Here is a 144,179-nt window from a genome sequence, read left to right on the forward strand (position 1 = left end):
TTGGTACCGTAAAGAAATTTGAATAAAACCCCTCGTCCCTCTCTTCTGAGGGGACCTCTATTATTACTCCCGGAGACATTAACCGGTCCAGTGCCAGAAATAAGTACTTTTTCTTTACTGGGTCCTTGGGAACGTTTGATCTTAGAAAACGAAACGGTGGAAACTCTTGGAACTCTAGTTTGTAGCCTAGGGCTACCACATAGAGGACCCATTTGTCTTGGATTTCCTCTTACCAAGCTTCTGAAAACCACCAAAGTCTTCCACCCACTCGATCGAGCAAGGGCGCCCCTTCATAAGGAGGCCTTGGGACTCTGCTTTGTAGGCTTCTGCCCTCAGGCACTTCTGCAGTCCTATGCAAACACATAGATAAATAGTTCCAGACAAAACAAGCACATACAGTGGGGACGGAAATTATTCAGACCCCCTTAAATTTTTCACTCTTTGTTATATTGCAGCCATTTGCTAAAATCATTTGAGTTCATTTGTTTTCCTCAATAATGTACACACAGCACCCCATATTGTACACACAACACCCCATATTGTACACACAGCACCCCATATTGTACACACAGCTCCCCATATTGTACACACAGTGCCCCATATTGTACACACAGCACCCCATATTGTACACACAGCACCCCATATTGTACACACAGCACCTCATATTGTACACACAGCACCCCATATTGTACACACAGCACCCCATATTGTACACACAGCCCCCCATATTGTACACACAGCCCCCCATATTGTACACACAGCACCCCATATTGTACACACAGCCCCCCATATTGTACACACAGCACCTCATATTGTACACACAGCACCCAAAACTGAAATATCACATCGTCCTAAGTATTCAGACCCTTTGCTCAGTATTTAGTAGAAGCACCCTTTTGATCTAATACAGAGCCATGAGTCTTTTTGGGAAAGATTCAACAAGTTTTTCACACCTGGATTTGGGGATCCTCTGCCATTCCTCCTTGCAGATCCTCTCCAGTTCTGTCAGGTTGGATGGTAAATGTTGGTGGACAGCCATTTTTAGGTCTCTCCAGAGATGCTCAATTGGGTTTAAGTCTGGGCTCTAGCTGGGCCATTCAAGAACAGTCACAGGGTTGTTGTGAAGAAACTCCTTCATTATTTTAGCTGTGTGCTTGGGGTCATTGTCTTGTTGGAAGGTAAACCTTCGGCCCAGTCTGAGGTCCTGAGCACTCTGGAGAAGGTTTTTTCGTCCAGGATATCCCTGTACTTGGCCGCATTCATCTTTCCCTCAATTGCAACCAGTCGTCCTGTCCCTGCAGCTGAAAAACACCCCCACAGCATGATTCTGCCACCACCATGCTTCACTGTTGGGACTGTATTGGACAGGTGATGAGCAGTGCCTGGTTTTCTCCACACATACCGCTTAGAATTAACGCCAAAAAGTTCTATCTTGGTCTCATCAGACCAGAGAATCTTATTTCTCACCATCTTGGAGTCCTTCAGGTGTTTTTTAGCAAACTCCATGCGAGCTTTCGTGTGTCTTGCACTGAGGAGAGGCTTCTGTCGGGCCACTCTGCCATAAAGCCCCGACTGGTGGAGGGCTGCAATGATGGTTGACTTTCTACAACTTTCTCCCATCTCCCGACTGCATCTCTGGAGCTCAGCCACAGTGATCTTTGGGTTCTTCTTTACCTCTCTCACCAAGGCTCTTCTCCCCCGATAGCTCAGTTTGGCCGGACGGCCAGCTCTAGGAAGGGTTCTGGTCATCCCAAACGTCTTCCATTTAAGGATTATGGAGGCCACTGTGCTCTTAGGAACCTTAAGTGCAGCAGAATTTTTTTGTAACCTTGGCCAGATCTGTGCCTTGCCACAATTCTGTCTCTGAGGGGAGTTCCTTTCACCTCATGATTCTCATTTGCTCTGACATGCACTGTGAGCTGTAAGGTCTTATATAGACAGGTGCGTAGCTTTCCTAATAAAGTCCAATCAGTATAATCAAACACAGCTGGACTCAAATGAAGGTGTAGAACCATCTCAAGGATGATCAGAAGAAATGGACAGCACCTGAGTTAAATATATGAGTGTCACAGCAAAGGGTCTGAATACTTAGGACCATGTGATATTTCAGTTTTTCTTTTTTAATAAATCTGCAAAAATGTCAACAATTCTGTGTTTTTCTGTCAATATGGGGTGCTGTGTGTACAATATGGGGTGCTGTGTGTACAATATGGGGGTGCTGTGTGTACAATATGGGGTGCTGTGTGTACAATATGGGGTGCTGTGTGTACATTAATGAGGAAAAAAATGAACTTAAATGATTTTAGCAAATGGCTGCAAAATAACAAAGAGTGAAAATTTAAGGGGGTCTGAATAGTTTCCGTCCCCACTGTTTGTATACAGCTTTAATGTATGCAGCATGTGTTAAAGCAATGTGCCTCTATGGAAGCGTGTGTTCATGGTTTTAGCAATAGTTCATACAAATATGCATTTAGGCAGAATATGAAAAGTATGTGCTGTACACACGTATTCATGTAGCACGTGTGCCATGGAACAAGCATCTTTGCAAAGAAAGCATACATTTATGAAATGTGTTATGCAACATTCCGCAACACATATTCCTGTGATCCTAAGGAATCATGTATATTTACGTAAACATGTATTAACATGCCTCATTATGCAACCATGCATCTTTAGGCGATCATGCCACTTTAGGCGATCATGTATCCTTATGCCATCTGGCATTTTTATGTGATCAAGCACCTTTTATGCGATCAAGCATCTTTATGCAATCAAGCCTTTCATATGCGACCAAGCATCCTTGTGCGATCAAGCACCCTTGTGCGACTATGAAAAAACTATGTATTCTTAAGCGATCCTGTCACTTTTATGCGATCACGCGTTTTTATGTTATCAACAATAAAACATGATTTTTTTTTTTTACACAAACATGTCCAAACATCCATTTTGTATACCCATGATCATGTATCTTTATGCAAACATATGAACTGGTAAAAACAGTAATCTTCAGCAACCATGTGCTCCAGCAACTGTGCGTTTCAGCATCTGTGTGTTTTAGCAACTGTGTGTTTTAGCAACTGAGCATTTCAGAATCTGTGCGTTTTTAGCAACTGTGTGTTTCAGCATCTGTGCATTTTAGCAACTGTGCAAGTTCGGCATCTGTGCGTTTTAGCACGTTTGTAAGCAAGCACCTGCTCAACTGCAGTTGGTCCTGTACTTTAGACCTGTAGGATACCAAGCACATATGCACTATATTGGAGATACAACTCCCTAAAATGCTCCCACGCTCATGTCTTTCAAACATGTACTTTAAAAGCATGCAATAAAGCAATAAATCTGCAAGCGCGTATATTATGCTGTTCCTGCCCACAAGCAGAAAATAACACTTTTAAAGTGAACTGCTAATCATCCAGGGGTGTATCTACTTTACAGATGTACACATGCCCCTTGGATAGGCAGAAAATACGCAGCATGTAATCATGACTTGTCTGCACCCAGTTCCCAAGCAAGTACTCCCACACTCACGGGCCACTGCTCTGTCTCCATGGCCTATCTGACCTGTCACCACATGGCAATGGCCGCCCTTCTTCTTCCTGCCTAAATAAAAAAAATAGGCTAGGCTTGAGCAAACCTGCACCCTCTAGTGGCTGGGGAAGAAACAGCAGCCCACATGAGTAAGAGCACACAGCATGAATCACACTGCTCCCATTGGCTACCGGGAAAAAGAAGACAGTCAGATCTCTCTCTTTTTAAAAGAGAAACTGCAAACAAATGCAGACTCGCCATTCCTGGCTGTAGGACTCTGTAGATAGCAGGAGTCCAATCTTCACTCATCACGGCGAGCTTTGTCATGACAGACCTTCAGGGACCGGGTCCTCCTTGTATATGGAGTCCACTCCCCTGGACCTGTACAGCACCCTGCCAGAGCAACTCTCTGGTATAGTTTTCACATGACCAAGGGTCCAGCTCTCAAAAGAGAAGCATTACAGCAGAAACCTCGCTATTCTTCCACGAGGCTCAGGTACCATGCATTTTGGCTCTTTCAGGCACTTTAGATGGATCTGATTGCATAGCCCCTTGATCCCATCAGGGATTTCTTAGCGGAGCACTTCATTAACCGTGACCAACACCTAGACACTGGTGAAAAACTGAGGTATTCCCAGTATGGGAGGGGTTTTATAAGGAGGGGACTTCCTGTCTTTTTTAGTGTACTAGTGTCCATTCACCTATAGGTGGCGTATAACCCACATAGTAATTACTATGGTGCTCTGTGTCCCGTGATGTATGATAAAGAAAAGCTGATTTTATATACAGCTTCCTTTGGCTCATACACAGCTCGGTGTCCATCGGGGCTGAAAGATAAAGTCCTTTGTGAAGAGGGAGGAAGGGATGGTGATGACCCAGGAAAACCATACGTGGCTGATCAGGAGTCATCCAGTTTGGAGAGATGCTCCTCAAGAGCAGAATTGCAGATTTATAGAAATTTTTGAAAATTTCGCTTATTTTCTGTTTTATACATTTTAGATCTTCGTCTTCTTCTCCTCTATATTGTCTATACCGGTCTCATAGAAGTCGGGTATTGGCATCTTCATATCGTCTCTGTCCTCCTCTTCTATCAGGTCATTGGGGTCCACCGGAACAAAGAAGTATCCCATGATGGAGAAGATGATGGAAACGGCAACCAGGAGTGCGCCAAACAGAATAAACTCCGCCCACTGCGAGGTGAGAGAAGGTGGGTCAGCTGATAAAAATATACAAATTCAGTATTCCATATTGCAGGATACATACAAGTGTAGCCAAAATGTGTGTTTCATCAGTTATGGATCGTTGGGGAGATTTCCCTTCACTTCTTATCCAGAAGACACAACAGGAAGTGAGAGGAAATCTCTGAGGATGAGAGTATTTGTGCTAGAAGGGGGATTTAGAGGGGTAGAGGATTAGTGCTAGGAGGGGGCATTTGGAGGGGGGAGAGGATTAGTGCTGGTGGGGGTTGGGGGGATTTGTGCTACAAGGGGTGATTTGGGGAGGGGGGTTGTGCTGGAAGGGGGGTAGTGGGGAAGAGGATATGTACTAGGAGGGGGATTTGTGCTGGAAAGGAGTGTGAGTGTGTGTGAGGGGAGGATTTGGAGGGGGAGAGAAGATTAGGAGAGGAGATTTGGAGGGGGAAGAGAATTAGTGCTAGGAGGGAGGACTTGGAGGGGGGAAAGGATTGTTAGGTTTGGGGGGGAATTTGTGTTAGGAGGGGTGTTTGGGGGGAATTGTGCTGGGAGGTGGAATGGGAAAGGTGATTTGTGATAAGGGGGGATTTGGAGGGGGGAGATAATTAGTGCTAGGGGAGTGAATTGAGGGTGTGATTTGTCCTAAGAGGGGTGATTTGGAGGGAATTTGTGTTGGGAGGAGGTAGGGGGAGAAGATTTGTGTTAGGAGGGGGAATTCGGAGGGAGGTGAGAATTGTTGAGAATTGTTTGCGAAGAGGGGGATTTGTGGGATTGGAGGGGGAATTTTTGCTAGAAGGGGTGATTTGGGAAGGAGGTTGTGCTGAGAAGGGGGTTATAGGGAAGAGGATTTGAGCTAGAAGAGGGATGGGGGGGTGCTTGGAAGGGTGATTGGAGGGGAGGGGGGGAAATTTGTGCTAGGAGGGTAAGTTTGAGGGGGGAGAGGATTTGTACTAGAAGGGAGGATATAGAGGGGGAATAGGGTTAGTGCTGGGGGTGAAATGGGGGCAGAGGTTATTGTGCTAAAAGGGGTGATTTAGGGGAGGGATTTGTACTGGGGGGGAAGAGGATTTTAGTTGGGAGGGGGGATTTGTGCTGGGAAGGGGTGTGTGTGGGGGGATTTGTGCTAGGAAGGGGGATTTGGAGAGGGGAGACGATATGTGCTAGTAGGAGGGATTAGGGGGTAAAAAGTATTCGCGCTCAGAGGGAAGATTTGGAAGGGGGAGAGGATTAGTGCTCGGGTCATGATTTGGGGGGGATTTGTGCTAGGAGGAGTGATTGGGGGGATTTGTGCTGGGAGGGGGATGGGAGAAGAGGATTTGTGGTAAGTGGGGGGATTTTAAGGGTAAGATGACTGGGGGGGTTGGTAGGAGGGGTGATGGGGGGAGGGTCTTGTGCTGGGAGCGGGTTGGAGGAGGTGGATTTGTGTTAGGAGGAGAGATTTGGGGAGGGGTTTTTGCTTTGGGGGGGGAAGACAATTTGTGCTATGAGGGGGAATTTGTGCTAGGTAGGGTGATTTGGGGGGGAGAGGATTAGGGGGGATCGGGGGGATTAGTGCTAGAAGGAAGGATTTGGAGGGGGGACAGGATTAGTGCTGGGGAGTGAATTAGGGGCTAGGGTTATCATGTCAGGAGGGGTGTTTTGGGGGTGCGATTTGTGCTGGGAGAGAGTAATTGTGCTGGGGGGAAATAGGTGAAAGATTTGGAGGGAAGATGGAGGTGTTGGGGATTTGTGCAAGAAGAGTTGATTTGTGTGGCGGGGGGGGGGGTGATTTGTGCTAGGAAGTGGGATTTGGGTGAGAAGAGAAGATTTGTGGTGCAAGAGAATGAGGAATAAACATGCGCAGGATAGAAAAATGTGTGTTAGTTTCGGATAGATTTGTTATTTTTGTTACTTTGTTTCATTGATTCGTTTCGGAATTCGTTTAGTTTTTTTTATTATTTCCTTTCGAATTCCATATATTCGGAAGGATTTGAATTTGGATCGGTTGAAAATGATCGACTGTTTTGAATTCTGTGTGAAGAATAGCTGGCTGTTAAGGAGGCGGAAAAGCCAAAAAAAAAAAGGGGGGGGGGGATCCATACCAGACTGGCAGACCAGGAAAGGGGGGGGGCGGGTGCTTGTTGATGGGGCCTCTTTTCCACATCCCTGGGCTGTGGTTGTTGGGGTCTGCAAGCGGGGGGCTTTTCGGAATCTGGAAACCCACAGATCCCGCCCCTCCCTATGTGAATGAGTATCAGGTACATTGTACATTCACCAAAAAATTGTACAAAGTGAATAAAGACACAACACGAGTTTTTGACAACTCTTTTATTAAAAAATATAAAACAATGTCGTTCCCCCCCCCCCCCCCCCCCCCCGATGTAGATCTATTAAGAAATCTATTAAGCCCCTGAAGAGCCTGGTATGGACTGGGGGGGGGGGGGGCCACGCTGTTTTTTTCTGGAACTTTCTATTGCTGGCATTCTTTTTGTTTACATTTCAGCTGTCAGCCGGGAAGCCCGCTGACAGCTGATGAGTTATCGGTTGTTAGCCACGTGCCAACCGCCTACTGCAGGTATACTCGGGCAGGTCGGCTCTATTGCGTGAAGCTATGTACCTGTACGTCATTTTGCGCAATAGACAATGCGCATGCTGATTGGCCAGAGGGAAAGCCAATCAGTGGGTCCGGCAGACGCGATGTCCGCTGGGGTCCGCCGATCCTTCCCCAGTGAGGCAGAATCGCCGTTCTGACAGAGATGAAGATGGCAATCTTGTGTTCCTGCTAAGCAGGAACACCAATCTCGGTTTTCATCCAGTCAGCCCTTCCCCCACACAGTTAGCAAGCACCTCCTAGGGACACAGTTAACCCTTTGATCGCCCACGCTGTCGAAGGGCCTGCAAAGTGCTTCTACAGCGCCACAACGTAGGTGCTTTTAACCGTTTCCTTGGTCGCTTTTGAGGGTTAAAAGCGCCCCGCGCCCCTATTCTTCACACAGAATTTGCATCGTTGCTCGACCAATCTGAATATGAATCGTTCTGAAAATTTGGAATGTATTAGAAAACGAATAGATGAAACAAAATTAAAAGTGCCGCTAAAACGACGGTAAAGCCGGGCGCTTTCAGTGTCAAAGTAGCCTGAGGGGGGTAACACCTTCCGGGGCTGAAGTGGTTAAGGGTGCGGTGGCCGGCTTCCCGGGCCACTCCTTAAAAAAAACAGCTATTCTTCACATAGAATTTGAATCGGTCGATCATTTTTCGACCGATCTGAATTCGAATCATTCTGAAAATTTGGAATGTGTTAGAAAACGAATAAATGAAACAAAATTAAACACATTTCAACTAAAATTGTTACTATTCCATTCAGAGATTCCGATTACAACGAATCTCCGAATAGCCAAAAAATTTTTCAGAATTGACATTCAGACCGAAACCAATTGCACATGTCTAGTGAGGAATCAAGGAATGGGCGGTGGGACAGATGGATATCTGAAGGCTTCATTTTCGCTGTATTATCGGAAAACCACTTTTAGCGGGAAATCGCGGTTATCGTATTACGTTACAACTCTGGTCATCAAACATCAAATCACGGTTTTGAAATAGACAAATTTGAGGTCCATTGCCTGCAGATTGGACGGAGCACAGATGAGAATTTTAGCCTCAACTCCTCATTTGCGGACACCGGCGTTCGCCCCGCACGTTTGCCACCGGCAAAGTTTATTAATACCGCAGCCAAAAAAATTAAAGTGATGAGATGGAAGCCACACACGGGACATTATCTGTATGCAGACTCATATTTGTATCCAAGTTGAGAGTTCATGTTACCTGTTCCATGGATCCGGCCTCAGCCACAATAAGCACGATGACGTTGCCAAAAGCCACCGTGAGCAGCCACCCGGCCTGGAGGATGGACTTCATACTGGCTGGAGCCTGGGAGCCGGGAGACACAAAGAGGACTGGTCACAAGTCAACATTTCGCACCTTCAGTGCCAAGAATCTAATCTGACATTGCCAACTTTATCTATTACTTTATATACTGTAATATATATCTTCGAAGGTGGCTGTGGGGGGTGTCACTAACAAAGGTACCACGAACTATATCCTTAAAAGGAAACTCCAGCCAAAACAACGAAAGCCCACAACGCTTAGCCCTTCACCCCAGCAATTAACTTTACCATCTGAGGTTAACCCCAATCCTAAATCCCCCCTCCGGCCTTCCCTTCAGTCTTGCACAGTTGTAGAGGATCCTGTCAGGAAGTTTAATGCCCCGGCGTTCACCAAACACTGAATTATCAGTTCTGCGTGGAGTCCCACCTTTTACCTCATGTGTACCCCATGTGTACCTTCCAGCAGGTGCAGGGTGGGACCTATTATCTCATTGTCAGCTGTTACCTGGGTGTAGGAGAAGTCTAAGCCGGTGACTGAGAACATGACCTCTCCGGCGCTCAGTAGGAAGTATTGCGGGATCTGCCACGCCACGTGCATGCTGTTTGCATCGATGTCCTCCACCTTGTAGGCTTTTATTTCTTTCTTGGTGTCATCCACCTGATTAGAGAAGTTCACATGTGAGATGGAAATATCCAACAGCTGATGCTGAGCTAATACATATTTGATTTGTAAGGAAAAAAAAATAGAGACCATAGCTGTCAACTGTCCCAGATTGGGGCAATCCCACACCTTGCACCTTAGTCCAAATAATGATGGACCATGTCTGGGGATCACAATGTTACCTTAGTAAATTATTCATTAGGGTGATTTGGGGCAGATGGGTCCAATCTAGTGAGTGGGCCAAAACACTGGGCGGGCCAAAGGCAGACCGTGGGCGGGGTTGTGTCCCGGGAACCGGGACTGAAATGTTTGTGCGTATTTAAGACCTATCTGCAGATTCTAATTGTGGAGATGGTTAGATCGCTAAACATTGATAGTAGCAATTCTGTATTTCAAGTCTGATCGGAGTAGGATATAATGAATACGATGTATCAAATCAAAGCTTGAAATGTCCTTAAAACACAGTGTAAAGATTATATAGATGGGAAACTTAGGTATTCTCAATATAACCAATGTTGCTATACTGGGCATGAATATCTTGGCATTAAAGGGTTAAGCGGATCAAGCGTTGTGCACTATTGAGATCAAAACCACCCATCTGGAGGAAAACTGGGTCCCTCAAGCTGCAACCAAGCTACAAGTCCCAGCACAGCTGCTGTGCAGAAAATCAGAGAGATACACTATTTGGCCAAAGGTATGTGAACCCCCCCGCCAGATGATGGAGTTCAGTTGTGCCCTTCCAACCTTGTGGTAACAGTTTGGTGAAGACGATTTTCTGTTCCACCATGACTGCACCCCCTCTGTGTACAAAGCCAGCTCTATAAAGAATTGGGTTGACCAGTTTGGTGTGATGGAACTTGAGTGGTCCACACAAAGCCCAGACCTCAACCCTACTGAACACCTTTGGGATGAATTAAAAACCAATAGTGAGCCAGGTCTTCTCATCCAACATTAGTACCTGACCCCACAAATCCCCACAGACACACTCCAGAATTTTGTCATGGTTTGACCAGTTTGGTGCGGAGGAACGTGAGTGTGCTGCACAGAGCCCTGCCCTGAACACCTTTGGGGTGAATTAAAAATCTGATTGTGAACGAAGTCTCTCTTTTTGGTGCCCAACGTGAGGCCCAATGTGTCAGCCAGGTCTTCTCATCCAACCTCAGTACCTGACATCACAAATGAAATAGTGTTCAGGTTTGATTTGAAGAAAAGGTGGCAACCCTAGGTGTTACACCTTTTATAATTTGGTCAAAATGGATGACAAGATGAATGCAGTATGTTATCAAAAAATACTGGAGGAACATTTGCATTCATCAGCCAGGAAGCTGCGCATGGGACGTACTTGGACATTCCAACATGACAATGATCCAAAACACAAGGCCAAGTCAACCTGTCATTGGCTACAGCAGAATAAAGTGAAGGTTCTGGAGTGGTAATCTCCTGACCTCAATATCATTGAGCCACTCTGGGGAGATCTCAAACGTGCCGTTCTTACAACACAGCCCAAGAATTTACAGGAACTGGAGGCTTTTTGCCAAGAGGAATGGGCAGCTTTACCATCTGAGAAGATGAAGATCCTCATCCACAAATACCACAAAAGACTTCAAGCTGTCATTCATGTTAAATGTGGCAATACATGGTATTAAGAACTGGGGTATGTAAACTTTTGATCAGGGTCATTTTGGTAGTTTCTGTTGTCATTATGATATAAAAAGTAAACACAGTTGATTGATAATAAATGGCTTCAGCCAAACACTAACTATGAGTGAAAGAAAAGTTTTTGTTATCATTCATATTCTCTGAAAAATGGCCAAGAAATCATAAATTCTGCCAGGGTATGTAAACTTTTGAGCACAACTGTAAAGTGCTGTGTGTAACTCGTCAGTGCTATATAAATACTTGCAATAAGGGATGCACTGATACCACTTTATGTACGAGTACTGATACTTTTTTATAGTAGAGATGATGTGGGATCCTCCACTCAAAGAGGGGCTTAAACCAGAGTGCTTGTGTCTCATTACCTCCAGGAAGGTGTAAGTGCGAAACGCGTCAGTTATTTTCGTACCACCCCACAGTCGTGTTTTGTGTACCCCATGATCCTGTATTTTGAATAAAAAGACGGATTTATCCATTCCGGTGTGTGGCTGTCCAGATCTTCTTGTTCTCTTCTACTTTTTTATAGTACTCGCCGATACCTACTGCAACTGTTTTGTTTACACAGCTGTCGGCAATGGTACAAAGTTATTTACAAATGAAATAAAAACTTTTTTTTTTCTTTTGCGCTTTTTTCAATGTGAAACGTGTAAATATATCTTAAAAGTGTTAAAATTATTAACGAACAAAGCAAACAAAAAAAAAAATTAATAGTTTATAGAAGTGAAAAAAAAAATCAGCAGGAAAATTAATAAAATGGAGAAGGAGAATAAGGAGATAATTATGGCTGATTAAAGTAAATTAAGGGGTAATAAGGGGTTAAACAGGGGAAAATTTAATAAAACATATATAAATATATTATATATAGATATATAGATCTAGATATCTATATATCTATATATATCTATAGATATATAGATATCTAGATCTATATATCTATAGATATATATATATATATATTAAAACCTTGGATTGCGTGCATAATTCGTTACAGAAGCATGCTTGTAATCCAAAGCACTCTTACAGTATATCAGAACAAATTTCCCCATAAAAAATAATGGAAACGCAAATGATTCGTTCCACAACCATTTATTCAGAGGTCCTTTCTGTTTATAGTCCATATAAAAAAATTATAGCAATGTGATTTGTGCAACCATAAAATGTCCATCCACAAATGGAAGTCTCCACAAGGGGATTAGAAGCAAAAATCCAGCAGGAGCTCCAAAGTATAAAAGAGAAGAGAGGCGCCTCTAAGTGTAGCAATATGTTGCTAAATGTTGTACCTTCATTAAATGTAACCAGATTGCTACACTTAGAGGCGCCTCTCTTCTCCTTTATACTCAGTTGTGACATGACGCAACTTGTAAATCCAGACATCGCTTGTATATCAAGTCAAATTATATATAAAAATGTTGCTTGTCTTGCAAAACGCTCTCAAACCAAGTTAATTTGAAACCAAGGTTCTCCTGTATATATATTTTTTTTTACTTAACAGATTTAACTGACTTCATCTGCAGATTGAAGTTTATCCCTTTGATCTGTAGATGAATAAATAGAAAGATACAAAGAGAAACATTGTTTCTTTTTATCTTTCTGTTTCAGTGGCTGAACAATTTTGTTGATAAACATTGCCCAGCTGCTTCATTTTTTGTTGACAGATCCAATTGCTGGGACTTCTGCTACACTTCAGCTGTCAACAGAGGAACCCAACTGACAGATGAATGAGTCATCGGTTGTTAACCACTTCAATACCGGGCATTTTCACTCCTTTCCTGCCCAGGCCAATTTTCAGTTTTCAGCGCTGTCGCACTTTGAATGACAATTGCGCGGTCATGCAACACTGTACCCAAATTAGATTTTCATCATTTTTTCCCCCCACAAATAGATTTCTTTTTGGTGGTATTTGATCTTCTCTGCATTTTTTATTTTTTGCGCTATAAACAAAAGAAAAGCACTAAGTTTGAAAAAAAAAAAAAAAAAACACAAATTTTTTTTATCTTTTTGCTATAATAAATGTCCCAATTTCTTTTTAAAACTATTTTTTCCTCAGTTTAGGCCGATATGTATTCTTCTACATATCTTTGGTAAAAAAAAATCGCAATAAGCGTATATTGATTGGTTTGCGCAAAAGTTATAGGGGTTGATTTACTAAAGGCAAATAGACTGTGCACTTTGCTAAGTGCAGTTGCCCTCTGCAAGAGCAGTTGCTCCAGAACTTAGTAAATGGACAGAAGCCCTGTTGACTTCCATCATCCAATCATGTGCAAGCAAAAATGTTTTTTTTTTTATTTTACTTGCACGTGATTGGATATTCTTGGCAAAGGGAATCTTTACCTCATTTATTGCGCTCTGGGGCAACTGCACTTGCATCGTGCAATTGCAGTTTGCAAAGTGCACAGTCTATTTGCCTTTAGTAAATCAACCCCATAGTGTCTACAAAACAGGGAATAGTTTTATGGCATTTTTATTATTATTATTTTTTTTTTTTACTAGTAATGGTGGCAATCTGCGATTTTTATCGTGACTGCGACATATCGGACACTTTTGACACCATTTTGGGACCATTCACATTTATTCAGCAATCAGTGCTATAAAAATGCATTGGATTACTGTATAAATGTCACTGGCAGGGAAGGGGTTAACACTAGGGGGCAATCAAGGGTTTAAATGTGTTTCCTAGGGGAGTGATTCTAACTGTAGGGGGAGGGGGCTCACAAGGGGAGGAGACCGATCGGCGTTGCTCTTTCCTGGGAACACACGATTGGTCTCCTCTCACCTCCTATCTCCTCTCTCTTTACACACACAGATCCACGTCCCGGCTCTATTACCAGGCAATCGCGGGTGCCCGGCGGACATCGCGGCCGCTGGGCATGTGCATCAGCTCCCGAGTGGCGCACGCCCCCCCCCCCCCCCCAGACAGCCAGGAAGCCCAGGACGTCATATGACGCCCTCCCAGGATGGGAGATCCCTCCTGCGGACGTCATATGACTATGGGCGGTATTGAAGTGGTTAAGGACGCAGCGGCCCCACTCCTTAGAGGAGAAGTCCAGCCTGAGCTCCTTTGGCTGGGCTTCTCCTATTGGTCACAGGAGTGCAATTCGTTTTGCACTCCTGTGACCCATATTCAGCAGCGAGCGGTCTGAAGTCCACTCTCTGCTGACGTCACAAATATCAGCCCAGGCACTGCGCCATCCTGACTCTGGGAGTCTGGATCCGCCAGGTGCCTGGAGTGATTGCAGTCTCAGCCTCTCAGACCTCACAAATGCTCTTCTGGAAGAATGGTCAAACATTCCCAAAGACACACTCCTAAACCTTGTGGATGGCCTTCCCAGAAGAGTTGAAGCTGTTATAGCTGCAAAGGGCGGAGCCAACTCAATATTGAACCCTACGGACTAAGACTGGGATGCCATTAAAGTTCATGTTCAATACAACTCCTGCCTCCACACTGCTAAACAAACCTATTACAACACTCTCATCAAAACCCTCTCATCCAAACCTCGTCAACTCTTTTCTACCCTTAATTCCTTACTTCACCCCCCACTGCCCCCACCCACAAACTTGCTACCGCTCAACATATTGCCAACCACTTCAATAATAGCAAAATCAACACAATTCGCAAGGAGATATCCAGCATTCAAATTCCTCCCCTACCCAACATATCAGGTCCAACACCACACTCAATACTCTCCTCCTTTTGCCCAGTTACCACAGAAGAAGTTGATAAACTCCTCTCCATGGCCAACCTCACTACATGTCCCCTGGACCCTGTCCCCTCAATTACTGCGACCACCTTCCCAGTCTATCCTCAACTCCCTAACCCACATCTTCAACCTCTCCCTCTCCTCCGGCACCTTTCCTTTCCCGCTCAAACATGCACTGGTTACCCCCATACTCAAAAAACCCTCACTAGAACCCACCTGTTTGAATAACTTAAGACCTATCTCCCTTCTCCCGTTTGCCTCCAAGCTCATCGAACGCCTTGTTCATGACCAAATGAGTCGCTACCTCACGGACAACAACCTTCTCGACCCCCTACAGTCTGGCTTCCGCCTACAACATTCTACTGAAACTGCCCTACTAAAACTCACCAATGACCTAATAACTGCCAAAACCAATGGCCACTACTCCATACTCATACTTTTAGACCTCTCTGCTGCCTTTGACACAGTTGACCACCTGCTGCTCCTCAGCAAATTACACTCCCTTGGCCTCCATGATTCTGCATTATCCTGGTTCTCCTCCTACCTATCTCAGCGCACTTTCAGTGTCACTTACAACTCCATCTCCTCCGCTCCCCTTCCTCTATCTGTTGGGGTACTCCAAGGCTCCGTCCTTGGGCCTCTCCTTTTGTCACTCTATACCTCTTCCCTGGGCCAGTTGATAACCTCCCATGGCTTCCAATACCACCTCTATGCCGATGACACACAGATTTATCTCTCCACTCCTCAACTCACCCCCACTATCTGCTCACGGATCTCAAACTTGCTGAATGACATATCGGTGTTCCTCAAACTTAATCTTTCTAAAACTGAGCTTGTTATATTTCCTCCTTCACGGTCCCCCTCCTGTGACTTCACCATTAATATCAACAACACAACCATTGGTCCCTCCACACATGCCAGGGTCCTGGGTGTAATCCTTGACTCTGACCTTTCCTTCAGCCCCCATATCCAATCACTGGCTAAATCCTGCCGCCTTAACCTCCGCAACATCTCCAGAATTCGACCCTTCCTGACCAATGACACCACAAAGCAACATATTCACTCCTTGATTATTTCCCGCCTCGACTACTGCAACTCTCTCCTTAATGGCCTACCCTTAAGCAGGCTATCCCCCCTTCAGTCTATTATGAATGCTGCTGCTAGACTAATACACCTCACTAATCGATCCGTGACTGCTGCTCCTCTCTGCCAATCCCTTCACTGGCTTCCCCTACCCCACCGTGTAAAATTCAAAATGCTAACCATAACATACAAGGCCATTCACAACATCGCCCCATCTACATCACCAACCTCACAATGCAGATATCGCCCAAATCGCCCCCTCCGCTCCTCCCAGGACCTCCTGCTCTCTAGCTCCCTTGTTACCTCCTCTCATGCTCGCCTTCAGGACTTCTCCAGAGCCTCTCCCATCCTCTGAAATTCCCTGCCCCAGTATGTCCGATCAGCCCCTACCCTGTCCACCTTTAGGAGATCCCTGAAAACTCATTTATTCAGGGAAGCCTATCCCACACCCACCTAACTGTCCCTGAGCCACCCCCATCAAATAATTCTTTGCAGCTATTACCTTTTGTACCACCATCCCCTCCCTTTAGAATGTAAGCTCTACGAGCCGGGCCCTCCTGTACCTTTTGTATTGAACTGTACTGTAATTGTGTTGTCCCCCTTATACATTGTAAAGCGCTGCGTAAACTGTTGGCGCTATATAAATCTCGTATAATAATAATAATAATAATAATGTGCGTGTAAAGGCAGGCGTCCCAAAACTTTAGATAATATAGTGTAATATGTAAATGTAATGGGGGTTTTCTTTATTGTTTTTTTTATATATATATATATATATATATATATATATATATATATATATATATATATATATATATATTTTATTTATTGTTATTTGTTTTCTTTCAAAAGAATGATGTTGTTATTTCCTGGGTTCTTCGGGGTCTGGACTCCACAAATGTTTCTGTGATTGCTTGATGTTTATAACTTTGGTATGCTTACCTATTATACTGCTTTGTTCCTGAAGTCGGTTTGCTTCTATATGTCGAAACGCTGTATGTTTTTCTATTTTTTTTTTTTTTTAAAATAAAATGTATTATGGAAAAATAAGAGTGAAAACCAAATTGATTCTGCTATCAATAACGGGGCAGGGAGATAAGAAAGCCAAAGTGTTACTCACCTCCCTCAGTACTGCTGTGTATGCTGCACCAAAGTCCAGTAGACCCAGGTCAATCTTGTGTTCCACTCCTTTGTAAGTCACGGCTAGGTTGGTGCTGGTGGGAGAATAATCAATAAGAAGACACTGTATACAGGCAGTGAAAAGATCTGACTAGCCCTCTATTAGGCCAGGGGGATTGGTCAAAATCAGAAACTCAATAATGAAACTCACAAAGCTCTTTTCTGGGTGAGATATTCCGATATGTCGTTGTTAGTAACATTGATCTTTGCATCGGCAATTTGGATATTGTAGACAGTTTCTGGGAGCAAATTGATGAATCTGCAGGAGACAGGAAATCAGAAATGAGCCAATGATAAACGAGCCCATATAGAATGCATCATACAACATACACATAACAAAACACTGTGCTGGGGAGAGGTTTATGGGGGGCTGGGGGGGTATTTAAACTAGGACTGGGGGCTGGTGAATTAGAATATAATGGGGCAGACAGGTCAGTCAGGGATGGAATATGGGAAGATGGGGGGTGGGGGGGGGTGACTATGGCAGGTGATCAGAAGGTTACCATGTTACAATCAACCATTGGAAAGTATAATACATTTGTACTATTAAAAAAAACAAAAAAAACAATACAATATACGATAAAGAATTAAAAGCCAAAAATCTGAACGGCTGCACATCCAAATGTCCAACTTTATTGAACTTAAAAAGCAAACAGATAACAGCACTATGACACCGTGAGGACAGCAAGGCAAGTCAAGGTGTTTTGTGCATCATGACTGTGATAATAAAGCGCTTAAATGTGTAACATTTTATGTTACATGTTTATGATCATCATTTATACCGGAGATGGAGAGATTAAAAGTACCATTATTTATAAACATTGAACAGACAGGAGATGGAGAGATACAAAGTAACATTGTTTATAAACATTGATCAGATGGGAGATAGAGAGATACAAAGTAACATTGTTTATAAACATTGGTCAGACGTGAGAGAGATACAAAGTAACATTGTTTATAAACATTGTTTCAAATGAGCAGAAAATCACGCAAAAACGCAACTTGTAGTGGAGATGTGAACCAACTCCCACAGAGAATAATTTATTTTTTCTCCTCCAGTGTTTTGGCACTTCAAGCTACAAAATGCGGAGGTGAGAATGGGCCCTTAGTATAAAACTGGATTTCCGAGCTGGGAGCGCACGATTGGTTTGACTAGTTTGCTTTTAAAAGTCAAAAAGGGATCTGTGATCTGTGCCTTGGCAAGGCTTTTCCTTGACTTCCTGTAATCAGGTGTCACCGCTGCAGCTCAGCCAGCAAAATGCAGCATTGTCACCCTTTGGGCTGGCTGCCTTCTCGAGAACTGCAGTTCAGCGTGGTGACGTCACAGTGGGCTGTTCTTTCACCACTAACAAGCTCCATAGGTAGCCTGGCTCTACCCATCCCCACATCTATCTCACTGTTCCAGGCATGGCGTTACAGAAGATATACAGTCAGGTCCATAAATATTGGGACATCAACACAATTCTAACCTTTTTGGCTCTATACACCACCCCAACAGATTTGAAATGAATCGAATAAAATGTGCTTGAACTGCAGACTTTCAGCTTTAATTTGAGGGTATTTACATCCAAATCAGGTGAACGGTGTAGAAATTACAACAGTTTGTATATGTGCCTCCCACTTTTTAGGGGACCAAAAGTAATGGGACAGATTAACAATCATCCATCAAACTTTCACTTTTTAATACTTGGTTGCAAATCCTTTGCAGTCAATTACAGCCTGAAGTCTGGAACACATAGACATCACCAGACGCTGGGTTTCATCCCTGGTGATGCTCTGCCAGGCCTCTACTGCAACTGTCTTCAGTTCCTGCTTGTTCTTGGGGCATTTTCCCTTCAGTTTTGTCTTCAGCAAGTGAAATGCATGCTCAATCAGATTCAGGTCAGGTGATTGACTTGGCCATTGCATAACATTCCACTTCTTTCCCTTAAAAAAACTCTTTGGTTCTGTTCTCAGTATGCTTCAGGTCATTGTCCATCTGCACTGTGAAGCTCCGTCCAATGAGTTCTGAAGCATTTTGCTGAATATGAGCAGATAATATTGCCCGAAACACTTCAGAATTCATCCTGCTGCTTTTGTCAGCCGTCACATCATCAATAAATACAAGAGAACCAGTTCCATTGGCAGCCATACATGCCCACGCCATGACACTACCACCACCATGCTTCACTGATGAGGTGGTATGCTTTGGATCATGAGCAGTTCCTTTCCTACTCCATACTCTTCTCTTCCCACCACTCTGGTACAAGTTGATCTTGGTCTCATCTGTCCATAGAATGTTGTTCCAGAACTGTGAAGGCTTTTTTAGATGTTGTTTGGCAAACTCTGATCTGGCCTTCCTGTTTTTGAGGCTCACCAATGGTTTACATCTTGTGGTGAACCCTCTGTATTCACTCTGGTGAAGTCTTCTCTTGATTGTTGACTTTGACACACATACACCTACCTCCTGGAGAGTGTTCTTGATCTGGCCAACTGTTGTGAAGGGTGTTTTCTTCACCAGGGAAAGAATTCTTCGGTCATCCACCACAGTTGTTTTCCGTGGTCTTCCGGGTCTTTTGGTGTTGCTGAGCTCCCCGGTGCGTTCTTTCTTTTTAAGGATGTTCCAAACAGTTGATTTGGCCACACCTAATGTTTTTGCTATCTCTCTGATGGGTTTGTTTTGTTTTTTCAGCCTAATGATGGCTTGCTTCACTGATAGTGACAGCTGTTTGGATCTCATATTGAGAGTTGACAGCAACAGATTCCAAATGCAAATAGCACACTTGAAGTGAACTCTGGACCTTTTATCTGCTCCTTGTAAATGGGATAATGAGGGAATAACACACACCTGGCCATGGAACTGCTAAGCAGCAAATTGTCCCATTACTTTTGGTCCCTTAAAAAGTGGGAGGCACATATACAAACTATTGTAATTCCTACACCGTTCACCTGGTTTGGATGTAAATACCTTCAAATTAAAGCTGAAAGTCTGCAGTTAAAGCACATCTTGTTTGTTTCATTTCAAATCCATCGTGGTGGTGTATAGAGCCAAAAAGATTAGAAATGTGTCGATGTCCCAATATTTATGGACCTGACTGTAGTTTTGTGGCAGGGCAGCCAGATATTTGCTAATTCCCTCTAGCATTTTCTAGAATTGCCAAATTGTATTTCTTGTTACAAAGATGCATGTATTTCCTTTGCTCCTCAGCTCCATCTAGTGGCCATATTGCAGTATTTTACCACTGCTCATATTAAAACATGTTTTCCCCAAGACAAAACAGCCTAAAGAACATACGTTTTTCTCCACTTTGCATAGAACAAATGTAAATTCAGATTCACTGGACCAATGGCAATGCAATTTTTTCAAATAATCCACTAAGTGGATGTTTTCTACTCCTTTAGAACATCGACTCAATTGCCTTGTAGTGGTTTTGTGCAGAGAAACATTTATTTAATCTTCAATCATCAGACGATAGTAAGACGCACCTGACCCCTGCTAATCCATTTTCTGGCTTTTTATTGGGATCTTCGACCTACAGAGATAGAAATTTTATTTTGTTACATTGTAACTGTTCAGTACTAAAATACATTACAACTTATATGGATTATATGGAACTAAACAGCTCTATAATGTATCAAATATTACCCAAAAATATCGGCATTGTATTGGCTAGTCAACACTAAGGCATCAAAATAAGATAAACAAATATATATACAGTATATATATATATATATATATATATATATATATATATATATATATACACACATACATACAGTGCCTTCAAAAAGTATTCATACCCCTTGAAATTTCCCACACTTTGTCATGTTACAACCAAAAAACGTAAATGTATTTTATTGGGATTTTATGTGATAGACCAACACAAAGTGGCTCATAATTGTGAAGTGGAAGGAAAATGATAAATGATACAAATAAATCTGTGAAAAGTGTGGGGGGCATTTGTATGGCGCCCCCCGGAGTCAATACTTTGTAGAATCCCCTTTCTCTGCAATTACAGCTGCAAGTCTTTTTGGGGATGTCTCTACCAGCTTTGTACATCTAGAAAGGGACATTTTTGCCCATTCTTCTTTGTAAAATATCTCAAGCTCTGTCAGATTGGATGGAGAGCGTCTGTGAACAGCAATTTTCAAGTCTTGCCACAGATTCTCAATGGGATTTAGGTCTGGACTGTGACTGGGCCATTCTAACACATGAATATGCTTTGATCTAAACCATTCCATTGTAGCTCTGGCTGTATGTTTCGGGTCGTTGTCCTGCTGGAAGGTGAACCTCCGCCTCAGTCTCAAGTCTTTTGTAGACTCTATCAGGTTTTCTTCTAAGATTGTCCTGTATTTGTCTCCATCCATCTTCCCATCAACTCTGAACAGCTTCCCTGTCCCTGCTGAAGAAAAGCATCCCCACCACATGATGCTGCCACCACCATGTTTCACGATGGGGATGGTGTGTTCAGGGTGATGTGCAGTGTTAATTTTCCACCACACATAGCGTTTTTTTTTAGGCCAAAAAGTTGAATTTCGGTCTCATCTGACCAGATCACCTTCTTCCACATGTTTGCAGATTTGTGGAGAACACGACTAATAGTTGTCCTGTGGACAGATTCTCCCACCTGAGCTGTGGATCTCTGCAGCTCCTCCAGAGTTACCATGGACCTCTTGGCTCTTCTCTGATGAATGCTCTCCTTGCCCGGCCGGTCAGTTTAGGTGGACGGCCATGTCTTGGTAGGTTTGCAGTTGTGTCATACTCTTTCCATTTTCCGATGATGGATTGAACAGAGCTCCGTGAGATGTTCAAAGCTTGGGAGAATTATTTATAACCTAACCCTGCTTTATACTTCTCCACAACTTTATCCCTGACCTGTCGGGTGTGTTCCTTGGCCTTCATGATGCTGTTTGTTCACTAAGGTTCTCTAACAAACCTCTGAGGGCTTCACAGAACAGCTGTATTTATACTGAGATTAAATGACACACAGGTGGACTCTATTTACTAATTAGGTGACTTCTGAAGGCAATTGGTTCCACTAGATTTTAGTTAGGCCACTTTCCTGTCAGTTTTTTAGGCGGACCTGAACGGACCCTCCATAGACCTATATTGAGCATTGGATGTCAGCGGTGACATGTCCGCTGGCATCCGACCCGCTCTGATCTGAAAAAGTGTAACGGAGGAAAAACCTACTTTTCCATCCGTTTTCGGATCGGATGACAACGGACTCTACGGTCCATCATCATCCGATCCCCCATAGGGGAGAGCAGCACTCTGACAGGTCCGTCGCTGCACACTGTGCAGTGATGGACCTGTCATCTGCCTGCTCAGCGGGGATCCACGGAGCGATCCCCGCTGAGCAAGCGGATGTTCACGGGGCGGATCATCACGGATCCGTCCCGTGTGAAAGGACCCTTAGGGGTATCAGCGTAAAGGGGGCTGAATGCAAATTCCCCCCCCCCCACACTTTTCACATATTTATTTGTAAAAAACATTTGAAAACCATTTATCATTTTCCTTCCACTGCACAATTATGCGCCACTTTGTGTTGGTTTATCACATAAAATCCCAATAAAATACATTTAAGTTTTTGGATGTAACATGACAAAATGTGGAAAATTTCAAGGGGTACGAATACTTTTTCAAGGTGCTGTATATATTGTAGCAGTGGGACCCCGTGCTACTCAGAGGTTTGCTGGTTTACAGCCCGATTTGTGGAGAAGCAGGCACGCTGATTGCACGGCTGTGTGCTGGGCTATTAGTTGTGACCTGACTATGGGTCAGGGCTACACCCAACAGACAGGAGGTCTGTGCAGGGGAGTCAGGTGGACCCCCATCCTCTCCAGGAGTTAGAGAGGCTGCACGGGGGGCAGCCAGAGCGTGGATGTCTGCAGGAGGCAGCTTGACTCTAAGGAAGTCTTTTGTTCTGAGGAGCAGGCCTGAACCAGCCGCGCGGCAAGAGAGTAAGCCAGGAGGCTGTAGAATTCTGATTGTGCAAGTTACAGTAACGGTGGAACCCCCTGCTTGGGCTACTGATGTCTTTTGTGAACTTTTCTGTTCTTTTAAATAAAAGTGGGCTACTATGCCCGAAAAAATACAGTTTTGGACTGGCGCACTCATTGAAAACGCACCTACCGCTTGAGTCTGATCACCCCAATCTTAAAATATATATTTCATAAATAACACAAGTCAAACATATCCCCCCTCTTCCTTCACAAACCCCTCATATATCACATGTAGGATATTTCTGCTCAACTTACCCTTCTACAATACTGAGTACCATTCGTGTCTGTATCCACCAATAAGGAGTACGCGGTTTCCTCACGAATGTCTGAGCAGGAAATGCTTTGTCCCCCAATTTCTACATTCACATTTGTAGTGCCGGTGAAATTAACCTTCACGTAATTTGGGTCCTGTAGCAGCAAAACACACAGATATCATTAGGTTTGTCCACCAGAGGAGCTTACACTCTAATGTCCCCCCACAGTCACACACTATTATTATTATACATTTATATAGCTCTGACATATACCGCAGTGCTGTACAGAGATCACTGAGTTTGTCACATCAGTCTCTGCACAAGAGGAGCTTCTCCACCAGGTGGTGCTGTTCTGCAGGGTGCTGTTGGCTCACTCTGCTGTGATCTCAGCTGAGAGAAGCAGCAAGCCAGGGGCCTCTCATGCAGGCTTTTCCCAGGCAAGCATGGACCATGTTGGGGAAGACAAAGGTGGAGGCTCTCCAGAGGCACTCAGGCCTACTCCATGTGCTCAAGCTGCAATGGATCCTGGGCCTGTCCCTATGCAAGGGGAGTCCTTACCAGTCTTCCAGGATAAAGTGGTGAACAGACTTTGCCGCATTGTTAAGGAGGAACAGAAACTTGCTGTCATGAAAGAAGATCTCAGGAAAAAGAAATCCCTGCATAGTAAGCCTGGAAGAGGGAAGTCTCCAAGCTGAAGTCTCTGGAAGAGGAATTGAAAATGCAGGAGGAGCTGGCTGCGAGGAGTTCCACATGGACACTAACAGTGCAGAGCAGGAATGTTGCATGAACATTGAAACTGCAGAGCAGAAGGCCGTATGAACGCTCAAACAGCTGGTGTTTTTTCTAAACAGAAGACTTTACTTGATGATGGGACTGTTGGTATCTGTGGTACTTCTGGGACTATGGTGAGCGGGACTGTTGTGCTGGAGGGAAGGAGGGAGGATCAGAATATGATTTGTCATTTGTGTGTCCAGAATCGCTGAATCTGTTTTGGGAACGGTTTGAGCATGTATATAGGGGCCAGCTGGACTGGAAGGGTTTTGTCCCCAAAGTTGTCTCACGACAGCCCTTGATTAAGAATGTGACTATCCTGACTAATAAGGAATGAGTCTATACCCCCCGAGGATTTATGGGTCTGGTTGAGGAGGTTTGGTGAAACATTGTGTCCCTTAAAAAAGATTGTGGATGATAGAGGAATCTGGAGGGGTGGGTGGTCAGTGTCACTGAGGTTGAGTGTGTGTGGGAATGTGGTCCAACATCTGCCCTCCTCTGCCTTTATTGGTAGAGATAGGATTACCGTCTTTTACCCCGGTCAACCTAAGCTGTGCCATAAATGTGGAGTCAAGGGACATTTCTCCTCTAATTGTCCAGAACAGAAGGGCTCTTTGTGTCAGGAACTGGGGCATCTGGCGAGGGACTGTAACATCATTAAATGTAACCTATGTGATAAGGTTGGTCACCCTTATAGCCGGTGCCCTGAGGCTTTGCACAATAAGCCAGAGCTAGTGGAGGAATTCTTCCGTCTGGATAGAGAAGAGTCTGGGTTGGTGGAGGTTGTACCAGGGAAACCTAGTGTCTCTGTCCCGTCAGAATCCCCCCAGTCTGTGGTTCCCCAGTCAGTGTCAGAAAGTGTGGTTGTCAAGTCTGTGTCTGCACCTATTGTTTCTCCTAGTGTAGTGAAGGCAGTGGAGGGTGCTGGACCAGAATGTATGGTGGTGCCAACCCCTCCTCCTCGGCGTGGCAGAAGGGAGGCTGGAGGTCAGCAGACACTGAGGGGTGGAGTGAGGGATGGATTGGATGATGGTGGAGGGGGGGGGATGGGAAGGGAATAAGGGTGGCTGGTGCAGAATGCAAGGTGAATGATGTGGAAGTCGGGGTGAACGATGTGGGGGGAGGGGTCAATGGGGGGGGGGGGTTCGGAATCGCGGTGATTAAATCTCAAAAGGTTTCTTAGCCTGGATTGTGTTTGAGTTGAGGTTCTGGGTTTGTAGTCTCTTTTTTGTTGTCATTAAAATATGTTTCTTAATATGTTATCTTGCCAGTAAACGGTTTTCTTTACTTGCTGATGTAAGCACGCTTGTTTTTGTTTAGTTGTTATTTATTTTTGTGTAAATATGTTTTTTATTAATAAGCTGTATGTTTGTATGATTTTTTGATAAGAAAAAAAAATTACACTCTAAAGTCCCCTCCCCCACAGTCACACACTATTATTATTATACATTTATATAGCTCTGACTTACACCGCAGTGCTGTACAGAGAACACTGAGCCAGTCACATCAGTCTCAATACTGATTTCTCTTCCCATTGACACTAGTGGAAAAGATGGGGGGAATGGGGGGGAGGTCACTGGGACAATTAAACCCTCCGCCACACGACTACACTCCATCCAGAATGAAAAGAGTACAGTCTGGAGTTCCCCTTTAATTTCATCGTTCTGCACGTTCATTCCCCTCCCCTGTGTCATGTGACTGCTCAAGTGGCGCGTCTCTTACCTGGAAATCTCCGACGATCAGTGATGGCCGCGTGAACGGAGAATTGTTTGGTACCTGAACGGTGGCGGCTTGGTCTGCAAAGTTTAGAACCTGCACAGTGGCCTCTCCCGCCTTTGGAACGAGCGGATTCGTCTCCTGGAATGCCGGAATAGAAAGAAATGGAAATAGTTTATTTATGTAAAGTGGTTGTAAACTCTCCATACACCCAGTGAAGTGACTGGCCTCAGGAGACACACAGAAACAAATCCTTCATAAGTTGTACCCGTTTATCAGCTCTCTTCTCTTCTTCACAGCCAAAGTGCAGAATTTATACAGCTTTTCTGAGCTGTCAGAGGTCATCCAGCACCCAGGGCGAAGATGGTGAATTGTCCCCCCCCCCCCCAACCTGTCAGGTGAAGTCCCCAGTAGAGTCCTCCTTTACATCAGGTGCCCCCAATAATATCCTCCTTATATCAGGTGTCCCCAATAGAGTCCTTCTTTACATCAAGTGTCCCCAGTAGACTTCTCCTTTAAGTCAAGCGTCCCCAATAAAGTGCCCCGTTACATCAGGTGTCCTCAATAGAGTCCCCGTTACATCAGATGTCCGAAATAATATATCCTTTACATCAGGTGTTCCCAATAGTATATCCCTTTACGTCAGGTGTTCCCAATAGTATATCCCTTTACATCATATGTTCCCAATAGATTCATCCTTTACATCAGGTGTCCCAAAAGAGTCCCCCTTTACATCAGGTGTCCGCAATAGAGTCCCCCTTTACACCAGGTGTTCCCAATAGTATCCCGTTTCCATCAAGTGTCCCCAAAGGAGTCCCCCTTTACACCAGATGTCCCCAATAGAGTCATCCTTTACATCAGGTGTTTTCAATAGTATCCCGTTTCCATCAGGTATCCCCAACAGAGTCCCCCTTTACATCAGGTGTCCCCAATAGAGTCCCCCTTTACATCAGGTGTTCCGAATAGAGTCCCCCTTTACAGCAGGTGTTCCGAATAGAGTCCCCCTTTACATCAGATGTCCCCAATAAAGTCCCCCTTTACATCAGGTGTCCACAATAGAGGGAGAGAGGAAGAAGTACACGATCCACCCTCCTACCGCAGCAACACCACGCTGAGACTGAGGACAGTTCTCTTTCTCAGTTCCGGGTCTTCTGCGCCCCATGCAGGCCGGATGGATGGATTAGAAAGCCAAATCCTCCCTCCAGCAGCAGCTATTGGCCGCTGCTCCTTCTGACAGGAGTGACACTGCAGCCACTTGTGTCAGCGAGGAGCGGGACGAGCGGCCAACCCAGCATCCAGGACAGGTCCCCAATCGACCCCCCCCCCCCCCCCCCGATTACATTGTTCCTAGGTATTGTATGGCCACAGAACACCCCCTTCCCCCATGTTATTAAGAAGAGAGTGTTTTGTTATATTCATATATTGCACAATAAGTGTAAAAAAAATTCAGATCTGTCCTGTGTAATCTCAAGGAGCCTATTTAGCCCTCCCAGTTCTTATCTTGGACCACAAAACCATGACCCAGCATGCAGTGTAGATGAGGAGGAGGAATTTATTAGTTTATCAAAAGACAACTGGGCAGCATTTTTTGTGATTTCAAAAATCAACGCCAGAAAAAGATCAAGCGATCCATTGAACCTTTTTTAATTTTTTTTTTATTTTGTTGTCCTGAGCAAGTTTTAATGCGCTTACTGTTGATGGGCTCACTACCGCTGCTGGAAGTCTTAAACTCACATTTATTTTGATCTCCACAACAGTAGCAACAGCGAACGCCAGAGCTGCCAGCAGCATGCCGATGGCCATCTTTGCGATGGGGCTGCGGAGAGGAGGAATAATTACAAGTGAATGGGTGGCCCACAGATACACCGAGCAATCACTGCAATGGCCGGACATTGTTACTCACTGGAAGTTGATCTTGCAAAGCTTGATGAGAGGGTAGATCCCCAGATCAAATACCGGGACCAGAATGAGGTTCAGAACTGAGTTCAGGACCTGGAGAGATAAGACATTCTATTACCACCACTCTGCTTACATGGAAGATCTAAATCTCATAAAATAACTCATTAAATTCCTGCAATAATGTATATCATGGGCACCATACTGACTCCATGTACATTGTTTTGCCTTAGGGAATCAGAAAGGAATTTTATTTCCCATGGACCATGCTCAATAAGGTGTTTTTTTTGCCTTCCTTGTGATAAACCTTGAACCATGGACCATGCCCCAGAAGTTGTCAACTCTGACGAAACACGTTGGAAGGAGCTACGTACGGTGATGTCATCACGCAACCCCAAGTATCCCCGTGAGTGCGATGCGCCCGTTTATAACCAGCGCTGTTGAGTCTTTACATATGTAAGTGCAATTACTTTGCTTTAATACATTATATTATCAGGGGTTTTATACTGTGTGGAGCGCATGGCCTCCTTTCTTTTCCCAACATGGTGTTTATAGGATGCCGAATTGAGGAATAGGTGATATATGGTGTTCCTGTTGATGGTTCTTCTATAGAAGCCTGTGCTCTGCCTATTATTGGTTGCAGTTACAGTACATCATGCAATCTATGACTTCTCTATAATTTGAGTATATTTATATATATATATATATATATATATATATATATATATATATGGTAAGCCTTTACCTGTGCTCTAAAGGTGGTGGGGATTCACTTGGAGTGGGATTCATAGTGTTCAAATTCTGGACATTTATTTGCACAGTCTGGCTTTTTGGACATTTTTTCATTTAACCTGGTTTATTGTGTGTAATATGCGAGTTATAGATGTTCATATATATATATATATATATATATATATATATATATATATATATATATATATACACACACATATGCTTGATTAGCAAAGCACATTTGATTAGCAAAGCACATTGCGGTGAAGTCAGCAAGTTATGGCCCCAAGAGGAGATTCTAATTATGTATAGTTAGAGTGGGCTGACCTTGTAGGAACTAATAATGTGAGGTCAGAATGGGCCCCTTACACTGAACAAGGTGCCACACGCAGAGGGACGTACTATATCTGATATTAATCCTTAACGCGCCATTTCCTCTGTTAATGCCATCACTGACTGTGGTTAGTGGCGTTGCGTGGGGGGTGCGGGGGGTGCCGTGGCCCCGGGCGCGAAATTTAGGGGGGCGCAATTTCGTGCCAGTAGTGTCACTACTGGCTGCCTCCTCCTAATTTCTTTTCCTGTGTCCCCCGCGCTCCGCCGCCATGTCTAGTGTTTTGCGCCCTGTGATTGGGCGTATGGGGGTCATGTGCGGCGTGGGGCTGGCCTATCCGCGATCACAGTCGCTCCTGAAGTCCCGCCTCCGCACATGACCCCCATTCGCCCAATCACAGTGCGCCGGGAAAAATGAATATGGCGGCCGGAGCGCAGGGGAGACGAGAGTGTGAGCGCCGGGGCAGATGTCTTCTCATCCTCCAGACCGAGGCAACACAATAAGGTAAGAAATAGATAAACGGGGGGGGGAGAGAAGAGACAGGCGCCGTATATGTAGTGTCAGTATAGGAAGACTAGGCAGGACAGTATAGTGTATAGTGTAGTGGACAGTGTAGTATAGTGTATAGTGTAGTGGTCAGTATAGTGGTGTGGACAGTGTAGTATTGTGGTCAGTACAGTGTAGTGGACAGTGTAGTGTAGTGGTCAGTACAGTGTAGTGGTCAGTGTAGTATAGTGGACAGTATAGTGTAGTGGACAGTATAGTGTAGTGGACAGTATAGTGTAGTGGACAGTGTAGTGTAGTGGACAGTGTAGTGTAGTGGTCAGTGTAGTGTAGTGGTCAGTGTAGTGTAGTGGTCAGTACAGTCTAGTGGACAGTGTAGTATTGTGGTCAGTATAGTGTAGTGGACAGTGTAGTGTAGTGGTCAGTGTAGTGTAGTGGTCAGTGTAGTGCAGTGGTCAGTGTAGTGGACAGTGTAGTGTAGTGGACAGTGTAGTGTAGTGGACAGTACAGTGTAGTGGACAGTGTAGTATTGTGGTCAGTGTAGTGGTCAGTGTAGTATAGTGGTCAGTGTAGTGGTCAGTACAGTGTAGTGGTCAGTGTAGTATAGTGGTCAGTACAGTGTAGTGGACAGTGTAGTATTGTGGTCAGTATAGTGTAGTGGACAGTGTAGTGGACAGTGTAGTGTAGTGGTCAGTGTAGTGTAGTGGTCAGTGTAGTGTAGTGGTCAGTATAGTGTAGTGGACAGTGTAGTGTAGTGGACAGTGTAGTGTAGTGGTCAGTACAGTGTAGTGGACAGTGTAATATTGTGGTCAGTGTAGTGGTCAGTACAGTGTAGTGGTCAGTGTAGTATTGTGGTCAGTATAGTGTAGTGGTCAGTGTAGTATTGTGGTCAGTATAGTGTAGTGGACAGTGTAGTGTAGTGGTCAGTACAGTGTAGTGGACAGTGTAGTATTGTGGTCAGTGTAGTATTGTGGTCAGTATAGTGTAGTGGACAGTGTAGTGTAGTGGTCAGTACAGTGTAGTGGACAGTGTAGTATTGTGGTCAGTGTAGTATTGTGGTCAGTGTAGTATAGTGGTCAGTACAGTGTAGTGGACAGTGTAGTACTGTGGTCGGTGTAGTATTGTGGTCAGTGTAGTGTAGTGGTCAGTACAGTGTAGTGGTCAGTACAGTGTAGTGGTCAGTGTAGTATAGTGGTCAGTGTAGTATTGTGGTCAGTATAGTGGACAGTGTAGTGTAGTGGACAGTGTAGTATAGTGGACAGTGTAGTATAGTGGTCAGTGTAGTGTAGTAGACAGTATAGTGGTCAATGTAGTGTAGTTCTCAGTGTAGTGGTCAGTATAGTATAGTGGACAGTGTAGTGGTCAGTATAGTGGTCAGTGTAGTGTAGTGGACAGTATAGTGGTCAGTGTAGTATAGTGGTCAGTATTGTATAGTGTAGTGGACAGTGTAGTTCTCAGTGTAGTGGTCAGTATAGTGGTTAGTGTAGTGGACAGTATAGTGGTCAGTGTAGTTCTTAGTGTAGTGGTCAGTACAGTGTAGTGGTCAGTACAGTGTAGTGGTCAGTGTAGTATTGTGGTCAGTGTAGTATTGTGGTCAGTATAGTGTAGTGGACAGTGTAGTATAAGGGTCAGTACAGTGTAGTGGACAGTGTAGTATAGTGGACAGTGTAGTATAGTGGTCAGTGTAGTATTGTGGTCAGTGTAGTGTAGTAGACAGTATAGTGGTCAATGTAGTGTAGTTCTCAGTGTAGTGGTCAGTATAGTATAGTGGTTAGTGTAGTGGTCAGTGTAGTTCTCAGTGTAGTGGACAGTATAGTGGTCAGTGTAGTATAGTGGTCAGTATTGTATAGTGTAGTGGACAGTGTAGTTCTCAGTGTAGTGGACAGTATAGTGGTCAGTGTAGTTCTTAGTGTAGTGGACAGCATAGTGTAGTGGTCAGTGTAGTGTAGTGGTCAGTGTAGTGTAGTGGTCAGTGTAGTTCTTAGTGTAGTGGACAGTATAGTATAGTGGTCAGTGTAGTGTGTAATGGTCAGTATAGGAATCAGGTAGGTCAGTACTATTGTATTTGAAGGGACTCGGGGAGTGATAAAAGTCCATAGGTTAGGGGGGGGGGGGGGGGCGCAAATTACTTGCCTTGCCCCGGGTGCTGACAACCCACGCTACGCCACTGGGTTTACAATACCCTTTGTAAAAGAGCAGCCTGATTCAGAGTATTTCCAAGGCTCTGTCCTTGGGCCCCTTCTATTCTCTCAATACAACTCTTCCTTGGGCCATTTGATAACCTCCCATGGCTTCCAATATGACCTCTACACCAACATCCCATGACTTCCAACACCACCTCTACACCAGCATCCCATGGCTACAAATACCACCTCTACACCAATATCCCATGGCTACCAATACTACCTAAACACCGACATCCCATGGCTTCTAATACAACCTCTACACTGACATCCCATGTCATTCAATATGACCTCTACACAGCCATTCCATGGCATCTAATACGACCTCTACACTGACAACCCATGGCATCCAATATGACCTCTACACGGCCATCCCATGGCTCCCAATACCACCTCTACACCAACATACCATGGCTTCCAATACAACCTCTACACCGACATCCCATGGCATCCAATACGACCTCTACACTAACATCCCATGGCTTCCAATACCACCTCTATGCAGACACCCAATGGCTTCCAATACCACCTCTACTCCAACATCCCATGGCTTCCAATACAACCTCTACACGGACATCCCATGGCATCCAATACGACCTCTACACTAACATCCCATGGCTTCCAATACCACCTCTATGCAGACACCCAATGGCTTCCAATATCTCCTCTACCCCAACATCCCATGGCTTCCAATACAACCTCTACACGGACATCCCATGGCTCCCAATACCACCTCTAAGCCGACACCAAATGGCTTCCAATACCACCTCTACACCAACATCCCATTGCTTCCAATACCACCTGTACACCTACATCCCATGACTTCCAATACCACCTCTACATTGATATCCAATGCCTTCCAATACCACCTCTACACGGACATCCCATGGCTTCCAATACCACCTCTACACTGACATCCCATTGCTTCCAATACCACCTCTACACCTACATCCCATGACTTCCAATACCACCTCTACATTGATATCCAATGCCTTCTAATACCACCTCTACACCTACATCCCATGACTTCCAATACCACCTCTACATTGATATCCAATGCCTTCTAATACCACCTTTACACCAACATACTATGGCTTCCAATACCACCTCTACACCAACGGCACCCAGATCTGCCTCTCTACTCCCCAGCTCACCCCCTTGATCTCCTCACGTATCACAAAGTAACTGAGCAACATATCAGTATGGATGTCACACCATATTTACATAGTTGGTAAAGTTTAATAAAGACACCAGTCCATCCAGTTCAACCTGTGGTGTGTGTGTGTGTTAGTGAGTTTATGTCATTAATAAATCCCATATCCCTTTATGTTGCGATTGTTAAGATACCCATCTAATTTTCTTTTGAAACTATCGACACTCCCTGCTGATACCACTGCTTGTGGAAGGGAGTTCCACATCCTTACCGCTCTCACAGTAGTGAACCCTCTATGTAGTTTAAGGTTAAACCACTTCCTCAAACTTAATCACTGGCTAAATCTTGTCACCTCAACTTCTGTAACATTTCCAGAATTTGCTCCTTTTTAACTAACAACACCAACTAAACAACTTATTACCTCCCACCTTGACTACTGCAACTCTCTTCTTACTGGCCAACCTCTATACAGACTGTCCCCTCTTCAATCTTTAGTGAAAGCTGCTACTAACCTTAATAATCAATCTATAACTGCTGCTCCTCTTTGCCAATCCCTCCACTGGCTTCCCTTAGCTCAACATATACAACTCAGAATACTAAGAACAACCTACAAAGCCACCTACAACTCTCCCCAGAGCTACAACACCCACCTCATCCCCACATATCGCCCAAATTGTCCACCCCGCTCTTCCCAGGTCCTCTTGCTCTCTGGTCCCCTTGTTACCTCCTCCTTTGCCCTCCTCCAGGACTTCTTCATAGCCTCTCCCATCCTCTGGATCTCCCTACCCAATCTGTCTGGTTATCTCCTACCCTGCCTGCCTTTAGGTGATCCCTGAAAACTACCCCACCTCTAACCGAAAAATGTACTTTGGTTACCTCCATCAGCTTATCCCCCACAACTATTACCTTTTGTACCACCTCCTCCTGACTTTAGATTGTAAGCTCCATGATCAGAGCCCTCCTAATCCTTCTGTATTTTATTGTATTGTAACTGTACCGTCTCCCTTTATATTATAGGGTGCTGCGCAAACTGTTGGTGCTATCTACATCCTGTATAATGATGTTTATGCCATTTTACTGAGCCCTGATGAAGAGGTTGTGGCCCTTGAAACGTGTTGGTGTGTCCTTTTGTTCTTCTTATTGTTACCAGCTGAACAATTAAAGCTCTGTGACTCTGAATGATTTTTGTTTGTCTCTTTCTTTGACTTATTATTCTTTTAAAACATTAACTGCCAGGTGAGTAACACAGTGATAAAAGTACAATGACTGTTCCATACCTGTATCTGGTCCGGCTGAATGACAAATGCAGTCTGTAAACAGAATTGATAATAAATAATTAATCAGCATTCACAGGTGATATTGGGGGATGGGGGGGGGGTTGGGGGCTGGGGAGGGGGATACAAATGTTTCAATGTTACACTATCTTGAAAACGCAATTGTCTAACGAATTCTCAGACAAGGGTGGAAATGGTGGTTTAGCGAATGAATGTGAATACGGGGGTCACAATCTGGATACAGGGACTGAACTGTGAAAATAAATCTTCACTTACGAAATCGGCGTTCATTCTTGTAGCCTGAAGAGTCCATCGCGATCCCTGAAGAGTAACAGATATGGGAGGTTAATTGTCTCTGGTCTAAATTGTAGATTGGAAGCTCCTCGGGGGTGTGGACTGCTGCCAGGATGTCTATAAATCTAAGGAGCGACCTGATCTGTGATTGGAAATGACAGGTGACGGGACCCTAAATGTCCCCCAACTCAGGTGACGTCCCCGTGTGATGAATGCACAGTAGGGTTGCCACCTCGTCCCTTTAACCACTTCAGCCCCGGAATGTTTTACCCCCCTTCATGACCAGGCCATTTTTTGTGATACGGGTGTGTTACTTTAACTGACAATTGCGCAGTCGTGCGGCACTGTACTCAAATAAAATTGATGCCTTTTTTTCCCACAAATAGAGCTTTCTTTTGGTGGTATTTGATCACCTCTGCTGTGTTTATTTTTTGCGCTATAAACAAAATAAGAGCGACAATTTTGAAAAAAAAAAACTATATTTTTTACTTTCTGCTATAAAACATATTCAATAAAAAGATGTAAAAAATTGAATTTCTTCATAAATTCTTTATTCCAATATGTATTCTGCTACATGCTTTTGGCAAAAAAAAAAATCCCAATAAGCGTATATTGACTTGTTTGCGCAAAAGTTATTGTGTCTACAAACCATGGGATATTTTTATGGCATTTTTATTTATTTATTTTTTCTACTAGTAATGGCAGCGATCAGCGATTTTTAGCAGGACCGCGACATTGCGGCGGACAAATCGGACACCTAACTGACACTTTTGACACTTTTTTCGGGAACCAGTGACATTATTGCAGTGATCAGTGCTTAAAATATACACTGTCACTGTACTAATGACACTGGCAGGGAAGGGGGTTAACATCAGGGGCGACCAAAGGGTTAAGTGTGCCCCTAGGTGGTGCTTGCTAACTGTGTGTGGGGGGGATGGTGACTGGGTGAAGACAGAGTTCAGTGTTTCTGCTTAGCAGGAACACAAGATCTCTATCTTCTCCAGCAGCAGAAGACCACACCGGGTGGCACTCCTGTCAGCTAAGAACAGGAAACTGAGACTACAATTGGACAATAGAAGGTTGTAAAAACGCTGCCTGGTCTGATGAGTCTGGATTTCAGCTGCGACATTCAGATGGTGGGGTCAGAATTTGCCGCATGGATCCATTCTGCCTTGTATCACCGGTTCAGGTTGGTGGTGGGGGTGTAATGGTGGGGGGTATATTTTCTTGGCACACTTTGGGCCCCTTAGTACCAATTGAGCATCGTTTAAATGCCACGTACTACCTGAGTATTGTTGCTGACCATGTCCATCCCTTTATGACTACAGTGTCCCCATCTTCTGATGGCTCCTTCTAGCAGGATAATGCACCATGTCCCAAAGCTCCAATCATCTCACCACTGGACAATGAGGTCCCTGTACTCCAATGGCCTCCACACTCACCACATCTCATCCAATAGAGGAACTTTGAGATGTAGTGGAACGGGAGATTGGCATCATGGATGTGCAGCCGACAAATCTGCAGCAATCGAGTGATGTTATCATGTCACTATGGAGCAAAATCTCTGAGGAACGTTTTCAACACCTTGTTGTATCTACACCACCAAGAATGAAGGCAAAAGGGGGTCCAACCCGCTACTAGCAAGGGGGACCTAATAAAGTGGCTGGTGAGTGTATATTTACATGATTGGAATTTGTGTTCCATATGTTTTGGACCTGAGAATTACCTGCTGGTCGTAGAGAGCCCAGAACATCGGGAAGGGGATGTACAAAAAGAGGACTTTGGTCACCATTTTCACTTCTGTGATGAGTTTTTTCTGAAAAAAAAAAAATTGTACATTGTAACCGGGAGAAAATCAATCAAAGCTCAGAGAAGCAGGCCGAGAATAACTTAATTACAGATTGCATGGAGTATGTGATGGCAGTTATGAAGGATATTTTGTATCACGTTTTTATATAATTAGTGACCATATTGTTGAGGAATCTTCTGCTAATATAACTTGACATCCTTGAATAGGGGCCCCTGAAAATTGTTGGCTTATATAAGAAGACATATCTGACAGTGGAGAAGGTTCAGCACTTCTGCTAGGCTTTTAATATCGGAGAACTGGGAAAAAACGCTCACGGTTCAATGTACTAGCAGATTTAGATAAACTAACAAACTTCTTCTTGAAATAATAGAGTGCGGCTTTGATACAAGGAATGTGACCATGGTGGAGATGGGGGTCACTTGTGCCTATGTCTACCATGAGCCAAATAAATATGTAAAAGTATGAGAGGACCTCAAACCTAGAAAGAGTTCATGACAGGAGGTCAAAGGAAGAAACCAACATGTTTTCCAGGGGCTCAGAGCTCTATAAGAGCAAGAATGAACCCTGAAGAAGGGGGCCTTCTGAGCTCTCAAAACACGTTAGGTTCATCCTTTGACCTCCTGTCACGAACACGTTTTAGATTTGTGGTGTTCTTTTGACATACTTTCTAGATTTCTCCGGGGACCCCCAGGGACACCCTGGTTGACACGCAAAAGCCTTCAAAAGTTGGAATTTAGCATGATTGGCCCTGTGCCCTGACAATACTTTTTTTATATTAAACACGGACCAAACTGATGTCACGAAACAGAGAAAGGACATTGAGGTGACCTATGAGCAGGCAGAAGACGCTCACACTTACCGAATAGTTCTCAGAGGCCCAGTCCAGCCAGTGCCCCCGCTTGGGGAATTGCTTAAAGCGATGCCTCCAGCGGTTTTTGATGGCGAACTAAAGACGAGAAAGATAAAGCATGGAGATGAATTGGATTCCTCTCACTCTGGAGGTAAGAGGAGGGCATGACTCCCTGAACCTGCTTGTGGCCAAATCATGGGGAAAGGGGGTCCAGCTCAAAAGAACTGAAATATATTGTGCAAGGGAGAGTGAACAGAGACCCATACCACCCACTTACCAGTAGAGGACTTACAGAAATGACAGCTAGACCATAAATTAGCAAGAAACGGTGGCATTGGCTCTGCACACCTGTTCTTCCCATTGTTAGGGGTTCCTTCTTACCATCCATTCTCTGAGTTTCTGGATTATTATGAGGGGATCCTATCATTCCTGCATTAAGTTCCCAGGTTTGCACCTGCTGTACCCATTATGAGGGGTTCCCAACATCCCTGTGCTGAGTTCCCGGGTCTGTACACCCACTGTGCCCATTATGAGGAGTTCCCACCATCCCTGTGCTGAGTTCCCGGGTCTGTACACCCGCTGTGCCCATTATGAGGAGTTCCCACCATCTCTGTGCTGAGTTCCTGGGTCTGTACACCTGCTGTGCCCATTATGAGGAGTTCCCACCATCCCTGTGCTGAGTTCCTGGGTCTGTACACCTTCTTTGCAGATTATGAGGGGTTCCCACCATCCCTGTGCTAAGTTCCCGGGTCTGTACACCTGCTGTGCCCATTGTGCTGCCCCAACGGGGCATAGAATTGATAACCATTTTCTATGGATGTTTATATTTAGTTCACATGCTGCCATCTAGTGACCTTTTGTTGTAATTCACTTGTTTTCTTATGTTCTTTTTCCCTGATGTTATGACACACTTCCTTTGTATGTAATGCTCCACCCTTCTTCCTGTTTTTGTACTTCCTGTGTCATGGATGCAGCTACAAGCCACATGTAACAGGGCACATGTATTCTGCATTGTAAGCTACAGACCGCATAAATACTACAACCTATTCATCTGTTTGTATCCTGTCATCTGCTGTAACCTAATGTTCAGAATAAAAGCACCTTTGTGGATGGAATTTTGGTGAGTTCAAACTATCTGATGAGGATTGTCCTCAGTGATTATATCTTATACGGGCCAGGCATAGAGGTCTTACAAGGGATAAATCGCTTCACAACAATCGGAGTCAGAATAGTCAAAAGATGTATAGAATTCCCCCAGCCTGCTGTGTGTATGTGTGCGCCTGATCTGCAATCGAGCTCAGTGCCATCCGCCATCTTGTGAAGCACATGGTCGCACAAGTTTACTGCACTTCATGTGAATGTTAAAAACTGTTTCTCTACATTAAACTGTGTTACCCCACCTATCTAAGCTGCTGTTCGTCTTCTTAAAGAGACAGTACTATTTCTTGCAAAAACGTGAAAAATGTCTAGACAAGACTCTGAGCACCCTTTTTGGCTGAACCAACGCAGATTCATCATGCCTCTCAACCCGCAGATGTACAGGGAGAAGATTCTGTAGATATTGCCAAACAGAGTGTAAGACCCAAACGTACAATAAACCCTACACAGAAACTTAGAGAAAACTATGAAACCACTAGAGATGAATTCTCCAGCAACCTGTCAGACTTATGGGACAGAACTTCACACTGCATGTCAGTTTTGTCACACTTTAATGATCAACCAGCTGAACGAAGAGACTCTATAGATTGCTTATCTGCCGCGTACAAATGCTACCAGCGGCTGTTTGCAAATTACACAGCTTTCTTGCAGGACTGTAATTCAGCAGAACTGACCAGGGCTGATGCACTAAACCAACAAAGGGATCTCTTAGTGCAAAAAGCACAGTGTAAGGCAGAACTCCGCATTGCTCAACTGCAGGAGACCAGATCTCACAGATCCACATCAACCAAGCACACTGCACGTTCTTCTAGATCCTCTCGCTCCAGAAGTTCAACATTAAGCGACAAGCTAATAGAGGCCCGTGCAAGTCTGGAAGCAAATAAAGTGCGAAGCTCCTTTACCAGAAAGGAAGCAGAAATAGAAACTCAAAAGGCAAAGATGGAAGCTCAACAAGCAGAGGCAGATTCCCAATTAAAGACACAAAAGGCAAAGATGGAAGTTCAAGAAGCAGAAATAGAGGCAAAGATGAAAGCTCAACAAGCAGAAATAGAGGCAAAGATGAAAGCTCAACAAGCAGAAATAGAAACACAAAAGGCAAAGATGAAAGCTCAACAAGCAGAGGCAGATTCCCAATTAAAGCTTCTGCAAATGGAAAAGGAAGTAGAAGCTGCCCTAGCAAGGCAGAGAGTTATCGAACAAGCGATGGGAGAAAGTGCTAACTCAGACTGGTCCATCCCAGCGGAATCGCAAGACCCAGTTGAACGCACCAGTGAATATGTACTAAAGCATAATGTTTGAAATGATACAGAGTTATCTCCTGTACATCTTACTAACAACACTGTTCTGACTCTCAACACAGAGACCTCTCAGCTCCAAATGCCTGAGCCTCTTCAAGTCTACAACACAAATGCATCTATGCAGCAAACCGCATCACCTCTTGCTGACAAGGTGACTTCCAGTGACAAGCCGCAGCTCAAGCCACAGTGAGCACAAGCCTTAGGGACTACACCACAGTTAAACACTCTTGCAACATCATTTCATCCTGGCAAACCTCAGCCTACTTCACCAGAGAACTTTCATACCCGAGGGGTTCCACAAGTTACTTTGGCACCAGAGAGTGAGAGACCAGACTTAAATGACTTTGCCAGATATATGGTACGCCGTGAGCTCATTAACACTACCCTCCCAAGGTTTGACGACTGTCTGGAGAGCTACAGGGCCTGGAGATCAACCTTCAAAGCTGCCATTGCTGATTTGAACCTTACTACCAAGGAGGAACTTGATTTGCTCATAAAGTGGCTGGGGCCAGAATCTGCAGATCGTGTTAAAAGACTGAGAACAGTGCATGTTGACCACCCAGATGCAGGTCTTGTAGCTGCATGGGCAAGAATTGAGCAACCCTTTGGTAGCTCTGAAGCCATAGAAAGCGCTCTATTCAAGAGACTGCAGAACTTCCCAGAAATAGGGAACAAAGACTATCGCAAGCTCCAAGATCTAAATGATCTTCTCAAGGAGCTGGAGTTGGCAAAGACAGACCCGCGTCTACCTGGACTAAGCTTCCTGGACACTGCTCATGGTGTCAATCCAGTGGTGTCTAAACTGCCATACGGCCTGCAAGAGAAATGGGCACAACAGGGCTCAAGGTACAAAAGAGACTATAACGTATCTTTTCCTCCATTCGCAAATTTTTGCAGGTTCATCAATGATCAAGCCTAGATGAGAAACGATCCCAGCTTCAGCTTCATTGAACCCAACTTACCTGCTTCATCATCATCATCTTCATCAAGGTATGATAACATAGCAGCTAAACGTAGAGACTTTAATAGAGCAATATCTGTTAAAAGGACAGACATCTCACCACCCGTATCCTCTCCTGCTCACCAGAGCGATTAGGGTGACAGAGATAAAGACCCTAATTGTCAGTGCCCTATTCACAAGAAGCCTCACCCCCTAAAGAAATGTCGTGTGCTTAGGGCAAAGACGTTACAAGAGCGCAGGGAGATTCTTTAGAAACTTGGAATATGCTATAGGTGCTGTGCTTGTTATGGACATTTTGCTAAAGACTGTAAAGTTGTCATTAAGTGCACAGAATGCAGTAGCGACAGACATGTTACAGCTATGCATCTGGGCCCACCCTTAGACAATTCACGGCAGCCTCCTACCCAGTGGTGTATTTAGGTTTTGTGCTGCCCTAGGCCTGACTAAACTCATGCACCCCCCTAATTTAAATATGACCCACCCCTTGCTGCCAAGGCCACACCCCTTCCTGTTTAAGACCCACCCTATCATCTGTAAACCACACCCCTTCCTCTTTTTAGGCTCATTTGGCACCTTTCAGGGGGGAGGGGGGAACAGGTACCTGTTTTTGACAGGTACCCTTCCCCACTCCCTGGAGACTGCAACTAAATGTGGACTGTTTAAAGGGTTTGCATTGATTTTAGCATGCATGGAGCACTTTGCACATGCCAGTGGCGGCTGGTGCTCAAAATTTTTGGGGGGGTGCAAACAAACTAAGAAATTCAAAAAAAAAGACATCAATTGCAGCCTCACTGTGCCCCATCAAATGCAGCCACTGTTCCATCAAACGCAGCCACTATTCCCACCAAACGCAACCACTGTGCCCATCAATTGCAGCCACTGTGCCCCATCAAACGCAGACACTGTGCCCACCAAACGCAGCCACTGTGCCCACCAAACACAGCCACTGTGCCCACCAAACGCAGACACTGTGCCCACCAAACGCAGACACTGTGCCCACCAAACGCAGACACTGTGCCCATCAATTGCAGCCACTGTACCCATCAATTGCAGCCACTGTGCCATCAAATGCAGCCACTGTGCCCACCAAACGCAGCCACTGTGCCCACCAAACGCAGCCACTGTGCCCACCAAACGCAGCCACTGTGCCCATCAATTGCAGCCACTGTGCCATCAAACGCAGCAACTGTGCCCACCAAACGCAGCCACTGTGCCCCATTAAATGCAGCCACTGTGCCCACCAAACGCAGCCACTGTGCCCATCAATTGCAGCCACTGTGCCATCAAATGCAGCTACTGTGCCCACCAAACGCAGCCACTGTGCCCCATCAAATGCAGCCACTGTGCCCACCAAACGCAGCCACTGTGCCCACCAAATGCAGCCACTGTGCCCACCAAATGCAACCACTGTGCCCATCATTTGCAGCCACTGTGCCATCAAATGCAGCCATTGTGCCCCACCAAACGCTGTCACTGTGCCCATCAATTGCAGTCACTGTGTCCATCAATTGCAGCCACTGTGCCTTTAAAACGCAGCCATTGTGCCCCATCAAACGCTGTCACTGTGCCCATCAATTGATTTATTCAATAACTTTACCTGCTGTTCTTTGGGGTTCCCTTGTGCCTCTCTCTCTCTTCCTGACGTCACTGCCAGACCCTGCCCCAGTGCCGAGGAGAAGGGTCAAGCAGTGTGGAGGAGGGTAGGCGGAGCATAAGGCTCCACCTCCGCCAGTCATCGGCCGCTTATGGGGGCATGAGTCACATGCCGCCCCCCCGCATGAGAGGAAGTCCCCCCACCCGTCTTTCTGATTCCTGGCTCCCGCGGCCGCCCCCCGCACACATGCAGCCCACGGCGGCTGCCTTGCTGTAGCGAGCGGCGCTGCTGTGTATGGGCGTGCTTGTCAGAGGGTGGAGGGGCGTGAGCTCTGCTAAGCACGCCCATACACACGCCCCTCCACCCTCTGCCAAGCACGCTCATACACAGCAGTGCCGCTCGCTACAGCAAGGCGGCCGCCATGGGCTGCATGTGTGCGGGGGGCGGCCGCGGGAGCCGGGAATCGGGTGGGGGGACTTTCTCTCATACGGGGGGGCGGCTTTTTTTGCCGCCCCCCGCAAAGTGCCGCCTTAGGCCTAGGCCTTGTCGGCCTAGGCCAAAACACAGCCCTGCTCCTACCGCCAGCCCTGTCTCAAGTCATGGCGGGGAGCAACAAGGTCATGCTCCAGCTACAGCTAACGTTTCTTCTTCATGCACAGAAGTCTGTGGAGAAGGCTTAGATCACAAATGCTGTGCTAAGATATGCCTAGTCAAGATATACCCAAAGGATCAACCTAAGGAAGCTATTAGGATGTATGCCATAACAGATGAACAGAGCAACAGTTCCCTGGATAAGCCTAAATTCTTTGAGATCTTTGGGATAGAGGGGCACGCATCACCGTGTACTATCAGAACTTGTTCTGGTCGTGAAGAGACCTTCGGCAGAAGGTCCAATGGGTTCATGGTCTCTTATATCAATAAGGAGGAGGGCATACCCCCTACCAACATTAGTCGAGTGTGACCAGATACCAGATGAAAGGAAAGAGATTCCTACTCCAGAGGCTGCATATCACCATCCTCACTTGAGGCACCTTGTGAATGAAATTCCTGTAATGGACATGAATGCTGAAATCTTGATCTTGCTAGGAAGAGACATTCTCAGAGTACACAAAGTATGCAAGCAGTGCAATGGACCTGATGATGCCCCTTACGCGCAAAAACTTGATCTGGGCTGGGTAATCGTGGTTGACATATGCTTGGATAGAATGCGTACGTCATCCGAGATCCACTCCTTCAAAACTTACATGTTAGGAAACAGATGTGCATCCCACTTCAAACAGTGCCCTTGCCATTATGAAGTAAAAGGGAAACATCTTGACATTATCCAAGTACCTGATGTCCCTCCTAACCTTTGTTATGACAACCTAGGTACCACAGTGTTTTGTACTACAAGTGATGACAACAAAATAGCCTTGTCAGTCGAAGACAGAGAGTTCATCAAAATAATGGACAAAGAATTCTTTCAGGATGAGTCTAACAGCTGGGTTGCACCATTACCTCTTTGTGCTGCAAGGGTTAAACTCCCAACCAATCGTGAACAGGCTCTATCCAGATTCAACTCACTTCAGCGAACACTAAAGAACAGGCCTGAAATGAAGGACCATTTCACCGCCTTTATGAAAAGGATCTTTGACAATGATCACGCCAAACCAGCTCCACCACTTCAAAGACACGATGAGTGCTGGTACCTGCCTTTCTTCGGAGTGTATCATCCACATAAGCCAAAGCAAATCAGGGTAGTATTTGACTCCAGTGCCAAGCATCAAGGCGTATCCCTGAACAATGTTCTTCTCACTGGTCTGAACCTAATCAACAACCTTGTAGGTGTACTTATGAGGTTTAGAAGAGAGCCAGTTGCCATAACTGCTGACATTGAACAAATGTTTCATTGCTTCACTGTGCATGAAGACCATAGGAACCTCCTAAGGTTTCTGGGGCACCGTGACAACAACATGGACATTGAGATGATTGAATACCGCATGAAGGTACATGTTTTCGTAAATAGTTACATAGTTACATAGTTAGTCAGGTTGAAAAAAGACACAAGTCCATCCAGTCCAACCATAAAAAAAAAAAAAAAAAAAAAAAAAAAAAAAACGTACAATCCAATATACCCAATACTATACCCACAGTTGATCCAGAGGAAGGCAAAAAACCCCAGCAGAGCATGCTCCAATTTGCTACAGCAGGGGAAAAAATTCCTTCCTGATCCCAGAGAGGCAATCGGATTTTCCCTGGATCAACTTTACCTATAAATGTCAGTACCCAAAATAGTCCCTCACCCGCTGTTGCAACATACGATTTACGAAGGACTGCCCTTGACGGAGAAAAGGAGTATGGCATGGATGCTCGACACTTCATTGAGAGAGACTTCTATGTGGACGACGGGCTTAAATCTTTACCTACAGACGAAGAAGCCATAGACCTGCTCCAAAGGACACAAGGTATGCTTTCTGAGGCTAACCTCAGACCACACAAGATTGCCTCAAATAATGTTGCTGTCTGTCCATCTGACATCTGTCCATAGGATGTTGTTTCAGAACTGTGAAGGCTTTTTTAGATGTTGTTTGGCAAACTCTAATTCGGCCTTCCTGTTTTTGAGGCTCACCAATGGTTTACATCTTGTGGTGAACCCTCTGTATTCACTCTGGTGAAGTCTTCTCTTGATTGTTGACTTTGACACACATACACCTACCTCCTGGAGAGTGTTCTTGATCTGGCCAACTGTTGTGAAGGGTGTTTTCTTCACCAAGGAAAGAAATCTTCAGTCATCCACCACAGTTGTTTTCCGTGGTCTTCCGGGTCTTTTGGTGTTGCTGAGCTCCCCGGTGCGTTCTTTCTTTTTAAGGATGTTCCAAACAGTTGATTTGGCCACACCTAATGTTTTTGATATTTCTCTGATGGGTTTGTTTTGTTTTTTCACCCTAATGATGGCTTGCTTCACTGATAGTGACAGCTCTTTGGATCTCATATTGAGAGTTGACAGCAACAGATTCCAAATGCAAATAGCACACTTGAAATGAACTCTGGACCTTTTATCTGCTCCTTGTAAATGGGATAATGAGGAAATAAAACACACCTGGCCATGAAACAGCTGAGCAGCCAATTGTCCCATTACTTTTGGTCCCTTAAAAAGTGGGAGGCACATATACAAACTGTTGTAATTCCTACACCGTTCACCTGAATTGGATGTAAATACCCTCAGATTAAAGCTGAAAGTCTGCAGTTAAAGCACATCTTGTTTGTTTCATTTCAAATCCATTGTGGTTGTGTATAGAGCCAAAAAGATTAGAATTGTGTTGATGTCCCAATATTTATGGACCTGACTGTACAACCAGACTAAATGTTTCTATGTCTATGTAGAGAGAATCAGGAAATCATCTAAATCTGAACAATGGCATTATGTTCAATCTAAAATTAACCCTGCAGATCATGCCACCAGGCCAGTGTCTGCAAGTGTCTTTGCAAATTCTTCTTGGTCAACAGGTCCTGAATTCCTGCTGGGTCATCCAGAAGAAACCACAGCTGATGTCTTCAGTCTTCTAGAACCTGACAAAGATTCAGAGACCCCAACTATCCTTACCTCAGCTACTCTTCTTACCCAGAAGCTTGGGTCTGTTCCTGTTCCACCTGGAAACTTTAAAACAGGAAATCTGTGAAGCGAGTACAACACCCAACTGCTTCTGGAATCGTTGGAAGATGGAGTATCTTTCTACTCTGCAAGGACGCAGGAAATGGCAACGGCTGAACCCTAACATACAAGTTGGAGATCTCGTTCTGCTTAAGGACCAGCAAGCTGAAAGAATCGAATGGCCCATGGGACTTATTGTAAAGAGGGTTCCTAGTGATGACGGTAAGGTACGTAAGGTGGAGGTGAAGGTTTCAATCCAAGAGACTGTAAAGACCTTCATCAGACCTATCACGGAACGTCTTCTGCTCTTACCCTTTGGAGAATGAACTTGTTTGCCTACGCTGCTGGATCCTACCTGTGACTTCAAGAAGAAAGTGTCTTGAACTTTAGTTGATATAACTTGAAGCCTTAAATTGAGAGTTATTGTTTTTGCATTATATGCATGTTCTTTTTATGTCTTACAGGTCTGTAAGACATCTAGCAAATTGCACGGTTTGTTATTTGCAGTTGCATAACTACCGTTCTGATGTATATAGTGACATTTACCATGCCAGACGGGGAGTGTGCTGCCCCAACGGGGCATAGAATTGATATAGATTGTTTCCTAACCATTTTCTATGGACCTTTATATTTAGTTCACATGCTGCTATCTAGTGACCTTTTGTGGTAATGCACTTGTTTCCCATGTTCTTTTTCCCTTATGTTAGACACACTTCCTTTGTATGTAATGCGCCACCCTTCTTCCTGAGATTGTACTTCCTGTGTCATGGATGCAGCTAACAGGGCATATGTATTCTGCATAGTAAGCTACAGACAATATCATCTTTTGACTGCATAAATACTACAACCTATTCATCTGTTGTATCCTGTCATCTGCTGTAACCTGATGTTCAGAATAAAAGCACCTCTGTGGATGGAATCATATTTGGGGAGTTCAAACTATCTGATGAGGATTGTCCTCAGTGATTATATCTTATACAGGCCAGGCATAGAGGTCTCACAAGGGATAAATCGCTTCACAACAATCAGAGTCAGAATACCCATTATGAGGAGTTCCCACCATCCCTGTGCTGAGTTCCCGGGTCTGTACACCTGCTGTGCCCATTATGAGAGGTTCCCACCATCCCTGTGCTGAGTTCCCGGGTCTGTACACCCGCTGTGCCCATTATGAGGGGTTCCCACCATCCCTGTGCTTAGTTCCGGGGTCTGTACACCCGCAGTGCCCATTATGAGGGATTCCCACCATCCCTGTGCTGAGTTCCCTGGTCTGTACACCCGCTGTGCCCATTATGAGGGGTTCCCACCGTCCCTGTGCTGAGTTCCCAGGTCTGTACACCCGCTGTGCCCATTATGAGGGGTTCCCACCATCCCTGTGCTGAGTTCCCGGGTCTGTACCCCTGCTGTGCCCATTATGAGGGGTTCCCACCATTCCTGTGCTGAGTTTTGGTGGACTGGTCCTGCAATGGGTGATCTTAGAGTTGGTTATGAGTTGGTTGTGGTCATATCACTCACTCCGATACACTTGAAGACTTGGGCTAAGATGTTTCCTTGCGGCGGGTACTTCTTGTACATCCCGCTCCCGCTGACAAACACAACTGGAGGAGAGAAAACACAAAGTCAGACATCTGTCCTCACATGACCCGACCGTCCTCCATCTACATGAAGGGAATCATTCACAAACACAACGCTTTCATCACATCTGGGGGGGGTCAGCTCCTCACACCAAGGACAGAGGGGCCCCCGGGGGCCACACACATTTCCAGAATTAAAGAATACGTCTCAGTGATTTATTTATGGATCAAACTGACTAATCTGGTGATGGGAGATATCTCTACAATACTCCGGATGGGGGGCTGAGGGGCCAGTGATAGAGATGCCGCATCTCCAATCTGCCTCCAGAGGATCAGCCTGACAGCCAGGCAAACTGCCATTTTTTGGAAGGAAAGATCAGTGATGGCATCCAATATTTTTCTAACGCCTGTAGACAGCTGTAAAAACGTAACAGGGAGTCAAATCTTAAAGGTGTTTCTCCTGATAGGCTTTAAAGCCGACGTTTAATCGATCACAGCACCCCGGCCTCAGGGGTCCTCTCAAGAGCCCTCAGCCCTGATGTAAGCAGTGGGCGGACTCTTGGGAGGAGTTTTGCAAATATTAAAATGCCTTGATTGATGAGTGTCAGTCTGGAGGAGTGGGCGCTCCTAGGCAGTCTGTATTTGGACCACCCTAATAACTCCCACATGCAGGGCTGCTGTTAGAAACTAGACATGTGCAGTTTGCTTCATTCAGAATTTTTCCGAAACAGTTTTTAGAAATTTGTATCCGAATTTCCAAATTACAATAGTAACAAATTTAACCGCTTGCACGGCTCTTGTTCTGGGCGGGCGTCATATGACGTCTGTCCATTTAAACAGGGCATGCGTGCGATCGTGTGCATGCAGCCCTGTACCTTCGGTGGTGGTGTGTCACGGAGACACCGCTCGCCACCGAGGGGGGTGAACAGCCATTGGGCATGGCTGTTTACCACGTGATCGGCCGTGATGAAGTCACGGAGACACTGCTCGTCACCGGCGCTGGTAAACAGCCATTGGCCGGCAGGCTGTTTACCACGTGATCGGCTGTGATCCTTTCACAGCCGATCACTAAATGTAAACATAGAGCGGTAATGAGATGTTACCGGGTTCTCCTCCTCACACACCGATCGCGTGTGAGAAGGAGATTGCGGTAACATCTCGTTACTGCTTACAGTGTACACCAACACACACTGATTGCCCCCCCCAATAAAGAGGACCTGTCACCACCCATCAAAGTACCTGTCACAGTCCATCCGAGTACCTGTCACAGTCCATCCGAGTACATGTCACAGTCCATCTGAGTACCTGTCACAGTCCATCTGATTACCCGAGTACCTGTCACAGTCCATCTGAGTACCTGTCACAGTCTATCTGAGTACCCGAGTACTTGTCACAGTTCACCTGAGTACCTGTCACAGTTCATCTGAGTACCCGAGTTCCTGAGTACCTGTCACAGTCCATCTGAGTTCCTGAGTCCCTGTCACAGTCCATCTGAGTACCCGAGTACCTGTCACAGATCATATGAGTACCGAGTACCTGTCACCGCCCTTCAGAGTACCCGAATACCAGTCACCAGCCCATCAGAGTCCCAGAGTACCTATCTGTAGCCCATCAGAGTACCTGTCCCCAGGCCATCAGAGTACCCAAGTACCTGTCACCAGGCCATCAGAGTACCCAAGTACCTGTCACCAGGCCATCAGAGTACCCGAGTACCTGTCACCAGGCCATCAGAGTACCCGAGTACCTGTCACCAGCTCATCAGAATACCCGAGTACCTGTCTGCAGCTCATCAAGCTACCCGAGTACCTATCTGCAGCCCATCAGAGTACCCGAGTACCTATCTGCAGCCCATGCCTCGTAGAATATACGTTGGGGTGTTTGCTTTCCAAAATGGGGTAATTTTGTGGGTAATTCCACTGGGCTGGTGCTCAAAGACCTTCAAAAGTGTGTTAGGTAGGAATGAAATGAGATGTGTAATGTATGCTCCTAGAACGCCTAAAGGTACTACATCAATGTTGGGCCTCTGTATGTGGCCAGGCTGTGTAAAAGTCTCACACATGTTGTATCGCCATACTCGGGAAGAGTAGCAGAATGTATTTTGGGGTGTAATTTTTGCTATGTACATGCTATGTGTTAGAAATATCTTATAAATTGACAACTTTGTGTAAAAAAATGCATTTTCATTTCTTTTACACATTTTCCAAAAACCTCTGGAAAAAAATGAACCGTTCAAAAGACTCATTATGCCTCATAGATTATGTGTTGGGGTGTTTGGTTTCCAAAATTGGGTCATTTTTTGAGCAATTCCATTGTTCTGGTGCTCCAGGGCCTTCAAAAGTGTAATGGGTGGTTGAGAAATGAGATGTGTCATTTATGCTCGTAGAACGCCTGAAAGTACTACTTCAATGTTGGTCCTCTGTATGTGGCCAGGCTGTGTAAAAGTCTCACACATGTGGTATCGCCATACTCGGGAAGAGTAGCAGAATTTATTTTGGGGTGTAATTTGTTGTATGCATATGCTGTGTGTGAGAAATAACCTGATACTATGACAATTTTTGTAAAAAAAAAAAAAAAATCTTCATTTTGCAAAGAATTGTGGGAAAAAATTACAACTTAAAAAAAACTCACCATGCTAATTACTTAATACCTTGGAATGTCTACTTTTTAAAAAGGGGTCATTTGGGGGGTATTTGTACTTTCCTGACTTGTTAGGCTCGGTTCACACATGGGCGGCACGACTTGGAGGTCGCCTCAGCGAGGCGACCTGCAAACGACTGCCGGGGCGACTTGCGAGACGACTTCTGCATAGAAGTCTATGCAAGTCGCCCCAAGTCGCCCCCAAAGTAATACAGGAACCTTTTTCTAAGTCGGAGCGACTTGCGTCGCTCCGATTAGAACGGTTCCATAGCACAGAACGGGAGGCGACTTGTCAGGCGACTAGGTCGCCTGACAAGTCGCCCCAGTGTGAACCGAGCCTTAGTGTCTCAAGAAATGAGATTCACCAGATGTACTGAAGGCCTGATCAGATGTGATCAATTTTCAGTGATTGGCACCATAGTTTGTAGACTCTATAACTTTCACAAAGACCAAATAATATACACTTATTTGGGTTTTTTTTAGCAAAGATATGTAGCAGTATAAATTTTGGCCAAAATTTATGAAGAAAAATTACTAATTTGCAAAATTTTAGGACAGAAACAAAGGCATTTTTTTTCACAAAATTTACAGTCTTTTTTTATTTATAGTACAAAAAATAAAAAAAACCCACTAGTGATTAAATACCACAAAAAGAAAGGGGGGGGGGGCTAGGCAGGAAGGGGAAACATATGGTTCAGAGAGAGGGTGATTGGTGCAGGGGGGGGGGGGGGGGGGCAATTACTAAAAAAATTACTAAAAAGGGGGATGGATCTCCTGTATGGCTCTGCAGCAGCTGAAAGCCCACGGGAGGGAGAGGAGAAGAAGCCGGGATCAGTTCCAGCATTCACCCCACCCTCTGCTTTGCCAATCACCCTCCTTACCCCCCCACATCCGATTCACCCAGCTGCCTGGGTCCCCCCCTGCTGACCCGGGCCTTGTACAGGATAGGGTGACCACGTGTCCCGGATCGCCCGGGACAGTCCCTAATTTTGCAGGTAGGTCCCGGCCCGCCACATCACTCCCTGACTGTACTTGTCCTGGCCGGGAATGTCTGGGGAGGCACAATCCCCGCCCCCTGCTTGTGATTGGAGAAATCATAAATCCCGCCTTTTGTTTCTAGCAGTGGCGGCTGGTGCTCAAAATTTTGGCACAAACGAATCCCCCCCCCCCCCCCCGAGAGGTGAACGGCGGCGGCTCACCCTTTTTTGAAGCTTATTAGAGCCTCTGGCTTAAAAAAAAACACCCCCTCCATTGGAATCCATGCGTCCAGCGCCCTGCAATTAGATTAGTGGGCCAGACGCATGAATGGAGGGGGGTGGGTGCACCTTATGGAGCGGTCACCACTGCACTGCAGGGCGATGTAGAGCCAGCATTGAAAGAAGGTAAAACGGGTCTCGGACGGGCAGGACAAGTACTGCAGAAGGGGCTTTTTTGGGGGGGCGTGGTCAGTGCTTCTGGGTAGAGCGCACACCCGCCGCCCCCAGCTGTGCTGTGATTCGCTGATTTTTGGGAAGAGGGGGGGGGGGTTGTCCCTGAATGGCAGTTTGGAAATGTGGTCACCCTAGTACGGTAGGACCGGTGGTACGCCCTTATCCATGGCCCCGCCCACATGTGATGCTGAGCCTCCCATGATTGAAAGAACTGACAACCAGACATCCAATGAATAAGAAGGGCGGGGCCAGGAACAGTCAGGCTGGGGAGGAAATAGCTAGATGATGCTGGAGGTCCTCCAGCCAGGAAATGAGGCGGGGCTCTATCTGACTTGCTGCAGCTTCTAATGCACATGGTGAGAGGCTCACAGTGTGCAGTGAAATCAGAGTTTGCCATTTCAGTTAGACATGTGCAGAACGAAAACATTTGTTTTGTTTCAATACGTTATTTAAATACATTTGTTTAGTTAAATTAGTTTCATTCGTTTTCGGAATTCGTTTCGTTTATTTGTTTTCGAATCGATTGGAATTTTTCGAATTCGGATCGATTCAAAACGTTTTCAAATAGTTTTGGAATTCTAATAGTTTTGGAATTCGAAAAATTTTGGAAATCGAAAAGTTTTAGAATTCGAATAGTTTTTGAATCAATTTCGATCAGTTTTGGAATTATAATAGTTTCGAGTTTCAAAAAATGTTGGAAATCGAAAAGTTTTCGAATTCAAATAGTTTTCAAACCAGTTTTGAATAGTTTTCTAATTCTAATAGTTTTGGAATCCTATTAGTTTTGTAATTCGAAAAATTTTGGAAATCGAAAAGTTTTGGAATTTGAATAGTTTTCGAATCAATTTCGAATAGTTTTGGAATTCTAATAGTTTTGGAATTGGAAAAATTTTGGAAATCGAAAAGTTTTCGAATTCGAATAGTTTTCGAATTCAAATTTGAAAACGATTCGAACTCGAAAAGTATTCAAAAACGATTCAAATTTCATCCGAATTTTTTGTTTTCGTTAGTTCAAATTCATTTAAATTCGGTACTATTCTAATTCAGAAATTCGGACACATCCGAATTTCCGAAAACAAAAATTTGTCAGAATTTTCATTCGGAACGAAACGAACCGCACATGTCTAATTTCAGTCCAGGAGAGGAGCCGGTACAACTGTGCCAGACTGAAGGGGAGGCCGGAGGTGGGATTTCATCGCTGTGCCGTCCTTTTTATCAGACGCGGATGTCCTTCCGGTTATCTTTTATTCGATCTTCTCCACCAATAAATCGGTTACAAAGTTTGACTTTGTTTCCTGTACTATTTACAGGGTCATTCCTGTCATTTTGTTCTCATGAGATACTTCAATACGTTACATAATAACATAAAAAATTGCCAATAAATCGTTTTACTTACTCACAGCAAAAAACATAAAAGCAGCCGGAACGCCAAACGCCAAAGCGTAACAATCCTGCCCAAAGCACCGGACGTCTCCTGCAAGACACGGGGGAGAGGTGATGTGAGAGGAGGCATCTGGTACGACTTTAACATGATGAGACAATGAATGGAAGGAATGTCTGTAAACAAAGGTGAATCTGAAACCTCCCATCCCTGGATCACACTCACCGTGACCGCCAATCATCCCCGCCATAACATTTGCAGTGAAGTGTTCAGGGAAAATTTGCAGTGAATGTAAGTTAGGATTTCAGTATAAAATTCTTATTTGCAGGTGTGCTGGGGAGGCAATGAATGTGGACATACACTATGCAATCAGATTGTACAATCTTCTTAACCACTTGCCATCCGGGCCAATTCTTACACTTCGCTCTTACATGTAAAAATCGTAATTTTTTTGATAGAAAATTACCTAGAACCTCCAAACATTATATATATATATATTTTTTTTTAGCAGAGGCCCTATAGAATAAAGTGGAGTATGTTGCAATTTTTTTTATGTCACACGGTATTGTGCCGTGGTTTTTCAAACGTAATTTTTTTGGGGGAGAAAAAACACTTTCATGGATAAAAAAAAAAACTAGCGAGTTAGTGTGTTATAGTGTGCTATTGTGATTCTATTGTGAGTGTAGAGAGTGTCAGTGTAGGGTGAATGTAGTGATAGTGCAGTGTCAGTGTAGTGCGACCTTCCTTTTTTACTGTAGTTACAGTGGAGTGTGTCAGGGCAGTTATACTGCAGTATATTGAAGTATATCAGTGTTGTTTTACTGCAGTATAATAAAGTGTGTCAGTGCAGTTTTACTGCAGTATATTGTAGAGCATCAGTGTAGTTTTACTGCGGTATATTGTAGTGTGTCAGGGCAGTTTTACTGCACTATATTGAAGTGTGTCAGTGCAGTTTTACTGCAGTATATCGTAGTGCGTCAGTGTAGTTTTACTGCAGTATATTGTAGTGCGTCAGGGCAGTTTTACTGCAGTATATTGTAGTGCATCAGTGCAATTTTACTGCAGTACAGGCATACTCCACCTTTAAGTACACAATGGGGTTTATTTACTACAGCTGGAAAGCGCAAAATCAGTCAGTGTAGTTTTACTGCGGTATATTGTAGTGTGTCAGGGCAGTTTTACTGCGGTATATTGTAGTGTGTCAGTGTAGTTTTACTGCAGTATATTGTAGTGCATCAGGGCAGTTTTACTGCAGTATATTGTAGTGCGCCAGTGTAGTTTTACTGCAGTATATTGTAGTGCGTCAGTGCAGTTTTACTGCGGTATATCGAAGTGTGTCAGTGCAGTTTTACTGCAGTATATCGTAGTGCGTCAGTGTAGTTTTACTGCAGTATATTGTAGTGTGTCAGTGTAGTTTTACTGTAGTATATTGTAGTGCGTCAGGGCAGATTTACTGCAGTATATTGTAGTGCATCAGTGCAATTTTACTGCAGTACAGGCATACTCCACTTTTAAGTACACAATGGGGTTTATTTACTACAGCTGGAAAGCGCAAAATCAGGCTCAATTCTGCATAGAAACCAATGAGCTTCTAACCCCAGATTGTTCAATTAAGCTTTTGTAATAAAACCTGGAAGCTCATTGGTTTCTATGCAGAAGTGAGCCTGATTTTGCACTTTCCAGCTTTAGTAAATAAACCCCATTGTGTACTTAAAAGTGGGGTATGCCTGTATATTGTAGTGCGTCAGTGTAGTTTTACTGTAGTATATTGTAGTGCGTCAGTGTAGTTTTACTGCAGAATATTGTAGTGCGTCAGTGTAGTTTTACTGCAGAATGTTGTAGTGCGTCAGTGTAGTTTTACTGCAGTATATTGTAGTGCGTCAGGGCAGTTTTACTGCAGTATATTGTAGTGCGTCAGTGCAATTTTACTGCAATACAGGCATACTCCACTTTTAAGTACACAATGGAGTTTATTTACTCAGTGTAGTTTTACTGCAGTATATTGTAGTGCGTCAGTGTAGTTTTACTGCAGTATATTGTAGTGTGTCAGGGCAGTTTTGCTGTGGTATATTGAAGTGTGTCAGTGCCAACTGGTTGTCAATTGGTTGTCTGCGAGCTGGTGGTAAGTAGGCTTGGATTTTTTCCTGGGCATTCCCCAGGTTTTGTTGATATCAGGATGATGCTTGGAGCCTTCATCCCGGCACGTTGAACGGACAGTGTATACAGCGCGGAGCTGGGAGCCGTACACCAGAAATAGGAGCCCGCTGACTCGCAGTGGAGGCTGGTGGGTAGGTCGCGCTTCCCCACGTCTTCTCCCTCCTCCTTCTGGCGGCCAATCGAATCGCTTCTCCTTTCGGTCAATCAGGAAACGGGTCTCAGGACCTGCTTCCTGATTGGCCAGGAGGAGAATCAGTGTGATAATAGGGAATATTCATTTGCTATTGTCACACAACTGGGTGGGCTCAGGGCGCAGTGCTCTGCGCGCTGAGTCCACCCTTTTTTGAAGCCTATTGGAGCCTCAGGCTCTAATTATGTGCTTCAAAAAAAAAAAACGCTTTGGAATCCATGCGTCCGGCGCCCTGCATGTAGATTAGGGGGCTTGACACATGAATTAGGGGCGGCACCCCTGCGCCCTTAATGGACGGGCTGCCACTGGTGCTGGCATAGTTATAACTGGATTAGAAAGTGTCTATAACATTGAGTGTTCACAACTTTAAACAATGTATCTGTATTCAATCAGGCAGGCCCTAGCACAACATAGTTGATGGAAGATCTCATTGAGATTGTACAACCAGATTGTATAGTGTATGGTCAGTAGATGAAGAATGGAGCTGTGTATAGGGGGAGGGGGGGGGGGGTCTTCACACCATGACAGCTGTTTATCAAACATGAAGATTGGAAATAATATTGTGATTGGAGGGGGAATTACTTTGCTGCACACAGATGACATCCTGTTGGGAGCCCCATTAAAGAAATGTATGACAGTAGAGAACATCAGCTCACATTTGTAGGACCTATTTATAGGACTGGAGGTGCATAAAAAGTAACTGACCTCTGAGAATCGGCGTCACGAAGGTGGAGATGAGACTGCCGGCATTGATGGACATATAGAAGATGGAGAAGAATTTTCCTCTCTCTTTTACCTGGAGAAGATGGGAAAAAATCAGTTTATTTATAAGTTTCCTGTTTCTGGGCTTTTATTAGCATCTCTCACTTTCCAAAGAGATAAAATCTTACATGTTCTGCATCGAACTGGTCACCACCAAAAGCCGTGACGCAGGGCTTGATACTGCCGGTCCCGAAGGCGATGGCAATCAGACCAATCATAGACAGAACTCTGAGAAAGAGACATAGACAAAGGATTATGTATAATGGGGTCCACTTACCTGTCCCCCCCACTCCTGTATCCAGGGGACAGTCCTATATTCACTTACATTGACCAAAGTTATAATGGTATTTTGGGGAGGTGGTTGCGGGGTCATACTTACACGTGCAAATCCTGGTTTCCAATATCCGGGATGGCGCCCACAGACATGATCACATGACCGAACACGTACAGAATAGACAGCCAAAAGATAGTGCTGTGGGAACAGAAGAGTGTTGTAATGAGGAGCGGAGATCATACAATGTATCTACAATAAGATCTCCCCCCCCCCATAGATTTCAAAATGGGCACTGATGTGGTTTACAATCCTGATCCAGATTTCATTCGGAATCGAAAATCGATAATATACCAAATGTTTATTCAGAGAAAATGGGTCCCTGGCTGCTCGTACATTTTGGGGAGAGAATCAAATCTCCCCAAAATGGCAAATCAGCGTGGCCCGTCTGCACTACATTCTGAAACTGTTTGACAATTTTTAGACGCAGCTTTTCACAGATTGGTGAACCTCTGCCCATCTTTACTTCACTCTGACTCTCTAAGATGCTCTTTCTATGCCCAATCATGTTATTGCCAATTAACTTAATTAGTTGCAAAGATTTCTTACAGTTCTTCCTTGTTAGTACCACTTACTTTGCCAGGTATGCAATTGAGCTGCTGGGCCACCCTGCATCCAGTGTGCTTTCCGAATGGGCATTTAGTGCTGCCGGAGGTTTTGTGACAGATAAGAGAGTGCGTCTGAGTCAGGGCTGGGCTCAGCCCTTCCTTCTCTGAGCTGGCCACTCTGCTGTTGGCTAATTGCCAGCTCCTATCGCTCCACAGTTACTCAGCTGTTGATGATATCCTGCTCGTCAGTCCTGCCTACTTAAGCCGTCCACTCCAGAGGATCTGTGCCTTCTCCTTGGTCAACATCACAGAGACTATCTCCTGTGTTCCTGTTAAAGACTTGCTTGGCTGACATCCCTTCTGGCTCCAGATCCTGCTTGCTGTTTTAACTACGCTCATCTCCGGCTTCCTGACGTTTGGCTTGTCTGACTATCCGTTCCAGTTTCTGAACTCTGGCTATGTTTTGACTACGTTTGTTCTATTTTCTTTTATTATTAAACAAGTGTGATTTAACTGTACTTCTGTCTCGGTCTGATTTCATGGTTTCTGACAGTCTGTTTACAGACTTTGTGGACCGGCTGACATTTATCAAAATGAATCAGTCCTGGATTATCAGCAGCTATATCAAGCCCCTGATGCCGATGTCGCTGATGAGGTGTTTTCGGGATTTCGAATCTCTGAAAGACTGCCTAGCTTTGTGGGTGTTTATATCATCTGGAGGAAATTTTTTGGTGTTGGTTTCATGCGCACAATACACACAAGGACAATTTTTTCCACACCTGTTTGACAGGTGCATATCATTTCAATTTTTGACAGCAAGGCCAATTCTTGCATTTATCAAGAGTACCTCTATAGGGTTACAGTGTTAAGGCTCCACCGACACCCAAAGACCAATTTTTCCACCACTGTTTGACTGGTGCATATTATTTAAATTTTTGACAGTAAAGCCAATCCTTGCTTTCATCAAGAGTACCTCTATAGAGTTACGGTGTGAAGGCACCACTGACACCCAAAGCCCAATTTTTCCCCACCTGTTGCTTCTATACAAAGTCTGTGAAAGAGACACCAGAATGTATCCAAAAAATCTCTAATCTTGTTCCGAGTGCACTACATTGTGGTCTCATCATACAGACTGCCTGCCCCCCCAAGTCGTTGTATACAAAATAAAGAAAGCTTGAATGGAAAATGTAATTTTTTTGGCTTTATAAATGTAATTATTGCTGCAGCAGGTTCTATACATGGTACAGATGTACCACTTTACAGGAAGACTAAGGGGACCCCAAGGCACTACATTTAATGGTATTTTTTATTTTTATGGTTATTTCTCATTTTTATGGTTTCACTTTAAGCATCAGTAAATCACTGCTCATTTAAAAATGATGTTTTTTACAAACTTTTTTTCATTGATACATGTCCCCCAGGGGCAGGACCCCAAAACCATTGTATGCCCAATTACTTGCATATAAGCCTTTAAAATGGGCACTTTTGATTTCTCCAGTTCGGGTCCCATAGACTTTAATGGGGTTCGTTATTCGGTTCCGAACTTTTGCGATATTCAAACGTTCTTACGCTAATTGAACCAGAGGGGGAGGGGGTGTTTGGCCCATGTCTAATCACCACCATTACTAGAATAAAAAAAATAAAAAATCCAGTATATATAACATAGTTTGTAGGTGCTATAACTTTCACGCAAACCAATTAATATACAGTACACTTATTGGGATTTTTTTTAACCAAAGACATGCAGCAGAATACATTTTGGCCTAAAGTTATGAAGAAATTAAATTTTTTTAAATCGTTTTATTTGATTTGTTTTATAGCAGAAAGTGAAAAATATTGGGGGTTTTTTTTGGTCTTTTTTAGTTTATATAGTAATAATTAAAAAACCTAGCAGTGATCAAATACCACCAAAAGAAAGCTTCTAAACAAAGTCTGTGAGACACCAGAATGTATCCAAAAAATCTCTAATCTTGTTCCGAGTGCACTACATTGTGGTCTCATAATACAGACTGCCTGCCCCCCAAGTCGTTGTATACAAAATAAAGAAAGCTTGAATGGAAAATGTAATTTTTTTGGCTTTATAAATGTAATTATTGCTGCAGCAGGTTCTATACATGGTACAGATGTACCACTTTACAGGAAGACTAAGGGGACCCCAAGGCACTACATTTAATGGTATTTTTTATTTTTATGGTTATTTCTCATTTTTATGGTTTCACTTTAAGCATCAGTAAATCACTGCTCATTTAAAAATGATGTTTTTTACAAACTTTTTTTCATTGATACATGTCCCCCAGGGGCAGGACCCCAAAACCATTGTATGCCCAATTACTTGCATATAAGCCTTTAAAATGGGCACTTTTGATTTCTCCAGTTCGGGTCCCATAGACTTTAATGGGGTTCGTTATTCGGTTCCGAACTTTTGCGATATTCGAACGTTCTTACGCTAATTGAACCAGAGGGGGAGGGGGGTGTTTGGCCCATGTCTAATCACCACCATTACTAGAATAAAAAAAATAAAAAATCCAGTATATATAACATAGTTTGTAGGTGCTATAACTTTCACGCAAACCAATTAATATACAGTACACTTATTGGGATTTTTTTTAACCAAAGACATGCAGCAGAATACATTTTGGCCTAAAGTTATGAAGAAATTAAATTTTTTTAAATCGTTTTATTTGATTTGTTTTATAGCAGAAAGTGAAAAATATTGGGGTTTTTTTTTGGTCTTTTTTAGTTTATATAGTAATAATTAAAAAACCTAGCAGTGATCAAATACCACCAAAAGAAAGCTTCTATACAAAGTCTGTGAGACACCAGAATGTATCCAAAAAATCTCTAATCTTGTTCCGAGTGCACTACATTGTGGTCTCATAATACAGACTGCCTGCCCCCCCAAGTCGTTGTATACAAAATAAAGAAAGCTTGAATGGAAAATGTAATTTTTTTGGCTTTATAAATGTAATTATTGCTGCAGCAGGTTCTATACATGGTACAGATGTACCACTTTACAGGAAGACTATGGGGACCCCCAGGCACTACATTTAATGGTATTTTTTATTTTTATGGTTATTTCTCATTTTTCTGGTTTCACTTTAAGCATCAGTAAATCACTGCTCATTTAAAAATTATGTTTTTTACAAACTTTTTTCATTGATACATGTCCCCCACAGGAAGGACGCCCAAAACCATTGTATGCCCAATTACTTGCATATAAGCCTTTAAAATGGGCACTTTTGATTTCTCCAGTTCGGGTCCCATAGACTTTAATGGGGTTCGTTATTCGGTTCTGAACTTTTGCGATATTCGAACGTTCTTACGCGAATCGAACCAGAGGGGGAGGGGGGTGTTTGGCCCATGTCTAATCACCACCATTACTAGAATAAAAAAATTAAAAATACAGTATTTCTAACATAGTTTGTAGGTGCTATAACTTTCACGCAAACCATTTAATATACAGTACACTTATTGGGATTTTTTTTAACCAAAGACATGTAGCAGAATACATTTTGGCCTAAAGTTATGAAGAAATTCAATTTTTCTAAATCGTTTTATTTGATTTGTTTTATAGCAGAAAGTGAAAAATATTGGGGTTTTTTTTTGGTCTTTTTTTGTTTATATAGTAAAAATGAAAAAACCCAGCAGTGATCAAATACCATCAAAAGAAAGCTCTATTTGTATGAAAAAAATTATATAAATTTAATATGGGTACAGTGCTGCATGATCGCGCAATTGCCAGTTCACCCCTTCAATACCGGACACTTTCACCCCCTTCCTGCCCAGGCCAATTTTCAGCTTTCAGCGCTGTCACACTTTGAATGACAATTGCACTTCCATGCAACACTATACCCATAGGAAATTTTTGTGTTCACACAACTAGAGCTTTCTTTTGGTGGTATTTAATCACCACTGGGGTTTTTATTTTTTTCTAAATAAACGAAAAAAGACTAAAGATTTTGAAAAAATAAAACAATTTTCTTTGTTTCTGATATAAAATGTAGCAAATAAATAATTGTTCTTCATAATTTTATCCAAAAATGTATTCTGTGACATTTCTTTGGTGAAAAGAACCCAAATCAGTGTATATTATTTAGTCTGTTAGAAAGTTACAGAGTCCACAAACTATGGGATATATCTGAAAATCGATCAATCCTGATGTACAGAAGGCCGATCTCATTTCATGAGACCCTAAAATGCCACGGCAGTGCAAATACCAGCAAAATTACCCATTTTTGGAAAGTAGACAGTCCAAGCTATTTAGTAAGAGGTATGATGAGTTATTTTTAAGTAATTTTTTTTGTCACACATTTTTGAAAAATGAAGGAATTAAAAAAAAAATGTGCTAATTTTTTAAATTTTTTTTACATACTGTCACTAGTGCAGTACAGCGTCATCATATATCTGGTGTGGCGGTGATCAGGGACACTGACTGATGACAGTACAAAAAAAAAAGTTAAAATTAAAATTTTCTTTTTTTATTTTTTTTTTTATTATTACATTTTTTTCTCTTTTTTTTTTTACAATTTGTTTTCGCACACTGTGACCAGAGCAATATATTGTTACCATAGTAACATTGTACTAGTCTGGGGAAGTGATCAGGACTTTTTTTTTTTCCACACATTATGTTTGCTTATATCAGTGAATTACATTGCTATAAGCAAGCATTTTACTAAATTCAGTTTGTTTTGTTGTGATTAGCTGTGATTGGTCAAAGCTAATCACATGGTACAGATGGGCTGCGATTGGCCCTGTCTATGTACCATGTGATCAAATTGACTAATCACAGCTAGCAACACAATTTTACACAATGGATGGCTTGAAAGGATGTCATCCATTGTCTACAACTGTCATGTGACCTGCTGTGATTGGTCAGGGCGGTCACATGGTACCGGCACCGAGCCGGTGCACTGATCAGTCATTGGCTGTGTCCCCCGTGGACATTTCTTGTGGCCCGATTTCTTGGCGGCAGAAGTATTCTTTTATTTCCTGAGATTGGTTAGAGAAGACACCATTGAACTCACTTGAATTTGCCCAGCCAGGCGTCAGCGATGGGGGCTCCGATGAGCGGGGTGAAGTAGCAGAGCCCGGAGAAGGCGTGGTAGATGGTGGTGGAGCGGTTCCTGTCCCATCCCAGGTAGTTCAGGAAGTAAAGTGTCAGGACAGCTGTAAAGAGAGACAATTTGAATTAATATCTTACAGGGATGCACCTGTAATAAAGAATAATACGTACTCAGGGGCGGACTGACCATTCGGGCTCTCGGGCACTGCCCGAGGGCCCCATGCCACTAAGGGGCCCCATCAGGGTTGCCAGGCTCAATAAAACCAGGGACAGTATGTAAAAATCTGTGTTTTTTTAAAAATTCCAAGATTATAGCTGCCCCACCTCTCCAGTACCTTTTCAGTGTGTGTATGTGTATTCTGTGTGTGTATATTGTGTGTCTGTGTGTGTATACTGTATGTGTGTATTCTGTATGTGTATATTGTGTGTCTGTGTGTGTATACTGTATGTGTGTATACTGTGTGGCCCCATAATCTCCTATTGCCCGGGGGCCCCATAATCTTCTCCTATTGCCCGGGAGCCCCATGAGTTGTCAGTCCGCCCCTGTACGTACTGTATATATGTATATATATGTATATATATATATATATATATATATATATATATATATATATATATATATATATATATAAAATATTATAATCTAGCCCCCAGTGCCTGAAACATGTCAGACTGAGCACAACCTGGAAAACCCTGACTATCTCATAGCACAATGCTCTCATTATTATCCTTGCAACATTGTAAATTGCACTATGTTGTCAAAAGTATTGGGACACCTGCCTTTACATGCACATAAATTTTAATGACATCCCAGTCTTAGTCCGTAGGGTTCAATATTGAGTTGGCTCCGCCCTTTGCAGCTATAACAGCTTCAACTCTTCTGGGAAGGCCGTCCACAAGGTTTAGGAGGGTGTCTATGGGAATGTTTGACCGTTCTTCCAGAAGGGCATTTTGTGAGGTCAGGCACTGATGTTCGACGAGAAGGCCTGGCTCCCAGTCTCCGCTCTAATTCATCCCAAAGGTGTTCTGTCGGGCTGAGGTCAGGACTCTGTGCAGGCCAGTCAAGTTCCTCCACCCCAAACCAGCTCATCCATGTCTTTATGGACCTTGCTTTGTGCACTCGTGCGCAGTCATGTTGGAACAGGAAGGGGCCGTCCCCAAACTGTTCCCACAAAGTTGGGAGCATGAAATTGTCCAAAATGTCTTGGTATGCTGACGTCTTAAGAGTTCCCTTCACTGGAACTAAGGGACCAAGCCCAACCCCTGAAAAACAACCCCCACACCATAATTCCCCCTCCACCAAATGGTTTGGACCAGTGCACAATGCAAGGTTCCAGTGAAGGGAACTCTTAAGGTGTCGGCATACCAAGACATTTTGGACAATTTCACTCTCCCAACTTTGTGGGAACAGTTTGGGGACAGCCCCTTCCTGTTCCAACATGACTGTGCACCAGTACACAAAGCAAGGTCCATAAAGACATGGATGAGCGAGTTTGGGGAACTTGACTGGCCTGCACAGAGTCCTGACCTCTGCCCGATAGAATACCTTTGGGATGAATTAGAGCGGAGACTGCAAACCAGGCCTTCTCATCCAACATCAGTGCCTGACCTCACAAATGCTCTTCTGGAAGAATGGTCAAACATTCCCATAGACACCCTCCTACACCTTGTGGACGGCCTTCCCAGAAGAGTTGAAGCTGTTATAGCTGCAATGGGCGGAGCCAACTCAATATTGAACCCTACGGACTAAGACTGGGATGCCATTAAATTTCATGTGTGTGTAAAGGCAGGTGTCCCAATACTTTTGGTAATATAGGGGTTTACTTACTAAAGCTAGAGATTTAGTCACATCTCTGCATAGTAACCAATCAGCTTCTATCTAGCTTGTTCAGTGAAGCGTTGCCAATAAAACCTGGAAGCTGATTGGTTTGTATGGAGAATTGTGACTCATTTTGTACTCTCCAGCTTTAGGAAATAAATCCCTGTAGTGTATAAAGATATTATATTTCCTTTGTGGGAGGGGCTTTATCGAGGAGTTGTCACCTTCCGGTGGGTCTGGGAGTATAAAATAAATGTGATGACAACCTTTCCATTGCTGAGATGTAACAAGCCGGCAGCACGCTAATTCCTAACTCTCTTCCCATTGGCTCGGACAAATCATGTGACCCGCCATCTTTTACTTTTCAATACATTGTTGCAATATTGTTCCCTCTCCGCACAGATTGGATAATGGGGATTTCTCCGGAGAAGACGGATAACAGAATTCTTTTTTTTTTTTTGTATTTGTTTAGCTCATAGGAGAAACGATCGGCGATGTATTTTGATTGTCTTGTTCCCGTGCGGTGGCGGCGGTCTGTCCGCCAGCGCCGTTCCCGTCCCGCATCGCGTATTTGTTTCACAAATTAATTTCTATTGATCCCTCTGACTGCCGGCGAATCATTCGATGTCCAGTCCGTGGGAAGTCCAGACTTTCTATGTGTTGGCGGGTCAGTAGAGTTCAATAGAAGGAGATAATTGTCTGCTAAGAGAACGAGGATTCGCCGTAATGCGCATCGTCCGCACTGCGTCATCGCGATCGTCTTCTGTGCGGCTGCAGGACGGTGAGATCCATGAAATCCTCCCCTTCAGTCCGGCACAGGTGTACCGGCTCCTCTCCTGGACTGATACGGCTTCCTCTGATTTCACCGCACACTGTGAGCTTCTCACCATGTGCATTAGAAGCTGCTGCAAGTCAGATAGAGCCCCGCCCTCATTCCCTGGCTGGATGACATCCAGCATCATCTGGCACTTTCCTCCCCAGCCTGTCCTACCTTTCATTCATTAGATTTCAGTCCTTTCGATCGTGGTGGCTCAGCATCACATGTGGATGTTACCTATGTAACTACAACCCGCCTAGGGATGCCCATACATTCCGACTGACACCCACCCTTCAAGGCATTTAGATATTTGTATAACTCCACCCAAGAGCCCGCCCACTGCTTGAATCAGGACTGAGGGCTCTGGAGAGGAGTGCTGAGGACGGGGGGCTGGGATGTTTTCAGGAAGCCGTGTACAGCCCCCCCTGCCGGCCCCTCCCCACCATCTGTCCGCATTGCATAGAGAAGAGCTGAGACACAGTGATGAGATCACTTGGGCCCCATACACACTATTAGATTTTCTGCAGATTTTTGTCTTCAGATTTACCAAAACCACATAATATGAGGTCAAACCTTAGGAGTTTCAATTTGTATGCAATCAGGCTGGCCCCCGCACTTCATGGTTTTGGTAAATCTGAAGGCAAAAATCTGCAGAAAATCTGGTAGTGTTTATGGGGGTCTCAGTCTATAATAAGGTTTGTAATGATATCAGAAAGGTTTTATTTAATAATCTCATTATCAAGTTGATGGGGGGGAGGGGGAGGAACCAGGGAAGGCAAAATATATAAGCAGATTAAACTTCAGCTTTAAAGCCCAACCGGGTTCTGCCTCAGTCACTGCAGGAGGTGAATGTTCATTAAGTCCAGGGAGCTTCACAATAGTCTGTATTACTTACCTGTTCCAGCAGGTTCTATCACCGATATCTCCCCGAAATCTAATTTGTGGGCGGAGCCTTAGCGTCATCATGTACAGTCCGGGGCGATTAACCCTGCATTGTACATTGGGGGCAAGAGTGCGACCGCAGCCAGGAGCAGCTTACAGAGGAGAACAAACACAGATATCTCCTCCTACTTTCTCTCTGCCCCGCCCTACTCTCCCCCTCCCCCTACACTTTCTCTTCCTCCCTCTCTACCTCTCTCCCGCTCTCTCCCTCTCTCCTCCCTACCTCTTCCTCAATCTTTCTCCCCCCTCCCCTCTCTCCTCCTACTCTTTCTCTATCTCCCCCCCTACTCTCTCTCTCTCTCTCTCTCTGTTTCTCTCTCTCTCTCTCCCCCCTACTCTCTCTCTCTCTCACACACTCTCTCTCTCCCCCCTACTCTCTCTCTCTCCCCCCTACTCCCCCCCCCCACTCTCTCCCCCCCCACTCTCTCTCCCTCCCCCTACTCTCTCTCTCCCCCCCACTCTCTCCCCCCCCCACTCTCTCTCCCTCCCCCTACTCTCTCTCTCCCCCCCACTCTCTCCCCCCACTCTCTCTCCCCCCCACTCTCTCTCCCTCCCCCTACTCTCTATCGCCCCCTACTCTCTCTCCCCCCTACTCTCTCTCACACACTCTCTCTCTCTCCCTACTCTCTCTCTCCCCCCACTCTCTCTCTCTCCCCCCCACTCTCTCTCCCCCACTCTCTCTCCCCCCCACTCTCTCTATCGCCCCCTACTCTCTCTCCCCCTACTCTCTCTCTCTCACACACTCTCTCTCCCCCTACTCTCTCTCCCCCCTACTCTCTCTCTCTCCCCCCTACTCTCTCTCTCCCCCCTACTCTCTCTCTCCCCCTACTCTCTCTCTCTCCCTACTCTCTCTCTCTCTCTCTCTCTCTCCCTACACTCTCTCTCCCCCCCCACTCTCTCTCCCTCCCCCTACTCTCTATCGCCCCCTACTCTCTCTCCCTCCACTCTCTCTCTCTCCCCCCCACTCTCTCTCCCTCCCCTTACTCTCTATCGCCCCCTACTCTCTCTCCCCCCTACTCTCTCTCTCTCACACACTCTCTCTCCCCCTACTCTCTCTCCCCCCCCACTCTCTCTCTCTCCCCCCTACTCTCTCTCTCCCCCTACTCTCTCTCTCTCCCCCCTACTCTCTCTCTCCCCCTACTCTCTCTCTCCCCCTACTCTCTCTCTCTCTCCCTACTCTCTCTCTCTCTCTCTCCCTACACTCTCTCTCCCCCCTACTCTCTCTCCCCCTACTCTCTCCCCCCCACTCTCTCCCTCTCCCCCCACTCTCTCTCTATCCCCCTACTCTCTATCTCCCCCCTACTCTCTCTCTCTCCCCCTACTCTCTCTCTCTCCCCCTACACTCTCTCTCTCTCCCTCCCCCTACTCTCTCTCTCTCCCCCCTTCACTCTCTCTCCCCCTACTCCCTTTCTCTCTCTCTCCCTCTCCCCCTACTCTCTCTCTTTCCCCCCCTACAAACTCTCTCTCTCCCTCCTCTCCCTCCCCCTCCCTCTCCCCCCTCTATCTCCCCTTCCTCTCTCCCCCTCCCTCTCCCTCTCTCCTTCTTCTCCCCCTCTCTCACCCCTCCTCCCTCTTTCTCTCTCCGCCCTCTATCTCTCTCTTTTCCCCCCTCTTTTTCTCCCTCCCCCCATCATATGTGTGCAGTATATACAACAACTAGCCTCACCTTCTGTGTAATCATCCTCTTGTAGGCCACACCCACCTTTAGGAGCAACCTGACCCTGACCACCATTACCCACGGTGCGCACCGCAGGACGAGTTTTTCTGTCCTATCCCAGGGTGCCCCGGGTTCTTCATAAACCTAGGCATGCTGACATTTGTCGCGCCGTTTTGATTTTTTTACTGTAAGGCCCCTTTCACACTGGGGCGGGGGTTTACCATCGTTTCAGTGGCAGTATTCGGCCGCTAACGGGGGGCGGTTTTACCCCGCTGCTGGCGGCCGAGAAAGAGTTATAACCATCGCAAAGCGCTGCTGCCGGCGGTATAGCCGTGCTGCCCCATTGATTTTCGATGGGCAGGAGCGGTGAAGGAGCGGTGTATATACCACTCCTTCATCGCTCCAAAGATGCTGCTAGCAGGACTTTTTTTACCGTCCTGCCAGCGCACCGCTCCAGTGTGAAAGCTCTCTTTCAGGGAGCTTTGCAGGCGCTATTTTTAGCGCTGTAGCGCCTGCAAAGTGCCCCAGTATGAAAGGAGTCTAAAGCCGATCATCAGATTACTTGTTGTGGGTGTGGTTACGGTATTATCACTTCCCTTCTCTAGGCTCCTCCTACCTACCCTCTCATTACATATGACATGATGACGTCATTCTGGGAATGGCATGGCTCCGCTGGAATAAGGAGCAAATGCTGCCAGAACTCCCAGAAAGGTAAAACAACAAAATAATGCAGCCCACCTGGTCCAGTACTTATCCCTGTCTCCATTCTGGTGATCTTCATTGTAAAATCCTGTCTGGAGGTGCACAAGAGTTCTTCAAAAAGTGTCCCTACTGGGTCCTCTTCATTCTGTGCATACACACCGAGATCCATTGGAATAAATGGGGTCATGACTTTATATGTCACAGAGGAGATGGGGGAATGGATGTTCCTCTATCTCCTTTGTGGGAGACCATCCCAACTGCTTACCGTGGTCTTCAGCTTCCTGGAGACCAAGAACTACCGCAGGCAGTGGTGGAAGATGGGGAGGGTCCTTCAGATGTGCGGTAAAAGTTTTACCCAATCGCCAACTAAAAAAAAAAAAACGGTACCAGGATCATGGCTGCAGCTCCTGGTATAACCACCTGCTGTCAGGACCTATTAATACGTCAGACGGCGAGTAGGTAATGGGACCTTTAGCCTTTTTACATTGGATTTAATAAAGACCTCATTGGTCGAAATGCGTCATCCAAGAGATTTCATTTTTAGATGTTCTGCTGGAGGCTTCAAACTTATAACTGTCTGTTATTTATCTGTTTATCTCTTGTGTTCTGAGAACGTTATCTATCTGCACCCCGCCCCTCTTACAGCCAATGACAGCAATAAAAGTTATAGTGATATCCAAGGTCAGGGCTAATGGAGGCTTAGCTGGCATTCCCCCGGTACTTTGGACCGCGTCCATCTGTACATCTACACGGCAAAGACTGGCGATCAGATGTGAGTGGTGCTATCAGCCGGCTGCCCTCACCTTTCATTCCATAGTAGGAGAATCTCTCGCAGAACTCGTTGACGATGATGAACATAATACTCAGCGGGTAGTTGGTTCCACATATTCGCTGCAGGAGAGAACGTACCAGAGTTAGTGGTTATCAGGTGAAGTCTGTATTGCCTAATATAAACCTTATTACCAAAAGTATTGGGACGCCTGCCTTTACACACACATGAACTTTAATGACATCCCAGTCTTAGTCCGTAGGGTTCAATATTGAGTTGGCTCCGCCCTTTGCAGCTATAACAGCTTCAACTCCTCTGGGAAGGCCGTCCACAAGGTTTAGGAGGGTGTCTATGGGAAGGTTTGACCATTCTTCCAGAAGCGCATTTGTGAGGTCAGGCACTGATGTTGGACAAGAAGGCCTGGCTCGCAGTCTCCGCTCTAATTCACCCCAAAGGTGTTCTATCGGGTTGAGGTCAGGACTCTGTGCAGGCCAGTCAAGTTCCGCCACCCCAAACTCGCTCATCCATGTTTTTATGGACCTTGGTTTGTGCACTGGTCCAAATCATTTGGTGGAGGGGGGGATTATGGTGTGGGGGGGGGATTATGGTGTGGGGTTGTTTTTCAGGGGTTGGGCTTGGCCCCTTAGTTCCAGTGAAGGGAACTCTTAAGGCGTCAGCATTCCAAGACATTTTGGTCAATTTCATGGTCCCAACTTTGTGGGAACAGTTTGGGGAAGGCCCCTTCCTGTTCCAACATGAATGCCCACCAGTGCACAAAACAAGGTCCATAAAGACATGAATGAGGGTGTTTGGGGTGGAGGAACTTGACTGGCCTGCACAGAGTCCTGACCTCAACCCAATAGAACACCTTTAGGATGAATTAAAGTGGAGACTGCGAGCCAGGCCTTCTCATCCAACATCAGTGCCTGACCTCACAAATGTTCTTCTGGAAGAATGGTGAAACATTCCCATAGACACCCTCCTAAACCTTGTGGACGGCCTTCCCAGAAGAGTTGAAGCTGTTATAGCTGCAAAGGGTGGGCCAACTCAATATTGAACCCTACGGACTAAGACTGGGAAGCCATCAAAGTTCATGTGTGTGTAAAGGCAGGTGTCCCAATACTTTTGGCAATATAGTGTATGTGATTGAGCAGGACTTTCTATAGTAATAGATGTGGTGGAGCAGGACTCTCTGGAGTACTAGGCATAGCGGAGCAGTCCACCCTTCATTGGGTTAGGCTGTAACTGTACTCTGTATAAGACTCGCTTTGTGTGTTTGCTGCCAGAAATCCTAACAACACAAAATCATAAACTCCGATCGTACATGATCTCAGGCTGATGTCCCTCTCCGGCTCAGAACTGTGGATGTCTGGATGACAGCCCACCCAACCCAGTGAGTTCCTGGTAAGAAAATGGTTAAGGGACTGCAGGACAACTTACCGGCACTTTCTTGGTCGGCACCGAATCTCTGGAGAAGAACTTTCTGACCCCGGACCCTGAGGAGGAGAAAAGATACGGGTCATCTCTGAGGCCTGATATGATGCCGATGTTGTGCAGGATACCTATTGTTGCTGGGGGAAGATCTATTGTTGTGTGGGATATCTATTGTTGCTGGGGAGAGGTCTATTGGTATGTGGGGGATCTATTGTTACTGGGGTAAGGTCTATTGTTGTGTGGGGGATCTATTGTTACTGGGGGAAGGTCTATTGTTGTGTGGGGGATCTATTGTTGCTGGGGGAAGATCTATTGTTGTGTGGGATATCTATTGTTGCTGGGGAGAGGTCTATTGGTATGTGGGGGATCGATTGTTGCTGGGGGTGTAGTCATATAGTAAAGGGATGAGGATTGAGTTGCTGGGGTGGGGTCTATTGTTGCTGGGGTGGGGTCTATCAAATTCCATACAAATACCTTAGTAGCACAAAATTATACTTGGTTCTGTCATTTTTACATATTTACATGTACATATCTATACCTGGAATCCAGCTTTGATATACTAAACATACATTAAAGCTGAACTCTGTCCAAAAACAATTTAATGACTGTTTGCCTGTAATGCATAAACACCAGCGGTCCAGCGGAGTCTGCGCACTGATTGTTCTGTACGGGGAGAATGAAGGTAAGAGTATTACATAACACAGCAGCAGCCGCACACTGCACACTTTATTAGTGTTCATTTATTGTTACACTACAAATGGACAAAAATAGTTTTTGGCTGGAGTTCAGCTTTAAATACATGTTTGACTGATCCCTGTTCACCTAGACTGAGTGATACAGACGTTCTGTACACAGATTATATATATATACTGTATATTATATGTAGGTATATATAGACACTGTGCCACCTCCTAATGAAGATGAGCACAAATTCTTCCAGGGTATCACTGCAATAGGTGTGGTGTGGATAATAATATCTTACGCTGGAAATGAAAATAAAATGAAATAGGAAATACATTATTCACTTCATAATATTTGGAATTTCCTGAGCTGGAATTCCCATCCCGATGGCATTCACCTGGTAAATCACCCCTTCCCCGGCTTGGTATATTTTTCAGACACTGGTGGTGGGATATCTGTATCTCAATTCTTCAGCCTTAGGTCTTTCCCTCTGCCTGGTAGATTTTATTTTATACAATAAGATTGCTGCAGGAGAATGGAGACTCTGTTGCAGAGGGAAGCCTGTCAGGGAAGTCCCTACTCTACAACTCAGTGAATCCAGAGAGTGATTCAACCCCCTCATAATGGGCACATCGGGTGTACAGACCCGGAAACTCAGCACAGGGATGGTGGGAACCCCTCATAATGGGCACAGCGGGTGTACAGACCCGGAAATTCAGCACAGGGATGGTGGGAACCCCTCATAATGGGCACAGCAGGTGTACAGACCCGGAAACTCAGCACAGGGATGGTGGGAACCCCTCATAATGGGCACAGCAGGTGTACAGACCACGGAACTCAGCACAGGGATGGTGGGAACCCCTCATAATGGGCACAGCGGGTGTACAGACCTGGGAACTCAGCACAGGGATGGTGGGAACCCCTCATAATGGGCACAGCGGGTGTACAGACCCGGGAACTCAGCACAGGGATGGTGGGAACCCCTCATAATGGGCACAGTGGGTGTACAGACCCAGGAACTCAGCACAGGGATGGTGGGAACCCCTCATAATGGGCACAGCGGGTGTACAGACCCGGGAACTCAGCACAGGGATGGTGGGAACCTCTCATAATGGGCACAGCGGGTGTACAGACCCGGGAGCTCAGCACAGGTATGGTGGGAACCCCTCATAATGGGCACAGCGGGTGTACAGACCACGGAACTCAGCACAGGGATGGTGGGAACCCCTCATAATGAGCACAGTGGGTGTACAGACCTGGGAACTCAGCACAGGTATGGTGGGAACCCCTCATAATGGGCACAGCGGGTGTACAGACCCGGGAACTCAGCACAGGGATGGTGGGAACCCCTCATAATGGGCACAGCGGGTGTACAGACCCGGGAACTCAGCACAGGGATGGTGGGAACCCCTCATAATGGGCACAGCGGGTGTACAGACCCGGGAACTCAGCACAGGGATGGTGGGAACCCCTCATAATGGGCACAGCAGGTGTACAGACCCGGGAACTCAGCACAGGTATGGTGGGAACCCCTCATAATGGGCACAGCGGGTGTACAGACCACGGAACTCAGCACAGGGATGGTGGGAACCCCTCATAATGGGCACAGCGGGTGTACAGACCCGGGAACTCAGCACAGGGATGGTGGGAACCCCTCATAATGGGCACAGCAGGTGTACAGACCCGGGAACTCAGCACAGGGATGGTGGGAACCCCTCATAATGGGCACAGTGGGTGTACAGACCCGGGAACTCAGCACAGGGATGGTGAGAACCCCTCATAATGGGCACAGCGGGTGTACAGACCCGGGAGCTCAGCACAGGTATGGTGGGAACTCCTGATAATGGGCACAGTGGGTGTACAGACCACGGAACTCAGCACAGGGATGGTGGGAACCCCTCATAATGGGCACAGTGGGTGTACAGACCCGGGAACTCAGCACAAGGATGGTGTGAACCCCTCATAATGGGCACAGCAGATGTACAGACCCGGGAACTCAGCACAGGGATGGTGGGAACCCTTCATAATGGGCACAGCGGGTGTACAGACCCGGGAACTCAGCACAGGGATGGTGGGAACCCCTCATAATGGGCACAGCGGGTGTACAGACCCGGGAACTCAGCACAGGGGTGGTGGGAACCCTTCATGATGGGTACAGCGGGTGTACAGACCAGATATCTCAGCAGAACAAACCCCAAGTGATATGAGACTTCTGGGTGGAGTGACTTCTTATACTTGCACATATAATAGAAAAATAAGGATATTATAAGATGGGATGGTAAGGACGATTCTTATGTTACGTCTATGAGTTCTGTTGATTCCTGTGTGGCGGAATCTCCTGCGGTGACAGGTGGGGTGGTGGTGGTGGTGGTGGTGGGGGGGGGGCTCCGCATGTTCTGGACTTGTCTGAGGACAATATGGGGAAAAACAAATTCCCACCTCATACAGGTGACAATCACAGCCGGAGACAATTCATCTGGCAGACGGCTAATCTTTATTGTGCAAACTCCTCTACAGAAATCCACAAATCTCCCCTAGACATAGGAGGGTGTTATCACCCCGGGGTCATAACTATGAGAAAGTGGGGGCAGAGGGGCCCTGGTGCTGCGTATCTCCCACTGACCTATAGTGATCAGAGGGACCCCTACAATTGAGACCCCCCAACATCTTCTGCTGTGCTTATCCTAACACAGAGATCCAAACTGACGAGCACAATAAGGCAATGGGGTTGATTTACTAAATGATTGGCGATTGTTTACCAAGCTAAGTAAATAGGGTGAAGCTGTGCTCACTTCAATCATCCAATAATACGCAATCAGATTTTATTAGAATGAAATGTAAAGATGATGAAAAGTGCTTTAAATAACCTGAAAATTGAATCATTGCTTTCAGGGTGCAAAAAAAATGGATACAGCTTGTTCTATTTGTATTATATATTGTGTAATAAAATAATCATAAAAAAGAGATACATCTTGTTACATTTGTTTTCTATATTATGTGTAATATAATAATAATTATAATAATAGTAAAAGTGAAACATTTTGTTACATTTGTATTTTATATTTTCTATTATAATAATAAAAATAACACATTTTGTTACATTTACATTCTATTCTGTGCAATATAATAATGAAAAAAAAGCAATACATCTGGTTACATTTGTTTCTTATATTCAGTGTAATAATAATAGAAGTGATACATTTGAAGGAAATACTTTGTTTTACACTTTTTTGTTTTGTATCCCATTTGTTCCAAATCTTTAAATACTTGTCTGTGATTGCAGAGCGGCGATATAAGAGGAGGATTGGAATAATCTGCAGATAAATGAGGAATTGTTCTCTGTGAAGAATTATCAGCTGGAGGCCACATGGTGTTCTCGTGATTCTTATGTTACAAATTACTAGAACGCCTTTTTATGGGCCTTTGTGGAAGGCTGTGCGGGTGTATGAGCCTTTATGGGAGGCCGGGCGCCCTCCAGCAATTAAGAAGTAATTCAAGTTGGTGACACGCTGACCAGCACATGCCGAGAATTATTTCTTCTATCTCATCGCTTTCCAGCTGTAAAGTTGGCGTCTTGCCGTGCCCCACTCAAACTAAAGAGAGGTGCCTGCATTATTTGTATATTAGCTGAAAATTAGGCCCCCTGATACTGAAAAAGGAACTTCCCCTAAACCCCCCCCCCCCAGAGGGATCTAGATTCAGATACTCTCCTATCCAGCGGATCCAGCATTGTCCTGCTGCTCAGGTATGACAGCCAACCTTCTTCTGTGATGTCAGGTGTCCAGCTACCTCTTCAGGGTTCAGGCAGCCAACCCCCCCCCCCCCCCAGGGTTCAGGCAGCTCATCCCACTGCGCTCTCCCCGATTGCATGTTCATTCTCAGCACAGTCCTCTGCCCTACTGACCCCTATCTTCTTCCCTGCTTACCCCTGTCTTCTGCCCTACTGACCCCTGTCCTCTGCCCTACTGACCCCTGTCCTCTGCCCTACTGACCCATGTCTTCCTGCCTTGCTGACCCCTGTCCTTCTGCCCTGCTGACACCTGCCTCTGCCCTGCTGACCCCTGTCCTTTGCCCTGCTGACCCCTGTCCTTTGCCCTGCTGACCCCTGTCCTTTGCCCTGCTGACCCCTGTCCTCTGCCCTGCCTACCCCTGTCTTTTGCCCTGCTTACCCCTGTCTTCTGCCCTACTGATTCCTGTCCTCTGCCCTACTGATCCCTGTCCTCTGCCCCGCTGACCTGTCTTCAGCCCTGTTGACCCCTTTCCTCTGCCCTGCTGACCCCTGTCTTCAGCCCCACTGAACCCTTTCTTCTGCCCTGCTGACCCCGGTCTTTAGCCCTACTGAACCCTTTCCTCTGCCCCGCTGACCCCTGCCTTCAGCCCTGCTTACCCCTGTTTTCTGCCCTACTGAACCCTTTTCTCTGCCCTGCTGATCCCTGTCCTCTGCCCCGCTGACCCCTGTCCTATTTACTCCCTGTACATTGCCCTACTGATTCCAGTACGCTCCCCTGATGACCCACTGTACATTGCCCTACTGACACTCTGTACACTGGGCTGCTGACCTCCCATCCTCTGCTGCTTCACATTATTCTTACTGCACCCCCACATCTGACAGTAATAGGCTAGTTCTAGCCCTGGGACTCAGCATGTCTTATTGAGGTGCATGTGAACGGCAGGCAAAGCAGCTCTCACACAACCTCTTCTTGTCAACAATTGAGCTGCATGCGCTCATGTGAAAAATGCAGTTTGGCAAGGACTCCCATCAACGGTAACCCTAATGCTTGTATTTAAATAAACTCATACCGGTGTCAAGTATTGTTTTTTTTATAACTGCTCAGGGTTCAGCTTTAAGAGCAAAGTCGGTGCACTCTTCCAGGAGGGAGGGGCCGGTCTTACAGGTAATTATATACACCGATGTTATTATGTCGCACAAATCCTGCAATTACTTAATGCAGATTAGAACATCAGGTTTGAAATGACTAACTAAGGAGAAAGATCAATTTGTTCAGCTTCATTGCAAGGCAGAAGGGGCGTGGGGGCATTGTATGTTCAGTTTTAGATGGAGCCTCATTTCTCTGCATACAGCTTGAGCAGAGAGCTGCTATGAGGACCCCCAGCACTGTGTAAACTCATATAATGATTTTATGGCAGTCTCCTTTAAAGGGGTACTCTGCCTCAAATTGAATAAAAAATTAAGGAGCTTACACTCTAATGTCCCCCCCCGCGCAGTCACACATATTATTATTATACATTTATATAGCTCTGAAATATAAAGCAGTGCTGTACAGAGAACACTTGCAGTGGGTGGGGGGAGATGAAGGTAGAGGCTCTCCAGAGGCACTGAGGCCTACTCCATGTGCTCAAGCTGCAATGGATCCTGGGCCTGTCCCTATTCAAGGGGATTCCTTACCAGTCTTCCAGGATAAAGTGGTGAACAGACTTTGCCGCATTGCTAAGGAGGAACAGAAACTTGCTGTCCTAAAAGATGATTTCAGGAAAAAGAAATCCCTGCATAGTTAGTCTAGAAACAGTAAGAAGGAAGTCTCCAAGCTGAAGTTTCTGGAGGAGGCATTGAAAAAGCAGGAGAAGTTGGTCGCCTCTCTGAAGGAGAGCAGCAGTGTGTTCAGAGAAAAGTGTGAGAATGAGGAGAGATTCCAACAGATGAAGGAAAGAGCCTGTGCCAGTACCAGCCAGAGGGTGGATACCAGAGCAACGGTGACAATATGGGTGGGGGGGTAAGGAAGTGGATTCACATGGTGGCCCCAGTACTACCCCTGTCTCAGGATCTGTCATGTCTGAGTCAGTACTGCAGTGCAGGAATGTCACATGAACATTGAAACTGCAGAGCAGGAGGGCCGTATGAACATTGAAATAGCTGGTGTTTTTTCTAAGCGTAAGTCTTTACTTGATGACGGGACTGCTGGTAACTGTAGTACTTCTGGGACTATGGTGAGCGGGACTGTTGTGCTGGAGGGGAGGAGGGAGGATCAAGTGGTGGGTAATTTACCAAACCAGATTTCAGAGGTTCCTATGCAGCCAGCTAATGTGTCATCTGTCCCAGTTAGGAATTATGCTAAGGCTGTGTTGGGACAAAATGCAGCCTCATCAGTGCCCAGCCACCAGTGCCCATCAATGCAGCCTCATTAGTGCCAATTAGATTTATGGCAATTTTATTATTATTTTTTTACAGTAATGGCAGTGATCTGCCACTTTTATCGGGACTGCAATATTGCGGCGGACAAATTGGACACTTTTGACACATTTTTGGGACCATTGACAATTTACAGGGATCTGCGCTATAAAAATGCACTGATTACTGTGTAAATGTCACTGGCAGGAAAAGGGCTAACACTAGAGGGCGATCAAGGGGTTAACTGTGTTCCCTAGGTGTGTTCTAACTGTAGGGGGGATGGGACTGTCTAAGAGGAGAGAGAGATCGGTGTTCATACTTAGTAAGAACACACAATCTGTCTCTACTCCCCTGAAACACACAGATCCCGCTTCTTGCTCTGTCACGAGCGATCGCGGGTGCCCCGGAGGTCATCGGGCCCGCCGGGCACTCACATCGGCTCAGGGCACACACCGCGGGCACGCGCACGCCCCTAGTGGCCAGAAGTAAAAGCGACGTAAAGTAACGTCGAGTTGCCCAGCCGAGCCAACCTGCCTCAGTAAAACTGTGGCGGCTGGTCCGGAAGTGGTTAATAAGCTGTATATTTTTTTAATAAACAAAAATTTACACTCTAATGTCCCCCCACAATCACACACTATTATTATTATACATTGTGGAGAGGTGATTCCAGGTCACGGTGTGTGTTAGCACCTTCAGCCTGGTTTTTCCAAAGACAGGCATGGCACACCTTTGGGCTGGGTTTATATTCCCCTCAGTAAGAGAGCTCAGGGCTCACATTTGGGAACAGCGCCGCCCTACAGGCAGGTGGCCTGGTGTAGGAGTCGGGAGGGATTTCAGGTGGAGACGGCTCCACGAAAGAGAGAGACAGGCGGTCTCTAGGAGTCTGAGCATGGGTGTCTGCAGGAGGCAGATGTGGCCCAGGACCAAGCAGCATGCAGCTGAGCAAGTAAGCTCCAGGAGGGAGATTGACTAAGAGTGAGTGAGCCAGGAGGCTGGAGTTTCTGTTATACAATGATGGTGGAACCCCCTGCGAGGGAAGACTTTCTGTGAAGTTTGTTTTCGTTTAAATAAAATTGGGCTGCCACACCCTTTAAAAAAAACAGTCTGGACTGACCAGTGTTCCTGAAAACGCATACACCACTAATCACCCCAGATCGTCACAGTTGGTGGAGAATGCGGGCACGGATGGTGCTGATCCAGATCCTCGCATGCTGGAAACCGTGAGTGTCAAGAGAGCTGGGATGTCCGAGAAAAGTCATCTGGATGGTGGGGTCACTATGAAGAGGTGGCTCACTGTTCCCACAAAGAGGCCTGGGATGCCCAAAAATCTGTTGCTTCATCCTGTGATCGCATGGGGGAAAGTGCCAGGAAAAGCTCTACAGGGAGAATGGAGTCTCCTATAGCAACCGGTGAAAATGTTTTTGTTAAAGCGCCTGCCGTTACCATTGGCAACAGGAAACCTGTTTGGCCTGCAATGTTGCCCTGCAACCAGGTGGGGGCATTGTCCTGTGAGAGCACAACCAAGGAGGGACGACGCCCTAAATTGAAGGTTCAGACACCTGTCACCTGGGTTGGTAAGACTATTCCTGTTTCTTATGTGAAAGAGACTGATCATGTATTTGATGCTGGTGAAGTGGTGGCAAGTCCTGTGGGGAGATACACTTCTGAGAAGGACTTGTTGTGATGCAGTGCAAATGATGAGTTCCTGCAATGTAATATGAGGACTGATAAGGACTTGTCTTCAGGCAGTCTGCTGTATAGCAGGAAGACAAGTGCTGAAAATGTGCTGTTGCAGCCAGAGATGTCAGGGGTGACCATTAAAAGATGTATGCCATTGCCCCTAGCAACCGTGGAAGTCAGGAATAATAGTGAGAGTTGTATTTCTGACAATGCTGATGATGTTCTTGAGAAGTGTAGAACTGACAAGAGCAGGGTTTCAGATGCTGTTGAGTCCCTTGGTCTGTCTAGGTCTCATTGGAATGATGTAGTCTAACAGATATCTACCAGGATGATTTGGCCAAGAGACTAATAGAAATGCTGGAAGAAGGTTTTGCAGCTAAAAGAGTAGTGGATGCTCTGGCTGTTGTGCCAGGAGAGGTGTCTTCAGAACAGCCTATAGGCCAAGGTGCACGGGTTGTTGCAGAGACTGAGGGTCCCAGCGAATGTAAACGCACAGCAGAAGTTTTGTCCACATTGGAAAAAAGAGAAAATGTCTATTTTGTGACAGACATGCTTAATGAAATGTTGGCACCATGGAGTGTACAGCCAGTGTATATCCTGCCGTCCTCTCCTGCGTTTGGAGAACTGGTACCACGGGGTACAGCTGATTGGAGCTGGATATTGCAGGCTGTACTGTGCCCAAGCACACCCTGTGCACACGCCTATGCTCCTGCAGTCTCTGATCATCTCCTGTAGCATGTCTGCAGTCTCTGACCATCTTCTGTAACATGTCTGCAGTCTCTAATCATCTCCTGTATCATGTCTGCAGTCTCTGACCATCTCCTGTACTATGTCTGCAGTCTCTGATCATCTTCTGTAACATGTCTGCAGTCTCTGATCATCTCCTGTATCATGTCTGCAGTCTCTGACCATCTCCTCTATCATGTCTGCAGTCTCTGATCATCTCCTGTATCATGTCTGCAGTCTCTGACCATCTCCTGTATCATGTCTGCAGTCTCTGATCATCTCCTGTATCATGTCTGCAGTCTCTGACCATCTCCTGTATCATGTCTGCAGTCTCTGATCATCTCCTGTAATGTGTCTGCAGTCTCTGACCATCTCCTGTACTATGTCTGCAGTCTCTGACCATCTCCTGTATCATGTCTGCAGTCTCTGATCATCTCCTGTATCATGTCTGCAGTCTCTGATCATCTCCTGTAATGTGTCTGCAGTCTCTGATCATCTCCTGTACTATGTCTGCAGTCCCTGACCATCTCCTGTACTATGTCTGCAGTCTCTGATCATCTCCTGTATCATGTCTGCAGTCTCTGATTGTCTCCTGTAGGATGTTTCTGACAGTCTTCTCTAATGTTACATCTACTAAATATTATGTGTGGCCCTATGGTGCTTTAAGCTGGCACATTGGGGGTCCCTTGTCCCCTATAAGTTGAGCAACATGGCTTTACACTTCGTAGTTTTATACATTTAGCACCAGCAGTAATTCTGCATCAAGCGGCCCTCAGAGCTCCACAAGTTCCTTTGCAGCGCCGGTGTCCTTGTCTCAGCGCCGGGCTGCGTTAGGAGGAATACAGACCTCTCCGATTTATCACACCTGACATCTCTGCAGCGCGTTTTTTTTTTTTTCTCCGACACGCTAAAGCACAAGTTATGGAAATGGACTCCAGCGTGTCACTTTCTGTTTGTTCCGCTTCGATTGCTCAAATCTTCCTTCAAATATCTCAGATAAAAAGTGCAGAATCCTCCCTTTGAAATAAAATTCTGCAAAATCAAAAGGACTTTTAATACGGCCCGCACCTCTCACACGCTCCTCTGTTAGTCTGAGAAACGGCTGCAAAGCTTTATTCAAAACTTCAAAAGACAAAAAAAGACATTTTTCTTTATGGAAAAAGACTCGACAACCTGGGAGGCTCGGAGAGCGTAGACTACCCACAAAAAAGCACGAGGACGCACAGCGCTTCTTTTTTTTACAGAAAGTAAATCTTTTTAGGTGAGTTTGCTGGCCTCCGGCATGGGCGGAGCTCAAGGGGTTACAATGGTGACTCCGCCTATTCTCCTGGGGGCCCTTGTAGCCTCCCTGTCACATCATGTTCTACACCATGCGCTTGGCAAATTGCACCCCCTCCAAAAAAGATGTATGAGCATTATGTGTCAGGGAAAAATCCCCTACCCCCCACCCCAAAAAAAAATTGAGAACTAATCTAAATGCTCCCCCCCCCAACCTAAATTCCCCCTCTTCTCATTACAAATCCACAACCTGCTGAAATCTTTGCCCCCCTCATCCTACCTCTTTCCTTATATGTCCCCAGCCCCCCCCCCCGCCCCAAAAAAAACAATTCCCCCTCCTAGCACAAATCCTCTACCCCTTAAATTTCCCCTCCAAGCACAAACCCCCCCCCCCCACACTCAAAATCCCCCTTCCAGCACAGATTCCCCTCCCCCAATCCCCCATCGTAGCACATATCCCCCACAATCATCCCTACTAGCACAAATCCCCCCCAAAAAATATCCCCCCCCCACCATATTACTAAATTCCCCCTCCCAACACAAATCCCCCCCCCCAATCTCTCCTCCTCACATGATACCACAGTGCCCAGGGCAACTGTCCCTCCTGCCCACCCCCTTGTCTCAGCCCTGCACACAAGGTGGGGACAGGCAGGCTACACTCTAAGCTGCCGGGTGAAAGTGATGGGCTTGTATATGAATCTGGAGGTCAGGGGGCCCGCACACCCCTGGTGGAGCCCAGGCCGGCCCCTCTGAGTTTCCTCTTTTACATTGAAGCCCATTGCTTTCACCCGAGCGTGGCCTGCCTGTCCCCACCTTGTGTACACGAGCAGGCGGGAGAAGGAGTATCTTGGGGCGCAGTGGTAGTATCTTGGCAAGCGGTGGAAGTGGCAGATGGTAGAGAGGGGGGCCCCAGGTCAACTTTTGCATCGGGGCCCACAAGCTTTAACCACTTGACCTCCGGAAGGTATTACCCTCTTCATGACCAGGCCATTTTTTCACTATTCATCACTGCGCTAATTTAACTAGTAATTGTGCGGTCATGAAACACTGTACTCTAATTAAATTGATATCATTTCTTTCCCACAAATAGAGCTTTCTTTTGATGGTATTTGATCACCTCTGTAGTTTTTTATTTTTAATTATATAAACAAAAAAAGACAGAAAATTTTCAAAAAACCCGATATTTTCTACTTGCTGTTAAAAAAACATATCCAATCAAAAAAATTGAATTTCTTCATAAATTTAGGCCAAACTGTATTCTGCTACATGTCTTTGGTTAAAAAAAAATAAAAAAAATAAATAAATAAAAATCACAATAAGGGTATATTAATTGGGTTGTGTGAAATTTTTGGGGTCTACAAACTAGGGGCTGTATACTGGGATTTACAAAGCTTTAGACTTTATATTGTAATGGTGGTGATCAGTGACTTATATTGTGATTGTGATAGGATGGCTAGGAGACAATGTCTGCAGGGGGCGCTCCCTCTCCATGCCCCGCCGCCCTCCCTATCCATGCGCTCCCCTTTGAGGATGCATGAATTCCTATGGCGGTGATGGGCGGGGGTGTGTTTTTTTTTTTTTTAAGCACCGATTAGAGACAGAGGCTCTAATAGGCTTCGAAAAATAGGGAGGGCTCGGGGCGCAGAGCATTGCGTCCGGAGCCCACCCAGGTGTGTTGCAACAGCGAATGAATATTCGCTGTTGCAACACTGATCCTCCTCCCGGCCAACCGGGAAGCGGGTCTGATACCCGTCACTCGATTGGCTGCAAGGACAGGCGATCCCATTGGACGCATAGGATAAGAAGGAAGGAGCCACACAGAAGATGCAGGAGACCGCCCGACGTCCATAGAAAGCCAGAGCCTACAACCCACCGAAGGCGTCACCCTGCCGCTGCCGCGAGGCCCGCTGCTCGCCGAAGCCTGCCGCTGCCACCGGAGCCCACTACCCTCCATAACGTGCTGCTGCCTGCTGGAGCCCGCAGCCCGCCTGCTGGGGCCTGCTTGGGTAACTGCAGAAGGGGGGTGCTGACTGGGATGCCACCAACCAACAGGGGAGGGGTTGTTTGCAACCCCCCCCAAAAAAACACTGGCCGCCACTGACTGTCTGGGAGGGTCACTATCTGACACTGATAGCTAGTGACACTAATACAATGATCACTGATAATACTATACACTGTCACTTTACTATTGGCACTGGCTGGGAAGGGGTTAACATCTAGGGCAGGGGTGTAAAACTCAATTTCATCATGGGTTGCACCAGCAGTATGGTTGCCCTCAAAGGCCTGGTTGTGACTGGGGTGAAAGTGCAGGGTTCAGGACTATGCTTCACACAGAGTATAGAGTTCAGGAGTGCATTACGTACAGAGTGCAGGGTTTTGTGGGTGTGTTTTGTACAGAGTGCAGGGTTTCGTGGGTGTGTTTTGTACAGAGTGCAGGGTTTCGTGGGTGTGTTTTGTACAGAGTGCAGGGTTTCGTGGGTGTGTTTTGTACAGAGTGCAGGGTTTCGTGGGTGTGTTTTGTACAGAGTGCAGGGTTTCGTGGGTGTGTTTTGTGCAGGGTTTCGGGGTGTGTTTTGTGCAGGGTTTCGGGGTGTGTTTTGTACAGAGTGCAGGGTTTCGGGGTGTGTTTTGTACAGAGCGCAGGGTTTAGCGGTGTGTTTTGTACAGAGCGCAGGGTTTAGCGGTGTGTTTTGTACAGTGTGCAGGGTTTAGCAGTGTGTTTTGTATAGTTCGCAGGGTTTAGCGGTGTGTTTTGTACAGAGTGCAGGGTTTAGCAGTGTGTTTTGTACAGAGCGCAGGGTTTCGGGGTGTGTTTTGTACAGAGCGCAGGGTTTCGGGGTGTGTTTTGTACAAAGTGAAGGGTTTAGGGGTGTGTTTTAAACAGAGTGCAGAGTTTAGGGTTGTGTTTTGTACAGAGTGCAGGGTTTAGGGGTGTGTTTTGTACAGAGTGCAGGGTTTAGGGGTGTGTTTTATACAGAGTGCAGGGTTTAGGGGTGTGTTTTATACAGAGTGCAGGGTTTAGGGGTGTGTTTTGTACAGAGTGCAGGGTTTAGGGGTGTGTTTTGTACAGAGTGCAGGGTTTAGGGGTGTGTTTTGTACAGAGTGCAGGGTTTAGGGGTGTGTTTTGTACAGAGTGCAGAGTTTAGGGGTGTGTTTTGTACAGAGTGTAGGGTTTAGGGGTGTGTTTTGTACAGAGTGTAGGGTTTAGCGGTGCACTATGCACAGTTTGCAACCTTAACTCCCCCTCCACAAAGCTTCCTTCACCTACCTGGCCCGGCTCTAGTACCTTCTGTGTAGGCACCTTATATTTGCAGGGAGATTGTTCTCTCTCTCAGATTCTGGAGAGCTGGCCCCACCCTGAGTGCATGCAGGAATATGTTCAATCTGGTAGCCACTGAGGGCAAAGCTTTCCCTTGTAAACAGAAGCCTCTGGGAGCTTCAGCCATCTTCCGGCTGCAAAATTGGGTGTGAGGGCCACATGACAATGACATGACAAGGCCTGGAGGGCTGTATTCGGCCCACAGGCCATGTGTTTGACATATGTGATCTGGGGCAATCAAGGGGTTAACTATGTGCCTAACTCTGTGTAATGTCACTGCTTTTACTTTATTATCTGGCTGTTTTGTCTCCCTGCTTTGCAAGGGGAAGAAGCAGCCAGATCGCTGTATACAGTACACAGAGTTCTGCGGTTTCTGTAAACACAGAACTCTGTGTGTGATTGGCTGACACCCGATCTGCTGACTTCAGCCGAAATCATTGGCTGAAATCAGTTGCAAACAGATAAAACTGACAACGACGGTGAGAGTGCCGGGATTCTGCATGCGCATGCCTCCATGGTTTTGTGGAACGATTGTGTAACATTTCAATTTTCCAAGTGGTTATGGGTACATTAATGTTAATGCAACTTAATCTACAGCCCCCTAGGGGTGGGTCCACACCTAGCATCACATTAACACGCTTTTTTTTTTTTTAATGCTTCTTTTGTGCATTTGCACCCAGAACGGGCGGCCCTACGCATGACAAACGCACCAATGAAGCTCCTGCACTATTTTTGGGTGTTGAGATTTATGTGTTTGTTAACCACACTGGGGACCTCTGTTTGAATCCCAACCAGGACACCATTTGCACGGAATTGGAATGTTCTCCTCTGTAAAGCTCCTGTGGGTTTCCTCCCATGCTGCAAAGACATGCCGATAGGTCAGAACTGGTCATGTATGTGAGATTGGGGACCTTAGATTGTAAGCTCCTAGAGGGCAGGGGCTGATGTAAATGTAAAGTGCTATGTAAACTGTTGGCGCTATATACTGTATATACCTGTAAATAAAAAATAAAAAAATAATAAAATGCAAAAATAGCTGTGCGCTAATAAAGCTGGCTAATGAATCCAGCTGTGCTCCTACCTGGTACAGAGGAAAACATGAACTGCTAGGGAAGCGAGCACCACTGATGTGTGATGGTTTCTCTGGTGTATTTAAATACATAAACCTTCATTAGGTGAACAAAGTAAAATTGCGCCTATTATGAGAGACGATGAATTAGGATGCCGATTAATCATCAGAAAGCATCAGCCAACAATGACATTGCATTGGGAGCAGCCTATAGAGAGCCAGCCATTCCTCTGGTGTCCTGCCAATATGCTGGCATGACATCCTGGCACACGTCTCGCCTTTTGTACAATAGAAATTCTGCACATTCACCCCGAGTGCTACAAGGACAGCTATAGAGAAAAGGAACTCCAATACAATCTATGGGAACATTTTCCATTAGAAGACAAGGATCAATCAGTCAAGCTGGAGGTCTTCTAGGACAATTCTTCTCAACCGGGGGGGGGGGGGGGGGGGGTTGCTGCTTGGGTTCCCCTGGGGTGCCGTAAGCATTGGATCTATTTGCCCTGATTTAGGATCATGAATCGCCATGGTGTGTGTGTGGGGGGGGGTGGCAGCCGGCCACTAGAACCATAACTCTCAATGATGCTCTAAAGCCAGGACGCACAGTGCCATTGGTTGGTATGGTGTTGGCAGCTGGCATGCAGGGCCAGTCACAGAATTCGGGAGACACCTGTGCTGATTTGAAGAGGGGACTGTTTGATGGAGGGGGGGGTGTACTGTGTCATGGGGAGGACTATGTGGTGATGGGGGGACTCTCATGTATGTGGGGCCTCTGACATGATGGGCCGGACTCTGATAGGATTGGAAATCTGATTTGAAAGGTGGGACCTCTGATGTGAAGGGGGGACCTCTGCTGTGAAGGAGGGATTCTGATGGGAAGGGGGACACTGGCATGATAGGGGGGAACTTCTGATGTGAAGGCAGAACTGTGATATGACGGGGTACTCATGTGATGGGAGGACCTCCTGATATTAAAGTGGGGCCCCTGATGTGATGAGGGACCTCTGATGTGATGGGGGGAACTCTGATATGATGGAGGGGGGGACCTCTGATGTGATTGAAGACCTCTGATGGGATGGGGGAACTCTGATGTGATTGAATACCTCTGATGTGATGGGGGGAACTCTGATGTGATGGAGGGGGACCTCTGATGTGATTGAAGACCTCTGATGTGATGGGGGGAACTCTGATGTGATGGGGGGAACTCTGATGTGATGGGGGGAACTCTGATGTGTTGGAGGGGGGACCTCTGATGTGATGGAGGGGGGACCTCTGATGTGATGGAGGGGGAGAACTCTGATGTGATTGAAGACCTCTGATATGATGGAGGGACCTCTGATGTGATGGAGGGACCTCTGATGTGATGGGGGGGCTTCTGATGTGAAGTGGGGACCTCTGATGTGATGGGGGAACCTCTGATGTGAAGTTAATTTCATCAAAGCAGTTATGTGCCTTGTCCCAGGCTGAGGTTTTCATTGATGGGTAACATTTACGTTTATTATATTTTAGACTGGGGGGAGGGGGGCTTGGAATTTTGCATATTTTTAAAGGGTACTAATGCCCCGTACACACAGTCGGACTTTGTTCGGACATTCCGACAACAAAATCCTAGGATTTTTTCCGACGGATGTTGGCTCAAACTTGTCTTGCATACACACGGTCACACAAAGTTGTCGGAAAGTCCGATCGTTCTGAACGCGGTGACGTAAAACACGTACGTCGGGACTATAAACGGGGCAGTGGCCAATAGCTTTCATCTCTTTATTTATTCTGAGCATGCGTGGCACTTTGTCCGTCGGATTTGTGTACACACGATCGGAATTTCCGACAACGGATTTTGTTGTCGGAAAATTTTATAGCCTGCTCTCAAACTTTGTGTGTCGGAAAATCCAATGGAAAATGTGTGATGGAGCCCACACATGGTCGGAATTTCCAACAACAAGGTCCTATCACACATTTTCCGTCGGAAAATCCGACCGTGTGTACGTGGCATAAGACTGAAAAAAGATTGAGAAACATTGTTCTGGTTCACAGCCTGACTTCCCTGGGTTGAAAGATGTTTATACTGAGGCGGTATCAAGCAGAAAAGAGTCAATTCGAATAGAGAGAACACTTCCAGTATTTTCTTTACTATTCAAAGTTTAAAAAGAAACATTTTATCATTCTACAATATAAGATTATACAAAGAAATGTAGGTCCCCCATCCCCTCCATGCTATAGTATACAATACTACACAAATGCATAAAAATCCTAAAACAAACACAATATACTCTATAATACAAAGTGTATACAATATATAAACATCCCACCTCTAGAACACCAACACTTATATTATTTTATGTTCTATTATTTATTTTATGTTCTGTTTTTATATAAAATAGAGCACAAATCAGCTGAATTGAATGCACATCATATTTTCTGTTTCTCAGCGATGGAGTACTGTATGGAAGATTTGCAAAGATCATCTCCGGGGTTACATCTCTTAAAATATCTCTAGCTTCTGTATGGAGATGATTGAGATGAGAGCAGAGAAAGAAGACACTCTGGTTGGAGACAAAGTTGCGATTCATGAGATAAAGTAACAATGTATTTCAATTTCTGTCTGCACATCGATGCGTCTTCATGTCTGGGCATTGGATGTTTTGATGAGGAACGTTATCAGAGGAGATAAATATTATATCTAAAATAATTCATACATCTCAGGACTCGTGTAGACGGGAGTTTTCCTGCATTTGACAGCCTTTGAAACATAAATCAAACTCAAGTCAACAGATCTGCATTAAGGCTTCGTTTACGCCTACAGGGGCAACTGAGCGTGGGCGCAATTCCTTGTGTTCCTGCGCATCGGGTGTAGGGCAGTCCATTCGATTTACTGCGTCAGAAACACAGAAAATAAGTCCATGACTCTTTGCATTTTTACCGTGATTTCGCAGCGATTTGCATTTTTTAATCTGCCCTGAAGAAGTCACGTGACCGTGACGTCACGCGTAGGGACGGGACAGGCACTCTCTGACAGTTATTGGCATTACGAGCTCGCCGCTCGTCGGATCTCCATCCGGTTTTTAATGGTTTATGTGAGTACTGTATTTTATGTTATAATAAAAGTGATACGCTTCCATACAATACTACACTATTGTGGGCTTCCTTTCTTAATTTATCTGGGTGACCCCGGGACACTACTTGAAAGGACCAGACGCCCCTACAAGAGAAGCGATCAGGATAGGACCATATTTCCACCACCCTCCATTACAGATTATACCCATGGTCTCTACAAAGGCTGCCATGCCTCTGAGTGGCTAAACGCGATTACCCCATTACCTTCAGGTAAGGGGCCACTGCCCACCAATGTGCACACTGTTGCATGAAGACTGACCACTACTGTCACCCATGTTTAGCACGGAAGTCATTACAGGTTTTATGGACTTTGATTGATTGTTTTTTACCGCAAGGAGCACTGCACCTGATAATATTTTGCACGCAGATTTGCATGCATATTTATGAACTTTTAGGCACTTATCCACGTTTAACTTGCACTGGATGCACTTTGGTTATATATGCACTTTTGAATGTGTTGATTTATATTGATTTAAGCTAGTTGGCGACTGGTGTTAGTCTGAGCCAACTGCTATTTTTATCCACGTTATATTCACCCATATATTCATGTTTGCTATTGTGATGTTTAAGCACTTATCACTGTGCACGCTATATTTATTATTATTTATTGTGTACTTATACTACGATCTTCTTGACCATACACACTATCAGCACATAATGGTACAACTGTCATATTAGGTCATCTTTTTATTGCTCTGTTACAGTTGCAAAGACTGAATTTGAGCGCACTATTAGATACTCACGAGCATAGAGCTAATATGCGCCTATCTCATTGGGATTAGCGCAGCACCACACTTTATTCCATTTTTGTTGTAACTGGGGACAGGCTGTACCCCATTCGGTGTAAGCTGCTTTTCCTTGTTTTATTGAGATTGGGTTTCCCTCCTCCTCTCTCCCTAACCCCGTTCAGGATAGCGCAGGAATACCCCATAATTATTTTGTTTCTGCCTGTAATGCTTCTCTTTTGAGAGCTGAACCCTGCGTTCGGGGAACCTTGGTCACATGAAAACTATACCGGATAGTTGCTCTGGCAGGGTGCTGTACAGGTCCAGGGGAGTGGACTCCATATACGAGGAGGACCCGGTCCTTGAAGGTCTGTCATGACAAAGCTCGCCGTGATGAGTGAAGATTAAGAGAGATGCATAAGAGAGGCTTGATTGCGCAGAAAGGCTTGATCGCATAAAGATGCTTGATCGCATAAAAGTGCTTGATTACATAAAAATGCCAGATCGCATAAGGATGCATGATCGCCTAAAGATGCATGTTAATACATGTTTACATGAATATACATAATTCCTCATGATCACATAGGAATATGTGTTGCGGAATGTTGCATAACACGTTTCATAAACGCATGCTTGCTTTGCAAAGATGCTTGTTCCATGGCACACGTACTACATGAATACGTGTGTACAGCACACACCCGTCCTCACCCGACCTTTTTGCCCAAGGTAGTATCAGGTTTTCATCTGAACCAGGATGTCTCCTTACCTTCCTTTTTTCCAGAACCTCGCTCTGCAGAAGAAAAATTATTGCATTCTCTCGATGTAGTGAGAGCAGTTAAGGACTATCTGAAAGCGACGGCTCAGATGCGGAAAACTGATGTTTGGTTTGTGTTGCCAGAAGGCCCTAGAAAGGGCCAGGCAGCATTGAAATCTACCATTGCTAAGTGGATTCGTCACGTGATTTGTCAGGCTTATGGTCTGAAAAGAAAGGTTCCCCCCTTTCAGATTAAAGCGCACTCTACCCGGGCAGTCAGTGCTTCATGGGCAGTGCATCACCAAGCCTCTGTGGCTCAGATTTGCAAGGCCGCTACTTGGTCATCAGTACATACATTCACAAGATTCTATCAGATGGATGTAAGATGGCAGGAGGATGCCGCCTTTGGGCGCAGTGTGCTGCAGGTGGCAGTATAGGTCCTCGCACCTGGCAGCAGCCGCTTTTGGTTGTGTCTCCCTCCCCTCGGATGGAATTGCTTTGGGACATCCGACATAGTAATGACTATGGTGCTCTGTGCCCCATGATGTACGATAAAGAAAATAGAATTTTTTATAACAGCTTACCTGTAAAATCCTTTTCTTGGAGTACATCACAGGACACAGAGCACCATAGTAATAACTATGTGGGTTATACGCCACCTATAGGTGAATGGACACTGGTACACTCAAAAAGACAGGAAGTCCCCCTCCCTATATAACCCTCCCATACCGGGAGTACCTAAGTTTTTGTAGCAAAGCAATATATATATATATATATATATATCTATCCCAACAAGAGGGGAGGGACTTCTGTGTCCCGTGATGTACTCCAAGAAAAGGATTTTACAGGTAAGCTGTTATAAAAATCCTTTTTTTTTTTTCCGCACTGCAAATGCACAGAAATGCGTGAAAATGCACTGCATCAGAGAGCACATAAGAGCCCAAATAAGAAAAAAAGCGACCACAAAAAGGAAATGCAAGCCTATAAATAAATGCACCTCAAATGCATGTAAAAATGCACGTCCCATGCAGGTTCTGAAGTGAACGGGCCCTAGCTTGTTTCAAATTGCTGCAGCAATATGTACAGCTCCATCTGTCTGTAGAATTTCGGTGGATAAAACTGCCCCCCCCCCCCCCCCCCCAAGCCATCTATGTGCAAGGAGCAAAAAATATATAAAGATATAAAGATTTTTATAGCATTTTTAAAGCAGTTTTTAGCTTTCTAGTCTGCATGAAGCCTTATAATAAAAGTTACAACTAAGAAACATTTTTTTTTTTGTTTTGATACGATAATATATTTCCCCAAATATTTTCAAAGTTATCCTTTCGTTGGAATAATAATAAGTTGTTCTATTTGTTGTTATTATTATTGTTATTATTGTTACTATGTATAAACACATGAGTGCAGCAGACAATAGGAGTACAGCTCTGCAGAGGTGAATGCGGTTCTCTCCATCCTTTACCTGCCCCCATGGTTGCTCCTTTCTCCCAGCGCAGTCCTCCAAGAAAGATCGGCGTTCCTCCTTCGCATCTTCCTTCTCTTCTTCTCCCAATTTCTGGTCAATCATTCACCCGCAGATCCGGCCTTTCCTCCGGCCACCAATAGCGAGCTTTCCTTTTTTTTTTTTTTCCTGGTTGGGATGAGATGTGAATGGAGATGATTGTCGACCTTCGGACTGTCCTGAGTGGAAAAGTGATTTTTTTTTTTCTTTTTTATATATAGTTTGTACATGTTATTCATGTAATGAGACAAATACACTGCAAACACTTTCATTGTGACCAAAGGCATCCCATGATGTTGTCTGGCCATCTACAGTGCCTGGAAAAAGTATTCACACCCCTTGAAATTTTCCATACTTTGTCATGTTACAACCAAAAACGTAAATGTATTTTATTGGGATTTTATGTGATAGACCAACACAAAGTGGCTCATAATTGTGAAGTGGAAGGAAAATCATAAATGATACAAATAAATATGTGAAAAGTGTGGGGGGGCATTTGTATTCAGCCCCCTTTCCTCTGATACTCCTAACTAAAATCTAGTGGAACCAATTGCCTTCAGAAGTCACCTGATTAGTAAATAGAGTCCACCTGTGTGTTACGTAATCTCAGTATAAATACAGCTGCTCTGTGAAGCCCTCAGAGGTTTGTTAGAGAACCTTAGTGAACAAACAGCATCATGAAGGCCAAAGAACACACCAGACAGGTCAGGGATAAAGCTGTGGAGAAGTTTAAAGCAGGACCGAATTTTCAAAATTTCAGCCAAGTATATGGGGAGTAAGGCACCACACCCCATAGATTACAAAGTATACAAAAGAAAGGAATGGGGGCTTTGAGGGTGTCAGACAAACACGGTGTACTACGACATATTTCTTTAATATTTAACAAATTTTATTGAATACACTAAAAAGGTACTACACTCTCTGTTAAAATAAAATTTTCAGAAATAAAATATCATGTGCAATCCAAGCATACTGTACAGCAGGGGAAGGTAATCTGGGGCCCTCCAACTGCTGTGGAACTACATTTATCATGAGGCATTCCAAGGCTGGCAGTCACAATTACTCCCAGAGGAATGATGGGACTTGTAGTTCTGCAACAGCTGGGAGGGCCCCAGGTTGCCTACCCCTGCTGTACAGCAATATTTGCTCAACGTGTTTTGCCAGAAAGATGGCTTCTTCAGGAGACTTTATGCTTTACTGTACAGGTTATTACATTATAAAAACTGAAAAATATATATTAGAAGACGATATATAATGGGGCCTCTCGACCCCACATAGTTATATTCCACGACTCATCAAAACACATTTTATCTAAATGGATTGTCTGAAGGACTGCTCTTACCCGGAAAGATCACCAGGTCAGCGCGCATGCACACAGGAGCCACAGGATCACCAATAAGATATCAGTATATCATAGGAGGACCATAACGTCTCCAAACTGTGGGGAAAAAATGATATAAAGTACAGCATTGCATGACCGCGCAATTGCAGTTTCAAAAAGGAAAAAATGGCCTGGTCATGAAGTTGGGGGGGTATCTTCCGGAGGTCAAGTGGTTATGGTGCCACTAGAAGGAGAAGTGTCCCACTCCCACCTGGGGCAACCGGACTCTGGCAGTACATTCAGCTTCCCCTCGGTGTCTACATCACTGAATGGTTCCAGAGGACCTTCACCCATTTCCACAACATGACCCCTCCCCCCCCATCCTCTTACATTGTAAAACTGTAAATACATTTTTGTAAATTTTTTGCAACTTTGCTTCCTTAACCACTTCAATAAACGGGCACTTTCACCCCCTTCCTACTCAGGACAATTTTCAGCTGTCACACTTTGAATGACAATTGTGCAGTCAAGTAACACTGAACACATATGACGACATTTTTATCATTTTTTTTTTCACACAAATAGAGCTTTCTTTTGGTGGTATTTAATCATGCGTTTTCTTTGTTTCTGTTATAACATTTTGCAAATACGTAATTTCTCTAAATTTTGACAAATTTATACTGCTACATTTCTTTGGTAAAAAAATAACACAAATCGTTGTATATTATTGGGTCTGTGTGAACGCGAGACCCCCTTTCACACTGATGCAGTTTTCAGGCGTTTTAGTACTAGAAATAGCGTCTGTAAAGCGCCTGAAAACCGCCTCCCATGCCGCCCGAATGTGAAAGCCCCGAGTGGTTTCACACTGGGGCAGTGCGCTTGCAGGACGTTACAAAAAGTCCTGCAAGCCGCATCTTTGAGCGGTTTAAGAGTGCTGTATACGGCGCTCCCAAAATGCCCCTGCCTATTGCAATGAATGGGCAGCGCTTCCCGAAGCGCTGCAAAACTGGCGGTTTTAATTCCTTCTTCGGCCGCTAGCACCGCTTAAACAGTGCTAAAGTGCCGCTAAAACGAGCGGCGCTTTAGTGCTAACGCACGGGCAGCCCCAGTGTGGGAGGGGGTCTTAGGCTATTTTCGCACTGTAGATGTGCCACATTAGCGGTAAAGCGGCGCTCGTTTTAGCAGCGCTTTACCTTCATTTTAGCGGTGCTTTTTGCCCGCTAGCGGGGAGCTTTTAACCCCCCATAGCGGCCGAAGAAAGGGTACAAGCTAAAGGTCGGGAAGGAGTGTTAGTGACAATACAGGTGGCAGCAGGAGAGACAAGAGTTAGATATTGGCTGGAGAGAGCACAAGAAAGTGCAAAGGAATTCCTTAAATAGAAAGTTCATGGGAGGAGCAATGATACATATTTATTTGTATCATTATCCTTCCACTTCACAATTATGAGCCACTTTGTGTTGGTCTATCACATAAAATCCCAATAAAATACATTTACGTTTTTGGGTGTAACATGACAAAATGTTGAAAATTTCAAGGGGTGTGAATACTTTTTGAAGGCAAAATTCACCTATAGGTGGCGTATATTTTATATATATATATATATATATATATATATATATATATATATATATATATATATATATATATATATACAGATATATATATAATTTTACTGTGCAAAAGTTTTAGGCAGGTGTGAAAAAGTGATATAAATGAAGAGTGCTTTCAAACATAGATGTGTTTATTGGTTTATTTTTATCAATTAACAAAATGAAAAGTAAATGAAGAGAAGAGAAATCCAAATCCAATCAATATTTGGGGTGAACCCCCCCCCCCCCCCCCTTTGCCTTCTTCTAGGTAGACCTGCACACAGTTTTTGAAGGAACTCGGCAGGTAGGTTTTTCTATGTACATCTTGGAGGACGAAGCACAGATCTTCCGTGGATGACGGCTGTCTCCAATCCTTCATCCAAGGCAGGCTCCATGATCAGGGCTTTGTGGGGGCCAAACCATCACTTCCAGGACTCCTTAATTCTTCATTACACTGAAGATAGTTCTCAATGACATTGGCTGTACGTATGGGAGGGGGTGGGGATTGTCCTGCTCCAGAATACATTTGGGGCCAATCACACACCTCCCTGATGGCACGGCATGATGGAAAAATATCTGCCTGTAATTCTCAGCAATGAGGACATCATTGATCCTGACCAAATCTCCAACTCCCTTGCAAGTTTGATGGCTGCATTTCTGCAAATGAACTCCCACCAAGCTTCACAGTTGCCATGATTTTTTTTTTTTTGCACACATATTTAAAAATAAGCAAAATTGGTTCTGACAGCAAAATGGAAGTTGGGTTGCTGACCTGTTTCTGAAAATGCTCATCACCTGCAAAGAATACACTGAAGCCAGAGGAGCATCACAGCCGGGCAAAGAGGAGGTCACCAATGACAATGGCTTCCTTTTGGCCATCAGTCATTTCATTTTGTAACACAAATTGAATCAGAGTCCCCTCCCCCCCTCTCTGTGTCTTTATGAGCCCCTGACGGGGATGGAGGTAAACTGTTAATGTCAGGCGAACTGTTTTTCTTTGCATCTGCCTTGCATTTACTTTATATGAGAACTGTTAATTTTTAAGACCTTCATTTATGGTTATGGTTGACATAAAACAAAGTCCCATGTTAGACGAGGTGGCACTTTAACTCATTCCCAGTGCAGCAGACACGTGCGGTTGACATGATGAAGAACGTAAGTGGGAGGCTCAGAGCAATACGACAGCTGTATGTGACGCAACGCAATCCGCCCCGACTGGATCCGGGGAATAAATGCCAAATGATGTTTCGTTAAAATTGAAATCCTCCCTCCAGTGTTACATAGTAGGTGAGGTCGAAAAAAGACACAAGTCCATCAAATGTGTGTGATTATATGTCAGTATTACATTGTATATCCCTGTATGTTGTGGTCATTCAGGTGCTTATCTAAGAGTTTCTTGAAACTATTGATGCTCCCCACTGAGACCACCGCCTGTGGAAGGGAATTCCACATCCTTGCCCCTCTTACAGTAAAGAACCCTCTACGTAGTTTAAGGTTAAACCTCTTTTCTTCGAATTTTAATGAGTGGCCACAAGTCTTGTTAAACTCCCTTTTGCAAAAAAGTTTTATTGTGGGGTCACCAGTCCGGTATTTGTAAATTGAAATCATATCCCCTCTCAATCGTCTCTTCTCCAAAGAGAATAAGTTCAGTGCTCGCAACCTTTCCTCATAACTAATATCCTCCAGACCCTTTATTAGTGGGAATGCTTCAGCAGTCCCAAAAATGTTATTAGTTTTTTATTATTCCGCACTTTTTTTGGCTCTGTGTACCTTCTGCATACTTTCAGCTATTAAAACCATTCAAATTTTAAAATGTTCAGCTCTTTCAGCTAATGACGGGACTTGTTTTTTTCTACTATTTATACTTTTTAATATATTTAGCTTTTTAACACTTTTTTTTTAACGTTGAAGTGAATGAGAGCATGCTTCAAATCCTTAAAATCTTCCGCTCCCAAAAGTTTCAGCTCCTTCATACTTTCACCTACAGATGCCAAACAAACTTTAAAATGTTCACAAAATATTCAGCTATCTGGCTATATCTTTTCAGTTTGATATCTTTTACAGTTTTGGTGAAAAAGCGGTTTAGGTTTAGTGATCATTTCAGGAAATTTTATCGATTAAACAGAGTGTATTGGGCTGCTTAGAGTGAATGATGTCATAGCTAGAGCCGTAAAAAAATTATCTTAGTTCCTTCTCTATAAATTGTTCTCACGCCCACAAGATCTACCTGTCATACACAATTTATACATCAAAACGTAGGTATTTTTGTCTAGTTTCAGGCAATGTGCTCAGTTTTGTGATACGCCTTTTACTTTTGGCTGGTTGAGCTTCTAAATGACAAGAGTTCTACACTTTCTTCCATTGACTGTCCTGTATAAAATTCTTCACATTTCCCAGCGAAACGCACAGCCAACTTCTTTTTTTAAATCTCTGACATGCCCACATTTTTAAGTTTATCAACATGAATTTTATACTGATACGTTCACAAAGGCCGCGTGTCTCTAACGGTGAAGTCGCTGTTTCCATAGCATGTACTGTTGTGGATTTATTAGGGCTTGTCTGAAGGGTTCTCTCACACTGTCTCTCACTTATTAGGTGTGGGGATTAATGATCAAAAAGCTTTTCAAAAAAACCTTTAAATATTCCACATCTTTCATACATTAGTTCTTTTAGGGTTCTTTACTGTAAGAGCGGCAAGGATGTGGAATTCCCTTCCACAGGCGGTGGTCTCAGCAGGGAGCATCGATAGTTTCAAGAAACTATTAGATAAGCACCTGAACGACCGCAACATACAGGGATATACAATGCAATACTGACACATAATCACACACATAGGTTGGACTTGATGGACTTGTGTCTTTTTTCAACCTCACCTATTATGTAACTATGTAACTATATTAGTGGTGTTGTTAAACTTTTGTCATGAAATTCATGTTTATTTTAAAACCATTCCTACTTTTCCAACTATTCTCACTTCTTCAACTTTTTCTTACAGATTTAAGCTATTCATCCAGTTAGCTTTAGCAATTCAGCTTTTCAGCATTCCCACTCATTTTCTCCAGGAAATGCATTTTCTAGTTAGTTTTGTTGCCCTTCTTTGTACTCGCTCCATTTCCAGTACATCCTTCCTGAGGACTGGTGCCCAGAACTGGACAGCATACTCCAGGTGCGGCCGGACCAGAGTCTTGTAGAGCGTGAGAATTATCGTTTTATCTCTGGAGTTGATCCCCTTTTTAATGCCAATATTCTGTTTTCTTTGTTAGCAGCAGCTTGGCATTGCATGCCATTGCTGAGCCTATCATCTACTAGGACCCCCAGGTCTTTTTCCATCCTAGATGCCCCCAGAGGTTCTCCCCCCAGTGTATAGATTGCCTTCATATTTTTGCCACCCAAATGCATTATTTTACATTTTTCTACATTGAACCTCATTTGCCATGTAGTCGCCCACCCCATTAATTTGTTCAGATCTTTTTGCAAGGTTTCCACATCCTGCGGAGAAGTTATTGCCCTGCTTAGCTTAGTATCGTCTGCAAATACAGAGATGGAACTGTTTATCCCATCCTCCAGATCGTTTATAAACAAATTAAATAGGATTGGTCCCAGCACAGAACCCTGGGGGACCCCACTACCCACACCTGACCATTCCGAGTACTCCCCATTTATCACCACCCTCTGAACTCGCCCTTGTAGCCAGTTTTCAATCCATGTACTCACCCTATGGTCCATGCCAACGGACCCTATTTTGTACAGTAAATGTTTATGGGGAACTGTGTCAAATGCTTCTGTAAAATCCAGATACACCAGATATAGTAGATTTAGTTAGAGGTGCCTACGAGAGGTATTTGGACAACCAAACATACATTAAGGTGAAACAGGTACACAATCATAGTAATATCAGATTTATTACTGGTTTGGTTATAATGGTACTTATCAAGCCACTACCAAGATTATTAAGAAACACTGGAACATTCTACAGTTAGACCCGAAATTAGGCCCAACTCTTCCAGAAGCTCCCGTGATCACGTTTGGAGAAGCTTGCAGCCTCAAGAATACAATTGCTACAAAATTCCAATAGTAATAAAAGTGGTTCAAAAGGCTGAAGGTTTTTTTACCTCTTGTGTGCAGCAGCCCCCCCCCGATACTCACCTGAGCTCCCTCCAATCAAGCGATGTGCACGAGTGTCTCGGCTCCCTGGGGACTTTCCCTCTTCACTGGCTGAGAAAGCAGCAAAAGTCATTGGCTCCTGCTGCTGTCAATCACAGCCAGTGAGCCAATCAGTTGCGGCCGGTGGTAATATTTTTTGGGGGAGCAGCAAACAATATACCCAAGCCCTAAGCCACCCCCCACCCGGTTGGTTGTTCGGTAGCACTTACCCCATCGCTTCACCGGCGGCTTCCCCTGCTCGGCAGCGGCCTCCTGTTCCCCTGCTCTCCACGGGTCATCACGGCGGCGGCTACCGTTTCCTCCATTCTCCTCGGCAGCCAATCGGGATTCTTCTGTTTTCGGCCAATCGGAAAATGGGTCTTATACCCGCTTCTGGTTGGCCGGATTGAAGATCAGTGTTTCAACAGTGAATGTTCATTCGCTGTAGTAACATCTGGGTGGGCGCATGGCACAATGCCCTGCGCCATGAGGCCACCCTATTTCGAAGCCTATTAGAGCCTATGGCTTTAATCAGGTGCTTAAAAAAAAACCCTCCGCTGTAATTCAGGCGCCCGGCATCCTGAAAGGGGCTGGACGCATGAATAGGGGGTGGCCGCGGCAGCCGTGGATAGATTCTTGCTATTATACATATAGGGGGTGGCATGGATAGAGGGGGCGGCGCCCAGGCACCCCTAATAGACGGGTCACCACTGGAGCCAATGAGGAGAGAGAGAGGGGGCGGGGCCGCATGGCTCTGTGTCTGGACGCGCAGAGCAGTGGCTCGGAGGAGCACGTCTGCTTGGGTGCCCCCCCATTGCAAGCTGCTTGCTCTGGGGGCACTAGACAGGAGGGAGGGGCCAGGATCCCCAGCGGGGGACCCAAGAAAGGGAGGTTGGGGGTTGCTCTGTGCAAAACCACTGCACAGAGCAGGCAAGTATGACATGTATTTTACTTTTTTCTTTTAAAAATTGTGCCTTTAATATTATTATTATTCACGATTTATATAGCGCCAACAGTTTACGCAGCACTTTACAATGTATAGGGGGGACAACACAATTACATTACAGTTCAATACAAAAGGTACAGGAGGGCCCTGCTCGTAGAGCTTACATTCTAATATCACTTAAGTTCTTGGACATCCGCTCCTATTTTGATAAAAGAATGGGGATTTTTCAATGTATAAAGTGGGGCTATCAGCCAGTACATCAGTCATGGGCAATCTTTGTTCAGAGCTACAACAGGGAATGAGTATGCTACTAAACAATGTATCACTTGCTCAACTGAATATGTCAGGTATGTCCCTAGATGCCCATGTAACCTCTTATACATAGAATGCACTGGTCTCCATCTCAAAAAAAAAAAAAAAAATCTTAAAAATGTTCTTTACATATTTATGCCATAAAAATCACTAAAATAGCCATAGCAGCACACCATCTCTCATCATCACATAGGACAGGGGTAGGCAACCTCGGCCCTCCAGCTGTGGTGAAACTACAAATCCCATCATGCCTCCGCCTCTAGGAGTCTTGCCTGTGATTGTCAGGGTCTTGCAATGTCTCATGGGACTTGTAGTTTCAAAACAGCTGGAGGGCCGAGGTTGCCTACCCCTGACATAAGCAGTTAGTGTCCCCATTGGGTTGGCCACCTCTTTGGGGCCCCATCTATGGTTTCCACCACCGGGCTTCATGTTCTACATACCGCAGAAGACACAGGATAAGAATGTAAGCTTTCATGCTATTGGTTTGTCAAGGACATGCAATGTGGCTCACCTTATTCTCAAGGAGGACGTGTTCAGTGGATTTTAGCATTTTAATAAATATGTGTTTTTGGACGATTGGTTTGTGATCACATGTTGTTTACATTGGGCTGGCTACTTAACCACACCAAGGGTTAATTATTGGCCACATATATGTCATTTTATGCAAGCGGTTCAAGAAACTTTAGTTTTAGTTAATTTATTATAAGCATTTAAGCACGTTGTTTCCCAGGATCTCTGTGCGCTTCTGTTTTGGATTTTTGTGCCACTGCGGGAGAATGTTGGGCGATTGTATGGAGAAAAGTCCCAGAATATTAACCTCAAGGGATATATTTGAACAGGAAAAATCGCCCAAAACTCTCCTTACTAAGCAATTGCTGAGTGAATCTGACTAGGATATGCTGGAACTCTGCAGAGAGACCACTGCTTCCGCTTAAAGAGCTACAGTCCTTCTATATAGCATGCTGGCAGGGTACAGTCTTTTTCTACGCTGATTTCTAAAGACAACCAAAAGACTTTGTACACCTTTTTGCTTTTGTAGCAGCATCTCTTCCAGTTTAATGGGAACCTTCAAGGCCAAAGATAACCAACATCCTTCAATAAGTGGTGGGTTGTGAGGCATAATGGGTGCCAAGGTGGTAAAAGTCATTGGGCGCCAGACACTTCTTTGATGTAAAAGAAGTTTTATTTCTTTGACAGTCCTTTTTATATTTTGTAGGGGAAAGAGGGTTAGGGCCAGGACACCCTTAAGTAGTTGCATTTTCAAATGGCCGACTCCGAGACTTCAGTAGGAGGACAGCCATACAGGGAAAGGCATCCAGCAAGGTGCCACTTCTGCACGTGCAGGAATGCTGTTTTCTATAGTAACAGTATCTAACAGTTCCTAACTCCAAAGTAACAGTTCTCTCAGCTCTACTACAACTTCTCCTTGTAGTTCTTCAGCCCCTCGAGCTCCCGGTCTCTCACTGGACCCTCTGATTCACTGACTCTGAATCCCGTGAGCTCCTCAAGGTTTTTGCGGTGGTATCTCCCTCAAGCGTCACTCGCGCTTCACTGCTGGGTTCCTAGCTTGGCACTGCAGATAGATATTTCTCAAGCTTCACCCCCCGCTGACCGGCTCGGTCCCTGGCTTGGCACACAAGGCTGCTCTGCAAGTGTCACCTCCGTTGGTTGGGTCCCTGACCTGATCACCGCCTGAAGTTTCCTGATTCTCCACCGTGTCTGTCCGGCAGTGGTGTATTTTGGTTTTGTGCTGTCCTAGGCAAGACTAAAATTGGGCGCCCCCCCCCCCCTAAATTTGTCCCACCCCTTCCTTCTCAAGTGGCTATTCAGGGCCTTTGGTGGCTGTGCGGGGTCCCCGGTGGTTGTGCAGGGTTCGGGTTGGAGAAGTAAGCACATAGGTGAGTGGAGGTGGTGTGGGGGGCACCCAACACTCACAGGTAGGTGACATACTCTGCAGGGGACAGGCACAGATGACAGATGTTCAAGTGAGGGGAGGTGTAGTGGAGAGCCCAGTCTGAGGAGAAGGGTGACAAAGATGTCGGGTGTCTGTGCACAGGGTGTTGACTTGGCTGTGTCCACAGATCACTCACCTCTCCTAGGACATGGTGTCTCCGCTGACACACATACGAGCAGCAGAAACAGGAGAGTGGAAGGAGGTCAGAGCGTGCACTCTTCTCTGAGTGGGCGTCGTCCCCGATCAGAGCCGCTCTCTCTTCGGGTGACAGGAGGAAGGGGGGGGGTGAGCAGGGGAAATACACAGACAGCCTGCAGCTTTCCTTTCCCCTATCACAGCGCCGCTGCCGAGTTCTCCGGCAAATGGAGCAGCGCTGTCACCGCTTTACCGGGGGGGGCTGGGGCTCAACTGCGTGCGGGTGCTTTTTTTTGTGGGGGGGCTGATTTTTTGCCCCCCCCCGCAAAGTGCCACCCTAGGACTGGGCCTTGGCCAAAACACAGCACTGCCGTCCGGTGAGAATACTGCTCCGGTACTTGCTTCAGTTACTCACTGTGGTCCCTGGTAAAGGCGATTGGTCCCTTCGTGGTGACAGCTTCCCTTCTACCTCCGACCACTGAGATTCTCTGGCCGGCAGAACCGTCACTTTTGGTTGGACTGCAAGCCGCAATGCCAACCCTGCGCTGCTCTTTTATTTCTGGATAGGCCCTCACACAGCCTGGCAGTCATATGCCCCCTGGGATTGGCCCGATCTCTGGCCTAGCAGCCCGGGGCGTACGACACGCGTCCACCCAGATGGTGGTCTGAGTGGCACACAAGAACCTGGATCACTTGAATATATAGGCTCTCCCAGCAGGCCAAGGGATTCAACAAAATCCCTGCCCATTGGCTGAGATACCCCATCCATCCATAATCTGACCTTGAGTTGTCCTTCTCAATCTGATACCCCCCAAGTGCCCGGCCACCTGGTGGTAGAAGAGGAAAGTACAACCAGGCCAAATTTAGGGAGAAGTCAATGGATCCCTAGTAATTACAGTAGCTACTCCTGAAAAGGAATTTGGTGAGGAGCTCCCTGACTCAACCCCCGGGGGCGCTACACTTTAATGCACCTGGAATGTATTTATGGATTCAAACAGAAAGTTCAATAGGGCTTTGTGTTCTGGGAAATTATTCTGAGTCATCTCTTCTGAAAAACAAAACTCCCAAGTCTCTGTCCACAATTAAATGATGCCGATAACTGAAGCGGGCTCCTTCCTGAAAAAAAATAATTGCTATTGCATAAAGCTAAAACGTTTCATAATATGTTCAGCAAACACTTAAGTAAAGTATTTCAGATTCCTAGCTACTTCTTTTACTTATGATTGGGTGACTCAATTAAATCACTTGTGTATAAATATGTACACGGGACTTTTAATGAACCAACAAAGTAAAAATAATAATAAAAAAAATCTCTTATTTTACAATTTTTTTTTAAAATCATATAAAAAGGGTTGTAAGGTTCATATATGGGCTGCCGGGGTCCTGTAAGTTGTGAGGTCGGGCTTCCATGGATCTGACTTCTTTCCAGTCCTCAATGCTGAGAAATACAGGCAGATGCTTCTACATCATGCCATAATATTCAGGGAGGCGTGCGATTGGCCCCAAATTTATTCTGCAGCAGGACAACTACCCCAAACATACAGCCTTAGGTGTGTGCACAGGGTGTGCCAGGTGTGCCTGGGCAAAACCTAACCACCCTGTGCTGCGAAGATTCCCCCTGCTGGGTCTTTTTAGGCCCCAGATATTTCAAAGGCCCCCAATGGTGCTCCTAAAAACTGTTTATAAAAAAATAAAAAATGATTGTAAAAAAAAATAGTAAAAAAAATAAATAAATTAAAAAAAAAAAAAAGGTAAAAATAAAAAAAAAAATACAAATAAACTACTGACACCAATCTCTGCCCTACTGACATCATCCACTGCTCTACTGACACTGTCCATTGCCTTACTTCTATAGCTATATATATATATGAGCACAACTGTGTGTGTGTATGTATGTATGTATGTATGTGTGTGTGTATGTGTGTGTGTGTGTGTGTATATATATATATATATACACACACACACACACAGTTGTGCTCATAAGTTTACATACCCTGGCAGAATTTATGATTTCTTGGCCATTTTTCGGAGAATATAAATGATAACACAAAAACTTTTCGTTCACTCATGGTTAGTGTTTGGCTGAAGCCATTTATTATCAATTAACTGTGTTTACTCTTTTTATATCATACTGACAAGAGAAACTGCCCAAATGACCCTGATCAAAAGTTTACATACCCCAGTTCTTAATACCGTGTATTGCCCCCTTTAACATCAATGACAGCTTGAAGTCTTTTGTGGTATTTGTGGATGAGGCTCTTTATCTTCTCAGATGGTTCCTCTTGGTAAAAAGCCTCCAGTTCCTGTAAATTCTTGGGCTGTCTTGTATGAACGGCACTTTTGAGATCTCCCCAGAGTGGCTCAATGATATTGAGGTCAGGAGACTGAGATGGACACTCCAGAACCTTCACTTTATTCTGCTGTAGCCAATGACAGGTTGACTTGGTGTTTTGGATCATTGTCATGTTGGAATGTCCAGGTACGTCCCATGCGCAGCTTCCTGGCTGATGAATGCAAATGTTCCTCCAGTATTTTTTGATAACATACTGCATTCATCTTGCCACCAATTTTGACCAAATTTCCTGTGCCTTTGTAGCTCACACATCCCCAAAACATCAGCGATCCACCTCCGTGTTTCACAGTAGGAATGGTGGACCTTTCATCATAGGCCTTGTTGACTCCTCTCCAAAGGTAGTGTTTATGGTTGTGGCCAGAAAGCTAAATTTTGGTTGTAACGAGCCCCTTGCTCGCTCGGTTCCACTCTCCCGACACTCCTCTGCAGCTATAGCATCAGATTGCAGATCGCAACATCTGATTGTTCGGTCATCCAATGGTCCGGGACTAGAACCGCAGCTCTGTGCCGTTCTAGTCCAGTTGTGATAGCTCAGAACAAACACCAGGCAGGCTGCATGTAAGTTCAAACAGGAATCTATCTTTATTGACAAAATACAGGCTTTTATAAACTCAAAGTGGAAGTGCAGACCTCCTGCTCATATTACTCTAACAATACAGCTGTAACCTAATTAACATGAGCTAATTAACTAATCCCTTTAGACAGCCTAGACATTGGTCTCATCGCTCCAAATGACTTTGTGCCAGAAGGTTAGAGGCTTGTCTCTGTGCTGCTTGGCGTATTGTAAGTGGGATACTTTGTGGCATTGGCGTAGTAATGGCTTTCTTCTGGTGACTCGACCATGCAGTCCACCTTTCTTCAAGTGCATTAGGGTGGACTGATAGAGGTCCCTCTATCAGTGTCCCCCTCATTAGAGGGGGACACCAGTATCCCCATCATTAAAGGTCCCTCCATCAATGTCCCCTTCATTAGTGGTCCCCCATCAACTTCTGTGTGAACTAGGTAAAAATGATTGTTCTTAGGCTATTTTTTTTATTATATGCCATACATCTTTGTAACATGAGATACAGACACCCCCATCATCAGAGGTCCCCATCAGTGTCCTCCACATTGAATTCCTTTGAATGGAAGGCTGGGAGGTGGGGTACCAGTAGCCAGAACTCGCCAGTGGGCAGGACTTGGCAGGTGGGACTCGATGGGTGGGATATGGTGGACTCAGGAAAACAGTGCAGCAGCCAGGTCTGGAGGAGGAATTTCGGTTAACTTCTCCGCCACTGAATGCTGGGTGCGGACCTACCACATGGTTGGTTGCTAGACGCCTCAGCAACCAACCACTAATGCTGGCAGCAGTGGGTGGGAGGTGGGACAGCAGCCATGGAGTCACCAAAGAATCATTGGCAACACTGCAGTGCATATGATGCCCAGGCCCCCTACATGTGGCTGCCCCCCCCCCCCCCCCCCCCCCCAAGGCAGCCCATCCTGGCTTGGTTCCATAGAATTCTGCTTGAGAAAGACTGCTTTAGAGTAATATTTAAATCTTGTTTGTTGTTAAGTTTGGTAGAGTTTGTTTAATCAGCATCCGATCTACTGAAAAAGTGTCATGTCCATGGGCAGCTTACAAACAGTTGAAATTATTAACCTAAGGGGAGGCAAATTGTCCTACCAGGTCACTAGGGGAAGAAACATTCTAGTATCCTGGTGACCAGCCCAAGGGCTCATGGACCTTTTGATGCATAATCCATGTTCCTTTGCAGCCAGTAATCAACGTTCTCCTTGACTAAAACTTACCAGGCCTTGTGGTCTCATGCTATGGAGAAAACTTGGAAACACATCCTTCCCGGGACCTTCTGTAGCACCATATATACTCTATAAAAGCTGTCACTTGGCACTAAATTTATGTGGCCTGCACATACTGTGTTTGATTTATAAAGTGGCTGGAATGACGATGATCTCCAGCAGTTTCATAAGATAAAGGCTTTTGGGAGCCTGGTTCCCAGCCAGGACTAACCAAGGAAAAGAGGAGCAAATGGACTATCTCCTATAGTCTATAGTCCAATTGCTCCTCTTTTCCTTGGTTAGTCCTGGCTGGGGACCAGGCTGCCAAAACCCTTTATCTTATTAAGTCATGGCACAACCCTTGTTTTAATACATATACCCATTGATATCGCTTTTAGAGGCCATCCATATTTCTCCAGCAGTTTCATGTAATATTTCCCCAGTCGCTAATTGCTTCCTGTGGCATGTTCTCCAAGTCTCCAAACAAGCTTGTTCAGCATTTCTGGTCCATAGTTTCTGTAACCTAGCACTTTTTTTGTAGCATTAAATGTAAATTGTGGGCCCTTGGTGACTACCACTGTTCTAGAACATTCCCTGTTAGACTGCATTTTAAAGGTCAATAATGATAAAACCTTCTACTTCTGGGGTAGAGGGCTCTCCTCTAATGTTAAGGCCTTGCTCCCGCGCATTTAAAATGTCAGCAGCATCAACCAGATTTCCCCGACTATGATGACATCTGGGCTCAGATCCCAATAAAAGATAATGTTGCAAATCATTTCCTATTAACTGCATTTCCATCCAGGTGAGTCCTTGCATTCTCTTTAGATTCCAGGCCAGGTTAGATGGATGCGGAGCTGGGAAGAGGTGTGTTCGGAGATGAGAATTATCTCTCCATCTAGGCACACAAGGGATGAGATGCTGCCAAGAAAACTATACAAAATAACAGGTTTTACTTGTTTATCAGTCTGCTCTGGTTAATGGTGATAATAAATATTATCTGTATTTCATCACCGTGTTGGGGAAACAAACAGCATGTGGGATCTTCATTGTACAGGAGCAGGGATTAAAGGGTCAGTCCTCCCAAATGCCATATATTGGTTAGAGGTGGGGTGAGCTGTTGACTCCTTACATAGATTTTCCCAACCATAATTGATGGTTCTGTTCCTGTCCACCTGGGAGGTGTTATATGTCAATTCTGTTACATTCTCCACAATGGATAAAAATCAGCAGGAAGATTAGTGGACTGAAGTCCATCTTCTCTCTGATAATAAATTTTATATATATATTTTTATTATTATTATAATATTGTATACAAAGGTACCACTCAAACTATCAAAGGTATTTAATTAAACTCCTAGGCTCAAGCCTTATGGATATCAGTGGCGTAACTAGAACCTTCAGGGCCCCGGTGCAAGAAACCATGATGGGCCACACCCCCTTCCATCCGAGCCCTGGGCTTCCAATTTTGGGAGGGTGTCCATGTACGTCATCTCAAAACCGTGCTTCCCGCATGCCCCCTGGGACGTGCATCCAGCGCAATCACAGTGGCCCTTTACCATGTAATGTCAGCTGATCACATGTAAACAGACTTGCCGGTTATCCGCAGCCCTCTCCTCCCACGCTGTGTCTGTGTTAGGAAAGGACTGCCATTAACTGTCAAGAATGTCAGAAAATTGTTTACACTGATAATCAGTGCCCCAATCATCAGTGCCCATCAATGCTGCCTATTAGTGCTGTAATGGAAATTTGTAAGTTCTGTATATAATTTTATTGTATTTTGTATGTATTGCACATTGCCTTCACTGTGCAACAGCACTAATAATGTTTTCAGTAAATGTTTACATTCTTTCGAGTCCTGATTAGAATTAGCCTGCCTATGTAACGCCCCTTGTTACCATAAACGTACAATTGTAATATTAATGTGATACCTACGTAATCATGAGCATAAAAACCTTCAATTGCGTCATAATATAGCAGAACAGTTATTTGGAAAGATGCTGAGCGTATCTTTTGTGTCTGTTCCCTACTGCAGTAGTTATTATTAATTTGGAACCACTAATCAATATGAGGATAGGAGTTGCCTATCATCAATTTAACCGAGTCAGCATGGCGAGCTTTGCCTTAGGAGGGGATTACAGGTGACCCTGAGTATCCGAAACGAGGAGCTTGAGACGATCCGGGAATTTCTGATAATCAGCCTTTTGCTTACATTTGAGTTATCAGACTTCCTTGATCGGTGAGGCATTTTCGGGACAAAGGGTACCTATTTTACTCCCCTTAATCGAACTGTATTGATTGGTGGTTATATGTTATGTTGTCCCTGTCTATTGTCCATTGGAGTGTTATAGATAAGAAAGGGAAGAATAGTGCTGTTCACAGGTATATGTAGTACATCTGCTAGATAAAGTAGTTTAGAGGCAAGAGGGTATAGGCACAAGTAGAGAAGAGAGAAGACTGGCCAGTCATTATGGGCATTGAATTAAGTAAGGGAATGAAGGGTAAGAGACCCTCAAAAATGCGCAGCGCAAGAGGAGCGCTATATATGAACCGAAGGTGCGGTTCAGCCTATACTGAGCCCCTAGATTAATGGTTAGAGTGGACATGGATCCACAATGGGTAACTGGGTTACCACCAAGGTCCACAGGGACTAAGAATCATGCAGAGTAAACAGCTAGAGGAACAGCTATCTATGTGAGCAGGATGGATCAAGGGTGACATTAACACTAGACAGAAAGGGACATTTTCATGTTAAGTTGTGGGATGAATTTGGGGTCAGGCACTACAACTATTAGAGTCAGAAACAGAGAAATGAGAGTTAAAACAGAATACTTTATATGTTGTCAGAGAGGGAAGATGGGATGAGCACTCTGGCTGCCCGTCTGATCATAGAAGCTAGATATAAAAGATATCTGAACAAAATAAGGAAAGCAGAATTTAGGCAGGTAAATATTAAAGAGTTAAAAGAATGTGAGAGAATGATATGCATGTGTTGTGTACAAATGGGAAAAATGTAAGCGATTTTAGAGAGATATTGGTGTATGTGTGTGTGAATGCTGGGACCTTTAGTTCTATTGCTTGTGTGTGTCATGTATGCAGATGTGACCCCCTCCTTTGTGCTCTCATGAAGAAATGTGGCTGGGATGAGAGGTCAGTGATAAGCTGGAAGGACACCATGCCAATTTCTGTTTTTTTAGACAAAACATTTATAACAAAATGTGCCAGGTTAACGAATCTAATGGTAAACAATGTGATCACAATTATTTTGAATCTGTTTTCCAGACATGGTAAAATGAAGGTTACATTTAACCGTGTATTGCACAAATTGAATACCCTTTGATAGTGGAAACAGTGCATTTAAAAAAGGGAAATTAAGTAAAATTAAGTAATAATGAGTATTCATTTCTAATATGAGTTTAACAATTTTATTAATAATATAGATATATTGAATCTGGTTTAGACAACCTTTGGTTGGAAATGAAATCCAGGTTAATGGGGAAATTTGTAAAAATGGGATTAGTTTAGATTAAGATAACAATTTTGTAATTTTACATTTATTCAATAAGCCCTTATTGAGAGAAAAAAAAGATTAAGATGAGGTTGTTATTTGGAATAAAGCTGCCATAATATTTAACAAAGCCAAGATGGATGGGATACATAAGAAGTTTTTCTACAAAAATGATATTGTAAGGTTCTTGATAATAACTTGATGTGCGGTCCGTGATGTAAGAGTAATATTAAATAAAATTTAAATATAACAGACCCATCACATCAAGTCCACACACCCTGTTAGGATAGATGCCGCCTGCAGCCAGTTGTTTTATAGTTTTTGATGCTTTCTGGTCCATCATACAGATTGTTGATCCTTTTGTTTTATTTATTTTTATTTTTGAAATCCAAAGCAGAATGTGTGGATTGTGAATTGATGTGCCCCTTTTTCTTGTAAGTACAGTGGTAATAAGCAGAAGAATATTTTGGATTAATGGGCATCTCTGCATGACTGCAGGGTATTGTTATCATTTGTTATAATATTGCCAGGAAAAAGTTGTCTTTTGAAACATGAAACTGGAGTTCTTACACAAACAGCATGATAGAAAACAAGACATTGTAATATATTTATGGAAGCTGGACCCAGTAATAAAGAGTTCATCCCGACATATCAGAGCTGTAGCTTTTATGCAAAGGTGCTATTAGACAAAGTTAGATATTGTTTTGGTCAAACATTTAATTTTTAATGGTCCGACATTCTGTGCAGCAAATATACAGCTAACTAAATGTTTCTAATGAAAGGTTTAAAATATGAGTTTGTTTATGTACAAATCTAACAATGAAAAATGCGTACATTTGAATCCAGCCACCTTATTGCCTCTATTGGAGGAGGCTGGAGACAAAGGAAGACATGTGTATTAAATTGATGGTGTAGGAATCAGCTGCTGTGAGCCCAGTGCGGGACACACTCCCTGAAGACCCAGATATTACATTTTTTGTAGATTTGAGTATGCAGTTTATCACCCAGAAGGATACTCTGTATTCAAAGTCATTGGATCCTTTTTGCCCAGCTCAAGAAGCATAGCTCCATGTTTTAGCAAAGCCCTTGAGCTATAAAAAGAATGTATATTTATATAGATAGTCGAGATATAGAGAGCTTTTGGTTCCATTTGAAGGGCCAGAAGTTTGTTTTTACTTCGGCAGGTAAACCAATCAAGCATGCCAAGTTAATTTGATTGGCTGTTTTCAGCCCTCCAGGTTCTTGCTGAGGTAGCCATATTAACTTTCACACATGGAAGCAGACCAGGTGACTAAGGATGCTGCATTTACAGCCCCGGACACTTGATGGGTCTGTGCAACTCACAGATTCCACCCTAGTTCTGGCCCAGTATAGCTGGGATTAATAATTCAACTTTAAGGACCCCAGAACGAGAAGAACAAGTGGTCCACAGGGGGCAACTTCTTATGAAACAGGACTTTGGAAAAGGTGATCATTTATGTCTGCCAGCCACTCTTTTCCCTCCAACTTGACACATGGACCGTGTCATCAGTCACAAGCAGTTATGGCTGCCTTAGTAAATGAGCGTGGGATAGAGCCAGAGTTCTCCACAGTTGTTTTTATAACATACCACTTCTTGTTTTACCTGTTACCAAAGGTGTTACCAAAAGCTGAACATCCCTTCCAGAGATTACAAAAAGATATAGCCAGATCCCCAAGTTAGGATCTTACGAGTATTCATTTTGTCTGTATGGACATGTTTTCTGAATGTCCAGTGGCAAATGCTACTGCAAAGGCCACAGTAAAAAGTGTTATCAGAAGTAGTTTGTAAGTACAGAGTGCCAGAAAGTACAGAGAGTAACAGAGGAAATAATTTTTATAGGAGAGTCCTTACTAGAAGTTTTGAGGTTTTATTTTTACACCCCATACTGTCTACAATGTAGCGGACAAAGTAGAGTAAGAAACTAGAAAACTTTTGCCTGAATGTTTTCTTATATTTTATCAGCCCCTAAGGGGGATGTTGGACTCTCTCCCTATGGGATTTGGTTTGGGAGTGTGTTACTCACTTGCTTATATTTTGTCTCAGCAGCTGAAGTCCTCCATTCGGATCTCACAGAGAATGTTGCTGATCTTTTAACGTTTTTTGACAAACTCATTTATGTGTTTTCTCCCCAATTCCAGATCCTAAAAGTTTGGAAGGATCTAAAACTAAAGCCAGGTGACTTGTGGATTGTTAAGAGACATTTATATATAAGGAAATGTTTGGAGACTCAATTCAGCATCTATTTCATGTACAGTTTTTGCAAAACTTGAAGGAAAAGTCACCTGGATCCACACCAGACACTGCAAAAATGACTAAATTAAAGAAATCTCTGAGTTTGATTTGTTTCCCTCTTGTGATCACAGTCTAGGGTACTTTTTGATTAAATTACTTTAATTGTAAGGGATATATATATATTTGAAAAGTAGTTCAGTCATGTTGAAGTCATATTTGTCTTTTGTACGTCTTCCATTTTATGTAGAATTGTCTGTGTTTACATATGCTGATAAGTCAGCATGCCAACAATTCAGCTAGAAGGCCATTCTGGCCACAGGAGTGTACAGCCAGTACTCTGTAAATATGTCTTATCAATCATTTGTTTTTCACAATGAAAAGTCATTTAGTAATGAAAAAGTTGCTCAGCTATTATTTTCTCCACAATGGAGTTTTTTTGCCTCTTTGGCCAGGACTACCTCCACCTAAGCGTTTGGAGGTTCCAGGTTAAAGGTGATAGCAGGTATGGCTAGTGATCAAAATATTGATCAAAAGAGGGGAGACTGTAATGGAAATTTGTAAGTTCTGTATATAATTTTATTGTATTTTGTATGTATTGCACACTGCCCTCACTGTGCACACGGCACTAATAATGTTTTCAGTAAATGTTTACATTCTTTTGAGTCCTGATTAGAATAAGCCTGCCTATGTAACGCTCCTTGTTACCATAAACATACAATTGTAATATTAATGTGATACCTACGTAATCATGTGCATAAAAACCTTCAATTGCGTCATAATAAAGCAGAACAGTTATTTGGAAAGATGCTGAGCGTATCTTTTGTGTCTGTTCCCTACTGCAGTAGTTATTATTAATTTGGAACCACTAATCAATATGAGGATAGGAGTTGCCTATCATCAATTTAACCGAGTCAGTGCCCATCAAATCTGCCTATCAGCACCACCTATCAGTGCTCATTAATGCTGCCTAACAGCGTCCATCCGTGCCACCTATCAGTACTCTTCAATGCTGCCCATCAATACTGCCTTAGTTCTGCCTATCAGTGTTCTTCAGTGCCCATCAGTGCAGCCTATGAGTTCTGCCTATTAGTGTTCATCAATGCCCATCAGTGTCACCTGTAAGTGCCCATCAGTGCCTCCTATCAGTGCCCACCAGTGTCTCCTATCGGTGCCCATCTCAGTGCCCCCTAGTGCCTTATCAGTGCCTTCTCAATGCCCTCTATCAGTGCCCCCTAGTGCCATCTCAGTGCCCCCTATCAGTGCTTTCTCAGTGTCCCCTATCAGTGCCCCCTACTAGTGCCTTCTCAGTGCCCCCTATCAGTGCCTCCCTTTAGTGCTCATCAGTAAATCCTATCAGTGCCTCCCATCGGTGCCCCCTATCAGTGTCCCCTATCAGCACCTTCTATCAGTGTCCCCCTATCAGTGTCCCCTATCAGCATGCCCATCAGTGCCTTCTATCAGTGCCTTCTATCAGTGCCCCCTATCAGTGCACATCAGTGCCCATTAGTGTCTTCTATTAGTGCCCCCTTTCAATTTCCCCAATCAGCGTCCCCAATAAGTGCCTATCAGTGCCCATAAGTGACCTCTATCAGTGCCTCCTATCAGTGCCCATCAGAGTCCTCCGTCTTCTCAGGACAGCACGGCTCTGAGCGGAGAGCGTGTCTCTCAGGTAACAGCAGCACAGAGACACCGGCATTTACAGTTTTATAATCCCTCTCCCATGGAGACCATCCGGTCTGTCCTCTCTCGCACGGGATGATACAGGACACACAGCTGATCTCTCCCTCCTCCCCCCTCCTCTCTCCTATGTGCTCCGCGGGAAATGTGAGCTTGTTAGATTAACACTTGACTGCCCGCGGAGCACACAGGAGAGAGGAGAGCGGGGAGAAGGGGGAGATCAGCTGTGTGTCCTGTATCATCCCATACGAGAGAGGACGGACCGGACGGAGCGGGAAATAAAACTGTCAATGCCGGTGTCTCTGTGCTGCTGTTACCTGAGAGACACGCTCTCCGCTCAGAGCCCTGTGAATAGCAACCCCGCTGGGTCCCCCCCCCACAGTGACAGAATGCCAGGGCCCCGTCCCAAGTGCGACTGTTGCGACCCTGGTAATTCCACCACTGATGGATATTTATATCATTCAATCAACCTATAGATGACAAAATGCACAACACATTCTTATTCTTAAAGCATATCCATTGCCAAAATGTAAAATCCTATCTTCATTTCCACATTGTATTTCAGTGTTTTTTTCAGCCTACTCCTAGATTACGCCCCCCCCCCAGTCAGCATAGCTGGGACCTTGATGAGCAGTAGAAAAGCACAGCTGGACTTCCCTGATGGGAAACAGCCCTTCAGTCTGGAATCTCCACCTCCTAGACAAGACCCCTGTTCCAGGCCCCAGACTATTTTCTGCTCACTCCCAACCACCATCTGGGTACCCTTCCTTCAGGGATTGGTTGAGATTGCCTAAATATGCAGCTGATGATTTGATTATCCCAACCCACTACTTTCCAGGACCCTCCAGAAGGCAGGGGGAGCAGTCAATGCTGCAACCAGTGAGACACAGAACAGCCCAAAGTAATCGCAGGCAGGTCAACTGATTACAGTGGAGCTTGTAACTACATTTACCTAACTTAGCACCTATCTAGGAGGGCACTATATTTGTATTTTTATTACAATCCTGATGTTATAAAATTAAAGTGAATGCTGTGACTATAGATTTCTTTTAAGTAGAACCCTTGGTCTGTGAAACACATTGTGGCACATCTTTACTCCATTGGTGGAATCAACACTTACCTCAAAAAATCAAGTTGGTCTCCTACAGACTCATAGACTGTGCTGAGCAGTGAGGTATCTGAGGGTCTATAATTTTTTTTTTGGGGGGGGGAGCATAATCAACAAATGTTTTTTCTGCTGATTCTCAATTCCTTGTGTAATTTTATATAGAATTTTTCTTTTCTTTTTAAAGTAATATGCAAAATAAAATAAAACATTTTAGGAACAAGATGGCATTGTACATGTTGTGTACCATTCAGTAGCACCTAACAACACCCAGTGTCCTCTCTTTATTTGTTTTTGGTTTCTATATTAATTTATAGGGAGGAGTTGCAGTATCACTTTTGCGTAAATTGTCGTAAATACATTTATGCAAGAAAGGAGAAAGGCTGGTGCCATGGAAGCCGGCCAAAACATTGTTTTATTATTTCATGTGAACAACAGTCAAAAAGAAATGCGTTTCGGCCGTCAGGCCTTAATCGTGGCATGATTAGCCAAAACGTGTTGGCTTTCTTTTTGACTGTTGTTCACATGCAATAATGAAACAATGTTTTAGCCGACTTCCATGGCACCAGCCTTTCTCCTTATTTTCATGAACTATTTGAAGGTTTACAGAGACTTCACAGGCTGAGTTGCTGTGTTCTTGAGGCTCACCAGGCATTGCACAGGAGGTAGTAGCTCGGATGCACCTGTTCCATAAATACATTTAGGTTCCACTCACACCTAGGTGATTGGAATCGTGAACGTGAAACGCATTTGCAATGTCATTACTTGTTATTGCCATCTCAATCGCAGTGAGATTTTTGCCGTGATTGTGGCACGATTCCAGAATCGCTGCAAAACGTGGGATGCGTTTGGGATGCCATTACTTGGTAATGGCACCCCAATCGTGGTGCAATTTTGCCATGATTGTTGCATGCTAAATCGCACTGCAATTGCGGCAAATTCGCAAAGCACGATGCTGTCATCCAAAAGGAGCTCCTGCTCTCTTTTGAGTGATAAGGTTTGCGCGATGCGATTTTGCCGCGATTGCAGCACGATTTATCTCGAGTGCCATTAACAAGTGATGGCATCTCAAACGCGTCCCGTGTTTTGCTGCGTTTCTGCCTGCGATTCCAATCGCCTAGGTGTGAAAAGAGCCATAGAAATTCTATGCCAAGGAAGACTGGGATCTTGTTTGTTATTATCTACACTTGCAATCCAGATAGGAATAGTTAGTTGTAGTTGAGCTATACCATAAACTCGGTGCTTTTCTTAGACCAAAGGTCTTCTTCAGGAGATGACAGGAGGTTAATCATCTAGGATGACATAAAGTGACTCCATTAGTGTACAGACAGAGGCGGCTCTAGGATTTGTGAGGCGAAACTTACACATGAGGCCCCACTCATGCCCATAATAGGAAACAAAAATTCAAGCAATAAAAATGGTTGCATAAAGATGCATGGATCCAGCACACAGTTCACCACTTCCAGGGCACCCTCCTCACCCATCAGACATATGCAGCCAATAAAACATCTGGGACCCAGCAAGGTGGCAACCCATCCCTCTAAGAATTTTCCATGCCTTGGCAAGAAGGAGAGTGGGGGGATCTCAGCACAGTGAGAGAGAGGGGGGAGGGAGAGAAAGGAGGAGGGGGGAGAGAAGGGGATAGAGAGAGGGAGGAGAGAAGGGGATAGAGAGAGGGAGGGGGGAGAGAAAAGGAGAAGGGGAGAGGTGGAGGGGGAGAGAGAGGTGGAGGGGGGGGAGAGAAGGGAAGAAAGAAGGGAAGAAAGAGGGGGGAAGAGGGAGAGAGAGAGAGGTGGAGGGGGGGAGAGAAGGGGGGGAGAGAAGGGGAGGGAGGGGGGGAGAGAGAGAGAGGTGGAGGGGGGAGAGAAGGGGGGGAGAGAAGGGGAGGGAGGGGGGGAGAGAGAGAGAGAGCGGTGGGAAGGAGCGAGTGGGGGTGAGAGAGACTGGGGGTGACCCAGAGGAGGGAGATGAGAAAGAGAGGGGGGTGAGGGAGAGAGAGAAGGGTTGTGGAATAGAGGGGGGGTGCAAGAGAGAAAGAGACAAGGGGTGAGAGAAAGGAGGGTGACATAAAGAGGGAGGAGGGGGGAGAGAGAGATAGTAGGAGGTGAGAAATAGGGGGGTGAGGGAAAGGGGGGTGAGAGAGATCCCTAGCCCTGTACCTATCTGCAGACCCTCCTGTGCTCCATGTCCCAGTCTGTGAGAGCACTGGGCTGGAGCAGGAGAGGGGGGGCAAAGAACAGGGAGGAGCTGGAGAACACTGGGGGCAGAAAGCACTGGGAAAGGTGGAGAGCATAGGAGGGGTGGGGGCTGGAGAGCGCTGGGGGGGAGCTTGAGAGAAGGGGAGTCAGAAAGAATGGGAGTGGAAAGCAGGGGGAGCTGGAGAGCAGGGGGGTGGAGAGCACTGGGGAGGAGCCAGGGAGCACAAGGAGGGGCCAGAGAGCATGGGGCGGAGCCAGGGAGCACAAGGAGGGGCTGGAGAACAGGGGGCGGAGCCAGGGAGCCCAAGAAGGGGGCGGAGAGCATGGGGGTGCAGAAGTTAGATAGGAGGAGCAGTAGGCGTCTGCGTATAGAGGAAGTGGTTTGTCCTGAATTTTTGACTCCTCCTCCTCCTCCTCTCCTTCCTGCAGACATTCAGCGGCTGCAGGAGGAATATAGAAAGATCAATTCCTCTATATGCAGCCGCCCACCGCTCCTCCTATCCAGGCACACAGGGAGGCTGCACGGGCACTCACGTACTCTCTGGTCGGCCAGGCGGCATCAGGAGATTGGAGGCGGAGCTCCTTCATCTTCAGTCACTGGACAGCTCAGCTGGAGGCAGGTGCGGAGAGGTCGGGTGAGCGGCGCAGGCTGAAGGAGCAGCCCAGCTGCAGCTCCCACATGAACATGCCGCCCGCACACACGCCTTGTAGAGAAGGCACCTGGAGCCGGGTGCTGTCACCTGGTCGCTGCCGCCACCTAGAGGCCTCTACTGTCCCGCTCCCCGCACTTGCTGCCACCAGACCGGGATGCAGCCACTCCATGCTGAGGCCGCTATTCCTCGGGCAGTACCCGATTTGTCGGTCAGCCCCTGGGCAACAGAGTTCCAGCTGGGGTAGGCGGAGCCACTGGCATCGACATCAGTGATTGAGCACAAGCAAATTAGGCGGCTGCGAGGCCCCTGTGAGTGCGAGGCCTTAGGCGGCCGCCTAATTAGTGAGCCGCCTCTGTGATGATACAAGTCATAATGATAAAAAAACAAGCCACAAACACATTAAACTCACAATGTATACTTTGTAGCAGTTTAAAGTATCTTTACCTTTTTGTGTACATAAACATTCCCAAAGAACCTTCTGTAATGAAAATGATCAAATAGAATGTTTAACAGTGTTCTATTCTATATTCTTTTTTTTTTTAGCAGAGATCATAGAGAATAAAATGGCGGAAACTTTTTATGGCACACAGTTTTTGCTCAGCGGTTTTGCAAACACAATTTTTTGGCAAAAAAAATAATTTTAATGAATTAAAAGAATAAGAAAAAAACATAATATGCACCCCAATTTTCTGTATACTATGAAAGATGACGTTACGCTGAGTAAATAGATACCTAACATGTCATGTTTTAAAATTGCGCACACTCGTGGAATGGTGCCAAACTACTTTACTTAAAAATCTCCATAGGCGACGCTTTAAAAATTTCTACAGGTTACCAGTTTAGAGTTACAGAAATAAATAAAGAACTTACGTAGTGTTGAACTGCAGTCTAGTGACTGTACTGGCACATTCCGAATGACTATTTACCAAAGAAGAAGGAACCCCCTATGGGACTTTAAGGGCAGTAGAGCGTAAATAAAGTATATAAAAAAGTATAAATTTTATTACAAATGATTAAAACAACTTAGTCCATCATTTGAATAAAAACAATGAACCATCATATAACATAGGGGTTCACCAAATGAGGAGTCGTTTGGTGAACCCCTATGGGCCAACCACCTTCTATTCAGTATTGTATATGATTGTACATTGATTGTTATATTATGGTTCCTTGTTTTTATTCCATACCTATGAATTGATGGACTAAATTGTTTTAATCATTTGTAATAAAAGTTATACTTTTTTATATACTTTGGTTACGCTCTACTGCCCTTCTTCTTTTTTGGTAAATAGTTTAGGTACAGAGGAAGTCTTCTGCTCTTTCTCAGATTTTTGCAGCGATTATCTCACGTGTGGTGCAAACACCGTTTTGTGGGCGCGACCTATGTATGCGTTCACTACGGCGGGTGAGCATGCGGGGACGGGGGTGCTTAAAATTGTATTTATTTATTTTAATCTATTTTTTACATTTACATTTTTACACTGTCCCTTAAATGTTTTATTTTTTTTAATCACTCTTATTGCTATCGCAAGGAATGTAAACATAAAATGTGTGTGTGTGTATGTATATATATGTGTATGTATATATATATATATATATATATATATATATAATCATACAATCCCATATACTCAATTCTATACCCAGAGTTGATCCAGAGGAAGGCGAAAAACCCCAGCAAAGTATGATCCAATTTGCTACAGCAGGGGAAAAAATTCCTTCCTGATCCCCCGAGAGGCAATCGGATTTTCCCCGGATCAACTTTACCTATAAATGTCAGTACCCAATAGTATCATTGTTATTTATTTATTTATTTATGTGTTTAGCATTTTTAATATTATTTTTGTTTGTTATTTTTTTAGCATTGTTTATAATTATTATTTATTTATTATGTATTTAGCATTGTTTTTATTTTGTATTATTATCACATTTCTTTGTATTTTTTTTTTTGTTTGTTTGTTTTCAATTTCTTTCTTTGTCTTTTCGATTTTGTTTTGAAAGTGAAAAATCCTAATAAATATATATATATATCAAAGGTTATTGTCTCCTGCAAGAATCACGGTCCTGGGCCCCCTGGGCTGCTGGGCCCCAATGGAGTTGCATGGCTTGCTGCAGCTATAGCCATGCCCAAAACAAACTGCTCCAATGTTCAGAAGCTGAAAAACAATAGACTGTGAGGTGGAGGGGGGGTCTTGTAGGCATTTGTACAGCACTCCTTCACTGCTGGCGCTATGAACACAGGTTATTGTATTCTTGTCCTGGAAGCACAGTGTAGATAATCACCTCCCGGGGAGCCCAGGGGCCCCATCGTCCACCCTCGCTATCTGCTGGAGGTCACAGTACACAGGATCATGGGACCAAAACGCACAATCATCACAATGTCATATAGACTTTCTGCTTTTATAGCCGGTGATTTTACCAGAATGGTTGCTGCACTTTCTCCCCGGCCTGAGATCGATTGACTTTGAGCTGATATGAGCTCTGTGTGCTAATGTGTGTCTATATACCGTTATATGGCCTCCATAAATGTCCTGATCGACAACAATTACCTGTTATAGAACAAAGGCCAACACCAGCGCTCTGCTGCGCCACGGCTACTGGATACAACATGGCCGCCACCAGAGAACAGCCAATCGCAGGGCGGATGCACTTTTCAGCCCAGAGAACAGAAAAAGGTGAGATTGAATGGCAGCAAACAATTTAAATCTCTCACTTTTTTTAGCACAGTAACATTTGTATATAAGTTATATATTATACAGGAGTGACATCACCGCTCTCCAGATATAAGATGTACTATACAGGCGTGACATCACCAGATATAAGATATATTATACAGGAGTGACATCACCGCTCTCCAGATATAAGATATATTATACAGGAGTGACATCACCGCTCTCCAGATATAAGATATATTATACAGAGTGACATCACCGCTCTCCAGATATAAGATATATTATACAGGAGTGACATCACCGCTCTCCAGATATAAGGTATATTATACAGGAGTGACATCACCGCTCTCCAGAATTTGTGAGCCCCCTTCAGAGGTTTTGGTAAATCTATAGAAGATTGTACAATCTGAAGTCCACATTGATTGTTTCTCACAACCCTCTGCAAATAAAGATTTTATTCTGAGATTTGAACTTCCATAAACAGACAATTGTAACCTGAACACAGCGCAGTGTAATGAATGGCAGAGACTGGTGTCCGGAATGGGAAAGTTCGGAGTTCTGAGACACCCCTTCCATTTATTATTATCCCATTGCACTAAAGTGGCACCAGACGTGTCCTCTCACGTCAGCTCTACCCGTGTCTTGCAGGAGACGTCCAATGCTTCGGAATGGATTGTTACGCGTTGGCGTTTGGCGTTCCGGCTGCTTTGATGTTCGTTGCGCTGAGTAAGTAAACCAATTTTTTCTAAATTCTTTCTATTATGTAATGTGGTGAAGTATCTCATGAGAACAAAATGACCAGCATGACCCTGTAAATAGTACGGGAAACAAAGTCAAACATTGTAACCGATTTATTGGTTGAGAAGATCGAATGAAAGATAATAGGAAGGATGTTTGATATCCGCATCTGATGAAAAGGAAAAGAACGGCACACAATGAAATCTTCTCTCTGGCCTCCCCTTCAGTATTACACAGGTGTACCGGCTCCTCTCGTGGACTGAATCGGCTTCCTCTGATTTCACTGCACACTGTGAGCTTCTCACAATGTGCATTAGAAGCTGCAGCAAGTCACATAGTATGTCCATCATCATCTAGCACTTTCCTCCCCAGCCTGACTGTCCTTGGATTTCAATTCTTACAATCATGGAGGCTCAGCATCACATGTGGGAATTACCTAGGACGGTCTGCATACAAATACATCCTGCTTAGCAACACCCACTCCTCCAGACTGACACCCGTTCATCAAGGCATTTTGATATTTGCATAACTCTTCCCACTGCTTGCATCAGGAGACTCAGCTCACATGTGGGCGTTACCTAATACAGTCTACCTAGGAAGACTCACTGATGAAGGTGGGTAGGGAGGAGGTTCATTGATGGAGGTGGGGAGGGAAGTCTCATTGATGGAGGTGGGGAGGGAAGGCTCATTGATGGAGGTGGGGAGGGAAGGCTCATTGATGTAGGTGGGGAGGGAAGGCTCATTGATGGAGGTGGGAAGGGAAGGCTCATTGATGGAGGTGGGGAGGGAAGACTCATTGATGGAGGTGGAGAGGGAAGGCTCATCATTGATGGAGGTGGAGGGAGGGCTCATTGATGGAGGTGGGGAGGGAGGCTGATTGATGGAGGTGTGGAGGGAAGGCTCATTGATGGAGGTGGGGAGGGAAGGCTCATTGATGTAGGTGGGGAGGGAAGGCTCATTGATGGAGGTGGGAAGGGAAGGCTCATTGATGGAGGTGGGGAGGGAAGACTCATTGATGGAGGTGGAGAGGGAAGGCTCATCATTGATGGAGGTGGAGGGAGGGCTCATTGATGGAGGTGGGGAGGGAGGCTGATTGATGGAGGTGTGGAGGGAAGGCTCATTGATGGAGGTGTAGAGGGAAGGCTCATCATTGGTAGAGGGAAAGCTCATAGATGGAGGTGGGGAGGGAAGACTCATTGATGGAGGTGGGGGGGAAGGCTCATTGATGGAGGTGGGGAGGGAAGGCTCATTGATGGAGGTGGGGAGGGAAGGCTCATCATTGATGGAGGTGGAGGGAAAGCTCATTGATGGAGGTGGGGAGGGAAGGCTCATTGATGGAGGTGGGGAGGGAAGGCTCATTGATGGAGGTGGGGAGGGAAGGCTCATTGATGGAGGTGGGGAGGGAAGGCTCATTGATGGAGGTGGGGAGGGAAGGCTCATTGATGGAGGTGGGGAGGGAAGACTCATTGATGGAGGTGGAGAGGGAACAACCCAGCATCAACTGGGCCACTGGGAGATCAAATTCCTTTCTAGTTATTGCTAGCAGCATTGCCTGCAAAAAGCTTCAGTTAACCCCTCAAAACTACTCTACCTTGACACAGACTCTGAACTACGGCAGTCAATCCCAGTGGCATATCATGACTTTTTGGACGTGTTCAGTAAGAAGGGGGCAGAGACCCTTCCCCCTCATAGACCCTACGACTGCCCTATTGAACTGTTACCTGTAGCTGAAGTTCCCTTTGGGAGAATTTTTCCTTTAACTGAGCTGGAGTTGGGTACACTAAAGAATATATCAATGATAATCTGAAGAAGGGTTTTATTCGTCCATCTACCTCTCCGGCTGGTGCAGGCATCTTCTTTCTTCAAAAGAAAGACCATTTTCTACGTGCCTGCATTGACTACCAAGAATTGAACAAGATCACTGTCAAAAACCACTGCCCACTGCCTCTTGTGCCTGAACTGTTTCAAAGACTGGGATCTGCAGTCATTTTCACCAATTTGGATCTCCGGGGAGCCTACAACCTAATTCGTATTGGAGAAGAAGATGAATGGAAAATGGCCTTTCGTACCCGATTTGGGCACTTCGAGTATCTTGTCATGCCCTTTGGGTTATGCAATGCACCGGACATTTTCCTACACTTTAACAACATCTTCCGTGACTACCTGGATTTGTACGTCATCTGTAAAAGTTATGTAGAGTCTTGTACCACCTGCTCCCAAAGCAAGAACAGCCGAGTAAGAGCCTGGGGTCTACTGAAGCCATTGCCTGTTCCAGAGAGACCCTGGAAAATGATCTCAATGGACTTTTGTGGAACTTCCCCTGGCAGAGGGATTTTCCACCATCTTCGTGGTGGTGGACAGGCTGTCCAAAATGGCCCACTTTTTGCCTATGAAAGGAACACCCTTGGCTGTGGAGACCGTGAAGATCTTTATCAAAGAAATTGTAAGGCTCCATGGAGTTCCAGCCAACATAGTGTCTGATCGGGGTGTCCAGTTCACCTTCAGATTCTGGAAGGCTCTGTGTGGTTCCCTTGAGATTGAATTGGCCTTTTCCTCCACATATCACCCTCAGACGATTAGGCAAACGGAAAGAACTCTGGAGCAGTATCGCCGTTGCTTTTCCTTCTTCTCACAAGACGACTGGGTCTCATTACTTCCTATTGCTGAGTTTGCCTACAATAACTCTTTCCATTCTGCCATCAAACAGACCCCATTCTTCGCCAATTACGGCTTCCCCCCGTCCTTCCTGCCTAGTACCATACCTGAGTGTTCAATTCCTGCGGTCTCTGAAACGATGGACTTCTTCCTTAAAAATAACAAACTGTTACAAGAAACCATACCAGGTGTATAATAAAAAGATTTTTGACAGGAAGAAATGAAGAGAACTTATTCTGGAACCTGGCAACCAGGTATGGTTATCCACTGCAAACTTAAAAATGGCTTGCCCCTCAAGGAAATTGGGCCCCAAGTTCGTAGGGCCCTTCCCTGTAAAGAGGAAGATCAATGACATAGCTTATGAGCTGAATTACCTGATGCTCTTAAGGTTCCCCCGTCTTCCAATGTGACTCTGCTGAAGCCTGCTGTTCCGAACCCCTTTTCTGAACGAAGTACTGGTCCACCAGAGGCCATAATAGTCAACGGTGAGGAGGAATTTGAGGTGGAAACAATCTTGGATTGCAGAAGAAGGTACAACCAGATCCAGTATCTGATAAAATGGAAGGGGTTTAGGCCGGAAGATAATTCCTGGGATCCTGAGAACAACATACATGCTAAGGAACTTATGCAATCTTTCAAGAGATCCTATGCCACAAAATTGGCCCAATTGGACATCCGGAGGCTGCCCTTTAGGAGGGGGCAATGTCAGGAAAGTCCCGGTAGAAGTGTTGGCTGCTCTGGCGCGCGCCTGTGCACGCTGGTGCACAAGTGCGCGCGGCGCTTGGCGCCAAACGGCCTACTTAAACTGGAGATGCACACTGGATCAGTGCTCTTTGATCTGGATGCTGGAGACGATCGATTCACGATTGACTGACTCACCGCCGTCGGCGCGTGTTTCCACGCTTTGGGGTAAGAATATTCATTCCCCTTCTTTGGTGTTTCATGTACAGCCCAGATTGTCGTGTGCAGATGTCGGTTCATACATTATACACCTTTCATTTTTCATCACAAGAAGGAATACTTCCCATTGTCATCTCCAATTGACTTTAAACCTTCATATAGAGGAATTTGGGGACTCTTTTTTGTTTACTATATGTTCATTGTCACTTTGATTGGCCTTCGTCATATGACCAGATATGCTTTCAGCATTGTGCCATGGACGCATGAGATTACTCACCATCCTTTATACATTGAAGGTTTTTAGTGTATTCTCCTATATTTCTATTATCACTTATCATTTAGTGATAGAACACTCACCTCACAGGTGACCTTTGGATGTGTTCGGTCATTTCCTAGCGCTGCATTTTTATCACCATTTATTTCACATACAATTTGTCACATCATTGATGCTAGCTGCTGAGTTTATGTAAAATTTGTTTAGGTTATCAGTAGCGCAACTTTTTCTCTATTATATTTTGCCATGCATGATGGAGATTGAGGTGTCTCCTCTGTCTCGAAGGGACTCATTTGACCTAACTGAATGAAAGGGGTTGGGGGCCAGGGACTGTCAAGCTGGGGAGGAAAGAGCTAGATTAGAATCTTGGCACTGAAGGTGCTAAATGTTGACTTGTGACCTCTTTGTGTCTCCCGGCTCCCAGGCTCCAGCCAGTATGAAGTCCGTCCTCCAGGCCGGGTGGCTGCTCACTGTGGCTTTCAGGTAACATCATCGTGCTTATTGTAGCCCAGGCCGGATCCATGGAACAGGTAACGCTTATCAGTGAACTCTCAACTGGGATAAAAATGTGAGGCCAGATCCTGACACTTCCCCGTGTGCGGGTTCCATCCCATCCTTTTAATTTTTTTGGCTACAGTAATAAACGTTGCCGGTGATGGATATGCGGGGCGAACGCCGGTGTTTGCAAATGAGGATTTGAGGCTAAAATTCCCATCTGTGCGTCTTCCAATCTGAAGACAAAACAGTGAATGTTTGATGATCAGAGTCATAACGTAATATGATAACCGTGATTTCCCGCTAAAGCGATTTCCAATAATACCGCGCAAATGAAGCCTTCTGATGCCCATCTGTCCCACCTCTCGTTTCCTGGTCCCTCACTCTATGGTAGAGCAAAGCCCCAGTAGAATCCTCTAGCACTAACCCTCTCCCCTCTGCAAATCCCCACTCCTAGCACTAATCCTTTCCCCTCTCTAAGCATAAATCATCTACCCCTCAAGATTTCGCCTCCTAGCACAAATTTGCCTTCCTCCCCCTCAACCCCCACTCCTACAATTTCACACCCTCCTAGCACAAATCTGCCCCCTACGATTCCCCACTCCAGCACAAATTTTCTTCCCTCATTCCCTTTCCCCAGCACTAATCCTTTCTCACGTTCAAATCCACCCCCCCCCCCCAAAAAAAATTTTTTTCCTGTCCTAGCAAAATCCCCCATCTCCCCCCCTCATTCAACCCTCCTAGCGCGAATCCCCCTTCCAAGCAAATCTCCTTCCAAATCCACCCTCTTAGCACAAATCCTCCCCCGTTCCAAAAGCCCACTCCTAGCACTAATCCCCCCCCAACACAAATACCTCTTCCTCTGCCTCAACCCCTTCTCCCAGCATGACCTCCCTCCTACAAATCCTTACTCTACAAATCCACCCTCCTAGCATAAATCCTTTCTCCCTTCACCCCCCCCAAAAAATTTACCTCCTAGTCCCCCCCCCCAAGCACTAACCCCCCCTCCAAATCCTACCTTGTACCACTTAATCCTCTCCTCTCTCCCCCTTCTAGCACAAATACTCCCGTTCTCAGAGATTTTCCTCTCACTTCCTGTTGTGTCTCTCAGATAAGAAGTGACGGGAAATCTCCCCAACAGGATAGACAGCCAAAAATAAAGTGATTGGAGATCTAACTCCTCCCTACTCCATCCATAACTGAAGAAAAATATACACAATTGAAAATATATTCTACAATATGTAAGTATTGAATTTGTGTATATTTCTATAAATCAACTGACCCTCCTTCTCTCGCCTCGCAGTGGGCGGAGTTTATCCTGTTTGGCGCCCTCCTGGTCGCTGTTTCCATCATCTTCTCCATCATGGGATACTTCTACGTTCCGGTGGACCCCGATGACCTGAAGGAAGGCAACAATGAAGATGATGATATCGAGAAGCCAACACCCGACTTCGATGAGACCGGTATAGACAATATGGAGGAGAAGACCACGAAGATCTAAAATGTAGAAAACTGAAAATAAGCTACATTAAAAAAAAAAACTTGTTTCTATAAATCCGAAATTCTGCTCTTGAGCCTCTCTCTGGATTGGACGGTTCCTGATCAGCCGCGTATGTTTTCCTGGGTCATCATCATTCCTTCATCCCTCTTCACAAAGGACTTTATCTTTCAGCCCCGATGGACACCGAGCCAAATGAAGCTGTATATAAAATCAGCTTTTTTTAGTGATCCTCACAAGGGGGCGCTATATAGCCAGGGCAGCTGATGGGGGGGAATACAGGAGCCCCTCCTGTACCAGACCTGTGCCTAAATGGGTCAGCAAGGGGGGTCCCAGGACTTGCAGGAGCTGTCGGCTTTCCCCCACCTTAACTCCACTGTGTGCACCTTGCCGGGCAGTGCTGAGGAAGATTGTGCCCTCCAGGCCGCCATCTTGCTTAATCTCAGCAGGTGCTGATGTTTCCATGGTGATGGGGGGCTGCCGAGAAAGTTCCCCCTTGCGGATAAGGACTCCCCTGTACTGCGCAGGCGCAGCGCTTGCACAGTACGAGCCACCGAAAATAGCCAAAGCTGAACAGCTGAGAGTCAGCTGTACACGGTGCCTGTAACAGGGCCCCTCGTGGGCTCGCTTCACTCGCAATGCTTCGGGCACAGCCTCGCTTCGCTCAGCATATTTGTATTCTGACTCTATGTCCACTTGGATGGTGGGGCTTGAACCTGGACTCAGTGCGCAGGCGCCGTGTAGAGCTGATGATCAGCTGTTCAACTTCGAAGTCTTTCGGCGGCTCCATAGTTGTGTTCGTACTGCGCAAGCGCAGCGCATGCGCAGTACAGGGGGTCCTTCTCTGCCGGGGGAGCTTTTTCGGCAAGACACCGGCCACAGTCTCACATGATGTGATCTGGTGAATGGGTACATACTCCTGACCCCTGCACACTGTACATGACATACGGTACTCTTGACCCCTGCACACTGTACATTACCTCTTTTTAACCCCGGGTTGCTCTGTACATTACACACTTCTGCCCCCCTGTGGTCTGTACATTACATACTTGACCCCTGCACTCTGTGCATTACACACTTCTGACCCTTATGCTTTGTACTATACATACTCTTGACCCCTGCACTCTGTACATTACATTCCTTTAACCCCCCACTGTGTGCATGACACACTTCTGACCCCTGTGCTCTGTACATTACATACTCCTGACCCTTGCACACTGTACATTACATAGTCTTGACCCCTGCACACTATACATTACATACTCCTGACCCCTGCACACTATACATTACATACTCTTGACCCTTGCACACTATACATTACATACTCCTGACCCTTGCACACTGTACATTGCATAGTCTTGACAGCTGCACTCTGTACATAATATACTCTTGACCCCTGCACACTATACATTACATACTCCTGATCCTTTCACACTATACATTACACACTCCTGATCCTTGCACACTATTATTATTATTATTATTATTATTATACAGGATTTATATAGCGCCGACAGTTTACGCAGCGCTTTACAACAACATTAGGGCAGACAGTACAAGTACAATACAATTCAATACAGGAGGAATCAGAGGGCCCTGCTCGTTAGAGCTTACAATCTAGGAGGGAGGGTCAAGTTATACAAAAGGGTAATAGCTGTGGGGGATGAGCTAATGGAGAAAATAATGCAGTTGTTAGATGGAGGAAGGATAGGCTTCTCTGAAGAGGAAAGTCTTCAGGGATCGCCTAAAAGTGGATAAATTTGGAGACAGTCTGACAGATTGGGGTAGGGAATTCCAGAGGATGGGCGAGGCTCGGGAGAAGTCCTGGAGGCGGATATGGGAGGAGGTGATGAGGGAGCTAGAGAGCAGGAGATCTTGGGAGGAACGGAGATGGCGTTTAGGTTGGTATTTTGAGACTAGGTTAGTGATGTAGCTGGGGGCAGAGTTGTGGATGGCTTTGTAACTTATTGTTAGTATTTTGAATTTAATTCGTTGGGCGAGTGGCAGCCAATGGAGGGATTGGCAGAGAGGGGTAGCAGACACTGATCGGTTTGTAAGGTGGATGAGTCTGGCAGCAGCATTCATGATGGACTGAAGGGGGGATAGTCTATTTAAAGGTAAGCCAATGAGGAGGGAGTTGCAGTAGTCGAGGCGAGAGATATACATACATTACATACTCCTGACCCCTGCATTCTGTACATTACATACTCCTGACCCCTGCACACTATACATTACATGGTCCTGACACCTGCATTCTGTACATTACACACTCTTGACACCTGCATTTTGTACATTACATACTCCTGACCCCTGCATTCTGCACATTACATACTCCTGACCCCTGCATTCTGTACATTAAACACTCTTGACCCCTGCATTCTGCACATTACATACTCTTGACCACTGCATTCCATACATTACATAATCCTGACCCCTGCATTCTGTACATTACACATTCTTGACCCCTACGTTCTGTACATTACATACTCCTGACACTTGCACACTGTACATTACATACTTTTGACCCCTACACACTGTACATTACACAATCCTGACTCCTGCATGCTGTGTGTCAAACTCTCCTGACCCCTGCACACTGTACATCACATACTTCTGATGCCTATGCTGAAGTTTAAACCCCCCCCTTCCCCACTCATTGGCACATTGCCTCATTCTACTCCTCTATGTGAACAACAGCTTGGGGGGGATCTGTCAGGTAGGATGTATGGGGCCTCATGATTTATAATGGTGGCCCTGTACATTGGGTATTAACCCAAAAAGTAATATATATGCACACAAGATATCACCGGCCAAGTCTTCTGGATGAAGTTAAAAACAAAACTTTATTTCATTTGAACTTTCTTCATAAGACTTGGCTGACGATCTCTCGTGTGCATGAATCGTTCTGTCTTCTGATAAGATCCACTGCTCTGTAGCGCCCCCTTGTGGGGATCACTAAAATAGGCTGATTTGGTTAGATATGAAGATTGCACTGTCATTGATTTTGCCTCTTCCATATAAGTGGAAAAAGATTACAAAAAAAAAAGAAGAAAATTGATGATCTCCTATCAAACTTTTTCTTGCAGCGGAGAAAGTTGTACATTATTTTGTGTTTATTCCATAAAAAGCCATGTCCTCTGACCCGAGTATAATGCACTTTATCAGCCAATCGCTTGTACGGCCCCATTGTATCGTATCTGCTGTTATTTCAAATCATGGACGTTGCCAAAAAATAAAAGAAATTCATATTTATTAATAAAATAAATATATATAAAAGTACTTTAAAATACAAGAATCTGTGTGACTTCTGTCTGTACAATTTGCAACGTAATGATTGGTTCAAAATTCATCCACTCATCTTCCAATCTTAGACCAGGTTGACACCAGTGGCGGCCCGTCCATAAGGGACGCCCCCTAATCCATGTGCCCGCCCCTAATCTCCATGCAGGGCGCCGCCCCCTAATCCATGCTCCCGCCCCTAATCTCCATGCAGGGCGCCGCCCCCTAATCCATGCTCCCGCCCCTAATCTCCATGCAGGGCGCCGCCCCCTAATCCATGCTCCCGGCCCTAATCTCCATGCAGGGCGCCGGACACATGGATTTCAATGTTTGTTTTTTTCGGAACACATGATTAGAGCCTGAGGCTCTAATTGGTTTCAAAAGAAGGTGGGCTCGGGGTGTGAGCACTGTGCCCAGAGCCCACCCACTTGTGTGACAATAGCAAATTAATACTCACTATTTTCTTCCTGATTCTCCTCCCGGCCAATCAGGAAGCGGGTCCAGAAGTCTTAGGACTCCTGGCCAATCAGGTCTCAGGACAGACTTCCTGTTTGGCCAGGAGGAGAAGCCCCCGCTCTTCCCTCGACTGGAGCGAGGAGCAGCACCCCTAACCCTCGATCCTCGTCATCTTCTATTATAAGTAGAGATCGAACGATATGGTTTTTCTCTGGCCGATGCCGATATTTAGAAATCGCGGTGGCCGATATGTGATGCCGATTTTTTGGGGCCGATATATTAGGCTGATTTATTTTTTTTTTTCTTCTTCTTTTTACCTTCACCTCATAAAATCTAACAGTTAGACCCCTTTCACAATGGGGCGTTTTTCAGGCGCTTTTGGGCTAAAAATAGCGCCTGTAAAGTGCCTGTAAAACGGCTCCCCTGCAGTCTCAGTGTGAAAGCCCGAGTGCTGTCACACTGAGGCGACGCGCTGACAGGATGGTAAAAAAGTCCTGCAAGCAGCATCTTTGGAGCGGTGCATACCACCACTCCTGCCCACTGAAATGAATGTGCACCGCTGCCGAAGCGCCTGCAAAGCGTTTCGGCAGCGGCGCTTCAGGGGCGCATTTAACCCCTTCCTTGGCAGCTAGCTGGGTTATAACCCCCCTGCTAGCAGCCGAATAGCGCCGCTAAAATGACGGTAAAGAGCCGCTAAAACTAGCAGCGTTTTACCGTCAACGCATGCCCGCTCCAGTGTGAAAGCAACCTTCAGTGATACAGAATTTTTTTTACATTTAAACATTTATTAAACAAAACAAACCTCCAATCAGTTCACTTGTATGTAGAATTTAGATAAAAAAAAAAAAAAAACTCTCTTAAATATTAAATACACAAAAACAGGTAATCAAAACTTCTGGATGAAAAAAAATGGGCTAACTTTACTGCTTTTTTAAAATGTATTAGTGTATTTTTTAAAAAAAAATTGCGTTTGAAAGACTGCTGCGCAAATACCGTGTGACATAAAATATTGCAACAACCGCTATTTTATTCCCTAGGGTCTCTGCTAAAAAAAATATATATAATGTGTGGGGGTTCTAAGTGATTTTCTAGCAGAAAATACAGGATTTTTACTTGTAAGCAACAAATGTCAGAAAAGATTTAGTCTTTAAATGGTTAAACTGAGAACTTCTACACACTGTTCAGTCCAGTCATAAGTGTAAACATTGTATCTCTTCAGGTTCTTTTTATCAGATTTGGCTGCCCAGAGGAGGAGAGAAGTGCTTGACAGAAGATTCCAGGCAACTTGTATTGACTTCTATTACAGAAGTAATTTGCAAGTCACCCTGAAGCTATATCAGCTTTTTTTATCAGCACAATCGGCTGATGCCGATTAAGTAAAAAACACCAAATATCGGCCGATATATCGGTTGACCTCTAATTATAAGGCTGCCTTCCCGTCCATCTCCCACGGGAGGGGGTGGTGGCGGCTGTGCGAGTGAGGGAGGGGGGGAGGTTTTCTTGCCGCACCCCCCAAAATATTGAGCCCCAGCCGCCACTGGTTGACCGCCGCATGTTTTCAGTGCATTCCCACGCACCCCACGTATACAGCACTTCATTTTAATGGGCATTAAAGGCGAAAAAAGATTCCCTTTTCCAAAAATACATTAACAATTATTTGCACCGCCGTACGTCTGCTAAAGGGCAACTTGTTTCTGGGTGTGTCAGGAAAGTGTGAGACTTTGCGCATGTTCCCTACATGCAATATAGTGTGAGGGGGCCTTAGAAGTCCAGTTGAATCCAAAGGGGTGTTGGCGCGCATGCACGGGCACGCTAGTGTGTGCACAAGAAGAAATGTGCATATGCGCATGCGCGAACGCGTGCACGCAATGGCGTCAAACGGCCTATTTAAGCTGAACGATGACATTAAAACATTGCTGAGTGGTCTTTCAGCTTGATCCCGTTTTACCTGTGCCCTGATCCGTTTGCTGCCTACCTGTGTTTGATCCGGCTTGACCTCGACCCTCCTCGGGATTCCCGCCTGCCTACCTTTGACCTCGGCCTTTGCTTTGAACCTGCTCCTGTCTCGTGCTCTTGTACCTCGCTGGCCGACTCTGTACTGACTCGGCTTGTATACTTACCCTGCTCTTGTCTCACGTTCCTGTACCTGCATTGCCCGGCCATTGATGACCCCTTGGCTTGTGTTCCAGCTGCGCTCCTGCCTACTGACCCGACGTCTCGGAGTTCCAGTTCCGGGTGCCTATCTGGTGATTTACGGCCATCGCTTTCCTGTCAAGCCTCAGCTGGTGCCACCTGCTATACCGGCCCTCGTGCCACTCGGTGTCCTACCCTCCCTGTCATCTCTACCAGGGGTGTTATACAGGAGGTGCAAGAGAAGCCCCCTCTACAGCTCCATCTCCACCAGGTACGTGACACAAAGCATCGCAACCGCAGTATGTAAACTATTCACTGCTCATTGCAGCTTAAGGTGGGGGCGGTCAGTGGGCGGCAAAAATGCAGCCATCTGAATGTCGCAGCTGAAATCCAGACTCATCAGACCAGGCAATGTTTTTCCAATCTTCTATTGTCCAAATGTTGGTGATCCTGTGCCAATTGTAGCCTCAGTTTCCTGTTCTTAGCTGACAGGAGTGGCACCCGGTGTGGCCTTTTGCTGCTGTAGCCCATCTGCTTCAAGGTTGGATGTGCTGTGTTTTCAGAGATGGTATTCTGCATACCTTGGGTGTAACGAGAGGTTATTTGAGTTACTGTTGCCTTTTTATCATCTGGAACCAGTCTGCCCATTCTCCTCTGACCTCCACAAGGCATTTTTCTCCACACAACTGCCGCTCACTGGATATTTTCTCTTTTTCCCACCATTCTCTGTAAACCTGAGAGATGGTTGTGTGTGAAAATCCCAGAAATACTCAGACCGGCCCGTCTGCCACCAACCACCATGTCACGTTCAAAGTCTCTTCAATCCCCTTTCTTTCCCATTCTGATGTTCGGTTTGAACTTCAGCAAGTCGTCTTCACCACGTCTAGATGCCTATATGCATTGGGTTGCTGCCATGTGATTGGCTGATTAGCAATTTGTGTTACCAAGCAATTGAACAGGTATATACTGTGTGTGTGTGATAGATATATATATATATATATATATATATATATATATATCAGAAATTGGGTATTATGTTTATGTGCAGTAATTTTTTTTCCTGAAAATGTATATTTGATAAAGACTGTATAAATATTGGGCGGCATAAAAAATTGCACCATCCACCATTTTATTCTCCGGGGCCTCTGCTTTCAAAAAATATATAATGTTTGGGGTTTCTAAGTCATTTTTTGGAAAAACATTTTAACATGTGTGTGAAAAATTTCCCCGGACAGCAAGCGGGTAAAACACAAACACATCGATAAAATGGTTCACACCAAGCTGGCCGCTTACTAAAATCTATTAACCAAATAAAAATCTTATACGGTATATTCCATTTTTTGGATGTTAATTTGGCACATTGAAGGTCCCCTGTGTAAGACACAAATGATCTATTGATATATTGGACTTTGATTGGGATGTGGAGATCAATGACGGCTCCAATCCTCGTATTCTTATAGAAATACATTACATTGTAACGATTTTGTCACATTTATGAAGTCTGAAGACGGAACCTTTAACCTTCGCTAAGTAGCCGATCGTTATGACAAGTTCTCAAACAGCCGTCATCTGTCCAGAAAGAGTAAATAACGTTTTTCTCCATCAATTTTATAAATCGGCGTCCGTGACCCCCCCCCCCCCCCCCCGTCAATACGCGGCGTCTTATTTCCAGAACTCGGAATTTACATTTTTGCTGCCAAGAAATGTAATTATAACGAGGCGCCTGTAAATCTGTCCAAAATCCTCAACAACAACCGGCGTTTACTAAATAGAGGTCACCCTTCACTCCGGGGCGGAGGGCAGGCGTCATTAGCGCCAAGAGGGGGGGGACGCCCCCCCAGCCTGAAGCTGATTGGACAGAGGAATTAAATGGTGGAGATCATTCCAGAACACAATCAGGATATCGCTGATCCTCGCTTATCAGTAAAATTTGTGTCCTGTAATAAATCTCAGATGTGACAGAAAACTCATTAAAAGTTTAACTTTCAAACAATAAAGAATGACATCAGATTCATTCAGAAACCGAACACGATACAAATCACTTTCTCATTTATTGTTAAAAAAAAAAATCACCTTTCCATTCCAATCGGTGTTCTTAAAGCTTTCCCAAAAGATAAAACGTCAGTGCAGCCATTAGGGGCGGGGACAAGGGGTGGGCAGAAGGGGGCGCCCGCCCCGGGCGTGGTGGGGATTTTAGGGGGTTGTGCTAGAATGGATGATTGGGGAGGGGGGGGGGACTAGTACTAGGAGAGTGGATTTCTGTTAGGAAAAGGGATTTGGGGGGGGGGTCGGGAGGATTTGTGCAAGAAAGGAAAATTTGGGGGGAGGATTGCTGCTATCAGAGAGGATTGGGGGGGGGGGGGTTGTGCTAGGAAAGGGAGAATTGCTGGGGGGGGACTAGTACTAAAAGGGTGGATTTCTGTTAGGAAAGGGGATTTGGGAGGATTTGTACTAGTAGGGATGATGGGGGGATTTGTACTAGTAGGGATGATGGGGGGATTGTGCAAGAAAAGGGAAATTTGGGGGGATTACTGCTAGGAGAGAGGATTGGGGGGTGGGGGAGATTTGTGCTAGGGAAGGGGGATTTGGAGGTGGGGAGAGGATTTATACTCGGAGGGGAAATTTAAGGGGTAGATGATTTGTGCTGGAAGGGGGAGGGGATTTGGGGAGGGAGAGGATTTGAGCTGGGAGGGGGGGGATTTGTACTGGAAGAGGGGGAATTTTTTGTTTGGGGCTGCAAAGGGAATAAGTGTGAAGACTAGTGCTCAAATGTTTTTTTTGGGGGGGTGGGGTTGGGGGCAGGGTTTTTCTTGCTGACACATAATGCTCATACATTTCGGGGGAAGGGGTTTCACTTGGCATCTTCGCCCTGGGTGCTAGGTGACCTTGTCCTGGCAGCCATGGCAACAGTACTGCTAGGAGAGGGGATTTGGGGGGGTGGTGTGCTGGGGAAGGGGTATTTGGAAGGGGGAGGGGTTTAATGCTCAGACGGGAAATTTGAGGGGTAGATGATTTGTGCTGGGGGGGTATTAGGGGAGGGAGAGGATTTGAGCTTGGGGGAGGGGATTTGTACTGGAAGAGGGGGAATTTTTGGCTTGCAAAGGGAAGTAAGGGGGGTAAGTGTAAAGATTAGTGCTCACATTTTTTTTTTTTTGGCGGGGAGGCAGGGGAATTTTGCTGACACATAAAAGTCATACATTTTTCGGGAGGTCATTTGGAATCTTTGCCCTGGGCACTAGGTAGGTGACTTTGTCCCGGCACTGGCAGCCATGGCAACAGTACTGGAAACTATTTAAAACAAGATTCAACAGAGTTCCCCCCCTGCAATTGGCTTACTTCATTTTTCTGAAACATTCACGGAGTTTATAAGTCATCTCCAAGAAAAACAATTTGTTTTGATTGTATAGAATGGTGAGGGGTTAGAACCTCTGTCTGCTGGGGGCTACGACTCATGGGTGCTCAATCTGTGACCCTCCAGCTGTAGTGAAACTACAAGTCCCACGAGGCATGGCAAGGATGAAAGTTACAAGCTTTACTCCCAAAGGCAGAGGCATGATGGGAATTGTAGTTCCACAACAGCTGGAGGGCCACAGGTTGTGCACCCCATGGTGTGCTGCGGTAACTTTAAGTTGGAAGGGGTTTAAAATCAGGGATCTCTAAATGGTGGACCGCGATCAGGACCGAACGATAGTCCCATCCAGACCCCTGCAGCCATGAATTCCTTTCCCAGGTCCCCCCCCGCCTCCATTCTCACAGCAGGGTAGAGGGCGGGAGCTGCAGCAGTTATGGATGGAGGGCGGCAACTTCTCCACCTTTCCTATTAAGAGACAGGTGATGCCAGGATGTGGGGCAGTTCAAGAAACTGATTGCACACTTGTTACCATGAAAAGTTGGGCAGCTCCTGACCTCTGTCCACACCTCCCCCCCTCCGCCTTGCTGTGTGTGGAAGGTAGGATTGTTAAGGGGGGGGGGGGGGCACTAATGTGAAGGGGGGTATGTAATTTAAAGGGGGGACTGTAAAACAAAGGGAAGGGGACTCTTATATGGTGGTAAGGTGGGCTATAAGATGGGCTGTGATGTAAAGGGAGGGAGAGGACTGTGAAGAGGGGGGGTGTGATGTGTGTGTGTGTGGGGGGCGGACTCTGATGTGAAGGGGGAACATGTGTCATGTAAAAGGGGGGGGCTGTGATGTGAGCAGTGAAGTCAAGGGGAGGAGACTGATGTAAGGGGGGGTGTAATGTGGTGAGGTTATGATGTGAATGTGATGTAAAAGTGGAATCTGATGGAGTGGGGGGGGGGGGGGGCAGCTGATGTGAAGGGGGGCTGTAATCTGAGGGGGGCCCCAATGTGAAGGGGGGGTGTGATGTGAGGAGGGATGTGATGTGAGGGGGGGGGATGTAATGTGAGAGGGGCTCCAATGTGAAGGGGGGCTGTGATATGATGTGAGGAGGGGGATGTAATGTGAGGGGGGATGTGATGTGAGGGGGGATGTGATGTGAGGAGGGATGTGATGTGAGGAGGGGGATGTAATGTGAAGGGGGGCTATAATGTGAGAGGGGCTCCAATGTGAAGCTGTGATGTGATGTGAGGAGCTGGATGTAATGTGAGGGGGATGTCATGTGAGGAGAGGGATGTAATGTGAAGAAGCCTGCTATGTGAGGGGGGATGTGATATAAAGGGGGATGTGAATGGGGGAATGTGTTTTAAAAGGGGAATGTGATGTAAAGGGGGGGCTGTGAGGTGAGGGGGAATGTGATCTAAAGGGGGGATGCAATGTGAAGGGGGGCTGTGATGTGAGGGGGGATGCAATGTGAAGAGGGCCATGACGTGAAGTGGGGGCAATGACAAGAGGGGCATTGTGATGTGAAGAGAGTCGAGATGTGAAGTGGGGACTGAGAACACTGATGTAATAAGGGGGGCTGTGATGTGAAGCAGGGAATGTGATGTGAAGGGGGGAGCTGTGATGTGAAGGGGGGAGCTGTGATGTGAAGGGGGGAACTGTGATGTGAAGGGGGGAGCTGTGATATAAAGGGGGAGCTGTGATATAAAGGGGGGAGCTGTGATGTGAAAGGGGGAGCTGTGATGTGAAAGGGGGAGCTGTGATGTGAAGGGGGAGCTGTGATGTGAAGGGGGAGCTGTGATATAAAGGGGGGAGCTGTGATGTGAAGGGGGGAGCTGTGATGTGAAGGGGGAGCTGTGATATAAAGGGGGGAGCTGTGATGTGAAGGGGGGAGCTGTGATGTGAAAGGGGGAGCTGTGATGTGAAAGGGGGAGCTGTGATGTGAAGGGGGAGCTGTGATATAAAGGGGGGAGCTGTGATGTGAAGGGGGGAGCTGTGATGTGAAGGGGGAGCTGTGATATAAAGGGGGGAGCTGTGATGTGAAGGGGGGAGCTGTGATGTGAAGGGGGGAGCTGTGATGTGAAAGGGGGAGCTGTGATGTGAAGGGGGAGCTGTGATATAAAGGGGGGAGCTGTGATGTGAAGGGGGGAGCTGTGATGTGAAGGGGGAGCTGTGATATAAAGGGGGGAGCTGTGATGTGAAGGGGGGAGCTGTGATGTGAAGGGGGAGCTGTGATATAAAGGGAGGGGCTGTGATGTGAAGGGGGGAGCTGTGATGTGAAGGGGGAGCTGTGATATAAAGGGGGGAGCTGTGATGTGAAGGGGGGAGCTGTGATGTGAAGGGGGAGCTGTGATATAAAGGGGGGAGCTGTGATGTGAAGGGGGAGCTGTGATATAAAGGGGGAGCTGTGATATAAAGGGGGGAGCTGTGATGTGAAAGGGGGAGCTGTGATGTGAAAGGGGGAGCTGTGATGTGAAAGGGGGAGCTGTGATATAAAGGGGGGAGCTGTGATGTGAAGGGGGGAGCTGTGATGTGAAGGGGGGAGCTGTGATATAAAGGGGGGAGCTGTGATATAAAGGGGGGAGCTGTGATATAAAGGGGGGAGCTGTGATGTAAAGGTGAGAGCTGTGATGTGAAGGGGGGAACTGTGATGTGAAGGGGGGAGCTGTGATATAAAGGGGGAGCTGTGATATAAAGGGGGAGCTGTGATATAAAGGGGAGCTGTGATGTGAAGGGGGAGCTGTGATATAAAGGGGGGAGCTGTGATGTGAAGGGGGGAGCTGTGATGTGAAGGGGGAGCTGTGATATAAAGGGGGGAGCTGTGATGTGAAGGGGGGGAGCTGTGATGTGAAGGGGGAGCTGTGATGTGAAGGGGGAGCTGTGATATAAAGGGGGGAGCTGTGATGTGAAGGGGGAGCTGTGATATAAAGGGGGGAGCTGTGATGTGAAGGGGGGAGCTGTGATGTGAAGGGGGGAGCTGTGATGTGAAGGGGGGAGCTGTGATGTGAAGGGGGAGCTGTGATATAAAGGGGGAGCTGTGATGTGAAGGGGGGAGCTGTGATGTGAAGGGGGGAGCTGTGATGTGAAGGGGGGAGCTGTGATGTGAAGGGGGAGCTGTGATATAAAGGGGGAGCTGTGATATAAAGGGGGAGCTGTGATATAAAGGGGGGAGCTGTGATATAAAGGGGGGAGCTGTGATGTGAAAGGGGGAGCTGTGATGTGAAGGGGGAGCTGTGATATAAAGGGGGAGCTGTGATGTGAAGGGGGGAGCTGTGATATAAAGGGGGAGCTGTGATATAAAGGGGGGAGCTGTGATATAAAGGGGGAGCTGTGATATAAAGGGGGGAGCTGTGATGTGAAGGGAGGAGCTGTGATATAAAGGGGGGAGCTGTGATGTGAAGGGGGAGCTGTGATGTGAAGGGGGAGCTGTGATGTGAAGGGGGAGCTGTGATGTGAAGGGGGAGCTGTGATATAAAGGGGGAGCTGTGATATAAAGGGGGAGCTGTGATATAAAGGGGGGAGCTGTGATGTGAAAGGGGGAGCTGTGATGTGAAAGGGGGAGCTGTGATGTGAAAGGGGGAGCTGTGATATAAAGGGGGGAGCTGTGATGTGAAGGGGGGAGCTGTGATGTGAAGGGGGAGCTGTGATATAAAGGGGGGAGCTGTGATGTGAAGGGGGGAGCTGTGATGTGAAGGGGGAGCTGTGATATAAAGGGGGGAGCTGTGATGTGAAGGGGAGAGCTGTGATGTGAAGGGGGGAGCTGTGATATAAAGGGGGGAGCTGTGATATAAAGGGGGGAGCTGTGATGTAAAGGTGAGAGCTGTGATGTGAAGGGGGGAACTGTGATGTGAAGGGGGGAGCTGTGATATAAAGGGGGGAGCTGTGATGTGAAGGGGGGAGCTGTGATATAAAGGGGGAGCTGTGATGTGAAGGGGGGAGCTGTGATGTGAAGGGGGGAGCTGTGATGTGAAGGGGGAGCTGTGATGTGAAGGGGGGAGCTGTGATATAAAGGGGGAGCTGTGATATAAAGGGGGGAGCTGTGATGTGAAGGGGGGAGCTGTGATATAAAGGGGGAGCTGTGATATAAAGGGGGGAGCTGTGATATAAAGGGGGAGGGGGGAGCTGTGATGTGAAGGATCCGAGTCATAGCACAAACATGAAATTCAGACTTCTGCTGGAAGAAAAACTGAAAAAAAAAAGAAAACTAACCGGACTACCAAGGCCAATAATATAGAGTTACCCCTCCCCATGGCCAATAATATTGTCTCCCTTTGCAACTATCCATTGTTCTGGGAAGACTTTCCACAAGACTTTGGAGGGTGTTCAAATTTGTGCTAATTTTTTAGGTCAGGTTCTGATGTTGGATGAGAAGATCTGGCTCATACGCTGTGCCCCATGTTGGGTGCCAAAAAAAGACCTGGCTCACAATCGATGTTCGAATTTATTCCAGAGGTGGTAGGGTTGTAGTAGGGTTGTAGTAGGGTTGTAGTAGGGTTGTAGTAGGGTTGTGCAGGACATTGAGTTCCTTCAGACAAAACTGGTCACCCCATGTCTTTATGGAGCTGGCTTTGTACACGGGGAGGGGGGGCAGTCATGGTGGAACAGAAACGGGTCTTAACCAAACTGTTACCACTAGGCTGTGTAGCGCCATTTCTGCTATTGGTTTCCATACATGTTCTTTACGGAGCAGAAATACAAAGCGCACCCGGCTAACAGCAATCCACCGACAACGTACGCGCGCCGCGTTTGATAGATTTGGCTCGTCGCTTGATGTATCGCCTTTTTAATTCCATTCATAGCGCGCCATGTCGAGCAAGCGCCGCCATAAATAACACCTTGTCTGCACAGACCGCGTGTTGGTGAAATACTCCGACTCTTGGGTGTAATGTCATAAATCAGATCAGGAAATAAGAGGAACAGAATCTCACGCAGATAAGAAGCCCTATCAGATTCAGACCGGGCATTTATCTCTCCACTGCAGACAACATCCGATTCGCTGGCCGCAGCGTTAACTCCTTCTACACGGCCGCTGCTGACAAATTACAGACTTATATGCCATTGAAACGTGTTCAGAGGTGTGCCCCTGCTGGAGGAAATGGAGGACTGCTACAACCCAACAACCCTGTTCTTTGTGTTTGCACAAATGCTCAGCCTCACCCGGCGCAGAGATTTTCTAGTACATGGGACAACTGAGAATGACCATCATTGGGGTAGGTCAACTGAGCAATTAACCCTTTACGTACGCACAATAGACGTCAACACTTGTTCTAACACAAACAGACACCTTTCAGCTTTAAAAAAAAAGTCTGTAACTCTCGCTGCCATGCCAAACAGGAATGTAACAGAGTTTACAGTACACGAGGAGCTCTTCAGAGAGTTCTTTAAATTCAAATTAGAGCATTCAGAGATTAAGCTTAACGATTTTTAAGTATCGTTTAAGGGAAAGAAAAACGGTGTAAATATTTACAGAAAAGATATTAGAAAACAGACATCAGTAACAGTAAAATTAAAAGGTTGAAAAGTTAAACTTGAACTTCACCGGGGGGGGGGCCTGGGAAATTGTCCTTCCCTCCTCTCCTTACTCTTCTAGGCCACCAACTTTAGTAATCACACGTGTACGCGGATGTTCTGCGGGTCTTTGGAACCTGTGAGAACCCTGTGGCACATGGGGGGGGGGGGGGAGTATTCCTGCACCTGCACACACTCTGCTAGTTACTACTACACTCTGCCTTTCTAGACCTGTGGTGTGGGCACACATGCGCAGGAATACCTCTATGGATGTGCAAATGTGCTGCAGGACTCTGCCAGGTCCCAAAGACCTGCAGTACATTTATGCATACGTGGACTACTGCAGCATGCATGCGCCTCTACCTCCTGGAATGTCTGACGTAGACATCCCATTTAAGGTAAATCGGATTCCTAGCACCGAAAAGCCAGTGCGGACGTGCTCATGCGCATTGCACATGTGTTTATTTTTCCGAACAAAGAGGCAATGTTAAATCATTGCGTGCATATTCGTGGGTGAGCGTGCACATGTGCAAATGTGTGTGCGCATACCAATTAGCACTTGCCACCTAGTGGCCTATTTAAACTGATCTATCACAATGAGCAGTTGCTGAATGGTCTTCAGTTTGTTCCTGATCCGCTGTGCCTGCTTTCCCGTGTATGACCCGGCTTGCCTTTGGACTTTGTTTCTGCTCCTGTCTCAGCTCTGTTTACCTAACTACTCTGACTTCGGCCGGCTTACTGGACTTGTCCTGCCTGCTGACTCTCTACTGCTTTGCCTGGCTGTTACTGACCTTGGCCTGCCTTCTGGACTTGCTTTGCCTGGTGATTTGGTTCCTCGCTGCCTGGTTTTTGCTGACTGTTGCTCATCTCCTGGTCCAGCTTCCATCCCCTGCTCTGGTGCCATGCTGCTCCTGCATTCTCTTCCAAGGACTGCGACTACCAGCTCTACCCACCTACAGAGTGGACAGCACCAGCCGGCTACTGTGGCACTCGTGCCACTCCTTGCTCTTACACTCCCTGAGGTGGATTTACTAAAGGCAAATATACTGTACACTAAAAGTGCACTTGGAAGTGCAGTTGCTCAAGATCTGAGAGGAAGATCTGAAATGAGGGGAAGCTCTGCAGATTTCGATCATCCAATCACATGCAAGCAAAAATGCATGTCCACCTCAGATCTACATCGACTGCACTTGTAGTGCACAGTGGATTTGCCTTAAGTAATCAACCCCTCTGTCTCCACCTTCACGAGTGTTGGACGGGAGGTGCAAGAGAGGCCTCCACAACATTCCAGTCTTCCCCAGGTATATGATATCCCAGGAGGCAGGGGGGGCACCATCATTCTTCCAATGATACTCCCAGAATCCACGCCAGGACTTCCAGAATTCCCTGAAATGACACTGGGTGTTTCCTCTGACCAAAAGCTTATGTAGGCACCAGCCTTTGAAGTGGCTGATGCTATGTCCTATCATCAGCCATTCTTTGTGCAAAAGTGCTTTTATACTTCCTGATTGCCTTGCTTGCTGCTGACCCGCATGGACCTGACTACTCTCTAGCAAGCCCACAACCTCTTCCTGGACCTGACTAGTGTTTTGTGGACATTCGCCACACTGTAGCCATTCTCTTCCAGTTACCCTCTAGGTGGGGAAATTCTGAGAGTCACGACCTGGTGAGAGCATACAGCGAAGAAAACCGGGGCACTAGGATTTCCAGCCAATCTCCACCATCAGGAGCTCTGGTGAAGACCAGGTGTCACTTAGAATTTGTGCCTTGGGTGAGCCTGCCTCACCTGCTGGGGCTGCCATAACAGTGTCTGAGTGGCATCTTCTACAATATTGTAAAGACTTTTCAGGAAGGTAACTCCATTACAGTAGAAATGATGGAATATGTATGAAACCTAACTCTGTGGAGATCAGCTGTTGGTCCTTATAGGGTCAATACTCCAGCCTCACAGATGTGTCTATACACCAGACCATTTCTGACAGGGGCTCATCAGAAGTCCTTTGAAGATCAAGGGCTAGTTGAGGTTTATAATACCTCTTAATTTATTCTAAGTTGTCTATTTATTTTGCAATTGTGCCATAACTGCTTAGCACATACAGGAGATTTTAATCTGATGGTCTTGTTATGGACTTTTGATTTTTTTTGGAATTGGCATTGTGGTCAGCCCCACCTCCCCAGTTTGTGGTCCCTCTGAACTCCTTATCATCACACCAGCATTTGACGTGTCTACATTTTCACCTCACCGAATAACATTTTATTCAAATTCAATAACCCGACTTTTTGCTGCAAACAGCTTCACAGGGAATGCTAATCCTTTGCATCTATAAAAAGGGAAGGCTAATCTTTTTAAAATGGGCCGTTGATTAAAATTCACACTTCACATAATACAACAGCACTCCTGTCAGCATTAGCACACCACGTTATTATTTGGGGTGAAAAAAGTGTTTTCCTCTTACCGTGAATGCAACATTGCTTTTTCTGAATTTTTGAACATTAAAGCCCAACTCTGGGCTCATTTTTTTAAGTCCTCCGCAGTACCTCTTCATCGTCACAAGATGTCCTCGATCTATTGGGTTGAATGATGTCCATATTTACACCCAAGTGTGGGCTTTCTAGTAGAAGCGATTCAGGTGGCTGTAAAGCCACCTAGTCACTTCTACAAGGTTTGTAATGTGCCGCAGGGCCTTGACAAGAGGTGGGCAGGAGGGGAGGCCACCCTGGGTGCAATGGTTTATTGCAGGCATGGGGGCGCCCTGACCCTAAGGGAAGGGGGAGGCGCAGTTTAGCATCTTTGCCCTGGGTGCTGGATGACCTTGTCCCAGCACTGATGTGCAGCAACCCCCCTTCTGTCTGACCCCTCCCCTTTGCCAGGTGTCTTGGGTTTACCTATCCCTCTTAGGTTCCAAGTGGTGGCTGTCATGATTGAGAGTAGCGGTAAATCTCCCTCCTGAAGGACAAAGCCAGCAGTGCTAAGCTCTGAGTAATTTCAGGTTCAGAGGTATCATTCCCTGGTTGCTCTGACCGAGAAAAAAGTTGATCAGGCACAGTCTATGCTTGATTAGCTTCAACAGAGTGCAGAGGTGACAATAGGGGTCTAACAGACCCCTGATTTCTCCTTAAAGAGAATCTGTCATCTGCATTATACTATCACATAGGGGACTTTGTCACCCCCTTGTGATAGCAATAAAGTTGTTAAAAAAAAAATTAAACTTTAAAAAAATAATTAAAGTGACTTGCAGAAAAGGCACCTCCCACAGCCACGTACATGCACATTTGTATGCAAACACGTGTTGGGTGTACACATGTATGAAAATTATGACCGAGCCAGGTATATTAGGTATTGCTGTGCACACTAGTGTGAGAAAAATTATTATAGGATCATCGTTTATGTTATGGGTAACTCTAAATTGATGAGCTGTAAAAGCCTTTAAAGCGCCACCTATTGGCAATTTTGGGTATTGTAGTTTTTCCACAATTTTTCCATGGCCCACACAATTTTGAGGCTTGACATATTTGGCATCTAATTACTGGACACAACCTCATCTTTTACATTTGGCCAAAAAAATGGGTAATGTATTGTGTTTGTGTGCATTAAAATCAATTTAAGTGTATTTTTTTTTTTTTACTGAAAATAAAGAAGTAGAGCTAATATGTCCCGTATAACTAAAAACACACGTTCATGAAAGACTAATGCTCCGTACACACGGTCGGATTTTCCGATGGAAAATGTCCGATCGGAGCGTGTTGTCGGAAATTCCGACCGTGTGTGGGCTCCATCGGACATTTTCCATCGGATTTTCCGACACACAAAGTTGGAGAGCAGGAGATAAAATTTTCCGACAACAAAATCCGTTGTCGGAAATTCTGACCGTGT

General features: G+C 45.4%; 1 protein-coding gene across 1 annotated transcript; it reads right to left on the reverse strand.

Moving 5' to 3' along the window:
• Positions 1 to 4,238: 4,238 nt before the first annotated feature.
• Positions 4,239 to 69,627, reverse strand: LOC141147272 (solute carrier family 15 member 2-like). The gene is made up of 22 exons (XM_073634479.1): positions 69,469 to 69,627; positions 68,063 to 68,150; positions 61,285 to 61,426; positions 55,761 to 55,853; positions 55,510 to 55,609; positions 55,325 to 55,415; positions 52,288 to 52,365; positions 46,766 to 46,848; positions 36,621 to 36,707; positions 35,678 to 35,767; positions 33,934 to 33,978; positions 33,661 to 33,693; positions 27,488 to 27,576; positions 27,319 to 27,400; positions 25,591 to 25,725; positions 23,099 to 23,251; positions 20,324 to 20,370; positions 17,010 to 17,117; positions 16,800 to 16,893; positions 9,087 to 9,239; positions 8,520 to 8,624; positions 4,239 to 4,715 (listed from the first exon to the last, which is right to left on the reverse strand). Exons 2-22 carry the CDS (start codon positions 68,115 to 68,117, stop codon positions 4,521 to 4,523), a joined length of 2,058 nt encoding a protein of 685 aa, XP_073490580.1. The 5' UTR covers positions 68,118 to 68,150; positions 69,469 to 69,627; the 3' UTR covers positions 4,239 to 4,520.
• Positions 69,628 to 144,179: the final 74,552 nt, after the last annotated feature.

This window comes from Aquarana catesbeiana, linkage group LG06 (assembly GCF_042186555.1).
Source record: "Aquarana catesbeiana isolate 2022-GZ linkage group LG06, ASM4218655v1, whole genome shotgun sequence".
NCBI lineage: Eukaryota > Metazoa > Chordata > Amphibia > Anura > Ranidae > Aquarana > Aquarana catesbeiana.

What these genes read in the sequence shown, in the direction of transcription:
- LOC141147272 (XM_073634479.1), bottom strand. Translation starts at nt 68,117, where the DNA reads ATGTTCATCATCGTCAACGAGTTCTGCGAGAGATTCTCCTACTATGGA. An exon ending in GCCTGGCTGGGCAAATTCAA is followed by an intron (nt 55,854 to 61,284) that starts GTGAGTTCAATG and finishes CTGTTCCCACAG; the next exon opens with CACTATCTTTTGGCTGTCTA. An exon ending in AAGTCTTCAAGTGTATCGGA is followed by an intron (nt 36,708 to 46,765) that starts GTGAGTGATATG and finishes TCTCGTCTTTAG; the next exon opens with TTCGCCATCAAAAACCGCTG.